Below are 144,179 nucleotides of genomic sequence, written 5' to 3' on the forward strand. Positions count from 1 at the left end.
GTACAGATATATCTGGGAACAGAACTGGTTTTGAAATGTGTAGACCTGTGAAGAACAGGCTATAAATACCTAGACAGATGTCAGAGTATGTGTTTACAATGCAGTTCAGAGCCATGGGATGAAGCATACGTTCTTCAGATTTGCAAGGAAAAGTGATCTGTGTAGTAAAAGTACTATAAAGGTTTTTGGTTATTTTATCACCCTTTTATTATAAATAGGAGTGATGAACTGTCGTGATTGATAGGATGTCTATTTCTGGGGTTTGCAGGGGGTTGAAAACCCTCTTCCTTATGCAAATCAAATTGCAAATTATATCTAAGCCCTAGTACGTTTAATAATATAGACAGTTAAAAAAAGATCCTCTCCTGTATACTCTGTGTCTTGTTCTGCTCTTTTAGCACTTCAGTCTTTATGGTTTCAAATATGTGCTTTGAGACCTGTTTCACACCCCCAGTTTCTAAATCCTATGTCATTCTTCTTCTTGGCAATTTTGAATTTAAATATACTGCAAAAAAAAAGATATTTATGGTTTAACATTTTAATAATGCTGCAGTCAGATTTTATTAGTGCTCCTCTGTTACATTTTGCATGAGATAGGAAAGAGTAATGAAGAGAATATCATTGCGGGGTTTTAGGCTTATGAGCTTAACGTATTATGATACAACAAAATGTATTATCTAAAGGTCCCTTTCTCACAAAGGCTAATGGGAGCACCATAGATATAGCAATACAAAGCAGCAGTCAAACCAGTGATAACATTCTGCAATTGCAAAACCATTTTTTATTAAAATGTAATTTATTAAAAAAAATAAATTGAAATAAAGAGCTTTAGGATTCCTAATCTTGGCTGTATGTGCATGACACAGCCTGTAAGAACAGAAATGACCAGTTAAACATAACCAAACCTATTTTATAATTTGTCCCCTGAATCTGCAGCAGACTCGGCCATCTGGACAGTGTTGTGTGTGTTGGGATGTAAGAAACCACCAGTTTGGGTAGCAGCGTGCCCCAGTTAGGTACAAATGATTGGAAGGAATCGCTTCCAGGCATCCTCAGGACTCTTGGGGGTTTCAAACATTCCTGCATCTGAGAGCAAAAACCTTATTAAAACCTTCTGGGTTTCTTGCCATGCTCTCTTTGCTACCTAGCAGGCATGAAGATAATTCCCAAAGAAGAATGGATAGACATTGCTTAGCCTGGAACCAAATCTACAGTAAGTGTACATGGGAGCTCTCCTTTCGCTTACATTCCAACTTGTAATTAACTTAATTAAGCTGTCTTCCCCAACATAAACTGTACTAAACATTGATTCCAGGAGTACTGAGACTGGTATCTCCAAATATATGGGGTATGTACATACATATATGCATATACCATATCTAGTATACACACACACACATACACAAACACATATATGTACACACACAGACATACATACACACACATATATGTACATACACATACATACACATATACACAGACACATACAAACACATACATACATATACACACATACATACAAACACATATACACAGACACATACAAACACATACATACATATACACACATACATACAAACACATACATACATATACACACATACATACACACACACACACATATGTACACACACACACATACATACACATATACACAGACACATACAAACACATACATACATATACACACATACATACATACACACGCACACTCTTACATAGATACACACAAACACGGGGATTTCTCTCCGCTATCTCGGGCCGTGAGGGGAAGGGTGCGGGTGCGCGTGTGCGCGGCGGGCGCGCGCACAGTACCCGGCATGCAGCGGGCGCGGGGCTGGCAGGAAGATGGCGGCGCCGCTGGAGGAGTACGAGAAGGAGGCGGGCTGCGTCCCCATCCTGCACCCGGAGGTGGGAGCGACCCGCCGGGCGGGCTTGAGGCGCGGGAGCGGGGCTCAGGGCGCGGCCGGGACGGCGCCCCCGCCGCGGGGGGCAGCGGGGCGAGGCGGGCGGGCGGGGTGCGCGCAGGGCGGGAGGTGCACCGCCGTCCCACGCCGCCGGCCTGGGTGTGCGCGGCGGCGGGCCGGGCTGGGCAGGGCAGGGCAGGGCAGGGCAGGGCAGGGCGGGGAGGCGGCCAGGCCGGGTAGCGGGTGCGGGTGTCAGGAAGCGGGGCAGGGTCCGCCGCGGGCCCTCCCGTGCGCCCTCCCCGGCGGTCCCGCCCGCCCCGGGCCGGGGGCGAGGCGGTGGCGGGGGCAGAGCCGCCCCGGGAGGTGCCGCGGTTCCGGCCCCGGAGCAGCAGCGCTCGGTGCCCGGCCCCCGGCCCGGCCCGGCCCGGCAGCCCGGGAGGCGGCGGTTCGGAGGTGGAGAAATAAATGTTTCCCCTTGGTTTTGGCTGGCACTGGCCCGCGGATCGCCCGCAGGTCGGGCCTGGCCCTATCCAGTCCATCTCGTGTGCCGTGGCTTTATTTTGAGAGCAAACGGTCTGTCTTGGCCAATGTGTGGGCCTCGCTGTGCGAGAATGGTTACAGGTAACATGTAGAGGTCGTTTCGTGACATTTTTTTTTACCCTTCTGTTATGCCGCCCACCTTTGACAGCAGCATGCGTGCATTCTTGAGCAATAGTATGATTGTTTTGAAATGTATTTTAAATAGTTTAGAAAAGCTTTTACGTGTGGACTTGTCATCTGATACATTAGGGACTGAAAGAATTGATTTTTCAGCCTACAAAACAGATAAGTGCATATGCCAGGCTCCAGTTTTTGCTAAGCAGATGGTACTTTTTTCCTTAAACAGCATCCTAAAAGACGCTTTTAGTTTATTTGGTGACTGAAGAGGCTCTATGGGCCTCTATGTGCGGTTGTGTATCCTACCCACTCTAACTCTCTAAATTGTGCTCGTGACTTTAAAATAGACCCATCTGTTAAATAGCAAAACAATAAGCCCCAAATAAGTGTCTTGATTTTTTTTTTTGGGGGGGGGGATTTATTTTAAGTGATGCGTGTAGACTCTTGCTACATGTTTCTTCAGACTAACTGGAGAAATACCCTTGTTAGCAGTGTCTGATGTTTTTCAGAAGTGACACAAGTTTTCAGTAAGGATCCAGACTGTGCGATGTTGATGTTCTTTGAAAGAAACTGTTCTTAACTTGCAGAAACTTTAGATGGCCAGTTTAAAACTATAAAATGGAATAAAAAGCATCTACAGACTGTCAGAAAACCATTGTGTTTTAAAGATTGAAGAATAGTATTTGTTAAATTAACTTTGAGTACTTTAAGTTGGTGATTTTAACTAGTTAATGTGGTAGAATTTTATAATGTTCCTTTGATGAATAAAGTTGAATGTGTGTACAAAAGATGGGGAAGGAAGTTAATATATATTGTGTGCTGTAACATCAACCTGAGTCTTTTAATATGCAATAAATATCGCTTGTCTAACTAGTTTGGAGGGAATTTTATTTGATTTTTCTAGGAATGCTGAGTCTCTGGATAGGCCTTATTCACAGGGTAGTGTTTACATGGATTTCAGTGGGCGTTTCCTTATTCCTTAAAATCTGTTTGTGCAGATAAGCTTTAAAAGAGAAGGATGTTTTTCATGGTGGTGGTGAGACAGACTGGGTTTTAACAGACACTCCAGAAATGCTCTTTTAAAAACTTAAGGATTCTGTGCCATAGCAGAGTATTATTGTCACAGATCTGCCTGCTGAACAATGAAGTGCATCTGTGTTCAGTCACTTTTGAAGGTCAGGGGCCTTGATACCTGGTGATTTCCATTTTTTAAGAAAATATCACTATGTCTTTATGCAAGTAGTGATATTGGAGCATATAATCAGTTCCAACATTTTTATACATTTAAAACTGATTTTTACAGGGCTGTAAAATTTCCACCAGTTTTTTCTTATGTTTCATGCTACTGTTGTCTGTGTTGTGTATCTTTTCCAGGTATTTTTTCTGTGCCTTTTTCTTTTATGAGACTTGCTTCTTACTGTCTTGTGTTGACTTACTGTGCTGAGTAATTTAGATTACTTTCAAAATTTTTGAGTGTAGGTCCCACTCTTTTCTTCCAGTTGTAAGATTGTTGCAAGATTACTAGTGGAACAACAAAGCTTATGAAGATAATTTTAGTGGTGAAGTATAACAAATAAAATCAATTACTCATGTAATATTTGTGGAATGATCTTATAGTATGTGATAAATGCATGGAGAACTGCTGGTTAGCTGATACATCTGGTTGTTAGAAAGGATTATCCCTGGATGTCATTGTTGCTAGAAGTCTTGGAGGAAGTAGTCTACTAGACTCAGATTTTTTCATTAGTATTTGGCAGTTATGTCAAAATTGCCATTAATAAAATTTGCAGATGAACAAGACAGGTAGGTGCTAAGCAGGGAGGACAGAACTGTACAAAACCATCTAGAATTCATGTGAAGCTATGCCAGTAAAGCAAGGTCCACCTTAGTGCAGCTGTATTCAAAATAATGCATTGAAGATAGCGAACATAGGCATGGGATTCTGTCACAAAATTTATTGACTGGTGGGATGCAAATATGAACCATCAGTTCAGCAGAAGTTCCCAGTATAATGCTTTGATTAAAAATATGTAGGAACAAGGAGATGACTTTTGGCTGTGTGGTAATGCTAATGATGAAGTTTTGTCTTTAAAAGTCGTTGTTAAATGATGAAGAGTGTGGGAAAGGGTTAAAAATAATAATACCTTATGGTGAAAGGCTTGCAAAAACCCTGTTCACATTGTTTGAAATAGTGAGAAGCATCTTATTTCCCCCCATCTGAATATTTTTCTACTGAGATCCAGTGCTTTATTCAGTTTATACTTAACAAGATCCAATGACTAGAAAGTGAAGTTGAATGGGATCAAATTGAAAGCCACAAGTGGTAAATGCTGAAGGTGAGTAATCATTGTAACAAAGAAAGGAGGGCAGTGATAGATTATCCAGCTCTTGATGTTTTCATCAAGGGCTGGATCATGTTTCTTGAGTTTGGATGTCTTTCTAGGGACCAAATGCAAGTTTTTGAATTCCACAAATGGATAACCGAGCCGTGTTTCAAATATGTCAATATAGAGGAGTGTAGATTGTGTTGGAGTGACTCTAATTCTGTGATCGATGTACCACCTTTTTCATATGAAATTTCATACATGAATTCTTCTGCAGGTTTGTTAAGTGCATGGATGACCAAAGGGAGCCCTGTGGATGTTGGTCTCAGTGCGGACCTGGCATTGGCTGCCCTGCAGTGTGATATGGTAGCCCCATTATGAGACATGCAGAGCGCCCTAGGATGGCACAGTAACACTGGACTAAGTAGTCCCTGTTGGTTTGTTTCCTTCTCCCGGTGTTCATGTTTCTGGTGACAGAATGGCAAGTCTGCTTCCTTTTATGCAGTGTAGCCTTAGTAGGGGAATTCTACTCATGCTGTTTGTGCTTGTTATCCTTTGACTAAACTATTTTAATAGGCCAGTGGGCCTTCTGACTTTAAATTACTTGGGCCTTCTAAATAAGAATGACTTCCTGACTGTGCTGTGGTAGGTGATGAAAGACTTGGATGTTTTATTCTGAAGTCCAAAGGGTGGGAAAGGGGGAAATCTTTAGGAAATAGATTTTGTTTATATTACTTCTTTGTGTTTGGAAGATATTTTCTATATGTGTGGCCAAATATGGGCTGAACTGTCAGAGGTATTTCAGCTGTTGAGGGCTGCGTCCCTTCCTACATGGTGAGAAACTGTTACTGGGGAGGAAGATCTGTTTTGTCACTGCAATGTAATGCGTCCACCAGTGTCAAGTGGTGTGGGATATATTTAAGAAAGATTGAACTTATTGGTTATGACAGATCTCTTTTGCCATTAGAAAAGTTTTGGCTGAGAACAGTCTTTCTACAAAGTTGGAAGAAAATTTTAAGAGTTATGGGCTCTGTCTGACAGGGATTTTTCCAGATGGAAGCCTTCATTTTTATCTTTGTTTCTCTCCCTGTGGTTCAATTTGTAACTACCTAGGAAGCATGATATCTTCTTGTATTCCTTGTTGGCGGTTTGAAGAAAACAGATAAACCTATTGTAGATAGCTTTGACTCTAATTTCTTCTGTTTAAAATGTCAGTGAAAGGCCTGACTTTACAGTCCAACTCTATTCCCTATGGAGTTCCACAGATATTGTTGGAGGTGTACTGGAGTGCAAATTATTCTTAATTGTCATGTACAGGTACAGGAGTTGCTCTGTCGTTTAGTCAGGATCACTCCAGGGATTAGTCTTAACATTTGTGAGCTCATTCAAAGATCAGGTATCATTTGTTATATTATTTAAAAAGGAGAATGGAACTGTGAAGTCTCAGACAAATTAGCATGCTTAATATTGAAGGTTGAGCCTTACTTTGTGTATCATGGGTAGCTTTAGAGATTGAGGCCAGAGAGGACTGTAGATCTAATCCAACCTTATATTGCAGGCACTGAGGGGTTTTTTTAATCTTTTTTGCCAGAATACTACTTAAAAGTAAAAAAGAAAATAAACAAAATCCTACAGTAATAGATCATATTGTATAGCTGGGAAAGTCCTCATAATTTAATTAGACTGTTTAAGACTTAAACCTGTTTCTAGTCTGAATTTCATTTGTTTCTTTTCATTACATCTTGAGAGATAGCTATCCAAATATATGTCTGTATTTATTTAATATGCTGATGATTATCAGATCCCTACGCTGCTGTTACAGTCTACAGTCCTGATGACCCTTTTGAGTCTCTCGTATTCTTTCAGTGTTTTCATGGCTTTGCTCTCTGTGTAGTAGCTGTTGCAGGACTGAGCTTGAGAACAGAGCACTGTTGTAGCAGTCACACAGTTGCCGTAGTAAAGCACCCTCTGGATACCCCATCCTTAGAAGTGTTTCAAGGCCAGGCTGGATGGAGCTTTGACCAGCCTGGTGCTCCTGCCCATGGCAGGGAGGTTGGAACTTTAAGGTCCCTTCCAACCCACACCATTCTCTGATTGCTCATACATATATTTATACTGGTCTTGTTGGGAACTGCATCACACTGGAAACTTGTGCCCGGATAATGACCCACCTCCAAGTCTTTTCCATCCTTTCGAGATAATTTCTAGGATTGGCCTTCATTTTTAGATAGGACTTTGCTCTTGCTTATTTTTAAAAAACCTTAGTCTGGCCTGTCCCAACCCTCCCCAAGTTGTATCAGAATAGCGATACACAACATTGTATCAGAAACACAGTCTTACTGCTTTCCCTTGCTCTCCCCCGCCTTTCCCCACCCTCGCAGTAGAATTTATGTCTGTCTGCTGTTTACTTCTGGGTTGCAGACAATGATGAAATATGGTGGGGTTAAGGTACAAGCTCTGAAGAATGCTTAGTGTCCTCTCAGTAGTGTTTTCATATTAACACTTCTCTGAGGTTTTAAAAATGGGAGCTACTGAAAAGACCAAGAGGATATTTTTGAACGGCATGATCCATAACTAGGACAGTATGTATAACAGTCACAAAACAAACTATAAGCATAAAACTTGTTCACCTCTAGTTTTAGTACATGTGACACACACCAATTAACTTTCTTTATATTCTAATTTCTTAATTAAAATATCAGACAATACTAAATCAAACACTTTGGACATTAACTGTGCTTGACCATTACTACTACTTTATCAACTGAAAGTGCCAGATTTAATTTCCTGTGAAGCCACAGTATTAGTCTTTGCTAGTCTACTACATTACTAGTATTTGCTTTTTTGTCAGTTCTGTATCAAGAACTAGAAAAGCCAGCAACAGCTTAAAATGCTAATCGTACATAATTCATGTTGTCTTCTATCCAGATGACTTGAGTTTCTTTTGGCATAATGAAAAGCCATTCATTCACATGTTCGGTTCATTCAAATATTCACATCTTTTGGACTATACGGTTGACCTAAGCAACCTATATTTTAAAGAAGTGTAATATTTGTTGTTCTGTTAGAAAGCATTTTGTTATGGCAGCAAGATATGATTTAAATTTTTTGTCTAGACTGTTTTTGTTCTGCACTTACTGAACATTTCCAAATTTGTGGGGGTGTTTTTATTACAGTTCTATCATTCTTACTTTGTAATCTTCACAACTTTTGTTAATTTCTTTTGTTGCTAGGATGATGCTTGCCCTTCTAGGGATAGGGATGTATTGTATTCTTTTGCCAGCATTTCAGGTTTTGGTATTTTTCTAATTTGTCATGGTCATTGTCATGCTTCTCTTGCTGTTTTTATAAGTTGTTTTTTTTTTACAGTTGTTTTCACTTCCCTTGTAAACTGTGCAGTTTTTCACCACTGGGCTTTTCCTCAGTGATAAAATTGTGGGTTCTTGGGCATCTAGTAAAACACTTAAAATAGATTTCAACTATTTACAGGGGGTTTTTTACATATTCTGTTTTGATTTGGGCAGTAATTGATTTTTAACTTTCTGAGACACACCCTCTTAAAACATCAGTGATAAATGTCTGATTTGACCCAAATTTGTGTTGATTCAGTTTGCCTTGTTAAGCCTTGTTAAGCACAGGCTTTATTTCTTTTAGATTTCACAGAAGATTAGTCTTTCAGCAGCATTTGTTTCACTGTGTTTGCCTGTTTGCTCAGAAAAGTAATGAGACTTTATAAATGTGGAAGAGAGTTTAGGGAATTAAGAAGGAAAATGTTTGTTTGCTGTTTGCTTGAAAACTGAACAATATTGCCATTGGTACTGACATGTTTAGGTAGGAACAACCTCAGTAATTGATATTTCAGCATGCACACTGTTCTCTATGAGTTTTCAAAGTATAACAAAGATTTGATTTTCATGGTATCCTTGTAGTTGAGAGAAAACTGGGCTCCATTACAAATAAGACTGCAGAGCAAAGGAGAAAGCTTTTTCTGAATCAGAGGGAGTGTGGCTGAATTGAAACCTTGGGTCTGTCATGCCCAGTATGTGGTGTAACATTGAACAACAATTTGTCTTGTGCAATTTTGAAATCTAGTGATTTCTTCCTACAGTTTTAGGATGCCCTGAGGTCTGTAGAAGGGTTTTCTTAATTGTAGCTGTAAGGGGGGAGGCACTAAAAATGAGAGTAGTGGGAATACTGTAGTCAGAGATTGGAAAGCTGCTCAAGATCAGGGGAAGATGACTAAGAAGGAGGAAGCACAGTAGCAAGAGAGAGGACATCACAGTGTGCTTTGAAAACACTTGTATTTGCTGGCTCTGAGGGATGTGATTTTTATGATTGGCTTTAAGCCCTGGTGGAACCCAGACACAGCCCTAGCCCCTTCCTGCAATTGTGTGGCCGGTAGGTGAATTGGGGAGGTACTTGCTTCCTGAGTCTGTGACCTGATCTAACTGGAACCATTACTGTGCTGTTGTGAGAACTAGTAAGAGTTAATGGAGGAGGTACAGCTGGGCCCATGAGTGTGACCACCTGGCTAATGGCAGGTCAGTTTTAGCTTGTCTTAAGCTGATTGTGAAACCTACCTTTAAATGCTTCCAGCTGCACTCATCTGCCAGTGATGCTTATCTGGACCTAGGATGAGCCAGTTCAGGGAAGTAAATCAATAGAAAATGCATCCAGTAAAAAAACCCTGTGAATAACTTTTTGCCAGTTCACTAAAACTACTCGTGGTAGAATCAAGTGCACTACAGTACTAACAGAAGGTAGATGGTGAGCTGGCAGGACTGGTTTAGAAGGCAAGGAGTTGGATAGGAGTGTTCTTAATTGTCAGACCATGAATTTATACTATGCCGTCTCATTTGCTGCAGAAGATTGACTATTAGCATGTCTAGAAGCACCTTTCATGCACTTCCTAGTTGAAGTGGGTAAACCAGCCAGTGTTTATTGTAAGTGGTAATGGGAGTTTGCTTTGCTGGCTGTTGATTTGAAGCTCCATTTGCTGCTTCAAGGTTGTGGTGGGGAATGTTGAATTGAAATTTTTTATAAAGATTATGCACAACTTACAGTAACTTTTTTCTGTATCTACCAAGGACAAAAGAGCATCCACAGCTAGGCTGACTGCTCATTCTATCATGTGCACTTGCCAGTGCTCAAATTCTTGATTTAATCTTTCTACTGTTGTGATGCTAGTAGGTTTGAAAATTGAATGAAAAGTCTTGATTTTTGAAAAAGAATATTCAGAATATCCTTTTTTGTGAATTTTAAAAAGAGGACTGGTTTTTCTAGCTGAGTGCATTTTTTAAGTTTAGCACTTTTCAAGAGTGAAATATGAAATTAGTTTTACATTAATCTCATGACTGACTACTAGTGCTAAGTCTCTCAGAGATTTTTTTTTTTTGTGTTGAGTGATCTGCAAACTTTCAGTTGGAAAAAGTTTCATTTCTGCTGAAATCCTGATAACACAATGCAACATTCCTTTAAAAGAAAGCCAAAAACATCTATGTGTTAACGTAAGTTGCTGACTGAATGAAAGCTTTAAAGTGAGCTTTAAACCATAGTATTTAAAACTTTTAATTTTTTTAACCTTTACAAATGGTAGTAAACGCAGCTATTTTAAATAACACTTGCTGGTGATGCTATGTGTGCAAATACAAGGCTTTCCAAAAAGTCTATTTGTGAAGCTGTGGCTTCCTGAAGTACAACACTGTTCAGTTTAGGAGCATCTGTAAGGAAATTACTAGAAAGTGGTTGTTTGTGGATAGTTGTTTTGAAGAAACAAAACTTACTCATTACCAGCTGTGCTTTAAATCACATGAGCTCTGACCTCTGCATAGAGTGGTTGGATTAAGGGCTCTGGTTGAGCATCTCTAACTCGTTATGTAAAAAATTAAATCTATGTTGGAGAGTAGGATTATGCTCTCTGTGTGATGGCTGAGTTGCTTGTGGGTGGAACACTGTGTCAGCAAAAGGAACCACTTTATGGTGTTTGAAATGGGGCTTTTATTAATCTATTTTGCTGCTTTTTAAAGAAGGCATTGTCAATTTCAACTGTAGCTTGCTTTGAAAAAAAAAATCTGAGTATTAGGTGCAGGTTTTTCCCATTGTTTATGTATTCTATAATTAGCTTTGCCAGGGATGTTCATAAATGCATCTTTTAGCATGTCAAGAAACCATGCAGGTAGATCAAAAGTTTGGGAGGTAAACCAAACAGACTTTGCAGCAAAATGGCAAACGTAATGGAAAGCAGTGACAGAATTACCCTTGAGTGGAAGTTTATTTTGTTATGTCATACTCATTTTGTGTAATTTAATGCTGTGATGGGGGCAGGGAGAATCCTAGCAGAAATTGTATGGGTCAAAGTAAGGCAAGTCTGATGGTATATATTTGCAAGTCAAACACTGAACTTTAAAAAAAAAAAAGGCATAATTTGAGCAGTTAGAAAGAAAAAGCAGAATTGCACACATTTTTTCCTCATGGAGAATGTAATCTGGTTTAGGTGGAAGTCTTCTAGCATGTATTAGCAAAACTGAAGGTGTGTATGAATCATTCCAGTTCAGACAATCTTAGGAGCTCAGAGATGCTGAACGCTCTGGCTCCTCAAATGGATGAACCCACATGGCCATACAGAATTCCTCTTTCTTTGGCTAGGACTTCATGTGAGTACGAGAAGGATCAGACTGCTCCCACTTGATGACAGCCAACAGCTAATCAGATTAGCTGTTACAGCAGTAAATGTAGGGAGAAAACAGTTTCTAGAGAAGGAAAAGCTATTCTTCTTATGCCTGTAAAGAATTAAATGGGATTCTCTCCAAAATGAAGACACGATCATTTTCACCTCTGTTTCTGTGACTTTCTGTGTTGCAGATTAGGTGAAGGGGTAGGGGCAGGAAAGTGATCATAAACTTCAGAAGAGGATCTTTCATTAAAAATGTTAAAATACCAACAGTATCTCTCTTTTCTTTGTGATTAATTGGTTTGAGCATTTTTCTATTAATGCTAGTTCATGAATGACTAGTCTTTATGTGTATATAAATGAATGTGGGTGTTTATAATGTGTAAATAACTATATATAAATTTATCTGTATAGGTTCTTGCACCTTTTTAAAAGTAGGAGGAGGATGGGGAGAGCAAACTAAAAAGCATTCTATTGTAGTAAATGACAAACAGGGAAATTGAACACCCAAATATGGAGGAAGGAATTCTTTAATACTAACCTCCAGTAGTCCCTGCTAAATGTAACACACATGCATGAGGATTATTTTATTATTTAGCTTCCATGAAATAGTTGCAGTCACTTCCAATTTTATTATGATTCTTTTGACTGCAGCCAGATATTGAAATAGTGTCGTCATCAATTAAAAAAGAATTTACTTTGTTTCTATGAAGAAACAGAGGCAATAGTATGCAATATTTTATAGAAAGTAATGCTTTTGTTCCTAAGTTTTTATTTTAAAACTTCATAGTATTTCCTCTTTAAGTCTCAATTATCTTGGTCACCATTCAGAATTTAAGTGTCTGATTTTGATCATGGTGTCGCTTCCTTGCAGTGATATTGCATAACGTTAAAGGAAAAGCAGTCCTGGCCATCTGTTAATGCTACCAGAGCCATGTGTAGCAGCTGTAAGCAGCAGTTTTTTCCTCCCTTCCTTATGTCCAAGCAGGCATATTGACCTATTCATATCTTCCTGCTATATATAATTGTGAATTATAAAATTGCTATCTCAGAATAATTCAGTCTTAGTCATCTTGTTCTTTAATGCATTAAACTTCTTAATTTTTTTCTGAGAATACTATTCTCAGAATTTTCCTTAATCTTATTTAATTTAGGCTTTTTTATTAGAAAAGATTAAAAGCTTTGAGTATTATGGGGAAATGAGCATAACTTTATTTGTGCATTTGGTTATGAGGAGGATTGATTGGGAATGCTGGTATTAGCACACCTTCAAAAATTAACACTTACTTTCCCCCCCTTTCTCCCCTGCACTTTGTCTTTTTTCCTTTGGAGTTATATTTCATATTTTGCTGTATCTTCTCTTTCTGCATCTTATTGGTCCTGTTTGGCAGAGGAGGTTTCCTTTTCTTCTCTGTGTTGTTTCTTTTTTCCAAAACACCTTTTTTTTAAAAAAAAAAAAACATTATTCTCACTCTTTTGAGGTTCTTTTTTTTTCTACACTGCATTACTTGTGCATCTGTGCAAGCAGTCTGCACATTTTGTGGCTAATGAGTGATGACAAACTAGTCACAGATGCATAAGAGTGAATACAGCACTGTCAAAGGATAGCCACCGAAGTGGGAAGCTCATCTAGAAGTGACCCTTTGTAGTAATTGGAGAACCAAATTTGATTCTTATAAATAAGCAAAATCTGTCTTTCTTGCAGCCTTCTAAGCCAACTAACTCTAGCAGTTTCTAAGTAGAATAATTTTCTTCAGCCTGTCAGCCTGACTTCCTTGAATATTTAAAAGCTGGAGTGTGTTGTTCCATGATTACTTAGTCAAATTAACAATTAGCAGCTGCCAAAACGTTCCTTCTACCTTCTGTTTACTTGCTTTCCCTCTGTCAGTGGCTCTGGAGCCTGTGTTTTCACAGGCGAAACAGATTCAACTTGCTGTCCTAGTAAAAGGTTGAGTTTTTTGTTTCTTGTTGATCCCCCCTGCCCCCTCACCGTAATGAATTGAGTGGGCACAGTGTGATGACAGCTCTGAGCACCAAACCTGGCTTGAGTCAGGCAGCAGGAGCAGGAGCCAAGAGCGGTGGGGGAGAGTGGGCAGAGAAATGACCTTTCTCTTCTGGTAATGGTAAACCGCTAATTTGGCTCAAGTCATGCTTGGACATGGCTCCTTGAAACAGAGTGAAATAAGTAGAGATTTAGAGTTTGCAGCCTGCTTATTGTAAATCAGTGAAATCAGGCTCTGCTCTGCTACCTTCTGCTGAGTTTTCCTGACTTTCAGCTGGGGAAGAGCCATTGTCACTAAAGACCAAAATAGTGAAGAACAAATGTGCTTGGGTTTCAATTAGTTTTTCATCCTTTAATTAGCTGTTAGTGTTTTTTAACAGTGGATGATCATTGAAAAATTGAATTTTCCTGGAATAAATATTTTCATCATAAGAGGAAAAATATTTTAACACTTGGGAATACTGTTGAAGCCATTTGTAAATGTGGTTTATATTCTAGGCTCAAAATATTATGTCGTTACTGTATTATCAATCTGTCGTATCGTATGTTTAAAGAAAGTCAGTATTTTCAAGAATTTTAAGTATTTTCCTAAAATTTTTGTGAAGGCATATGACTTTAGAGGAGGTTCATTCTTTTAGGTGAGAACTTAAAAGTCTAAAATCATTATTTTTCACCTTTTTATGTTCATTTCTGTTCCTTTAATACTGGGGGGCAGGTAATCTAGGTTAGCGTAGGATAACGTTGGGCTTTCTCTTCTGTCCAGCAGGTTCTAGGAAGTAATCTCTATTTTGTCTGATTTAATTTTCTGTTAAACTCCAGAATGTTGTACTTGTGATTTCTTTCTAGCTTAGCTGCAGATTCAGAATGACTGACGTTGGGCAAACTCACCCCTGGTGTATCACCACTGCAGTTGATCCTGCTGGGGCAGTACAGGCTGTGTGATGCCTGGGCACTCAGCTCTGTTCAGGCAGCCTGCTGCTGGCTCAGGGATGTGCCTGCGTGTGCTATAGCAGCTATGATGGTTGTGCCTGTGTTGAAACCATTATATTTGGTAGCAATGCATATAAAAAGAGATTGTGTTTAACATCCTCAGCTTTTTAAATGGCAGACTTTTAAATTGCTATGCTAAACGTTTAAAAATAGAGAACTTGCCAAAGAATGTGTTAGAAACGTTAAATATTTGCTAGTTCTTAAGCTTTGATGTGGTTTTGTTCTAAGCCATGTCTTTTACGTGGCCTATAACGTGCAAGCATTTGGAATTTTGGTGTCTATACAAGTTTTATTAAGTAATTGACTTGACATCCTTGCATATTTAGGCTTAGCTTTTTCGCTTTTTAAATGTTGGCTTGTCTTACTGCTGAGTCCTTCTTGCAAACTTAATGGTTTAAATACACTGTTATAGTCCTAGAGACAAATTAATTACTTTCCATGATGGCATTTGAAAATCTCCTCTCCTTTCTGATAATGTTTGTAACAGTGTAGTGTAGTCAAATGAAACAATCATGATACTCTCCTTTTCTGATTCTTTCTTTTCAACTATCTGCAGAGCCACAGGGCAAAGCTTGACCACTGGCTGGGCAGATACAAAGAAGAGTTTACATTTACTCTTTTCTCATTTGAACAACAGATGCTTCAGAAAACATTTATTTGTCTCTAGTATAAGTATTAGAAAACATGGGTTTCAATTGTAGGATTTTTTTTCTTTTAAAAGGACTTCTTATGAGTTTTAGGAATGTGCTTTTGGCTTTCAGTGCTGTTCATTGAATAACTAAGAGCTTTGCACTTCATTTGGAAGTGACTTTACTGATAGGACCAAATACATGTCAGGCATAAGATTATACTAGTTTGGTTGAAGTAATTTAAAGTCTGATTATTTCCATTTTTTCCATTAGTGGGTATATATAGCCATTGTAAAAGCAAAGATGGCTAATTCTGGTGATCGAGTTCTGTTGACTAAGTATATCACAAGCCATGACATTTGGGAAGCTTAAGTGTTGAATGCAATAGTTTTGGTTTCCTACAAAGTTAATATTTAATCAAACTAGTAGGCTTTCTAAGCAGAGACATAAATAACCAAAGTGTTCTGAGAATTGCCTAAGACTGATACGGACTGTGAAATCAAAAGCTCGAGGTTCAAGGAGAGGATTTGCTAGCTGTGTTTGGTAGACACTGATAACACCCTGAGCAGATAGCTGGTTTGCATTCGCTCCTTGTAGGTCTTCTAATGGTCTCCTACTTGAGGCTATCAGTTGATTTCCTGTTCCTGGTAACTTGCCCAGTTAAAATGGTGAAAACCCGGATTACATTCTGTTAATGTTAGTATTTGATTATTTCTTTCTAAATAATTCTGTCTAGAATAACTAGAAGAAACTACTTTTCTGCATTTATAGTACTGTGTCCTAGCCCTGCACAGGATTTGCAGTTCCTAGCTGCTGCCTTGCTTCTTTCATTTTTCCCTTGTCAGCCAAGTGTAGTGTGTAAAGCATTATTTGCACTGCCTTGATCCAAATCACCTGTCACGGAGTGAGTCAAGTATTACTGTGATTCACAAAATCCAGGTTCTCTTTTCTCTTGATTCCTGGCAGCTTTTTGACTTAATAACTCAGAAGCTACTCTGCAGATCACAGTCATCAACCAGGCACTTATAATGCCAGGTAAGAGTTAAACACAGTGTAATGGCACTTACAGGAGCCAGCATTCTACTATGAGCCAACATGCAACTGCCAAGGTGCTTAGATAATACTGAGTGATAAATTTTTAGTCTAAGACTGGGAATCTGTGTCCAGGCTGCAGAGACCTGACTGTACTGGATGAGAATTCAGATTTTATAGGCTTTCCTGTGATTTGTCCTAAGAGATTTACTTCCAAAATGAGCGGAGTTTGCATCTTCTTTTCAGGCACATCTGAAGTCATTCTTTTTTCCACAGTTCACATTATGGCATAGAAGAATTTTGTGGTATGATGTTGGAGGATGTGATGTTCATACACATTTCAGGTTTTTAGGAATTGTTTCAACTATTCTTAAATGTAAATAATGAAATCAACTCTCTTAGTAAATCATGAAACATCGGGTTCACTTCATATTTGTTGTGAGTCTTTATATTAAACAAATGGATTGTAGCCGCTCATGTATGTCTGAGGGAAAGAAGGAGAACTGCTTTTTGCTTAGTCATGTCGTGCATCACCTGCCATCGCCTCAAATCTAACTTTTTTATCACTTCAGTTATTTTGCATTAATGTATACTGAAACATTCAAATTTTGTTAAAAACAGTATTTCAGAGACACTGTCAGTACAAAAGGAAATTAAAAATGATATATTTTTTCAAGTTAAGGGTACTGTCATTAGCTTTAAGTCATTAGAAAAGTAGTAGGTATGCTGTAGGAGGAGGTAAGGAATATACTCTCTCACTTTTTTGAATTTACATGGTTAATAGTTAAAATGTAAGGTTTTGTTGTATTCCCATAAATCTTTTTATGAAAACATTAGTATCATAAGGCTGTGATTTTGTGATCACTCTAGGCTGACATAAATTTACACTGCCAGGAAATGTTCTCTTGACTGGCTAGTGCAGGCTCAAGGGAACACAGAAACCTGATTTGCATGCTTGAAGTGGTCAGGAAAATGCAGTTTAAGAAAAATAGTGTTCTCTGGTACAGTAATACCTGACTGAAAAATAGCCCAAGTTTCTCAGTTTGCTTTTAATAATTATTAGATAAGAAGAGAGACTTTTCCCCCTCCCAGTAGCTGTGGAAGGCTAAGAAATACATCAAACTACTGTCTCCTCATCAAGATGCTCCAGAACAGTGAATTTTTTTTGTTCTGGTCTCTGCCTACTTATCCTTTAGCTTTTCATGGTCTGAGGATTACAATTGGATATATAAAATCCTGCTGCAGTTGTGTGGTGTAATAATGGGTTAACAGAGATATCTAAATCCTGCTTTTGAAAAGAGGAAATGATGTGGGACAAAATAATGAATTTAGCTTTCTCGTATACTTTTTTTTTTTTTAATTGTAATGATGTCTGGTATCTTTTCCAGCATCCTGTGATCAGAATAACACTCTGGCCTATCTAGTAGCTGGGGAAAAAAAGATTTGGATAAGCTGTTGTTCTTCAAAACAAAGTGAAGCTGTGTTTCTGAATTGTAGGAGACAATTGGATGGCGGCAGATGCCCTGTTACATTTTTAGGTTGTCTCTCCTGTAGAGATGGCAACAGAGCAACCTTCCTGCTGGGCTGGCAATGCTTAATTGGTTCATCTAGTTAGTTTTTCAGGTTTAGAAAGAAAAATTAAGTGACACAGAATAATGCTATGGTCAAGGAAAGATATAATCTGGCAATCACTTAGGTACTGTGTGAAATGGAAAAATTTGTTTTTCTGAAGAAAAGTCATGCGTAAGAATAAATCTCTTTTCAAAATGAAGACTTTTGCTGCATTAGTTGTCAGTGTTACTGTGTTCTAGTTTTAAAGTCCTAAATGGTTGAATTTCTTGAAAGATTTTTTAGAGTATAAAATTTCATAATTTTTCTAACTATATAAATTACTATATAAATTCAGTACTACAAAATATATTTAATGCAGTAGAGTGTCTGATATTTAGATTTTTTTTCCTCCTGTCTGAAATAGGTATATTGTATGTAACCACTACAAATGTGATCTACTAAAGTTACTCAGTTTTTAAGTAATTACTGAGAGTTTTCAGATTTGCAACTAGACTAACTTCTTGATAGTTTACTCTGAGATTATAAGTGGTATCCAAAGCTTTTAGACTTCTGCCTAAGAAGTACTTCAGGGTGTTGAAATCTGGAAATATTTAAAATGTGGTTTTTGAACTTAAGTCTTCTATGTCTAAAAGACATAGATAATGTATGTAATAATTTTAGGGTAGAGATACTTATTTTAAAATAACTTTAATGATAAAAATTTGTAATGACGGATTTGATTGCCAGCATCCAGCTACCAGGAGGCATTGTATTTATACAGCCAAGATGAGTAATGTCTGGATTGAGTCAGAGAGCAGTTCCCTTAAGCTCCCATCCAGTCAACAGAGAGCTGGTTAACGTTTTCCCGGGAAGCAAGAAAACATTTTGGCTGATTAGCCACAACTGGGCACATTAAGAAGTTACATCTCATTGTGACCAACAATTCCTTTTGCAGAAATTACTGCACAGCTGAGAGAACGTGAGAGATAGGGAGGCCTGCTCATCTTGGCAATAGGAAGTCTCCCTAGCCCTAATATATCTTAGTCACTTCGGTTCAGCATACGGCTCTTGGGAGAGGTAGTGGTGGGGATTTGTGACTGTGAATCCTTGTTAAGATTAGGTGCACTACGTGATCATTGTCTTAACTCATTTATCTTTATTAAAAAAAAAAAATCTGTCTAGTATAATAACGAACAAGTTGATCACTCATTTCAGTAACTAAGAGGAAGTTGGAATCGTTTAATTAAACACCTTTCATAAGGTGTTTAAAAGCGTTTCCACGTTTAGAGTAAAGAAAAAAATTCTGTTCCTGGAAGGATATGTTGGGGAAAACTGACTGAAAGTAAATAATACATTTTAATGAAACCAGTTGAAACTCATTTTTAGAATTCCCAGAAAGCTTACTACTTTTCTTGTTTATTCATGCACGTTTTCACATTTTGTGTAGCTATGCTGAGTTGCATGGCTAATACAAAGAGGCAATCAGCTACAGTATGTGTAAGAAATCGAAAATTGTCCAGAAACTGCATAAAATTCATCATTCAATTTCAACTTGAAGAGCTTTCATATGCAGGAATTTTGTAGAGAAAAATGGTGTGTTGCTGCCCTAGTGATCTATCAATACAGTGTTTGAATACAGATTCCACAAGGGAAACATTGAACCTAGAAGTGTTGCCCTTCATCAATAGAATTAAGGCGAGGAGTTGTATCTGGTGAAGAACGTGTCACGGTCATGCCATTTATTTCTGAGGCCTGTAGGTTAAACATACACAGATAACCTCTGAAGCTTGGGCTGGAACTGAAGAATCAATAAAGCATCAGTAGATTTTAGTCAGTGTTATTAACCGTTCCCAGTTACTTTTTTATAGAAGGTATTTGACTATGCTATTTAAAATACAACATTTATTTGTAGAAACAGAGTGAGACTTTGTCAGTTTATGGCAAATAGGTTTTTTAGCTATGCTATGTTTTATTTATAAAAGCAAAGTAAAGCAAAACAAAAAAACCATACCCAAAACCAACTAAAGAAAATTGCTGTTACATTTTGTTAACATTCTATAAAGTTACCTTAGTCCAGGATGTGACAGAACTCTGCAATTACAAGTTGTGTTCTCTGTAAAGTATTTCAATTCTACACTGGGGAATGCGGCAGCCTGCTTTCCAAAATGTAGAAATGTACCATCCTCATGTTTAGGTAGCTTTAGTTTTGCTTATAATTTTTTTTTTTTCTGAGAAACTTGCTGGTTTGGGTGTTCTAAAAGCAAGTTTGTCTTTTTTAGGAATTAAAACCTCAAAGCCATTACAACCATGGATATAGTGAATCTCTTGGACGGAAAAGCCACATCGATGATTACAGCACTTGGGACATTGTTAAAGCCACACAGTAAGTTTATTTTTGAGTGTTAGATTTGTCTGTGTCTGTACTAGTTAGAAACAGTAAAATGGATTGTATTATTTGTGTAAAGTGGAAGGTAAACTGTATTTGTCAATACAAGAGTGGAAAATTTCAGAAGTGATTACTGTTACGACAAATTTATGAGTGTTGTATGAAAATGTATGGGAGGAATTATGGTAAGTTGTAAATATAGATGGTTGTAGGACAGATTGTTGGAAGAGAGCGGGAAGTTTTCTTCCTGTTGGTACTAATGTTTATTTTCTATAGGTGATGATTAAGAGGTAAGTAGGTAACATTTATATGCAAATATAATGGTTTAATTGATTTATAGGGTAGGAAGAATGTGTCTCTGTAACTTGCTTCGTTATCTCTGATTCTGCACTTTCAGTGCTGCTATGACACCGAGTTTATTGCTGAAAAAGAATTGTAGGAGTAAACTGTGTGTAAATTTAGTAATTGTGTTCTTAGTGTACATGAATTACACAAATTTGTTACACAGTAGTAACGTACTAATTCACAAGACTTTCTGGAGTGTTGTCATGATGCTACTTTTTAGTTTGTTATTGTTTGCCATTCAGAAACCACTGTTGCTTTTTTGCAATGAGCTGATATGGAGATGTGTAAGATTTTTATTTTTAATGTATTGTTAATTTGAATGCTTAAACCATTATGTATCTTGCAGAGCTATTTGCCTTTTTCTTCTTAAAAGAAAATTTTTCTTTCCTTTTTTTCCTAAAAGACACCTCCCCCAATTGAAAGAAGCAGCTCTGCATGTGACATAGGCCCAGTTTAGGTTTAGGAAGTATGTACTTTCCTTCACTTTTTGTTTTGAGTTGTAAAGAGTTTAGCTTCCTGAAACAGATGTTGACTGACTCTGCAATTGTTGCTCTAAATACTTTAATAGTAATACCACAACCTATAATACTCACATTAGGGGATTTTTAGAAGTTAAAATATTGGCACTGTATCAAACCAGCTGCTTCTTATAAAAGCATGGAAGTGTGGCAGCAGAAGTGATTTTACATGTTATTTGCTTGTATTCTTAGATACTCACTGCATATTTGAAAACCTAAAACACCTTCCTCCCCATTAACTCTCAAATTTAGACTGTACTTTCAGCTGAGTTGTTACAGTTCTTTTCTGGTCTCCTCAAACAAGAATCAATGGATCTGAGTTACTTTTTTGTTCCTTCCCAGTCATGATAAGATGTGATTTACACAGAGGATGACATCTTACCAAAGAGCATTACAGTTTCTTATCATAGCCCTAATGGTTAATATTACAGGGAAGGGGGACTGTCAGCTTGAAGTTGTGATATCCAGGCAGCATTTCCCTGACTAGAGGGGAGAATTCACCTTTATTTTAAGTATTTGCTAGAATATGAAGGACACTTAATATAAAATGTCTGTTATAAAAGGGAAATATCTCTGAAATTTAAGGCAGAAAGTAAACCCACCAAATATCATAAGGCTTGCAGTAAAATAAATAATGCTACTAATATATTATATCAGTGTTATTAAAAATATATACTTTTTCTACTAAAATGGTGTATTTACAGTTCTAGAAATATAACATACCATATGTATGTATGAAAATAACTGATCTTATCCTCTACCTTTTGTCCTCAAAAATCAATACTCAGATTAAAATATCTGCTGACTTTCTTTACTTTTTAGTTCAGTGTTAATGTAATGATGCCATAAAAAGTTTTTGTAAAAAAAGGGCCACTCATCAGTCTCCCAGAATAGTTCCCCAAGCAGTTCAGTAAGTTCAATCAAAATATAGCAAAATACAATAAGAATCATTTTAAGTCTCTTGGTTTGGATGGTTTTTTTTTCCCCAAGTCCAGTTTCTCCCATGAAAGTAACTAGTTATGCAAGATGATGATGAAAAAAAAATGAGATGAGAACGTTTAAAACTCATTTATGTTTTATATATGCTATTTGGCTGTAGAATTATATTTTGAGATATTTTTATTGACACTAGATTACAGAGAAATAAAACAATGTCTGTAAAATAATGCACTTGATTTTATGTTTTCCGACAAGGAAAAATAAGGGCTTGCAAACTCCACATGTTTTCCCATAAGTATTTATATGTTTTTCCTATCTGATTGAACTGTTTCGGTGCTCTTATCTTCTTAATCTGTAGATTGGACACATTAAATTAACATACTTATACACTAAGAGCTACAAATCTAATAGCCTCTTACAATCACATTAAGACTGTATAGAAAACAGTGGTTCAGCTAATTTTCTCATTGAAAACAGCTTATCAGTATTTTTTCCCCATGATGCTCCTCATGGGTTCTCCCACTGGGAGAAGTTCTCTCTCTGGGGCCCTAGGCATGCTTTATATAAAAAGTAGTCTCTCTCTGTTTTTTATTTTGCAGAAACATTTGCTGGAGTAAAAATCATAGTGTTTGGTTTTAGTACCTATGAATATGAGGAACACTTTTCACTGGCTTTGTTATAAACATGTCCAAGAGCATCTAGGTAGCTTGAAAAGTAGTAGTGTCTCAGCTCTTCATCTTGCAGATGTTAGAATATGTGTGTAATTTTTTTGGCATCTTGTATTTGGTTATAGCAAAATTGTTTCATTCATAGAAAGTTTCACTGTGTTTCTGAAAGCAGAAGCAGGCCACTCATCTGCATTTGAAAAACTGTTTTCAAAGGAGCAATGAAAAAATCATCCATGCTTACCTTTGGTTCTATTCCTCTGTGATAATCAGTGTTCTTGCTGGAGCTCCAAGGGAAAGGAGTCTTGTCACAAAAGAGGAAAAAAAAATCATAAGTGATTTAGAAGTGAAATTTAATGGTGCTATGTTGGATATGTTTATTTCTATCTCGTTTGGCAGCAGTAGCCCTCTGTCATCCTAGGCGGGAGTCATTAACTTTTAATATGATGTCTTGGAAAGGATACTGTGTTAACAACTTAAAGTTGCTGCTTCTGTTTTGTTTTAAATCTTTAAAGCCCTGAAACTGAGGAGCAGTAGCTAATGTTCACAGGTAGAGAAGTATATGATAGGTTATCAGTAGGAGAACAAAATCTGAGACGTACTAATCATTGCATTGTATTCTTCAGTTCAGTTGAGAGTGAAGCCTTTGGCTTGTACTGAGCTTGAGCAAATTCTGAAAGTATGTTAAATAATGAATTATGATACCATTATGAACATGGATATTAAACATTAGTGATATTAACAAGTGCTTTTGTGACATCTGGAAGATTGATTCCTTGTTCTCAAGTGTTACGATTTCATTATTGCAAGATTAACTTTTCTATTAGTTTTATTCACTGAGATAATTTCATTCAAAATGAAGTTGTGTGCGTTGTGAAATAGTGCAGCATAAAATACGAAATATGCTGAATCGTGCCAAGGAAAGAAATTATTGGATATATTTGAGAATAGCTTTTTTCATCACTGTTGCTCATCAGTCATAGGGTAACTGATTAAAAAAAAGATATATTTGGAATAATCCAAATTGGTAAGAGTTAGCCAAAGGAATGATTACTTCTGACTTCTTTCAGAGTGGGCGGACTATGACATAGGTACACATCCATTATTCCTGGTCATTTGTGCCCATGGGGTTTGATTATATTGCTGAAAGTGAAATGTACCTAAAGTTCATGTGGAAGGGTGGAACTTTTTTAACCACATTAGTAATATAGCCGCAACTGTCCAGACAATTTAAGGCTTTGGAACATATTTAAAAGCCAAATTTCTCATCTTTCAACATTGCTGTTAATGGTTCTTTAAGTAGCTCTTGAGTTATACCTTTTCTGTTGAAAACAAAAATGTCTTACCGTTTAACACAAAAAACCTTGCGAATGTGTTAAAGGCTTTTTTAGTATTTAACAACCATCATTCATGGGAATGAGATTTCAAAAGATAAAAAAGATAATTTTTCTGTTAATTGCACTTCTAGTTAAAACAGCTTTGATGTGAGTTACAATGATAAGATGAGGGAGTGAGCTCCTGGCTTACCTACTCTTTGTTGGCATGGTGATGTGCTCACTGTAGAGATATTCCTTCCTATTATTCTGGCCAAATTTCATGTTAATCGTGCAGCAAAGCTGGAAGTGTCTATGTGTTTGTAGACAAAAGATTAAAAAATGGATTACGTATTTAAAATTACAAAAGGCAATAGGTACTACTGTTTTTTCAAAGTATTAAGGTCTGAATATCTTTAACGTGTGATGACAAATAAAATGTTGCAGGTTAGTTACTGAAATAGCTCAGACTGTGATAGCAAAATGAGCTACCACAGCGGTATTTTTGCTGTGCAAGGACTAGTCCTATTTCTTTCAAGACAAGCTCAAAAATATGCTTTAATTATGCTCCGTATCGATGTTTACAGCGTCACCCTCTAGAATGCTGAAATATTCAGCATTTCAGATGCTGAAATATTTGTTAGATTAATACATCATGTCTTGTGAGGATTTGAATCTATCCCTCCATGCCTCTTGAAGGGCATAGAGGCCTTTATAACAACATTACAAGCACAGTTATGCTGAGTGTCTGAAATGGGTGACTTTGTCATTTTGTAACCTAACAGTGCATCATGAAGCTTTGGAAAAAGGCAAGGTGAAATCAGCTTCAGCAAATTGATGGAAGAAGACTGTAGTTGTATGTGAGAGAAGAATGCTGCGTTTCTAGGACAGAGCTCAAGTAACCATAACTGCTGCAGGTTCAGGGTTTTATTTAATTGTTGAGAGCCTGCTGTTTCCAGGAAGAGGAGCAAATCGTTGTAAATTCCTGGCTTTTTTTTGCCAGACCAATTCTGTGTGTCAAGATCCTTGAGTCCTCTTGTGACAACTTAATAAATTGAAGATTCATTAAATTACACCTTGTGTTTTACATTTTTTGTAATCAGTTATGATTGAGTTCAAGATACCAAAATGAATTGCTAGGAACAGACAAACAGATGGTGACTTAAATTGAAAAATTGCTATATACATCACTCTCAGTATCACTTTTGGAAAGACTTTTGTTTCCCTGGAAAGGCTCTTCTGATGTATTGCAAACTTCATGTTTTGTTCTGTGGCCAAGTAGTACTAAGTACTTGTGACTTGCAGTTTGCCTTCCAGTGGGTAGAATGGGAAGTCTATGATGCTAAACCTGAAGAAGGAGTCAATCAAAAGGGTAAAAGTGAGAACTTAGGAGTGGAGATAAACAAAGCAAAAGCTGCACATGCAAGTAAAGCAAAACAAGGAATTCAGTCACCACTTCCCATGGGTAGGCGGGTGTTCGGCCATGTCCATCACATGCAATGGTTACTTGGGAGGACAAGCACCTTGACTCTGAATGTCTCCTCTTCTTCCCTCAGCTTTTATTGCTGAGCACACTGTCATGTAATATTGCATATCTCTTTGATCAGTTGGGGTCAGCTGTCCCAGATGTGTCCCCTCCCAACTTCTTGTGCACCTCCAGCCTCTGCACCGTCAGGGCAGAATGAGGAACAGCAAACACCTTGACCGTGTGTCAAGCACCATTCAGCAATAGTTAAAATATTGGTATATTAATCAACACTTTTACTCACAAATGTTAAACACAGCTACCTAGGAGCCACTGTGAAAAAGATAAACTTGATCCCAGCTGAAACAAGTACATATAATGAAAAATCCTAATCTGTTGCATGAAAGCTTTACGTGATTGCCTCTTACACTTCATAGGAAGTTAGCATTGTTGTTTCCCTGTTCTTTGTATCTTTACAATAAGTTAGAATATTGTATTAATATAATTCCTACTTGTTGTGTAGTTCTACTTACTAAAGCAGGATAAGAGTCAGGTAAACTCAACCTCAGGCAGTAGAATTTTTTTTTTAGCTGGTGACTGTTAAATCTAATAGCAGGACTTTAAGCCAATAATTTTGTACATTATGGTTTCAATTGGTGGTTTAAATGAAGGCAGCAGGCTTGTCTGCAGTAGGAAGGAGTGTCCTAACAGCTGACTGGAGTAGGACAGCTTGTCAACAAATGGTTGTTTTACCATTCTGTATGAATCCCTTTCCAGGCTACCTTCAGATGCTGTAATATGCTAGTGTGATATTGTACTGTAATAAGATCAAAATTTGCTGTCCTGCTTTTGGAAGTATTTACTTCCCCATCTCTTCTACTGTCTCTTTTTACTCCTTGTTCTTGACTGACCTGCCTTTTGTAGTCTTAACCTGTTTCAGTGGCCCTTCCAACTGGGATGGGAAATCAGGAATGATACATAAGTGTTAAACCACTTGTACAAGCACTCATCAGGCTACGTCGCTCATGTAGGTTGGGACTTGGGGGATAGTGTACCTGAAGGTTGGCTCAGTTTTCTTGGCAGTTATGTTTGTTTGAGTGTGTGTGTCTTGTCTAGCTGGTTGCATATTTTTCAGTCATCATAAACCAAACATCTTCTTTCCAGTACCCCCAACTGATTAAAACCAAAGTTTTGCTGTCAGAATTATTCCCTACTGCTGCTTTTTTACTCAGTCTGAGGGACCAGATTTTACAGGTGTGGTGCCACTTGATATGTACTGCACACAATAGTTTTTGTTCTGGTTTCCTGTAATGTTTGGAAAAGATAATAGGTATGACAGCAATTCCCAGCATTTTTCGTGATTGCTAGTGGAACTTACTTAAGAAATTGAAAACAATGTGATCTAAGTAGGCTAGTTATGTCTAGTATTCCTTTTTTAATAGTGTCCAACTAGTTTTTATGCTTCAAACCTGTGATACACTTGGAAAGCACTCTTGAGTTTTGTTGGATTGAGTCATTTGAGGATTCATTATGGCAACACTGTCCAGATTGAGGTTGCATTCAAATGCATGAAAGAAAGAGTAAGAATGGCAACTACCCCAGGAAAAAGGTTTCTGCATCAGTTTTGCAAGCTGATCAAATGGAGCAGAAGGGCCTTGTCTAAGGCTGTTTCTTCTGCAGAAAGTAGAATGTAGAAACAGCACATGAAAAACTTAGTTAAATTTCAACTTTGAGAGGCTGTTAAAATTCTCCTTTAGCAGAAGTCAGATGTCACAAGGCACTGACCTTGATTTCAAGGCATGCCCCCATGTCAGTCTTCTCCTTGAGACTTGAGAAACCCTTATGGGTTGTGCAGATATTGAAATGTAGTGTTTACTTGCTCTTCTGCATTACTTTTATTGACACTAAAAAAAGGTGGCAAAACAGCATAAACATCAAGACAAACATTATTTAATGTTGAAGTTACTCCTACATGAGATGCCTAAGTGATGTTTATGCTTCCTGATTTGTTTCAACTTTAAAAATGTATGCAGAATTTTTTTTCAAATGACGGTAGATGACATTTAATAGTCCTCTTCAATGAAAGAATAAATTTCATAATAATATGAATTTTGAAGTGATCTCAAGGAGAAAATGGTACTAACTTGTATCAGGAAGATCGCTATTTGTTGTCTGAGAAGAAAAGTGGGAAATATTTGAGCTGTTCGTGTTTGTAATTGACTTGATGATCTTACTTGCTGAATTTTAGGAAGATCCTGTCAAATCAGCTGATTAAGCTTTTTTTTTGGTCTTCAAGAGCTGGAAAGGAAGTAAAACAGGGTGAGAGAAACACATGTAGTGGAGTTCCCAGGAACTGAAGAGTTATCTAAATTTGGTATAGTATTGATAGATATTTTGCCTTGCTCTGCAGTGCAATTTGCTAGGGACACAAGTTTTCTGTAAAATCTTGAATTGATTAATGTAACTTCAGTGGAAGCTTCTCGTTGCAAGAGATTTGTAATCAAATAGAAACAGAAAGTAAATTTTCTTCTTCCTTTCTCTTCTGTTGAAAATTTTGTGTTGTGATCAAAAGTGTGATGTTTGAATACATTTTTATCTAAGGTGAGAGCTTTGACAAATGTTATTTTGTTCTTGAAGGTATGGAATATATGAACGATGTAGAGAGTTGGTGGAAGCTGGATATGATGTACGACAACCAGACAAAGAAAACGTAACACTTCTCCACTGGGCTGCAATCAACAACAGGATAGATCTGGTGAAGTATGTATTACACTTTAAGTTAAACAAAAATTATTTGCATTCTTAAAAGTCTTGATTTCTCCTTTTTAAGACAACTGAATGTCTTTAAATCTAATGTGTCTAATTTGTTCTTTTTCCTTGATAGTATGTCAGAGCTCCTGTCCCTTCTTGATGCATCTCTGTCACTGTGACAGACAGCATGGCATTTTCTTCCTGCTGTTTACTAGAGTGCATGTGACTCTCGATATGTTTAACTGTATCTAAAATTCCTTTCACCTGATGCAGTTCTTACAAACTTAAGTTCCTCTGTCCTTAGGGGATCTTGTTTATTTTGGTTTATGTAATTCACTATATTGTGCTCTCTCTCACTGTTTCTTTGCAAGACACTAGTTCCTTTTTTTGTTCCTTAGAATAAAATTATTCTGTTGTGGTTTTGGTTTTTTTTTGTTTAAGCCTATCATATCTTTCCCCAAGTCTTCACTGTTTCCCCATTATATGCAGTGGATAATTTCATTTAAAATGTTGGCTATTAAACTTGATACTACAGAGGTAGAATATAAGTCATCTGCTCTCATGATACAAGATCTCAGTGTCTTGCTTAGTGGGTATTGACTATGTAAGACCTTCCCAATTAAGTAGCTTAGTAGCTTGTCTGTTCAGAGTGCAGGCTTGGAATTAGACTTCTCTTATTTTTAGTGTTTCTTCATCCCATCTATTGTGAGACATGAGATTCAGCATAGATAACAGTGAAACACATTGATAAGGAAAACTACTGGACCTTTTCATACTTCTGTAGGATCAGGGTTAGGTGTCAACAGCACAATTCTGTTTTCATCATGACACTGATCTATTAGTTATCTCTTCAACTCAGATTTGTAAGAAAGTGAAAAATGGCCTTATATCTCTGCAGTTACCTACTGCCTGCATTTCTCCTTCCCCATGTTGAACTTTCTCCAGACAAGGATTTCTCTTCTACTTTTCCTGCTTCTAGCAACAGTGACTGCATGCACTTTGATTCCACAAGCACTGAATGCAAGCTGGAGTAGTTTTCAAATGCCTGGCAAAGACTTAGTGATCTTAATGCGGAGATCAGTGGAAGTATTTTCTTCTTAAGGCAACCTCTTATCAAATCTGCTTGCTGTGAATGTAAGTAGCTTGCTTAAATAGGACTTGCATACCTGGTGTCTTCTGGTGGAAGCTTAGATGAATCACCGGGAGTAGAATTGCCCAGTTCTTTCTTTGTTCAGGGACATTCTCACTGAGCACAAAATTCCTTCTGCAAGATCTGCTTAGACAAGGAGATTAAGTTCTCAGTCTGATTTTGCAGCAAATCTCACCCTTTATGTGTACTGAAACTGAAATGCAGTGATAAATCTCAACTTAGTCTAAAAACATGCTTAAAAAAACATAAAATGTTATTTCAATGCACCATCTGGCAGGAGATTGTCGCCTTGTCTTTTTCCAGTTGTCAAACTGCAAGTTCTTCCATCTAAATAAAACCTACTAACCAGTGTGGTTCTGCTGCTCAGCAGAATCTGAACATATTCTGCGTTTCTGCAAGGACCAGTGTTTGAATGAAGGCAATCTGTTTAGTGTTCACCTCCCTATGAGCGGCTGTCACATCAGAGAAATGAATCCAAGCTTTGACTGTGAATTTCTCTGTGCTGTCTTTTTATCTGGACAAGATTTCCTTTGGAACTCCTTTCCAAGGGGGACTAAATAGTTTCTCAGTGTCTTTTTCAAATTCATTTGTTGGTAGCTGATACTTCATTCTAACAAAACTACATTATCTCTTTAGCTTACATGTACTCTGTGTTTTCACCTATATGGGACCAAGACTTTGACAAAATATTTGGTTGTTCTCATGGAGAAATCCAAAAGCTTAACTTTAGCAGAGAGATGTTGAAGTTCTGTTCTTTTATTATTGGATGCCAGAGGAGTGGACTGTCCTGCATTTATCAGAGCAGATCTTATTTGTCATGCAAACAGGTTTTTACCTTGGCAAATCTGATGAAGTACTCGATTGTGTCTGATGTCTCTAAAGCAACTGTATAAGAGAACTTTTACTTTGGATGTTTTTAGTGTGGACATGTATAGTTAATGCATTCTTCTGCTCCAAAGGTTCCTATAAGGGCTATTTTTGAAATTTCACTCTCTGAATCAATAAGCATTAAAGAAAATTAAGAATAATGTTTTTCAAGTTGTTCTATTTGTTGACCTTTTTCTTACCGTATCTTGAAACACTTAGAGGAATTTCACATGCCAGAAACTCAGCACCTGAGGATTTGAAGGACAACTTGTTGAGGGCAGGAGTGCAGCGTTTTTCAATACCTCCCAGAATGATCTTGTCCATAACTTTACCAGGCACTGAAGTGAGTCTGACAGGCCTGTAGTTTCAAAGGTCTTGCTCCTTGCTCTACTTGAAAATTGGGACAACGTTGTCCAGCTTCCTGTCAGCTGGGACCTCTCCAGATTCCCAATACTGCTCAAAAATCATCGAGAAAGGTTTTGCGATGACATCAGAAAACTGAGGATTCTGGGATGAATCCCATCAGGCCCCAGAGATTTGTAGGGATCCAGCTGGAGCAGCAGATTCCACACAATTTCAGGGTCAGCTGCGAGTTGGTCATTCTTGCAGTCATGGTCCTCCAGCTCAGGATGCTGAGACTCCCTTGGTCTGTCCTCTGTGTTGAAGGCAGAGGCAAATAAAGCATTAAACACCTCTGCCTTGTCTCTGTCTCTGTTTGTGAGGTGACCATCCTCATCCTGTAATGGGCCAATAGTATTTCTATACTGCCTGTTGCCATTACTGTATTTGAAAAAACTCTTTTTACTGTTCCCCACATTTCTGTCCAGCTTCAGCAGTTGAGCTTTGGCCTCACAAATTTTCTCCCTGCAGCAGCAAGCAGCATCTCTGAATTCTTCCCATATCACTTGACCTGGCTTCCACTGGGCATACACCTTTCTTTTTTGCCTTATTTCCAAGAGAAGATCCCTGCTCAGCCAAGCTGGCCTTCTGCCTCGCCTACTTGACTTCTGACATTTGGGAATTGCCTGCTCCTGTGCCCTTGCACCTTCAAACATCAAGAGGTGCTGTTTGAAAAGTGACCAGCACTGATATTCTTGAGGGAAAAGTAACTTCTAGCCCGTCATTTTGAAATATTTTTAAAATACTTGGATGGGTTTTGTCCTTTGATTAATAACAGTTGAGAAGTATGTACAAATCTTAGTCCTTTGGCAAATGTGTAACTTAAGTGTGATCTCTGGGACCAATGGTTTCAGCAGGGCCATTTCAGGGATGACACAAGATGCATGTCTAATGGTATATACTTTCGCCATTTAGCCAAAATGCTCTAAAAATTATCGTCTTCTGGCAGCATATTCTTTACCAGTAATTCAGGGTTCTATTTAGTGCAACAGACCCTAAATATTTAAGAAGAAATAGTTTATTAAATACTTTTGTGGTAACACAGTTTGTACTACTTTATATAGCAATTATTCTGTTTTACATTAGAATCAAACTAGGAAATAGCATCATGTTTAAAATGCAGTAGGAGGCATCCCTGCTCTCCCAACCCATATAAGAAAGGCAAAAGGAAGGTTATATGAAGACAAGAATAAGTTCTGGTCTTCTGGTCTCTTAACTGCCTGTTTTGCGTTAACATCAAACGTGCTTACTGTGTGTCCTTTCAATTTAACCAAGACAAGCAATAATGTTTATTATTTGTATTATTCCAGATACTATATATCAAAGGGTGCTATTGTTGATCAGCTTGGAGGAGATTTAAATTCTACCCCACTTCACTGGGCAACAAGGTGGGAAAAAGTCTTCTGAAATTTTCTTCTCTGTTTCTTTGCTTAACACGTAATCTGCTACTGATAGTTTTATGAAATTGCTATATTTTTGGAAATACTTTGTACTAGAATTAATTCAGTCTTTGATAACTGAGCTCGCTGTGAATGTGTTATGTTTGGGCTAAGGGAGCTTTCAGCATAATGTTCAGTTTTTGTCTTATCTCTTTTGTCATGATTGCTATGATAGGAAAACAAGTAAAATTAGAGTCTGTAGGCACCTTGGCTTACTCTTACTTTGGAGATCTTATTTTTGTCAAGTCTTCTGAAGTTCAGCAACACTTCCGCAGATGGGTCTTTGGATGATTTTTTTGTGACATTGTCCTTGCAGTGTTCTATTTTTTTTAAGATGTACTTAAAATCTGATTTATTATGTACGAGATGGTCAGAGATGATGAATGGCTAGAAGAATTGAAGACAGCCTTTGAGCAGTCCTGCTCCTTCAGACAACCACCTAGAAATAGGCAGGAAAGAAACACTATCCATATTAATATTTTTACCTGTAGATGGCAAAAGGAGACTTAGAAAATTAGCTTTTAGAAGATTCAGTGTATCAAAAGAATGTGCTTACTAAAGATGAGGAATGCTTGTTAGCTTCCATTAAAGATTTTTAGCATCTATATTTCTTTTTGTTACAGATCACACTCTGTGATTCTGTGTTGACAGCACAAAAGCTTGATTAAATTTCCTGGTGTTCATTTATACCTGGAATCTGTTGCTCTGTGAAGCATTGTCTGAAGCTGCTTCTGACAAATAGAAGAGATCTTTTTGCTCATCTCAGGAACTGTGTACTGACAGTTAGGCATCGTGTCTAAAAGAAGGATATTCCCATGCTCATTATGGCAAAAAGATGCTTAAGCTTTTAACGTAGTGTGGAAGAAATGTAGACCTTCAGTTTTCCTGTTTTTTTCCTACTTTTTGTTTCACTACAGTTTTTAATAGTAGAAAGATAAACCACAAGCCCCACAAAAAAGTGAGTAGCTAGACAATTTGACATCTCTTAAAATAGCACGTTTCAAAGGTGGGTTGGAAGAAGTTACAGTAGACTAGATCTAAACTGTAAGTTGGATTTTTTGTTAATTGTCTTTTTTGCTATACAGTACACTTAAGCAAATGGCATGTGATGAATGCATTGTCTGCATAGAATTTGCTCATATAAATGAATTTGCTTGCTCTGTTGGAGAATCAGATCATTACAGTTGTTGTTTTGAAAGTATGAGTTAAAGTGCAGGAGCTCTGGTAGTGTAATTACTGCTAAACATACTTGTTGTATTCCAGTATTCAAATTTCAATAGTTTTTCTGTATATAGTTATTCAGTTGTTTGTTTTTTGTGTTTTGTTACGTTTAGACAGGGTCACTTATCCATGGTTGTACAGCTGATGAAATATGGGGCAGATCCGTCGCTAATTGATGGAGAAGGATGTAGCTGTATTCATTTGGCTGCCCAGTTTGGACATACTTCGATTGTTGCTTACCTGATAGCAAAGGGACAGGTAAATTTTAAGTAATATCATATTTAAATAGATTCTACTCAGATTTAGAGTAGGAAAACAATTGAAACATTCAGGAAATGCAAAATATTTGCCTGAATAAACATAAAACTAATTCCGTGTCCTTTATTGTAGACTACAGTGTTGATGTGCCACCTACTAAATTAATTTCCTCCAACAGTGGTCTGAGTACTTTGGCTTTAATTCACACTTGTCAAGTGTAGTATATGGAAATTCTAGCAGTTATTCTTTTACCATTCTTTATTTCTAATTAATATAATCTTTAGTTGTAACTCTGACAATGATAGGAAGTATTGTAGAATTCTTCTCAGAATCATCAGTTATACATGGATAAAGAATCTAGTGACACATCAGTCAACAACTTTTAATTTATTGCTGTTTTCCTAATTACTTGCATGTGTAAATAGAAATGAAATCAAACAACTCCAAACCTTCTTACTACCCTCATATTACTGCTAGAGCTGTAAAGTGTGTATATAATGTGTATTCATTACTGTTCCTGTTGTGTCCCATCTGTCATTCTGTCTGCTCAAAAACTTGTTCATGTTTTTGCTACTCATCCTGCACTGTAATTTGTTGATTTACTCACCTGCAGGTATGTGCCTGAAGCACAAACTTGATTTACTGTGTAAACCATACAGAAAAGTCAAAACCCTCCTCTTATGACTGTCCTACTAATGCTGTTCACACTTCTGTATTCTGCATATTTTCTCAAATACCAAGTGAGATACGATCCAGTGAGTCACGTAGAATATGAAATCAGTGGGTTTGGTCTGTGTAAAACAAATACTAAATTTGCTGTGGAAAATTATGCCTGTACCTGTGAAAACCCCCAAGCTGTTGCTCCATGCAGTATTCAGTTGGTATCTGATAACTGTTTGGTAAAACGGTATTTAGTGTATGATAGAGAGTAAACAAGGCAAAACAAGAGTCTGATCCTATTTTGTATAATTGCTATTTTGTGAGAAATAATGATTGGAGAGGAACGTGTTTTCATGAGGAACAAGTTTTGTATTTTCTTCACAAATTACATATAATTGTATGTGGGTTTTATGTTACTAGAAACATCTTGCTGATATTATACAAGTACAAACTTGTTTAAAGCATAGCATTGATGAAGTATTAATGGCCTTTTAAGTGTTCTACTCTGATTATGAAATCTCCCTGTAAATGTTGTTTGTCCTCATGTTTATATACAGATTTGCCCAGCTTATTCGAGCTTATGATACTTCAGTGCAGAAGAAGCTGTGTGTCTTTACATGAGTACATACATAGAGACACAAAAATTGCCTTAAAATTTAAAACCTGTTATCGTGGAAACAGCGCTCGCTATCAATAGCTTTTAAAAGGCTGATTCTTATTAAATCCCTCAAATGTTATCAAGTATGATTTTTGTATCCTTTCTGTTATGTAAGTTTGAATTTAACAGTAATTTTTCATAGCACTTCAGAAAGTTCGACTTTAAAATTATGTATTGATTTGTATGTTTAAAATATAGTAATATTAATAGCATTGTAATAATCCCTAAACTCCTAGTTCTCTAGCTGTACTACATACAACTACAGAAACTACATGGTGTCTCTAGAAGCTATGGGAAATACACGATTCTATTTTTTAATCCTCCTTTAATTACTACATATGAGGCCATTAATCTCTATTTTTCCCCATCTTCTTTGTGATGCCATGATTTGGATCTGGAAACTTGAGCTACTACTACTCTTTTGCCTTTTGTCTTTATAGAGACCAAGTTCTCTTACATGCAAACAGTAGGCTTGCCCTTGTTCTGAAGCTAATTGTAGTACCAGTGTGGTAAATGACAGCTAAATAAATGTCCAAATAAAAGACACTGTAGGATGTTGCGCTTTGTTAGTTTGGTCTGATGCCTTTGTGGATGAGTATGGTCTGAGAAAAGCCAACTTTCATAACTTTGTAGAGGACTGGCAGGTGGATGAAGAAATCCTAATTGCTTCTTGTCCCTTTTTGAGGCAGAGCTGGAACAGAGCTTCTGTCTTGCTGCTTAACTCTCTTCTGGGCTGCAGCAGCCAATGGTAAAATTTCCAATCTGAGACTTGAGTCCAGTCCTCTAGTTTCTGGAGTGTAGTGTAGGGGAAGAACTCTTGGTCAGATGCCCTCTGGCTTAAGTTGGAAGCGAACCTGCTTTCATGCCAACAAGTATTACTCGGTTAAGAGGCAGCTGTGGCTGATAGCTGTTGCTTTTTATTTAGTCATGTCTCTTACTGAATTTTGAGAGACTGATACCTGGCTGTATCATAATTTGCTCACGTTGTTTGTGTCAGTGGGTTGCCTGGGTCAAAATTAAGCCAGGAGCAAGTACATGATATAAATATAATCAGATATAAAGTTACAGAATCTGTAGCACTGTTCAAGTTTAGGTAAGATCATTATTTTTAAAAAATACAGGAAAGAAAAACTGAGAAGAACTTGAAGGCACTTAAAATAGTTCAGTGTACAGTTTGACTGCTTGACACTGTGCTTGCACTACTTAAAATGCCAAAGGCACATCAGGACCTAGCATACACAAACATTCACCTGGAGTAAGTTAAGATATGGATGTGGTATGTCAAATTGTTGAATAATATGTTCTCATCCTATGGCATGTGTGAGGAACTTACCTCAGTCACAGACATTGAGTGACTATAAAGTTGCTAGTCAGGTAAAATCATTTTGTAAGAAATATTCTAGTTCTAAAATTATAGTTTAACTATTTCATACTTACAGTTCAGCTATCACTTTTATAGTTTAAGTGGCACTTATTCATCAAGTACGTAATTTTTTATTCTCAGAGTTGCAATTTTCTGGTACCAGCAGTTTTGGTTATTTTGGTGCTGCAGTCCACAAGCAGTGCTCCTAAGCACTGTTACCTCTGTTGACACCGAGTCTCCTCTCCACCGTGTGCAGGCCATTAAACCAGGTGTTTTATTTAGACCCAACTCACAGCACACTACTTTACAAACTTGTAAGTCCAGCTGTGTTCTTCCTCATGATTGTCAAGACTCTGAGTTTGATGGACTGGAGTGTACAGAACAGAGCTTTTGTTTGAAAGATTGAGGTTGGTTTAGTTCTCTGTGTTACCTTACTTGTTGGTCTGCACTTGGTTCATTCCATGGGAATCCTACAAAATCTCTGCTTTTGTTGAATAACTAGCACACATCTTTCCTAAATTAAGAAATATTGCCAGACTTGCTATATTTCCCTTTCTAATAAATCTTCTTTACTATATGCTTTTAAAGCCCATTTCCCTTTCCCTGGGCATTCCATGGGAAAGAGATCTTTTCCTCATGGAGAACAGGATTCTGAATAAGGATACGATGAGTCTTTTCTATGAAGATCTGTGTTTTGTGAAATAAGCAGTAGTGGTTCTAAAGAGGATGAAATTCCTGGTTCCTTTCTGTGCAACTGGATGTACTTTTGAGTGGAATCTCGTCATGCTTTCTGTGCTTTTGAAGAGGCTGTATGGAGCTCGTTAGCCCTGTGAGGCAATCCATCTAAGAGAAGGTCACTCTAAACAAACCTACGTTCTGAGACCCTCACTGCCACTGTCCAAGTTTGCTTGGCCCCGGCAGATGAACCTCAGGATTAAAGGGTGGGCTCAGTTCAGCGCACGCTGTGTCTCACCTAAAAAATCCACTGCGCAGGCTCGAAGGGTCAATGACCTTTCCCAAATCTTCGCTCGCGAAGACTGGCCATTATTGTATCACAGTACTGGTTTGACCATTGCTTGTTAAATGTCCTCGTAAGCCTAATGCTGCTCTGATCTCTAGCTGCTATTCAGAATCCTACCTTGTCAAACATATATTGCTTTCAGAAAGTAGTATTAAGCAGCAGAATAGTTCCTTTTCATGAAGAAAGCCTTCTCCCTGGTATTTTTGCCTCTCCAAAAGCTTTTTGTGGGATCTTTTATTAGTGTCCTAGGATTAAGAGTTGTTGTACTTTAGAAACAACTGAAAATTTTGCCAGTTGCAGTCCACAGAGCTCACACTTGAACCACATACAGAGGGCAGCAGTATGTGCAATTTTTGATCATTGTGTCACTTATTGTTGCAGTCTTTGTTTCTTGCAGTGCTTGTACCATGTCCTAACAGCACAGGTACACCCCTCCATGAACACTGATCTGTCATTAAGAGCTAAAGAAAAAATTCATTCTAAAGTGCACCTGTTGGGTGCACACTAGAATAGAAGAACCATCCCTTAATTTGTACCAGTTGCTGAAGGTTTACTTTTTTGCCTCAGCCTTTTCTTTGGCAAAAAGCAGGAACAGAGCTTCCTTTTTAAAATGTCTCACTTGTTGCCTCGTTATGGTACTGGAAATATCAAGGAATATATGAGAGGTTTGTTGGAGCATGTGTCTGCTATGCACAGCTACATCATCTTTGTTACATCTACACAACAGTTCTCAAGTCAATTTTAGTTGCTTTGCCTCTTGTTAAAGTTCCTTTGAGAACGGATCTGCCTCAGCCAACATAGCAGCCTAATGTAAGTAATAGCTGTAGCCTGCTTTGTTAAATTATGTGTAGGGAATAGTCTGGAGCTCATGGATTTTGGTTTTTTTATTTAGTTGAGTGTCACTTAGTTTTGATTTGTCAAGGGGAATCATTGAAGGCATTGTTTTACTTACATCCAGGCAGGTCCCTACTGTCACAAAGAAGTGCTTTTCTGTATGAAATCTAAAGATGAAAGAGGGATTGTTCCTGTCACAGTAATTGGTACAGTCTTCCAAGTATGTTGTTTACACAATGTGACTTGTGAATCAAAGTAGTGCTTCTCAAGAATGAACAAACTTGAGGTTGGACTGTGGTTGTAATTTCCTTCATTACCTCAACCACAGGAGGTTAAAGAGAGTTCCAGCAGTTGTGCAGTCTTAGTAGGCTGGAAAGGATCTAATCTGTACAAATAGTGTGAACAAACAGAATTGGATTCTGGTCTCAAACCATGTAACTCTTTTCTGAACAAACAGTGCAATCAAGTAACAGTTCTCTTTCCTCTCCGTCAATTGTGGATTTTAAATTTCCTTTTTTTTTTTTTAAATTAGGCAACAAAGTAAAAACTCAGAAATATAAAGTTATCTGCAGGCTAGAGATGTTTTAAAAGCAATTATTTGGAAGAATTAAGTTGGATTTTCTGAAAAACAACTGCCTGGGTGAGGCTAACGGCAGCATGAACAGGGATCCCAGAGTGCTGGGCATTTGGCAGACTACTGGAGCAAGGAAGAAGGTTCTGGGGGTGATACAAGGCAACATCATTAATTTTCTGGGTTTCTGTCAGGAGTCTCTAGCAAAAGACTTTATTGAAACACTTTCAATCTAATTTTTCCTAGTAGGGACTGAGGGGAGTGGCATAGGAAATATTGACATCTCTTTTTCCTCTAAGGAGAACTCTTCAGGTGATGCATTAAGTTAGCTTTTGTTAGTGCTGGTCTGTGAATCTTGCCCAAATGTGCTTGAGAGTCTAATCTGTCTCAGAGTATTTAGGAATTGCCAACTTCCATGTTAGTGAGGCAGGGGAGGAAAGAGATAAAAATGCTGTAAATATTAAATCCTTTCTGATGGATTTAAAAGAATTGTCTGGGTGGTGCTGTTTGGTTGTTCTGTGGCTATCTTCTGTTAAATGTAGTAATGGTTTTATTTATTTATTTTCACTCATCAATTTAGTCACCACTTGATTATAGATCAGTTTTATTTCTGAGTAGGTTATTTTTATTAATGGCTTTTGTTTAAACTCTGGAATCCATTAACTTGATATCCAGATATATAAATACCATTGGAACTGAGGAAACTAAGGAAAATTGCTTTGCAATTTGAAAAATAGAGGCAGCTATCATTTAGTAGGATGTAGGATGGTGGTATTTATATTAATTTATCAAGTATTTTTTTTAAATATTGGTGCATTATTTTAGTTTTCTCCTGCTTTTGAATGCAATAATACACCATCTACATATATCTTTTATGTTGAAGATTAATAGTAATTTAGAAATGACCAGTCTTATACAGTATGACTGTTCCTTAGTTTCCAAAATAGATTGGAATAGTCATATTTTAGCAATGGTGGTGTTAATGTTTGTTTTTATTTTTTTCAAGTACTATTTGATTATGTGCTAAAAACTTGCCAGTTTTTCTGCAATTCAGATGGTTTTTCTTAAAATACTACTTCTCATCGCAAACCTTGTATCTACTGGATCTTGAGTATGCTTACTTTTCTCAGCAACATTTTTTTCTTTTCCTTTTTTTTAGGATGTAGATATGATGGATCAAAATGGAATGACACCTTTAATGTGGGCAGCTTACAGAACACATAGGTAATATGTGCAGTTTTGACTTTCTCTTATTGTTAACCAAGTGGCATATAGTAGTGACTGTTTCTGATTTTTATTTGGAAGGGTTTTTCCTGTTGTTGTTTAATTAGCCAGTGTTCTTTCCACAGTTGCCATTTTATCTTTCTTCATTTATGCTTATTGTGAGTTTATCCCAGTTGGCAGCTCAGCCTCACACAGCCACTTCCTCACTCCCTCCAAGTGGGATGGGGATGAGAATCATGAGGGTAAAAGTGAGAAAACTCATGAGTTGAAATGAAGACAGTTTAATAGATAAGCAAAATAAGGCATTCATTCACTGCTTTCCATTGGTAGGCAGAAGTTTAGCCATTTCCAGGTTACCTGTAACGGTTACTTGCCAGGGCAGATACTCTAATTCTTAGTGTCCCCTGCTTCCTCCTTCTTTTCCTCAGCTTTTATTGCTGAGCACATTATATGGTCTGAAATTTCCTTTTGGCAGTTGGGGTCGGCTGTCCCAGTGTTCCCTCCCAACTGCTTGTTCACCCCCAACCTGTAAGCACTGCTCAGGAATAGCTAAAACACTGGTGTGTTATCAACACTGTTTTGGTCACAAATCCAAAGCACAGTGCCATAGGAGCTACTTTGGAGGAGATTAACTGGATTTCAGTACAGACCCAGTACAATGACTTATTAAAGAGAGAAGACATTATGAAGAAGTACTCCCTAATCCACATCTTCCTGTGGAGATGATTGGAAAAAGTTGGTGAAGAGTAACACTTCTCCAAAGAGCAAATTCGTTTTAATTAAATTCCTGTTTGAAAGGACGTGTCTCCACTGATTGTTGGTAGACTAGCTTTTACCAATACCTGCCATTACCAAGCTTATCATACTGTTTTTCTTTTCATCTTATGGATTGTGAAGTGGAAATATAACATGGTTTGAACTTCGGTTGTCTAAGTATACGATCATTTGCCTTTTTTACAAATTTGTTAGTAGTGTTAGATTTTGATAAACACAAAACCAGAATTGTATAGCAAATGTGTTTCATGACATCCCAGAACAAGCTGTCTTACTGACCTCCTTTATAAGTCAAGAGAATTGTGGTTACTCTTTGGAGGGAAGAGAATTTGGGCCATTCATAATCAGCAGCAATGTCACTTTGCTATTGTGTAGTGTACCTGATCAATGATCTTTGAAGAAATTGAATGCATGAACAGTAAGCTGCTATATATTTGAGTTCATCTTCTGTAGATCTAACAAGAATTTTCTTTTCTAGTGTGGATCCAACGCGATTACTACTTACATTTAATGTTTCTGTTAATCTTGGAGACAAATACCACAAAAACACAGCATTGCACTGGGCTGTGCTAGCAGGAAATACTACAGTTATTAGTCTTCTGTTAGAAGCTGGAGCTAATGTTGATGCTCAAAATATTAAGGTAAACACTTGGTCTGTTTTTATTGTAAGTGGTTTGAGGCAGAAATAACAGAACCTATGATAAATCCCAAGAATAGGTTATTGTTGTGGGTATGATGGGATCATGAAGATGGAGCAAAAACAATGCCACTAATATGTCATTTGGAAATCAGTTTTTCCTAAAAGTGACACATAACCACTAGATCTGCACTTTAAAATAATGTATCAATGATTATGTGTAAATATATGGGAGTGAGGTGTGCAATTAGACTGCATGTATGAAGACCTGTGCATTTGGATGCAAAATTGGAAACCTGACTGACTTTCTTCTAGTGAACTTCTGAGGTGACTGTTTTTTGGACTGAGATGTGAGACATCATCTCTGTTCTCTTCCAGAGAGCTGACGAATGCTCTAGTCTATCACCAAGTGTCAGTAAGGAAGTTGGAGGCCTGAAAATACCAGTAGGAGTAAAATAAGAAAACGGACTCTTTTTTTTTTTTGCATCTGAACTCTAAGTTGCCTGATTACCAGAACTTCTTAACAATGAAGCTAGATTCTGCATTAACAGAGCCCATCTCTTGTGTATGTTAGACCAGCAAGACAGCTGTTAGAATTTCTGCTATAGACTTGGAGTCTATAAGACTTCTCCAGCCTTGGAAGTTGTACCTTTTGAATGTGGTTTTATCCATTGCCTCTGGATATTCTATATATCAAATCAGATGCATTTTGCTACCTAAGCTGTTTTCTTCTGTGATGTTGGAAAAGAGTTCACTTTTAGAAAAAAATTTCTCTACTCAATTTCTCTTCAAACATTCGTATTTTCCACTTAAAGAGTGTTACAGATGGAGTGGTTACACTTGAAAACAGAGCTATAAATCTACATTTATAAAATATTAAATACTTAAATAAATTTGTTTGACCTTTTACCATTTTTCCTACTGATTAAAATGGCCAAGGCCTATTTTACTAGGCCACAAGTGGTAGAAATATGCAAAAAACTAACATACACACCAATTTTCTTTAAGAATATGGAACAGCCTTTTAAGGGTGCAGTCAAATTTTGTTAGTAGCTTCTAGGTCCTAAATGCACTTTAAAATATCAGAAATACTCATGATCATGAATGAAAACTCATTAGAAGGAATCACATGGCTTTTCACATGTTTGAAACAAATCAACTAGCCTCTTGCATGCAGTGGTATGAATAAATAATAATTATTCCTGGTCTGTAAGGTCAGTTGTGTGGATGAATTATGCTCCTAGGCTCGCTTCTTGTGTTGAAAGGCTTTTTTCCTATGCCACCTAATGGTAAAAAATTAAGATATTTTTGCGGGGAAAAAAAGTCAATGTGTCATACTGATTCTTCTGACAGACTGATTAGTGTGATTAGAGTTTTAAAATCATCACCTTACTTACATTTCTGGACTCTTATGAAATCTGTAACAGAAATTCCTGTGCTTGGCCAAGTGAAAAAGTATCTGCTAGCCTGAAGCAGTTCATGGTCTTACCTTCTTTATTGACAGACAGCAGCAGTCAGTAGAAGAATACATTTTTGAACCTGCTGGATCATGATCTTTCCAGTCATGGCAGAAGACATGTACTTGGTTTGTTTAACCACTGCCTATTTTCTGCAGTGGAATCTAGGTTTCTTGAGGATCAAAATCATGCAAGCAGAGGCAGTTTTGCCATCCAGCCAGTGGTTTTATAAGAGATGCTGATTTAAGTGGTAATAAATACATAGGAAACATAAAAATTTGGTTGATATTTATAGGTATATAGAAACTCAGTTTTGTGACCCTTCTTTGACTGTTCAGCAAAAAAGTTTTCTTTGAGTCAAAACCCAGTTGTTAAAATGTCTGTGTCATGTTCCCTCAGAAATAAAAGGAACTGTGAAAGGCTCCTTTCTGATGCAGTCACTTCCAGATTTCTGTAGTACTCTAGTGAAGTCCTTCCCTCAGATAGCCCACAGAATTGACCAAGAACGGTGGTAAGACAGCTAAGGTTAAGGAAATACATTGGCTGAAAGCCATTCATCTTTTTCAAATTATGAAGTGATTGAAATATTAGAAGTGAGCTCTGTTGTTATCAGTGCTAGGCAGTCTGTGTTAGAAAGGCACGTGCTGCTGGCTGCCTAGGCTTGCACAAGATTGGGACCAGTCATCTCAGTAAGGTGTTATTTACTTTGCATGACAGTTTGTGAAGTATTTGAACAATAGCATTTTAATTCTAGAGCGAAGCTTGATACAAGGAATGAGTTTGTCCTGTTTGTGTATTTACCCTCTTTTTATTATGCTGTACAAGCAAATAATACTTTCCTTTTGGTAGTAAGATATTTTTTTTTCCTTTTTGAGAACTAGATTAATGTTTGAGTTGGAAGCTGCTTTCCAGTAATCAAAGTAGAGTGGGATTTTTTTATTTGGTTGATTTTTTTGTTAAGGAAATTATCTTATACCAAGCAGACAGATTGAGCAGATGAGGACAGGATTTCCCAGGGATTTGTGTTCTCACAGGGGGCTTGGTAGAAGTTTGTAAATCTTATTTTAATATAAGCAGAAGCTCCTTTTTTTACTAGAGAGAGATAGAGATCTGAAAGAGCTCTTATGGTTTAAGGAAGATGTTTTTTTTTTTAAATCTGTTAATGAATCATTTATTGAACTTTAGATGTAGTTTCTTGATTATGCAGTGTATCTTAGGCTTGTCCATGGAAGTCTACATGTAAAGTTCACTATGGTAATGACTCTTAGATAGAAAGAATAATCTGAAATACTTCAAATATATACTGTTGAAGCCTTATGGCTTACTGGCAAACTTAAGTGTGTTACTAGATTAAGTTCCCCTACATATGATTTTTTTTTTTTGTTGTTGTTGTTTTGTTTTGTTTTTTTTCTGTCTAAGCAAGGCAGCCATCCACTGTAAATACAAGGAAAGTACTAGAGTATTAAAATGGCCAGTGTAGTCAAAGACATCTTTAAAGCTCCCTCAATTTTTTTATCTAGGCAGTTCCTAGGTGTCTCATGGCCCTCTAGTGGAAGGGATGCTCAGCTGGACCCCAAGACAACTTCAGGATTTACTTGGGAGATCAACTCCCAGAGGGGATTGCTTGTCCACAGGTAATCTTTACAGTCTGGATATATAAGGTGATATCAAAACAACAGCATCTCTGGAGTTTCCCATATATTAGCTATTAAACTTGTGATGAAGCAGGCACCATAGTTTGATTTCAGGCATTTCTGTTGAGGATGGAGTTAACTTAATCTGTTTTTTAAACATCTGGCTAAATAACTTTGAAGCCACGTTAAGTCAAAAGGTTATTCTTTTTTAACTGATTTTGTTAGTTGAACTTCTCGCACAGAAGAAGCGCAAGGTCCTGTTAAGTAGCAAAAATCTTCATAATCTGTAGACTGTGCTATTTACTCTCCTAAAGATGTGGAGCAAGATTTCAAAGGCAAAAATGACAGTTAAGTATTCAATTCCTATTGTCTTAACTGTAGTTTTTAATCTTTGAAATCGCTTCTGTCTATAGTAATTATTGCCCTTTCTGGGTAATTTCAGTTTCTGGTACCTGTCTGTACTTTTTTTTTAGGAGGGGGCCGAGCGATGGAGGATTCAGCCATTTTTCAAGCCTCCATGAATGGTTTGTTTAGGAGGGGAGTTAACTCCAGTAGAAGAGAGGAAGAGTCAAATGCAAAACTGAAGCTGGAGGTACCTGCAATTGGTTGTCTCTTGCCTCCTCTATAATTTTAGGTTCAGTCAATAACTTTCATTTAGCTCTCTTGCTAAATGTTTAAAAAACAATAAAATCAAGTCAGTTTGGTAGGCACCTTTGGCCCCTGTATCTCTCTCTGTGTTTCTCTTTTGCTTCATCTGTCAGTCTTCTCTGAAAGTATGGAAGAAGAAACATGGACCATTGCTGGCTTAGCACCCAAAGTCCATGAAGCCCAAGCTCAGCATAAAAACTCAGAGTTTTGAAAATAGTTGGACATGAGCAATCAGTTTATTCTTTTCTGTTTTCTTCCTGGGACTTCAGTAACTGAGATGAACATAGGAACATGAAGCTTGTGGGGAAAAAAATCCTTACAGAAGTATTCCATAATACAAGTGACGTCAATCTGCCAAAAAGGCAGAGAATTAATTGGGAAGTGAGGCTTTAGACTTGGGAGAGTTACCATGATCCAGTGGGTCACAAGTTCTTATTCTTTGCTTGATTTCTGCTGCCTGTCAATTGCTGAGGGGGAAGCACAGTCTTTCATTTATGGACTAGTAGACTGTGTGTAGAATAGTGAAACATAGATGTGTTATGCCAAAGGCAACAATTACTGCTATGTAAGGACATACATCTTGTGAGGATCACACATTTAATATTCGACTTGTCCACGCATGTGTAGTTATGAGAGAGTGGAAAAAAACCAAAAGGAATGAATGATGTTTGGTGTCAAGTATGCCAGATTGTATCTTAAACTGATTTAAAATGTATTATTTTTACCAGCCAATCTTCTGTTTCAAAAGTGCTCTGAATGCATTTTCTTTTTAAATTGGATGTTTCCCACTTTTAAACCCTTGACAGGGAGAATCACCACTTGATCTCGCAAAACAAAGGAAGAACGTTTGGATGATCAATCACCTACAAGAAGCAAGGCAGGCAAAGGGATATGACAGTCCATCCTTTCTGAGAAAACTAAAAGCTGATAAGGTAAGTAGTAGTATAACACTCGCGTTAATCAGTCTTACTGCTGCTTTTGGTTTGGAGACGTGTATTTGTTTAAGGGAAGCAGTTCAGGACTGTGTTTTCCCCACATTTCAGCTTTAAGAAATGTCTTTTTGTCATGACAAAAGTAATTACAAAAGAAGAAAAATGTGCTTTATTCAAGGCAGGTGGAAAAAAACCCCTAAGCCTCCACACACCTTTAGTTTTATGCTAACCAAATGCTAGGAAAGCATGAAGTGATTTGGTGTTTTTGGAGTTAGCCAGAACTTTCCACAGCTGACTGTCAATTAGCTGAGGAAAGAAGCATTTTGGGTATCCTGAACTCTGATCTTCTCTCTAATTATGTATTATTTTGTCTTGAATGAAAGAAGCAGTCAGTCTTGGTAATATAATGTAATATATGAATCTCTAATGTGGAGGCCTTTTGCTTCTCAGGTTATTACTTAATACTGCAGATAGGAGGAGGCAGGAAATGAGGGTGTAAGGGGTAATACACTGCTTTAGCATGAAGAACTGCTCTCCTGCCTATTGTTTGGTGACTTCTACAGAGGTAACATTTTCTTAGTATTCATCACAACACTCAGGTGGAGTGTTGTGCTGGATATTAAGTTTTACTAATACTGGTTTGTTATAACTTCTTGATTTAAAGATATATTGCATCAAGGTGCTTGAAGTACTGGCTACAGCCTGTGCTTTAACCCTGTGGAACTGTAACAATGCAGTGATTATTGACCTGAAGTGATTTGTACATTGCATTGTGTGTACATGTGCATTATCACTGTGCTTTGAATATCTGGAAAGAGTTCTCTGCCCTCATCAGGAGTTGTACCCATATAGTATAAGACAAAAAAGGTCCTATCTTCATAGTGCTTCAGTATGACTTTATTACTTATACAAGTGTAGTCTTTAGAGTTCACTGAGATTGCTGTGTGCTGTGTAGCAGCTTATACACTGACAGACTCTTAAAAAAACCCTAATGTTGCCTTGATTCTGCATTAACAGCAAAATCTTTAGAAGGCAGTTCTAAAAGAACAAAGTTACTGATTTGTTATAAAATTCTAGGAAGGCTTATTTTCCTTGCAAATTCTTTAAAGATATGTAAATACAAGAAATGAAAAATTTATGAAGATTCATTCCCCAATGTCAAGCTTCCTGAAAATTTAAGTTTTTGTGCCTGTCCTGTTTATTAGAAAATATTATAATAGTCTGTTCCTAAAAATAGAGTTACTTACTGGTATTTGTTTCTATGTAGGAATTCCGTCAGAAGGTTATGCTGGGAACTCCTTTCCTAGTTATTTGGCTGGTTGGGTTTATAGCAGACCTAGACATTGATTCTTGGCTCATTAAAGGGCTGATGTATGGTGGCGTTTGGGCTATGGTGCAGTTCCTTTCCAAGTAAGTGTTTTACCAGGACACTATCTGTTTAGCCATTATTATCTGTTTAGTGTGCATGTATTTTGCTAGCATTTTTACTTGATAGTCTTAAATTTCTACTTGTTGGAATTGTTTTTTATTACTATTTCTGGGAAAGATCTTGTGCAACTCTAGCTCATGTGATGCTCTGTTGTCTTGCAAAACATATGGAATTACCTTTCTGAATACCACTGAGCTAACAGAAGCTAACAGCAGAACAGAAATTCAGTCATTATCCAGAGGAGGGTGCTGAATGTCTGTCTACAAAGAGTTATCAGTATGAATTTTGCAGAAAGCAGTCAGTGGGAAAGTTACTGCAAAGTAGTAGAAGAAAGATAATGTGCAAGTGTACTATTACAACTTTGTTTTTTGCTAGTTAAGAATTTAAATACCCAAAGACATCTAAAGAGAGAAGTTAAGTCAGAGTCAGATTTTGTAGCTTCTGTTTTTGTGGAAAGGGGTGGCTACTTTCCAGTAGTGTTTTTTGTACATTTTGTTACCAATCATAAAGAATTTTAGTTATGATTATGATTACTTTAAATATTGTAAATGCACCTACAGATATATGTGCACACACACACACACACATGCACATATAGCCATGTTCCAGTGGATTTTCAAGATCTGTAGAATACTTCATCTATCCTTTGCTTTTTTTTATCACACGTAGCATGGATAGGAGTCCTTTTTGTACCTCCGTTCTTAGAACATTCTGCTTTTCTGGCATTGGATGTCATGTTTATTAGAATCACTTGGTTCTCTTTCCTTTCTGTATCAAGAGGAAAATATATCTCTTGCTTAAACCAAGTTCAGAAGATTTTAGTGAAAGAAGATTTTAGTGAACTTAATACACCACAAGGTAGGTGGAGGGTCATCAAGCTTTTGCAGGATCTTGGAGATGATCTGTTTAGTGTTTTTGTCATCTCTGAGGCTGTGCAATTTGCTGACTTCCTCCCACAAAAATCATTTGGCAATGCAAATCCTCAACCGTGCCTCCTACAGAAAGGCACAATAAGATTTTTTTGTCTCTGAAGATCTGTGTTTTGTCAAGTTTTATATTTTTGGCCTACCTGACATGTTCAGGATTAACATTCTCTTTCTCTTACTAACATAAGAGAAAGGATAACTTTCTCTTATCCTTTGCTTAATATTTAGTATAAATCCTTTTTGAAATGTTTTTCACAAAATCCAGGTTCAAATTAAACTTCTGCTGTTGTTCTAGTAGTGCTTTCTTTCCCTGTTGAATTTTAGCTAATCTGCTTAGCTGTGTTTTTCTCCCTGCTTTCACACACACAGAAATGCACAGAACTCACTGAAAGATTAGTGCAGAGTAACTCCTGTGTGTCCAAATGTATATTCATTAATTACTCATTGTGTTAGCTCATATTCCTTATAGGGTTTTCTCAAAAGACCTAAGGAACTTCTGTTAGAGAGAGGTACTGCAAGGAAGTAAAGAAGCAAAATGAAACCTACTCCCTGCACACGTTTGTGGCAGCCCTGAGAGCACCACCAGCACAAAAAGCAGAGTGGATTAATATAACAATGTTTAGACATACAATACAAGAAGTTTTATTTTCGGGAGTTTACCTGTTTAGAGTGTGGCTTTTCCTATGGTTCATAGCAATTTTTTCTTGTATGTGGAGTAACCTAGTCACTTTTTTTTTTTAAATTAAAGTAGCAGCATTCTATCTTAGAACTTGGCAAATATAGTGATATGGGAAATTATTTAATCTGTTTTTTTTTCTTGGCAACTGTAACAGAAGCAAAATATTCAGTAATCTAAAATATTTCAAGGCTGATACCACCATGATCTCTTTAGTTTTTCTTACTGAAGTAGTTTTAACATGCCATTTTCATTGTATGGGTTTCCAAAATGTCTTTAGAATTGGAATCTCAAAAGTAAATATAGTTTGCAGCCATTGTCCATGTGGCTAGGAATCTCACAGGTTCCTAACTGCTTTCACAGTGTAGTTTTAACATGAGTATTTACTTATTCTGCCTTTATTGGCCAGTTCTTGACAGGTTGAAAAAAGCAAATTCTTATGAACTTTGAAGGGAAAAGTGAGGAAAATGTATTTTGCAATATCCCATGTAGTATATATTTAAACAGGAACTGTTCTTCTAAAGCAGCAGTTCAGGATTTACTTTTATAAGTAGAAATATACCATGTGACATTTTTCCTACTTTACAGGTCATTCTTTGATCACTCCATGCACAGTGCACTGCCTCTTGGTATATATTTGGCTACGAAATTCTGGATGTACGTGACGTGGTTCTTCTGGTTTTGGAATGATATCCTTTCTTTGTGTACACTAATTTTTTTAATGTTAATAGTATGAGGAACTACCCAGCTATATCCTACATATAACAGTAAGTAAGCCAATAAAAATTTTAAAAAGGGGATCTCCATTAAACATTCTATATTAATGGTAATTATTTTATTTCTTTGTTTCGGTGAGTGAAAGATTTTCCTCAAAATTGGCTTACAGTAGTCTGCAATATTTCCTGAGCTTTACACCATGTCTTATGTGGAGAGAATATTACCAGCTCTACAAAATATTCTCTAGCTGTGAGGTGACACGGTATAATTGACTGCATTTTCTAGACCATACCTTTCAGAAAATTAGTAGGCCATTTCATGGTCTGTATTAATTCCAATGGAATTGGTTTCATATTTAGTTCTTCCTAAAGATTTTGCAAATCCCATGCAAACTTGAGATATGTTTGAAAATGTATGTATAAACAACACTAGATTACAGAGATTCTGCATATGCCATCTTTTTCTTGCTTTGATTTTCTGTCTAGATACGAACTGTTTATACTCGTGCAGGTAGAAGTTGATTCAGAGTTCACTGAGGAATATCAGTTTTCCACCACAGATTTTTAAATAACTTTCTTGGGTATTGTAATTTCAGTAGCCAAGAAAACAAAATAGAGATTTGGTGCTTAATACAATTCTTACAGTAAATTGTTGAAGTGAACTTTATGAGGATCCTGGCTTGGATTTTCTAGAAACTGGGGGTTTTTTCCATTATGGAAGGAATTGCCATGAAATAGGATTGTAACAGAGCATACCTTTTGGCATCTTGTTAATATGTTTTACATCCTTAGCTAAATGAGCCTTGTATTTTTGGGTTGAGAGCAGAGAGGAGACCCTGCGTCCATGCTACCTTTGGCTTCAATTCTGACGGTGTTTGCGAAGGTGCTGCTGTGAATAGGAGTCCCGTGTGAATGGAAATGACCGCTATGTTATGTTTTAAAAAAAACCTTAAAAATTAAAAAATTATATCAATATTAATGTAAATGTGTCTTGAAACAGTTATTTAGAAATGCTGGTCCTACTACCAGTCTCTCTGCCTGGTCTGATTTTCTATGTTTTAACTCAAATTTACTTACTGGCTGCAGAATGAGGAAAGCGAGTACAAAATGAATATGAAAAACATTTTAAAAAGTAGTAGTTAAAAATAGAAACTTATGTTTGCCAATGCTACTACATGTTTTGGGTTGCAAATGTTGATCTACTGTGAAATTCTTTCTTGTGCTAACATAACATCAGTTTAAACCAAATCTCAGAAGGTGTCCAACTTTGATTTAAAGTCCTTGACTACATTATAATGGCTGGACAGTCAACGCAACTCAATGGTGGCCTGTATTATGGCTGTCAAATTGTGAGGGTTTTATCCTGAAGCTCATATTTCCTTCATAAGTGTCCCAACTTGCTTAGATTTTTATTTATGTTAGTGCTCAGATTAAACAGCTTGAAGTTCGGCATATTTTTTTGGTCACAGAATAATGTTAATTGCCCACTAGGAGTAGTAAACATAGACTATTGGTTACCCTAATAAAGCCTGACTTCAGAATGTCAATAAAATACTGTCCTGCTTCTGTCCTGAGCTGGTGTCTCAAAACCTTTGCAAGTCTTTTTGTACACAGAAGTAGTAGTCTAAAACCTTCAGTTACTAGTTGCTTTCATTAGGGCTGACACAATTCTCTGACAAGCACTTTTAGAGACTTGAGTGCCTGAGGCCATCTTCCTTTAATTGGTGATTTTTAATTGGAAGTCTTTGCAATAAGATTCCAAATTCATTCTTCTTCTGGAAAATTGCCCTGTAGCTTTATTGGATAAAAGAAATTGCATGCCTGCTCTAATTTTATAGCATGAGGCACAGCGTTGTGGTTGGAGAAAAAATTCTTGCATTTTTACAGCTTCATAGGATTGCTTACAGCAGACTAGAGTACTACTTATATTCTATAATGTTCAAGTGTTAAAACCTGCCCTGATAGTTTTCATGAATTCTGACTTTCTTTTGCTCAGGGAAAAAAGTTTCTAACCTTAAAGAACTATCAGGAATTGCCTTGCTGGAACTTTATGTTATAAATAACATAAAGATCTTAACTGCTGCAAGTACTACTTTAATCTTTGTGTGTTTGGTAAGAATTTTCTTTTTTTGTAGATATGTTGAAGGTGTCTGGAAGATCATCAGGTCTTGTGGTTTTAATCCTAATGGGACAAAAAAAGGTAGTTGATAAAACGTATCATAAAGAACAAATAAATCCAAAGATTAGCAGTGCATTTTCTTGAATTTCAGGGTGGTCACAGGAAAAATAAGGCTCTAAATTCTAAGGTTTAATGATGTGCCTTCCAAAAGACTAATCTTGAAAATGTACTGAATTTTTTTGTAAATATTTCCATTTTGTTGGATTTTTCTCAGCAGCTTCTGAATCTGGTGTATTTGTTAAAATAGAAATCCTATTCTTGCAGGGAATCAGGAAGTTATGGTTTATGTATTTATGAGTCTGTAGATGAGTTTATTGTCCTAGGCTTCCATGCCACTGTTTTGCTGCTTCCTTGTAAACATATTTTGCCCATAACAAACGATAGTTATGTCTTGCTCTGTTAATGTATTCTAGTCTTCTACTGTTTGGAGAGTAGGGGGAAAATGCCCTCAAAAATCCCCCACACTAAATCACTATATTTTAATTTAGTCTTATTGTTAAAAGAAAAAAACCTTATTTAAAATTGCACTTTTAATAATGTAAGACTAGAATTTCACATTTTGTGCTTTTTCGTTAGCATTTATAGGTAGAATGTTTTCTCGTGTCCTGTAAAATCCAGGGCATGTGTACGGAGTTCATATCTCAGTTGTTCTTGCAGTCTTTTCAGTTCCAGTTGAACAAATAGTGCCTGTTATGCCTATACTGCTCTGTTTTTCTAAGATGTCAGAGTTTGCTGTCACCCAAAATATTCACTGTATTTTGTTTTGTTTCTGCCACTTCTATTTGGTGCAAATGGCAGTGTGCAGTTTTGATTAAGTAAGCTTTTTTTTGTTACAGCATACTACTTGCAATGCTGAGATAATGAGATGATATAAACCAATTTATATTTTTAAAAATAATTCATAATTGACTAATACTGTATTGATTATTTTATTTCAAATATACTTCATGTATTGATGGGTTTTAGGTTTTGCACACTTTTTCAGTTAGGCATGATTTTAAAACTGGGTATAAGAGAATTCATGATGATTTTCATGCTTTCACAAAGCTGATACAATAGCAAAGGATTTTAAAAACTGTAACAAGCTAATTGGTACAGTTAAGCAGTTTTAAAAAAATTCCTATTACCAAAGTTAGTTTCAGGAAAACAGTAAAAAGCCTTGCGTGCAGAAAGAAAGAAGCCAGTGGCTGTGTTTCTAGAGGAACCAAAGACCCAAAAAATCCAAACTCTGGGCCCAGCTATCCAGAACTTCTGTTCCCATGTCTAAATAATTTTTCTAAAGTAAAAAAAGTATTAAAAAAAAAATCTGGGTTAAAGGAGATACACTAATTTATTTGCAAGCTAAGGGATTTTTTTATGTTAGATAGAAATGGAGGTAGAGGGCTTTTGCAGAGCTTCAGTTAATTGCAGATGGATTTTGTCTAGTAAATGCCCAGTGAAATGAGGCTTCTCATGTAGCTATCTGATGTTGTCTACCTGGACTCTTGGATCCAGATGCACAGCTGTTATGAGTTGAGGTTCTGGAGCATCTCTCTAATGAGGACAGGCTGAGGGGGTTGGGCCTGTTCAGCCTTGAGAAGAGATGACCAAAAGGGAACCTCATCAATGTCTATAAGTATCTGAAGGGAGGATGGCAAGAGGATGGAGCCAGGCTCTTCTAATGGTGCTAAGCGATGGGACAAGAGGCAACAGACAGAAACTGATCCACAGAAAGTTCCATCTGAATATGAGGAAGTCTCTTGTATTTATTCTGATAATTAAAGGATATTGATCAGGACTAGAAGTAGGAAGTTTTAATGGGGTGTTTCTGTTTTGTCTCTCTCAGTGAAAACTGGGGGAACTGCAGAAAAGACAGCAAACTGGTGGCAAGGCAGAAGGTGAATATTTGCTGTATCGTGCATTTTTCAGCCTTTAATAATGTAGTAATGTATTTTTCCTTGTAGTTATAAATGAGGATGGTAGGGCAAAACGAGGCACTCTCTGGAGAACCAATTCCCTACTCTGAAGCTATTGCAAACCTACAAGGGTTTCTTACATATGGAGAGTTTTGAGAGATGTCTGTGATGCAAGATGATAACTTCACAGGGGAGTTCAGCATGATTTTAGATACCTCGAGGGTGAACATCTGTATTGAAGTTTAATGTTTAATGTTTAAGCAGTGACAAAAAATAACCACTTGTAGGGCTCTGCTTCTCTGACCTAATTTAAATATTTTGATACTGAAGGTAGGTGGGACGTGGCTTTTTTTCCTTTCTGATGTGTGTGAAGGCATACTGAGTGATTTATGGTGGGTGAGATGAATCCTACAGCTGGAGTTGTTTATCCACATCACATACCGGAAATATGCTGGAGAAGACAACTTTTAACTTCTTGTATAGTCTCCCGACATCTCCCGTTGTAAAGTAATATATGCAGGTATCCCCAGCAATGCCAAGGCAGTGGAAAGAATTCAAAAGTTTATTTAGAAGGCCAGAACACGAGAATATTAAAAATACCTGACACTGCTATTGAAGCACCAGGCCCCAGGGAGAAAAGGCAAGTTCCCACCCTCTCCAGGGCCTTTAGTATCCTCTCTGTTTTTCCCCCACCTTCCCAAGGCCTCTGTACATGTCTGTTATGGTTGTCTTTCTCCAGCGTAGCAGAGAGAGAGATAACACAGCTGTCTGCAACCCCCTCTGGACTGCAGAAGAGGGGGAAAAAAGTGCCTTCTTGAGAAGGCACTTTGCAGGCTTCCTAAGCGAAAATGAGTTTCCAGCTTTCCCATTACAAATTCTTCCGAAAGCACAACTATTCCTACACCCATCCTCAGCATAGAAGTACCTTATCTGCCACCATTTACATTGTCAGCACTGCACTCATCTTACACCACTGTGATGAAAGGACAGGAAAAACAAACTCTGTGGGATGTCTTTTATGTTCTCTCTATATTTAATGGAGTAAAATGGGGGAATGTAAGTTCAGAAAATGAACAGCTTCTTTATCACACAGGTTGTGCAAATTTTACTTAGTAAAAAAACAATTCCAAAGCGTTAAGGTTATAAAACCCTCTTACTAGATAGAAAATAAACCGTCTTTCCCTATATCTTCTTTAAAAGTCTAGACATGACGCATGGTAATTAGGAATGGGTCATATAATTATTTTCAGTTGTATCTTTATTGTTTGTAACAGGTGTCTGATTAAGGTACTTTTAGTGAAAAAACAGTTTTAACTGTTGCAGTAAACCCCCTACTGGTTCTTTTAGTATTCTAAAGAAAATGTAATCTATCTAGCTAGACAAATCAGTTGAACTGGCTTATTCTCGGCAGCAGATAGTTTTAGAAAAAAAATAGGAAGAAGTTGGACTGTATAAATTTTGAAGTCAGAGCTTTTCATCTGTAATGTATAAAATAGAATTGTGAGTGTTAAGGTTATAGTATAGCTATGCTTTTTTCCCCCTATTATAAACTAGCAGGAAACAGCTTGTTAGAGGAAAGATTAATTAGCCGTTAGTGAGATAATACTAATATTCTACATATAAGATACATTATTAAAATTTTAATTTAACTTGCCAATATTTTTTATTACCAATTCACAGCCAGTTCCTCCCCCGAACAGGAGGAGAACAAAAATTATTTGGGATACACTTCACGTGACTGAGACTTTGTTAGCATTTCAGAAGTAAAAAAGAGGCCTGCTTGTATTTGTTCGCATTTCAGGGTTCTTTCTCATCACAGGTTACTTAGATCTGTATGTATTTATTTAACTTTCTCAAAATGTAGTGTAATTTGAGTGTGCAGTGATTTGTGCATGAGTAATAGATGTCCTTTATGCTTGGACAGTGCTGTAGAGGCTTCTGCCACCACAGCTTTGTCAAGTATAGGGCATCTCCTTGCACTTATGACTTACAGCAGGTATCTTTAGTCAGGTTTAGTCAAGTCTTTTGTGGGTTTAACAGAATACATAATTTTCTACCTTTTGTGGAAGAGGCATATCTGAAGTATTTGGTTTTTCAACATCATTGCTAAGAAATGTTTTAATTCTCTGAAGAAATGTCAAGTACTCTAAGACTATGCTCTAAGGCATATTTTATGGCAAGACATTCAATGCAGGAAATGTATTTTAATACAAATTGTTATTTTCTGTCTTTATATGGTAAGTGATTTTATAAACACTTCCAGAGAATAATAAATTCTGTGATTTCGTACGTATTAAACATATTCGTATGTTAAAAATAACTGTCATTGATGCAAAATATGGGTACTGCCTTATTATAGGACCAGGTTTCAGATACCACCTTTCTTGGAGATAAGTGGTGTTGGGAGAAGATTGCCACGCAACACTGGTCATTGCAGCACAATTCCTTCTATGGCTAGAAACAGTCCATCCTGTGATCTCACAGGAATGTCAAGCCACTGAAAACATAGGCAGTCAAATGTCTGTCTTATAAATAGAGCTCTGAAATCGTTGTGAAAACAGGAAATAGTTATTAAGAAAATAAATTTCATGGGATTTAATTTAATTAAAAGAGAAAATAATTGCAAAAACTGAACTATTGTTACTCGTTCTTTAGAAAGATAAATGCTTTAGAAACGCCTAATGGAGTACAGCATTCTTGAAAGTAAGTTTTGAAGTTTGAGCAATAGAAAATAGTAAGTACCAAACTAGTTCTTACAGCAATGCTGAATTTTGTTAATTCAGAAGACACTGACTCGAGAGCTCTAGTAAAAACGTGACTAAATTTAATTTTATTTTAGAATTGTCAGTGGGTATGTTCAGGAGGAAATTTAGTTTTATACTTTGGATTCCTTGACTGTAAACACATCTCAATTTTTTCTTTATACATCTTCCATTCCTTGCTAATAGCGTTGCACTTTTCTACAATTTTGGAAAATCCTGGAAATCTGATCCAGGAATCATCAAAGCCACGGAAGAACAAAAGAAAAAGGTAAAGCCATGAGATATGTGAAACTTGTTCTTCAGCAGCCTTCCAGCAGCCGATCAGAGTAGTTTGCTGTCCAGTACATTAAATTTCAATAAGTTGTATAACAAAAGGTTTAAAATGTTGCAAAGTCTTCCTGATTTCTTTTTTTTTACATATGGAATATATTTCAAGTCTTACTGATGCAAAATTGCATATTGGTCATTTTAAGTAGCAAAATAAAATTGTGATTTGAATTTTCAAGATAAAAAGTCTGAAAAGCATTTGGGTGAAACAGAAAATGTGAAGTTTCAGGCTTCTACCCTGCTGAAACATATAGCCCATTACAGGAAAAGTGTTAGTTAATTTTATAAAAGTTTTCCAGACTTTTAAGCATCTCTAATTTTCCTTAGCTTTGTGTCTAAAACTATTAGTTTGACAAACATTTTGAGGCTAAAACAACCAAAACCCATAGTGGTTTGAGCTGGGCTTTTGCTCTGGCATAAGTATTAGAGAAAATATGGATGATCTAATGATTCCTTTCTAGGACATTATATCATTATTTTTAGCATTTCAGATTTTTTTTTAATTGAAGTGTCTTGTTCTCAGCAACCAAAGTGAGCATCGAATATGCCACAATTATACAAACAGCAGAAGCATTTTGTTTTGGTTTCTTTTAAGTTTCCTAGACTGCATCACACCAAAAACGAGCTTTGAGTTTTTACTTCATGGTTACTTGTGAAAACACCCGTGTGGATCAACGTTAGACCGTTTGGAATGATGTCCTTATGTAGGACTGAAATTATAATAGCTGTTAAAAGGATGGTTGTGGTAGATTAAATGATTTTTGTATTCTCCAATAGGTTATAACTAAGTCGTTAGTCAGTGTGCAGATTTTAGATTTACTCTGCAAATTCCATTTCTGCTATGGCAATTTTGCCAAAGTAAATTCCAAACTAAGTTCTCTTTCTTCAATTGGACTAAATTAAATAGAACAGTCAGCAATGGCACTTTGATTTGCATTCAGCAAATTGCACAAAGATGCAATTCATTTGATCTACTTGCTTAAGTAGTTAAGTGTGGTTACAAAAGCCTTGTTGAACTGGTAGGAATTGCAAAATGCAGTTTCTTCAGGCAGATGCATATGGCTGTGAATGTTTTGGATTTCTTACATTGCAGCTAACCACATTGTAAAATGTTATATTGTCACGGGTATGAACCACTGTAGGATGTGCCTTACCTTCGTGCAGTGTAGCACTTCCTAATGTTTTCATAATTTGTCTCCAAGTATTTAATGCTGAGTTAGCCTTTAGCTTTGGAATAAGTAAGCAAAAAAATTCTTCTAATTCCAGATGACCAAGTATGTTTGGAAATGTGTAGTAAGCAACAGTTTCAGATGTTTGTTATTCTAATTCTTTCTTCTTTATTACAAAATAACCCAAGTCACTCTTAATACAGTTCAAAAGCATAGAAAATAGACAAAGGTTTACAAAGGTTTACAGCTCTACCTTGAGTACTTCTGGGTCTGCATGAAAGTTATATTTAAAAGCTATTCATCTGCTCTTGTTCTGTTCTTCTGAGCTTTGGGATTTTGCTTGTGGACAGTACTGAACTCCAGTGTTGTGCAACACGCCATGTACATTCCTTTGTGCATCCTTTTGTGAGTCTGTAGTGTAGTGGTATACTCCCACTGAAATCAGATGGACTATTTATGAAATTGTCCAAAATGTATTGTATGAAATTGTCCAAGGTATCAAAAGTCATGCCAGCAGCATTAAAATCAGAGTAGGTATGTCTTCGTGGGATTTTTGCTGTCTATTCATCTGGATAATATACAAAAGTCCCTCTTGTGAGGGAGCCCTTTATTTTCAAGTCCTATACTGGGAAATATTGGAGGAGTGATGGGAGAAGGGGTGAGAAAGGGATGCAAAGAACTGGAAGTTGGCAAGTTGCAAGAGGGACCTGGAAGGGCTTATGAATGTCAGTGGTTGCTTGGAGAGGGAATATGAAGGGTTACAGTGGGGGGGCAGGGATACTGTGCAAATAGTAGGTGGAAATATAATAATCAAGGGGGAAAAAATAGTGTAGCTTTCAGACTTTAGTATCAGCCAGCTTTTACTGGTTACTTTGAGAAAAAGTTTCTATAAATTTTTCCTAACCAGTTTAGTATTTTAGAGGAAAACTATGATTTCAGTCAAGGTACCTTAGTGTTCATCTTCTAATTAAGGAAGTTATCTTTGTATTGCTATGATGAGAAAATAATTGCAAGGACTATTTTATTGCTTATGCAATGAGAAACCAGCTTGATGAAACAATATATGTGGCTTGAAAGGGAGAAGTAGATTAATCTATTTGCCGTTAAGCTATTTATGCTGAGAGAATTCCTTCTAGTTCAAGGAAGGCTATGCTGGCAAAAGATGTTTTGGGGATATTTTCCATATGTTGCAAATGTCATTTATGTCTCACATGGCATGTTTTCAGCTGCTGAATTTTAAAAATTTTAGGAAACCATTTAATGGAGTAATAGGTTCCTTCTTTTCCAACAGTGAAGTGGGTACTGAAGGAGTGTACAAAATAAAAATGCCGTCATTTAGTGTGACGACCCTTAAGAATATCTGTAAGAGGAGGTTTGGTTTGCATTATTTATTTTCTTTCTTGAAGCTTCAACATCTGAGGGACTTCTGTAAAGAAAGCCTGTTTTTAGAGTGGCAGATCCTGATAGCTAGTTTTACTTATGTTCTTGTTTGGAAATTCAACTGCATTAATGTTAATAGGTTTAACATGTTAGTCAAACTGTTGTTGATCACCCTGGATGTATCACAGTTACTATAAGCTAGCTTTTTCTCTAGTTAAACCTAAATAGACTAGAAATAAGTATAAGCTAGAATTAATTTAGAAGTGAATTTAGAAGAAGAATGTGTATATTGGTTTAATAAAGAGATTAAAAATCAGTTTCATCTGAATTTAATTTGTTGCTGTGTGTAGAAATTACCTGACATAAAGAGTTCACAGCTATGGGTCTGAAAATGATTTATCAGCATTTATTTATGTGCCTAAATTATAATTTTTCTTTTTTCTTTTTTTTTTTTTTGTTTTGCTGCAGACAATAGTAGAACTTGCAGAGACAGGAAGTCTGGACCTCAGTATATTCTGCAGTACCTGCTTGGTAGTGTTTTTTTAACTAAATTTCAGCATTTACTATTATTTTTTTTCCTTTAATGCTAAGCCAAAATTAATCTTCCAATACTGAGCACATATTTGACCTTAATAATGCAGTTTCAAGGGCAGGGTTTATTTGTAATATTTAATTTGTGTTTTCAATAAATAATATGTCTGTACACAAAAAAAATGCAACAGTAAGAGGAAAAAAAAGATCACTGTGGAAATAACTTGCCAGTGTCAAAATCCAAGTATTCAATATGTCTACTAAGATGTTTGGTTATACACCTAACAAGTTATGAAAATCACAGGTGACATTCCACTGCCTCTGTAACTCACAGCAAAAATTATGTTGTGCTTCTAATAAAATACTTTGTTCAAAAATTAGGTGCATTTCTCTATTTGGCAGTAGTCAGGAGGGGGAAAAAAATCTTAATTTTCATAAGGAAATGTAATATGTTTCTTCTTTGGAAGTTAACTAGTAAATATAAAATTCTCAAGATTATCAGTGTTACACTGCAAAACTGACCTATATAGAACATGAGTGATGTTAATATTCCTAGTTTTGAAGCTGGTAAATTATAGACAGATTTGGCGCCTTAAAAACTATGTGTGTACATACATATATAGATAGATAGATGGGGGGGTGTATATATATATATACATATATATAAAAGACCACTTCTTTCAAAACAACCTTTCAAGAAAAATTGTTGAGAGTAATTTAGCATTTTAAGTTCCACCAAGTTCTGCTTGTTGAGTTGTATTTCTGTCTTTAGAAAATAACCTGAAGAACTTATATTAGAGCTCAGTTACAAATGATACTGACAGAATCATGGAACTCAAGCTCATTCTGTATTTTCATTGTTAAAAACCTGAAATGAAGCTGGTTGCTATACAAAACTCAATAGCTGGGGGTGATAGAAGAACTTTGTATGGAGAAAATAATCCTTTGTGTAACAAAAACAGTGTGAAAATCATTTCAGCGTGGTTGTAAAGATGTTTGTGTTAAACAATGTATACATTAAGTTTAATAGCTGGGATTGCTTTAAGAATTAGCATCAAGTTTGAAGTTCTCTAAGGAATTAACAATAGCGAATCAATTTACATTTAAATTGAGGGTTTGGGGTTTTTCTGTTTAAAGTATATCAGGGTAATTTGCTTTTCTAAACAAGTGTCAATAACTATTACAGATACGGAAGCCAGTGAGGTCCAAACACTGTGGTGTTTGCAATCGATGTATAGCAAAGTTTGATCACCACTGCCCATGGGTGGGTAACTGCGTAGGTGAGTAATTTGCTAAAATACTGTTCGAGGTTTTGTTTCTTCTTGTTTCACAGTGAAAGTGACTTGGCTTCTGCCAAAGTCTGAGAAAAGCAGTCGAGGACTTTAGGTAGAAGAAAAAGATTTTCAGTATTGAGCTTAATTCTTTTTCTATGTGTGGTTTTCTGCTTTATTCTGATTTGTATTGTCTTTCCTTAAAATTGTTCTGTGTCTAATTCAGTTTCCTATATATGTATTTTTATTAACATAAACTCTAGTCATGAAAAGATGCAAAGCTTAACCGCTGAAAAGGCACGTGCCAATTCCACAACTATTATCCATTACATAAGATAGAAGATTTTCATTTTCACCAGTAAAATTCAGTAATTTAATGGGAAAGTATACGTACTGAAAAATGTCATGATTATAGCAGTTAGATACAGAATGACTTCCTATTGAGGTATTCTCCTCTTTTTGACTATCCAGGTTGTCTTTTATTCTCCCCAGTGATTATGGAAGGAATGGATATAGAACAGGAATAAAGTCTCTAAATGCTGCTATTCCCTGTCAGTTTTAAGAAACTTATTTGAAAGCCATTATTTATGCAAGGAGCACTGAAGACTTCACAGTTAGGAGATGAGTGCATCTTGCTTCACTGGCTTAATTTTTTAGGGCACAGGCTGAGGTAACTTTTAATTATAGGGAGGAATTAGGACCTGGCTTCACTGACAGCTGGCAGCCAATAAATACTTTATTGCAGTCTTTCCAGTAGATATGATAATGCATAATCAGAGTAGTTTAACCTGAAAATCAAGAGTAAAGTAGTCAGTCCTGGCATTTGAATTTTAATAGAACATTCCTAAAGTCTCATTGAGATCGACTTACATCATCCCCTTCTATTTTATTTTTCCTACAGATGTTACTACCTGAGATACTTGTGATTTATATTTTAGATGTTTAACAATGAAGACCTAAGAAATTTTTCATTTAAACAGGCAGGGGAGCATGGGCTCAGGTTTTGGAGACACTTTAGTCATAGTTTGTTTTGCAAGAGCGCTGAGGAATACATGTCAATGTGACAGAACCAGTATTTTTATCAATAACCGGAAAACCAAAAAACAAATGGGGGAGGAAAGACCTTAGTTTGTGTGTCATGAAAGTATGTGAGTAATGAGATTAGGTTAGGTGGAGGAAATGGTTTTTAAATAACAGTGATGATGGAAAAGCAGAATCTGTCTTATAGTGGTGTGAGTGGGATAACTGGAGGTAAAAATAAACATTGGGGCCCTTGAAAGTATGCTGGGAAAAAAGCATTAGGAATCACAGTATGGGAGGTGGAGCTGAACTGGAGGGAATGATGGTCTGAACAACCTTATATGGCTTCTCTGTCTCTAAGATTGGTACATGGTCACTCTAAGCATAGGATTGCAAAATAGAATCCATTCTTAAAACAGCATTCGTGGTATGTTTGCCAAAAAGGGAAACATGAATCATGCCTTTCTGGAAAGGTGGAATTTGGATGCATGTGGAATGTGTTAGAAAGATAAGAATGTTGCTAAAGATAGGATCAAGAAATCTTGTAAGAGTGTTTACAGACACTCTAAAATAAATCCTTTGGGGATAAAACTTCGCACATAAAGAGACTTAGAATATTTTTACCATTCTGACGAGGGTGACAAAAAGTGCAGACTATTTGAAAAATAAATAAATTGGCAACTGGGGCAAGTTATTTTCATCATACCTGCAGAATTATAGTTAAAAATACAGCAAGCAAGTCTCTACAAGTGATTATATTTATTTTTTTAATAAAGTATCAAAATAGCATTACTTTTTTACAGTTTTTTTAAATTAAAAATAACAAGCTTTATTAAACTTGTAGTTGCATTTCAAACACAAACTGTAGACTTGCAACAGAAATGTAGTTTTCAAATAGTAGCATGAAAATCTCTAGAGCCAAATTTTAAGATGTAATATCACAATATATGCTGACATTGTACTGAATTATTTTTCTGATAGCAGTGACTCAGAAGTTAGGTTCTTGTGTACCTGAGAAATTGTTGCATGGTTTAGAAAAATGATCACTTTCCCCTCCTGTAAGGAGTTAAAAGTTGGAAAAATTATGAAATTAGCAAACTGTCTAAATCCTACAGTATAGCTCCATCAGTAAGAAATCAGTTATCTTTATTTTATGTTATTACTTATGTATAAGCACAAGCATATAAAATAAATTAACAAAAATTCTTACAGCATTGTTGTAAGTGTGGAGAATAACTCACTCTGTTCCTGCCAGTCCAGGATGAAACTGTAGAGCATAGTGCTGTGTTTTGTCCAGTCTTATTAAAAAATACAGTTTCTCTGCTTTCTTTTTCTGAAGACTTTTGTTTTTTAACTGTGATAAAGATTGTACCTGTTTCATTTACAGTTTTAAATGCTACACCTATGTTTTTACCCCACACATATGGATTTCCTGTTAGGCAGAATTTGGTCTAGTATCATTGAAGATATTGCTAAAAGAAACATCGCATCAGTTGCCTCTCAGATGGACTTCTAGGTCACTGTTTAACTTCTCTGTTTTTAAAAAAATGTCTTTTATGAAACTTAACAGTTCTGAAATTTAGAATGCAAATGAAAATGATACCTCAGAGAAATTCCCAGCACTTTCTCATATGCCCTTAGGTGATTAAGGCAATGTTACAACATAATTTTATGTCTGCAGGAACTTGTTTGATTTTCAAGGAAATGTCTTGTTTAGTCTGGCCTGGGTTGTATGTGTGTTTTTCCTCATCTCTTATTTATACAATCTTTCAGCTCACTTGCTAAAAGCACTTGATTATTTTCTGCCTCCAGAGGATGCTCTTGTTTTAGCAGGGAAAACATTTGACATAATGAAGAAGTAAATGCTGTGGTAGATGATGACAGCCAAGTCTTTTGTAGTCATTATCATCTCTGTGGGTTTAGTTTACAGCCTGGAGCTGTTGGAAGGTTGCAACACTGGACATATTTTAGATCCAGAAGGAAGGCTGAGTACTTCAGTATTATGATGTACTCACATAAGAAGCTTATTTTAGCTCTATTAATGTTAAAAATAGATCAGTCTTTTAGTAACTGAATTTTCTTCCATTTAAATTGTCTAAAGCAGAGTAGTTTTTATCTCATTCATTATTATAACCAGGTTCTTAGGCCTCATCTGTTCAGTTACATGTATCTGTTTTACAAGTTCTGCTAGATACTTTATTTTTAGCTAGCTTCATGAAGCAGGTAAAACCTAAGGTGTAAGTTAGCTTATTAACAAATAACAAGGAAGCTTATGTATTTGTTCGTATTTCTGTTTCTTTTAAGAAAGTGAACTCTGAAGTCTGACGATTTTTTAATGGCTTTTAAATAATATTTTGATGTGTAATTCCTGGCTGTTGAGGGCTCTGCAACAGCTGGCACCAACATTGTTCTAAATATTTCTATCAAAAATTTTATTAGTTCCTGGAAGAGGTTACAAATGAATTAGTGAATTGCAGTTGTAATGTGATGGAAATTGAAGAAAATTGAAGAAACATTGCTTTGTTGTCTGAGAAGTAAAAAAACCCCATATGCCAGCTAATTTCACTGTCTTGAAGTTATATGGGCTTAATATTGGAGAATAATGTTTCTGTGTATAAAATAAGCGGTACTTCTAAGCAAGTAATGAAATTTTCTTGTCTTTCTGTTGAAAGTATAGTAATTTGATCCCTGTTGTACAACTTTAGGAGCAGGGAACCATCGCTATTTTATGGGATACCTGTTCTTCTTGCTTTTTATGATCTGCTGGATGATTTATGGATGTATCTCTTGTGAGTAAATGTGATCTTTTGTTTTGGTTTTTAAATTGCTTCTAAATACTTCATCTCCTTGTATGGATTTTTACAAATTTTTGCCTTATCAGAGTGGTGGATATTTTTACTCTGTAATTGAACTGCACGTTAATATTTGACTATATTGGGTGTTTTAATTTAGATGATGATGTTTTCCTTGTCCAAGATCTTTTTTTTAATTCATAAGAGCCAAGTATGTGCATATGGCATTTATTCAAGGAGTTGGGAAAGGAAAAGAGAGCAAGTAAAACTATTTTGGCACGTTGTTATTTTCTTGTTTAATTTATCACATTCTAATGTGAGCATTATGTTGATGTACAATAAACATACCTTAAATCTCTTGTATATTTTTTGACACTTTTTCTCTCTAGACTGGGGTTTCCACTGTGAGACAAGTTACACAAAGGATGGATTTTGGACCTATGTTACACAGATTGCTACCTGTTCTCCATGGATGTTTTGGATGTTTCTAAACAGTGTGTTTCACTTCATGTGGGTGGCTGTGTTACTCATGTGTCAGATGTATCAGGTATGGAAGAGCACTTCACTTTCAATGCTGAGCCTTGGGAGTGACATAAGAATATGAAATAGTTCTGTCATTTAAATTTTCTTGTGCATTGTGCAAGATCAAGTGTTTGGTCTCTGAGCCTTGCTCTTGCAGGCAAGCATCTGTTCTCTCGATCTTAGGCATCATTCACTTCTCATTCACTTGGGCTTTCTTTTTTCTACCTGCCTCCTGCCTTCCATTCTCAGAATGACAAAAAGGTAAAACAGAACAGAGAAAGGCAATAAAGAATAATAGAGGTTAAGATCTGTGGGGCCAGCTTGGAATAATGCTGGATGTCATTAGCAGAAAGAGAGTGGTAGCTTCAAAGAAAATGCAATAATTTCTTGCACTGCCTCAGTGTGATTTAAGGCCACATTACTGTACCAAACTCAAATTTTCTTTATGCTTTCTAAGAGAAGTCATACTGAAACCCTTCAAGTATGACATGAAAGACTTTCAGTTTGTCTTGTCATTAATGAACCATGAGATTTAATCTTTCCAGATGTCCTAGAAATAGAAATTATCCTCTAGGACTTAGGTAAAACTTTTCAGTAAATTTAAGTTTTGTCCTGCTTTTTCTACAATATTCATCACGTACAACATATATCAATTTCAAAATTTTATGTGTCACGTTTGGACCTAATAATTTCCCCAGTCAAAAATTGCTGCTTCAGAAGAAAGAATTTAAACTAGTAAATTTGGTTCTTTTTTAGTCTGGCTCATGCAGGACTTGGTTGCATGTTTTTATGTGAGCTAAATTACTTATTCTTCCTGTCTTCAGATATCTTGCTTGGGTATCACGACAAATGAAAGAATGAATGCAAGAAGATACAAGCACTTTAAAGTTACAACCACATCTATTGAAAGCCCATTCAAGTAAGTTTTAAAGCGCATACACTTTATTATGACACATTTCTTATGTGTCATACACTTACATACACTTGAATTGTGCTGCTTGTTGAAACAGAATACAGCTAAATACTTTTAGAGTATTTTCTCTACTTGGAGTGCTGAATCTAGCTGTTTTTACAGTAACACATTCTCTCCAGTTAAAGGAAGTGATAAATGTTTTGTAGTGTAGAGATGCATAAACACAGAAAAGAATGTGGTTGTATTTTGCTGTAGAGTTTATGGGGAAGTAAATATCCTTTTTATAAAGCAAATGCTCAGACCAAAGGTGATTGCTTACTGCAGCATGTTGATGTTGACCTGGATCTTCACTTCCACACTAGGCACTTTGCCCTGGTTAATACTTAATGTGCTGTTGAGTTTGCTCCCCTTTCTCTCTTTTCTGTGAGAAAAGAGTCTTCACTTTCTTCCTGTTCAAGAGGAAGAGCATGGGCAAAGCTGTTTGGAGCAGGATGCCCCAGGAACTGAAGTGGGTGTTGCATAGGTGAGACATGGCCTTTTGGGCTGTATGTAAAAGGGTAGGTTTGGATTCTAATTTCTGTAGGGCTGAGGGTGCAAGAGGAAAGAGTGGGGCTCAGAGGTGAAGTAGCGCTGGGATGGGAATACAGCGACATGGAGCAGCTTGTGGAGCCAAGGCAGGAAATAAATGAAGGCATGAGGCTGGTATATTGGTGGGTTGAGAGCGTGTTACAAAAGGAGCTGGGAAAGACAGAAGCATGTGCCATCCTGCTGTATATGCTATGTCTCCTGTGGGAACCGATGGTCTTTCAGGTGCCACCTGGGGAAAAGGAGGTAGGAGTTGTGATCAGGATAGTCAGCATGGATTCATGCAGTCCTGTGCAATGTGCTCTAGAATGACCCTGCTTGAGCAGGGAGTTTGGACCAGATGACCGACTGTGGTCCCTTTCAACCTGACCCATTCTGTGATTCTGTTATGTTGCAGATGGATTTCTGTGCTAGAAATAATAAATAATAAATCTCTTTTTTTAATATCTCTTCATACAAAACTTGTAGTAAGAAGCAGACAGGCATCTCCGTGTGGTTGCAGTGTTCCTACAGATTAGAGTTGTAGCAAAACTGGATAGTTATTTTTCCTGAAGAACACAAGGTGGTGCACAGGGTTGGAAAAAACTGCTGGTTTCATCCCCAAATTAATGTCACATTCACAAACCATTTTCACTGAAATAGCTGCTATTATAAAAGTGGCTCCTGAAAATAACACCAGATATCCAAAATAACTGACTTGGCATTACCTGTCACATGAAGCATTGACATCAAATAGTTGTCATCTCCTCTTTGCTTAGACCTGCTCTTGCATATGTCATAACATGAGCTTCTCTTCCAGAAAACCGTGATCTATTCAGCCCATGTTTAATTAAGTGAAAAACCCCCAACATGTTGGAATTTTTATATAGGTTTCCTAAATATTTGACAATTCATTCAGCCACAGAAAGTGCTTGAATAGTTCATTTAATTCATATAATGCTTCCTTAATTTTGTGTTGTCAAGGGACTTGGTTGATCCTAGACCTGCAGCTGGTGAATCAATATGTATGCAAAAATAGATATTAATAAAGATGGAAATTATTCTAGGAAGACATTACTTCATGCTGTTTTGTCTTATCCATCTGTAAAATGCAACTTTCCTCTTAGGGATCTGAATTACCATGCTGTGCTACATGATGGTGTACTGCTAATAACATGTTACATTTCTCCATACAGTTTTGGTAGGTAGTGAAAGAAAGTTGGTGTCTTGATTATGTCCAATGATCAAACATTAACCAGTCTGGTGACTACTTGTTGTTTCAGAACTTGCTCATCAATAAAGATGATTCTGAACTGAAATGGTTTTCTGAATTTAAGAACTTAAAGGGTGAATAATCAAATTTGTAGGTAGGCAAAAGATGTTGTACTTTGTTAGATGAGCCATGATATTGCTTACTGACGTGTATTTTTGTTTTGTTTTTAGCCATGGATGTATAAGGAACATTATAGACTTCTTTGAATTCAGATGCTGTGGTCTTTTTCGGCCTGTTATTGTGGACTGGACAAGGCAGTATACAATAGAATATGACCAAACTTCAGGATCAGGCTACCAGCTAGTGTAGCACCACCTTCATCCTGTGCGCATATCATACTGAGTGGTGCCTGAAAAATTTTCTCTCTCTCTCGAATCCGCATCCCTTGAAGAGTAGCATGCTATGTGTAGGGCTGATGATGAATCATAAAGGTACCTTCTCTTCATCAGAATTTTATTAACAAAAGTAAAAATGGACAGAATAAACTGCCAAACCTGATACGGAAGAGGAGGAAGATCAAAAAGGGATTTTAACAGTTCATAACATGAGAATTATTCATGACAGCATATTCACAGTATTTGTTGTTGGGTTTTTTATTTAAGGTCTTTCACAATGGAGCATGAGATTATTGAAGTATTGACATAAGTAGTTATGTTGTGCTGAGCAAAAAAATTTGTATCCCAGTATCAATAATTCCACTGAAACAAGAATCTAGAATATAAAACTAAATTTCATTTTACAGAGTTCACTGATCGCTATGTTGTAGTTCCTGTAATGTGATTTTTTTTTTTAATACAGATTTTCTGTAGTATGATGTACATTGAAAAATGTGCTTTTTAGTACTGTTAAAAACATTGTATGGTGGGGATCCCCTGTAACATGTAAAGTTATAGCAGTAGGGCACGTCAGGTAATGTTGAGAAAAAATATATTGCCCACTTTTTTTGGTGATTGTTTTTGCCACCGGTTAGTGGTAAAACTAAATACTTGTATTAACCCTGTTCTGAAATAATGTAGTCTGAAATAAACAACTGTGCCAATAAGGAAAGCTTTTCTGTCAAAGTTAAAGCCCTGCTTAAATGCATGATACACCTGTAAAATTAGTTTACAGTATATAATGTTCAGGGAAAAAAAGTGGGGAAGAAGTCATTATCTTTGAAGTAATTGTATGAGCAACTTACAAACTAGCAATGTTTTAGTGTTAAGTTTGGTCCTCACACAGTACAGTGTAGTGGATTTGGAGACATGTTGGAAGAGAAATTGCATGGAGGATACCACAGATGTGAAAGCAAAAGTCTCAGTTATACAAATACAAGATAGTTTTAAATTGAATGCAACTGCAGAAGAAGAACCCAAAGTAGCCTGAAATGCTTACTTCGTTTGGATGTGAAATAACAGAAACCAAGCTTTAAAAAAAAATAAATTAAGAATCCCCATAATTGCACACACGCACAGAAAATGCAAACCAGCATTCTGAAGAAGATGGTGTACTGGCACGTGGAAATCACTCTTAATTTCTATTTTTAAGTTCTCATGCTACAGATAGATTTGGAAGGTAAGGAATGATCTGAAATTGCATTCCAAAGGGGCTTTTCCTGAATGTGATGCACTGATTTTTGTTATGGTGTTTTCATATACTCATAGTGAATTGTTCACTGCTTCCTTAACTATTGTTTACAGAGAGACAGAGACTGAGAATCAGGTTAGTTCTCTTATAAGTGCTGTAGCAACCTAGTGGTTCGAGGAACCTGTGAGGGGAGTTTGGGGAGGGACCTGAAAACAGATGTCTGAGACCAGTGTAAAGAATGTGTATCTGTATATAAATAATTTATCAAATAGTTTTCTCTCTGTGAGTGTGTGTTTAGTGTATTTAAAGCTGCTCATTTTCATTTTATTCAACCAAAAAAGTGTAGGAAGATATCTAATGAGCTTTTAGTGATGTTCAATATTGCTGTTAATAGGCATTATGCCCTGCAAATTCACTGCATGTTTGATGCTTGGCAAAATTAGCGTTTTCTGTAATATGCAGATTACAGGTAATAAAGCAATCTAGTGGTATTCCCGGCCCTTGCCTTAGTAAGAGAAGCAGTGAAACTGTAAATAGTTGATGTTCAGTATTTGCAAGTAAACATTTTTTCTGTAGTTGTTCATTGATCTCAAGACACACACTTAGTTTGCAAGTACCAGATATCAGGATTTACAGAAGTGCAGAATTAGAGTACTTGAATGTTTAATACTGGAAAAATCAACATCATTCTTGGACACAGTTTTAACAGGAGAGGTTTGGGTATAGGGGTGGCAAAAAGCTTTTGCTATTGTTGTCAGACAAAATTTGTAATCCTAATGAAGGACACGTCCTATTTCAGTGAAAACAGTTGACTTCAGTTATTCATATTTTTTCCTAATCAGAAAAAAGCATGAAGACTTTACAGTGTAGTTTCTTTAAATCACCAATGATCTTCTGCATATTTGTTCTTTTTTTATTCTTTATTTCCACATTTCTGTTGGGGGTCGGTTGACTTGAGGAGTTTCAATACACTTTATTAAATATTGCCTAGCCACCAGGAGAGCAGTTCAGTACATGATACAAGCTTTGGTTTTAGTTGCCCAGTAGCATTAACTGCCATGAATTGTGTCATGCACTCCATGTCAAATATGTTTTAAAAGAAGAGGTGATCTTTGGAAGCACATAGTGAGTTCTGCACTATTTACTTATCAGTAGCTCTCTGGTGACAGTTTTGTTGAGACCTGCAGAACTTGAACAATAGTAGGTAATTGTGAAAAGTAACATGCATATATGGATTTGGGATGTATGATGTTTCCAGTGCAAAATAGAACTTGTCTTGAGTAACACTGAATTGTTTATGAAATCGTAAAGCAAGCAGGGCGGAGCCAACTATGCATTTTTCTGTCAAGTTATCAAACTTAAAATTCACTTGTTGAACCAAAACTGCATTGCTTCTGAAACTTAACAAAGTTGATCCAGACCAACAGCAGATCAGACCAACTTAATCTGACATAGGTAGAATAAATAGGAATTTTGTCTTGGCCCTAAACATGTGCTGTTTCTTTGCAGGTTTTTGTATTCTTTGATGTCCACCAGATTTTTTTTTTTCAAATAATGTGTAAAACAGCATCACTACATTTTAAGCTATGGATTCTTTTGTATATTCTTTATTTATATCTGTGCCAAGTATTATTTTAATACTGTCAAGATCTTGATGTGTATTACATTGTGAACAAAAAAAAATCTGTAAAATGTTTAATAAATTAGCTCTCCTTACATAAATTAAATCTGTTAAATTTTGTAAGTTATTAATCAAATAAATATTGACTCTTAGATGCAGTGTTTGTCTTGACTTGGGATGTGATTTCATACAGTGTTGTTTCTGCCCAGTTTCAGAAGCCATACCGTGAAAAAATAGCTGTCGTCTTGCAGCTTATTTTAGTAAAGTCTTTCTGAAAGACATACAGGTGTCTTGCAGATAGCATGCTCCCAGTTCTGTGCAGATGTGAGATCCTGTGAGCTACTACACTAGATTTTGGTAAAGTATACCTTTGTAGTACCGTTTAAAGTTACCATTCACTAATTAGATATTCCTGTCTTTTGAGCAAGGCATGCTGGCAAGATAATGTTTCTTAAGGGAGAATTCCATCTAGGGAATGTTTCAGGTGGCCAGAGGTATGTATTTAATGACATTTGAGGTATTCTAAGGGTAAAAGAGACATCGACATAAGGCTAGGAGGCGTTACCAAGATGTGTGCTTCTAGGTGGCACTTACAAGAGACAGACTACTGACTACCCTGACTCTTCTGGTCCATGCTGTTTGAGTAGAAACAAGGTAACAGTCCAAGTTGGAATTTAATCAAGATATTTATAATCAGGAACATATATTAAAGTATAAGGCTAGGACTTAAGAGCACACCTAAAGGGGAGAAAAAAGTCTGTTTTCTACTAAGTGTGGTTTCAGTGTTGACACTGAGAATTGTTGGTGCTGTTCTCTCCTTCCCCAAGCAATGTTCCTGGTGAGGCTGTGTCCAGGCTCACCTCTGCTGACCACCCTTTTGGCTTGTCTGGTAAAGACCAGGGAAGGTACTTTAAAAAAAAAAAAAAGACATTTTACCTTCTGTGCTGAAGGTCTCCATTTAAGATTTGCAGTGTTCCATCAGAACAGTTGCTGCGCTTGGGAGGTATGGGTGGGCTCCTGATGACTTGAAAGCTGGTTCTTGGGTTTGTTTTACTTGGGAAGAAGCCTGCCCTCCGCATCCTCATTATGGCTTGATTAGAGTTCAGTGCCTTGACCTCCCATTAGCTGCCTTTAAGTAAAATCAGATGGTTTTGCTATGAAAGCAATGCCTGCAGTATGAGTAGCAGGGTCAAAGGTTTCTGCCCAGGTTTCCTAGGCTGTGCCGTTGCTTGCTTCCTAACTCCCACCTGAAATGTGTGCTGCTTCTGCCTGTCTTTTCCAGTTCTGATCTTTCCCTCTCTGTGAACTGAGTCACATTTTGAGCTGGCTGTCTGTTTTTCCTCCTATCCACATGGTTCCTTTGTAACCTGTACAGAATGCTTTTCATGTATTATTTTGAGTAATATGTATTTTTCTGATTAGGCTTTTGGCTTCCATTGCTTCACTGCCTCAGACCACGGTTGCTGGAAACTGCCTCAGACCACACTGACACACTTGTTCACTTGCTTAATGTTTTCTTGCAGCATTCCCAGTCTTGAATGTGTTTCCATAAATTCACTTGTGAAGGGTTCCTTTTTTCCTAAAAAAAAAGAATCTTTTTTCTTTTTTTTTTAACTAACTTCTGTTTTGCACAATGAGGGTTGAAACTTCTCTCCTGTTGAGAAGGTGGCTCCTGTTTGCTTCACAAGAAGTTCAAGTGTGGGTGCTGTGAGCTCAGTCAGGCCTTACGGGTGGGGAGCAGCTCCAGCTGCTAAAAGAAGCCAAGCTCTTCTGTGAGCTTTCCACTCAAGATCTGGCTAAGGCACAAGTAGTTGTCCCCTACTCATAGACCTTTATTGGCAACAGTTCCTGAAGTGTTGGGTTAGCAGAGTGAAGGGTGAAGGCCCTAGTTTGGCTTTCACCCACCTGCTGTGTTCACAGGGAGCAGATCTACACTGCCTTCAATGCATTTAATTGCAATTACTCCTTGCTCATCAACTTCAGTTCAAGTCACGTTTTGAAGGCAGAATTTTCTTCTGCTCTATTGTTGGGCTGCAGTTGCTTTGTCAGGTATTGTCTTCAAGAGGCCAAAACCCTCCACCATTTTCAGGGACCTAGGAGTCCTAGTACTACCAAGAAAAGGTCAAAAGTTGCTCTTAGACCCAAGTTGGATATGATAGTCCAGAGCTTGGCCAGCTGCTGAGGAGGGATGGTATTAATCTGTAGCTGTCTTGGTGGAGTATTATGTGCATAACAGCACCTCAATACTGAAGCACATGCAACCCCACAGAATATTATGGTGCAAATGGTTTGTTTTTCATTTACTAGAGACTGTTGCAGAGACATGCAGCAGTTTAGGCACACAGCTACCCACTATCTATCACTTTCAGAGCTATGTCACTGTACAGAGCAGTAGATTAAGATTTACTACTGTGCAGTGAGCAGCTCATTGCCTTGCACGTGCATATATAATGGTGTGATACTGGAGGACAGGCATTCACCTCTGAAGACCACGACCTCTGCTCTGTATGTCCAGCTGTCAGCAAAGGTCTGCACCAAATCTGTAAGCATCGTATCTCCACCCCTGAGCTGCCCCAGCAACACTCCCCTCACCTTCATTGCTGACAAAGCAAGCAACACTCCGCTTTAGGATATATCAACAAGCAAAGCTTTATTGAATTGATACTCAGTATTATAAGTGTTACAGTGTGATACACAAAGCAAGGAAAAAAGCAGTGTTTGTGGGGTTTTTTAAAATCATCTTCAGAATGTTATACCCAAGCACTACAGTAAATAGTATCTGTTTCACAGTAGTTAGTAACAGTTAGGAAACCCTCTTGTTCCTTCTAGCAGGATCTCAGCAGAGCCGTAAGGGGTCTTTAGCCCCCTCACTGGGCGTGAACAAGGGCACCCGCTCCCTGGCCATACCCAAATCCCTTGGGGCCAAAGTTCTTTGCGTAACAACCTGCAAGAAAGATAAACATGTAGTAGCTGAGTCTTCTCTGGCACGTTAATTAAGAACAGCACTGTCTAGGCTAAGCCCTCAGCTGCTTCCCCCTAGTCACTAGAACATCCCCATGGGATGCAACACTTAAAAACATTTTGTTAAACTGCATTAACTGCCCTGACTGAACTCAGTAGCCAGGCCTGTTCAGTCCATGTAGCTCCCAACCTGCTCTGTGAAGGTAACTCACATATTGGTTCTGTGCTCGTTATCTGTTAAGGCATTTGTTGTCATCAAACCACAGTATCTAATATCACATATGAAGTTTATATCCACAATATCATGCAAGAAGGCATGGCAGGATGCTTGCTGGTTTGTCTTCTTTGATCTGCTCTCTGACCCAGGCACAGGGCATAAGCTGCTGCATCTCTCAGTATGGGATGTTTTGCTTGATGCAGATGTCAGCATCAGCAGCTTCAGTAATATTTATTTCATTTTTCATCTCTATTCCTATGACTTACAGAGCACTTCCATCTTGACATGAGCCTGAAGGTTTCTTATACCAGGACTAAACTAACAATCCATCCCTGCAACATATTACCTTGAACCATAAACAAGTGACCTTTGTTTCTTTCCTCACCTTTACAATAGATTTCTCCCTCTTTTTCAGTTAGGGTTGTAGATTCTAGGCTTTTTCCACACTTGGCACATCGGAAGCAGTTTTTGTGCCATGGCTAGGGAAAAAATAAAAAGCAGAAAGATAGTATAAGTACACGTGATATCTGAATTGGTAAAAAACCCATATTAACTGGAAATATCTGCATCAGTGTTGGTTTTATATGACTGGTACAATAAAAACCAGTTGAAGTGCACCAGTAGCAGACAAGAGCATCTGCATTTCTGTGAGTGGCCCAAAGCCTCAAATTCCACACAGCATCCTGCTCAGAGCAGCATTTTGAAAGGTTTGGGCTTGCTCTGATCAATTCAGAGCAGATCTTGGCTCTCTAGCAAGTGACTCAGACAGCTGGCAGCCTGACACATGGTTTTACATGGTATTTTCAGAGAACGTTCCCTTTCTGCTGAAACACTCAGCCTCCTTCACAAGCTGCACACCCCACAGGACTGTTCCCTCTTCTGAGGGAGAGGGCTTCTGCAGTCTGCTTCAAGTCTGGCATGAGATGATATTGAATCTTCACCTTTGAAATCTAAGGTGATCACTCATCAACCTGCATTTCAAGTACTTTTTGTTCCATGAAGTTGATCGATTTGACTGTTTCCAATGCTAAGAAATGTGATTTTAAGGTAACGGCCCTGCAGTTGGTTCCCTACTGGGACCCACATAACACACCTTGTTCACTTTAAAGTCCATGCAGCAGGTACAAAACAGCACATGCAGTTCCTTACCTTTCCAGCTCCTATTACTTTCTCTGCTGCATAAACAGAATCACCACACCTTGAGCATTTCTCTGCCCCTCCAAACTTCTGAGCAAACTTTGAAGGGTTTGGATTTGTAGTGGGCCGGTGAGGAGAAGGTGTGCTGAAAGAAACAGGACATTTGTTGTCTCTACTGTTTTACTAAATGACCTCTTGCTCTTTTTAGCAACACAAATACGTGTTGCAGCATCCAACATGTGCTATAGTACTTTTGCAAAACAGGAGGAGTAAGTTAGCAGCAAGGCTATCCAATTACACCTGGTGGGAAGAAAAGCCAAAACCACAACAACAAAAAGAGAACGGCCATGCTTCAGAGGATAAAAATAAGCTCCTGTAAAGGCTAGTTTTCTGAGGAACCTTCCCCTTTTCACTTATCTAGAAGTGCTGAATTCTGTATTAGGACATGGATTTTTCACATAGTAAGCTACAAATAATTCTGTTAAATTTCTGCCTACTGATCATAATCTGGAACCTGAACAGATCACTGAAGCTGGCTGGTGAGCATGCATCATATAAACACTAAGCAATAATTTGGGAACTTGCATGAAGCAAGTTGTCAGGCATACCTCAGCTTCTTTCCACATGCTTTGCTTTACAGCAAGAACTTAATCAGACTAGGAATGTTTACTATTTAATGGGCCTTTTGACTTTGGCTACCGTTAAGCACAAATGGTTCTTCATTTGCCAGTTAAAAATTCATTCTTCTTGTAGCCCCAGATTCCCAGCTGTCCAAATCCATGTCCAATGCTGAACATTCGCATTTCCAGCTTATTTAGGAGAGTGCCTCGACACTGGGAGTCACCTCTGTGGGCTCATGCAGAGCAATCAGCAGCTCCATAATCCAGTCCCCTATAGCTCATGCATAGGATTAGTGCATCCTTGCCTGCACTAACTCCTGCTTGTACTGTTCCTACTCACATAGTCACCAGTGGGAGCTTTGTGTAGCACAGGTTAAATGCCCTGCATTGAGCTAGACTGGCGTATTTTGCAGCATTCCAATTCCAAACAACATGAAGTAAACAAAATCCATCTTGAAAGACTCCTCTGAAAACAGTACTAAAGGACAAGGGCGCCTCTGAACTCAGTTCACTCACCTCTCAGGCTTGATGCCTAGTCGCTCTCCCCTATCCATGTTCAGTGTTCCTGCTCCTTGACCATATCCATAACCTTTTGGACCATACTTTTTCCCATAGCAAGATTTGCAGTAAACTTCGGCATCATGAATCGCTACAGTTGTGCTGTCCAAGTTTTTCCGGCAGACCACTGGAGGAAAAAAAGAGTTAAACTGCCTTAAGGCAGTTTCCATCATCACACATAGTAAGCCAAAAATCAAGTGAGAAGTGATGTTATGGGTTTCCCTGTCCACAATTCTTCTCATTGGGACCACCAGAGATTAGTGGGAGCAAGTTGCCGTTTGAATTCATGAATTATGCTTAGCTCTGTAAAAGGCTGTATTCCTTCCCACCTCTTCATGACCATGACATTTAAAGCCTGGAAACTTGCTGTGGTTTGATGAATGAGGCTGCTCAGAAATCCAGAGAGGGCAGTCAGCAGTTTCCCTTGACAGATGCCATACAGCATGAAGCAAAAGCCTATCAGTACAGAAGAACCCCTGTCCTGCCCTTTTTGCCAGGGTGGGGCTGGGGAAAAAAAACAAACCTTCAAGGTTCCCCCACCCTCATCCGCCTCAGTTCTGCTTCTGGACTGAGCTGGGGCTGGTTCACAGCTGTCACCAGAGGGGCTGTGCTTTTCTGGCATTCCTACATTGTCCTTCGGCACAATGCAAGCACTCTACTCAAGGTTACAGTAGAAGGGAGAACTATTTCCTTCTTAAACCTCCTTTTGTATGCCAACTGCATGCTCTTTCCATCTGCAACAGCATTATGCCCGTGATAAAGAATTTGAGAAGAAAAAAAAGAAATGGCCTTATGAATTTTTTGTTTAAAAAGAACTTTAGTGTCTTCAAAACACTGGCTGACCTTTGCTTATGGCATTCATTAGCTCCAAGGTTCTTTTTATAAGACAAAAATATCCAATAAATAAATCAACGAATGCATGTTTGTTAAGTCTACAGACTTTAACCCCAACAGAACTTTGCACTAAGGAAAAGCATATATTCAGACACAGTAGAGCCATTGTTTGACTGTAAGTTCCAGGTTTCTTTTAATAGTAACTCCCATAAAAGGCTGAAAATGAGGCAGCCAAGACATCTAATCTTTGTTTTTTGTGACCACAGTAGAGCTAAGGGAAAGGAGCATAGGTGTGCTGAGGCTCTCAGTGCCAGCACAGCGTGCTAACATTGGGCAGCAGACTAACAGTAAACTTCCTTGAGGGGGCCAGTTGTAACTGCAGCTTAGATGAAGAGACCTAAACCCAAGCTCTGCCCATATGTATTAATCACCAGCAAGTGGGGCAAAACACTACTCCATGTTCGCAGCAAGGTAAAATTCTGATTCAGACAGACAGGCTGTCTGTTTGCAAAGTAGGAGCCTCTGATTCACAGGGACCCTTTGTTCCCTTCATCTAAGCAGAGGTCTTTTCAGCAGAGAAAGCAGTTTTCAATGCCTCGCTAGGCTTGTTGGTTGGACTGGAAAATAATGCTTTGGACTCCTTTCATCTGAAATAAACCACAGGCTCCTGTGCCAAGAAAATTTAGGCTTTTGGCTGAGCTAAAGCATCAACAACTCAGCTGTGCTCAAGCATGCTGGTGTCCTGGTCTGTGCAGGACACCAGGGCAGCAGTTTGATAACTGTTCCTTCAGCTACTGCCAGCCCCAAGACCACCAGGAGAAGCCCAGATGAGCTCAGATCAGTGCAAACGGAGCTCTGCCACTGGGCTTTTTCCTCTGCATGAGCAACACTTAAGCTAAGTTTCCAACCTAAAGAACCCTCAGACTCTTGAGAAAAAAGGCTGGCAAGAGTGCAAATGGAAGAGAAAAATCATGATGTGCTCCGAGAGGTACATCCCACTCCTTACACACTGGATAGGTAGGATAATACCTCTCCAGGAGACGCGCTCTCCCTTTGGGAAGCCAGGCCCAGGAAGCATGTGAGGAAGCAGGAATTAAGCCCAACATGTGATAAACAAAGGCATCTCTGGCCACTGCCATCCCCATCATGGGTGCCAGCTGAGCCTGGGATATCTCCTGTGGACCAGCACCCTGCTGCTGTGATCCCCCCAGCTATGCCAGCAGAGATTTTGGAGGGGAATACTTACTGCAGAGGAAGCAGCACCGGTGGAAGCTCCTCCCATCACACTGCACCTCCTCAGCATGGTAGACAGTGCGGCCACAGGCACCACATTTGTTGCCACCTCCCCAGTTCGGCATGGTGGTTCTGTGTGCCCAGCCAGGAAGGAAGGGAGAAGGGGAGAGATTTGTTAAATACAGTGTCCTCCACCACCCTGGCCCCAGGACTGTTGGTGTAACAGGCTCCTTTAAACCAGATCTGCAAAGTTAATGTATCAGAGCACAACCCTGAGATTTCACCAACTGTTTAAAAATGTGACCTTCCACTGCATGAGAAGTTTTTGGATCAACTCAACTTCCCCGCTCTTCAGATCCCAGACCAGACTTAAAGGCTTAGATGGGCTCTCTACGGCTATTTGTAAGAGCAGATGAACTGGCAAGGGGAACAGAGACTGCTGCTGCTGAACAGCAAGAAAAACCGAGACACAGTCTTCACGAGACATGTCCTCTGTCCCTGCCTGCGGATTTTTAAAGTTGCATAAATTGGATATGCCCAAATTACAGTTCCATGCACAAGGGCTTTACTGTACCTTGAACGAATGCCCCCTAGACAGATGTAATTTCAGTTTCTATGCTTCATTAATGCTGGGCCTCTCATCTGATAGAAGCAAACCAATTGTGCCAACAATAGCATTTAGTTTTATTGCAGGGCCTGTCATTTGGGATGTGGTACAAGCCAAAGTTCACCTCACCAGAAAACCACTTATCAGGGCTGCAGGAACATTCTGAACTCCTTTGAGATCACACCTGCACTTCAAAGAAGTTTAAGGGAGATTATTTCCCAGGGACTCACTGCTATTACATGAACTGTACCTTTACCAGACAGGTATATAAACCAAACCAAACTGCTCAAGGAGCCACAGCTGCTTTAAAAGGAAGTAAAACTCCCTCTCACACATTACATGTTACTTGGAATGGACGCTCAGATGGCTAGTGTGCAGGGACAGGCACCTCACCCATTGTGCAAACCGACAGTCTCCTACATAAAGCCAGAAGCAGTGACTGTCCCATCTCAAGCTGAGCTGCCCCCTCCCCAGCTCCCCTGCACTCCTGACACCACCACCAGCCGCTCCCACTCAGCTTGACTGGGAGCTCCTCCTGCTCCTCCCATTAACCATCCCAGGTTAAAGTACCAAAGCCAAGCACTGCCTGCCACCTTTGGCTTTTCTGGGGTTTTCCTCCTCCCGCCACCACCATGAGATAACACTGCAGTGTTTGTTGAACACTTATCTCCTAGTCGTCCCTGAACTGCCCTTAACTTGTGACTGCTGGGTAATGCTGGTTTGCTCTCCTGCAGCTCACCACCAAAGGACCACCTCTCGCAAGCACAGAGGCCAACAGCAGCCAGAGACAGGGTTACCGATTCAGCGAGCTTAACCCAGCGGAGCTGCTTAGGACTCATCACTCTCACTGCTCCTTACTGATCCTCGTTTCAGAGAAGGTTTCTGGAAGAGGACCATGGGTTTGCCCACTGCCACCCTACCCCACCAGCACCACCATTCCCTCCCTGCAGACTCCCCACAGCAGCACTGCAGTACAGGTCAACTATCAGGAAGGGAGGGAGGGAAGGAATTTGTTGGGAGCTTCTGACATTTCTCTGGAAAACTCACCTCTAGAAGCTCTCCTATGCTGGCCAGACAGGGAGAAGATACACACAACAGCATCCACACACAATGCCCACAGTCTGCTGCCTTTATCAGCTTTGCCACTCATCCCTCTGAGCCAGAAGCAGAGGACTACCAATCTCCAGTCATCCTACTGGCCGACAAAGAGGAACTGGAAGCTCCACCACAGGGATCCAGACAGGAGCACTTTGGTGAGAAAAGCCCCTTAAAGAAAGGAGATCTTGAAGCAATGTGTGGGACAGGCCTCAGTGCAGAGCGAGGCACCTTGTGCTCCTCAGGCAAGGCAGAGCAGACTCATAAATAACAACTGGGAGCAGCAGTTTTGGCTGAATTACGTGACCCATATGGCTTGGTAAAACAAGCCTCCTGTCCAAGCAGCATGACCAGCAGTTCAGCAGTTTTAGGGATGCATGGTAGGTTGTGTGGTTCCCAAGACATGCTGCCAGTCAGCTGCTACAAGACCTTTGTCCAAGACAAGCAGCCAGCCATTCATGGCATGTGGCAAAATAAGATTAGTTTATTAACCTAAATTGGGGCATCTTAGGTACATTCCTAAGCAATAGCTTAGGAAACTTCCTCAGAGTGGCTGAGCAGTGCTATTTGCACACTGACACCAATTACTGAGATAGCCCTTTGTTTAATACTTCCACAGGATTAGCATCATTACTGCTCCATGGTTTAGCACTAATACCCTGACCGAGCTCATAAAATTAGTTTTATGACATTTCCCACTTTGCTTTTGTCATTCTTGGCACGACTGTAGAGTCTAAAAATTAAGATTCCATTTCTTTTATTCAAGTGCTTGGCTGTGCTACTGCACAGCAGCTGACATTAATCACGGCAAAGAGCGTCCTTGGTTAAAGCGAATATAGGCTGCACAAAGCTTTGGAAAAGGAATGCATGGACTGGAAAAATAGAAAAATGGAGAAGAGATTCCTTTTCACTCTGTATTCTTTCCAAAATGTAAATAGCGTTTGGTACAAGAAGTACTTCTGTCTTTTCCTCTCACCATCCCCACTCATGTTCTTTTGTGTATTTACATGAGCCTAAATAATTTTAACCATTTTGTTAGTAAACAATAATTTTCATGCACACTAGAGCCAAGGACCTGAATCAGGTTTTCAGCTTTTCCCCAGATTTCCCATGTAATATTGGGCAACACAGGGTGCAGCTCCACCCTTTCTTCCCAAGGGAGACAAAATATTAGGTGATCCAGCAACCTTTAGCTGACTCAAATTGTCTGATAAGGACTCTGAGAATTCATTAAATGAAAAACAAAAAGGAACTGAAGTAATTACTTCAAGGTGACCGTACTGTCTTCCACAGGAAGTATTTCCATTTAGCCTCCCCTTGATGTTCCCATGACAGCTTGCATGGGAAGAATGGCAATATTTTCTCAATCACCCAACAGCAAGAGCTGCCCTTACGGCAGCAGTGCCCAGGAGGCACCTTAGGGGAACAGGGCTGGTGACTTGAAGAAGCTCTGCTACAGGACAGTGCACAAGCCTGTCCCCCTGCCCACAAGCCACTCTCTCAGCACCACAGCCTCACACTGCCCTGATCTCCTTCCAGAGCTCCACAGGTAGCAGATTCAGACCTCATGTGCTGCCCTAAGCCTTCCCTGCTCCCTGAAGACTTTTTGGCTAGTTCAGGCAGGCCTCTGGGGAGCTCAAGAGCAGTCATTAAACATCCAGGTGACCTCAGTACTAGCACCAACAATTCTGACTGTCGGTTGCAGCTTTGTTGGCAGCTGCTTGAACCCAGCCAAGAGGGGAGCACGTTATTCGGGCAAGCCACGGCAGCCGCCAGGTCCTTTCCAACCCGTTTGTTAGCAGCAGCTCTAAACACAAGGGGCCTAAGCCATCCCAAGACAGATATTGAGAAATTCCAGGCTATTCAATTATCCTGGACGGCTTTTTCGGCGGCCAGCTGGCGAAGCCCTGTGCGTGGCAGCTCGATCATTACAACAAGCCGAGCAGCACGGACGGGGTGAGGATCGCCCCCCGCCCGCCGCTTCCCCTCCCGCCGGCGCCGGGTCCCGTTGTGGTGCTCACCACCCCCGGCCCTGCCCCGGGAGAGGGTCTGGTCTGGCCCAGCCCCTGCACCCCCCGCCCTCCCGCTGCCAGCCCCGCACTCACCGCAAGGCTCGGCTCGACTCGGCACGTCTCAGCCCAGCGCGGCCCCGCGGCGGCTTAAAGAGCCGGGGCGGAGCCTTGCGGGCCCCGGCCCAGCCCCGCCGCCCGCTCCCGGCCCAGCCCCGGCCCCGCGGGGCGGCCCCGCTCTCGCCCACACCGCCGGGGTATCCGAGAGCGAGGGGGTACAAGGGTTCGCCCCTGCCATGGCCACCCCGGGGACTTCCAAGCTGCAGCCTCGGACTGCAGGACCCCAGCCCATGTTTTTTTTCCATTTTTAGGATTTTGATTTACGTTTTAAACTTCTTGCAGGCACCGTGACCGTGTTTCTCCGGAGCACAGCGAAGGCGTGCTAGGGCTCGGAAAGAGCTTTACCTGGACGTGAGGAGCGGGTTGGGGCGGGAGCCGCTGTCCGGGCCGTGGGAGCCTTCAGGGAGTCGGCACTGCAGCTCCCGCTGAGCCACTGCTCCAGCGGGGACTCATTAGGATGGGCCTTAAACAGTTTTCACAGAAGGACAGCAATTAACGCTGTCCACACCAGCCAACTCCTGCTGGAGAAAACAATGCCGAGCTTGAGCTGCTTTTTAAAAGCGTCCCCATCTCCCAATTTCCCAGGGCTGTTGTGTGCTGACTGGATCGGTTCAGGATTATGCTCCCTGTGTCTAGAGGGAGATGCAGGTTTAACCCCTCTATTAACCCAATACCAAATCATCTGCTCATTGCCTGTAGGAGTGCCAGGTTGTTCTGTTTCAGCAACAGGAGTGGCCTCCTCAGCACCTCACAAAAAACCCCTCCAGTGCAAGCATGGTACAGTGAGATGGGCTGACAGCAGGTTGGGTGCGAAATCTATGCTGTGGGGCTGTTGGTGCAGGCAGCTGCATGGAATGAAACCTGCCTTGTCCAGTGACTGATATATGGGGCCAAACTGCCTGTGCTGTGAGGCCACACATTACCTCCATACCAAGCCTGGGAATGAAAAAGGTTAGCTGTCCTCTTTTAAAATGTTCTTCCAGCCTGCTGCAGCCTGTGTGCTGACAGCTGCAACTTGTTGAGATTTTTTCCTTCCTGTTTATAATTTTCTTTTTCTATTTGCAATGAATCGTGAATGACCAGATTGTGCATGATTTATGCGCATCCTGGAGCCCTGCTCCATAAGTGAAGCCAGTACTGGTTTCCGTGGAACGTGGTGGTGTTTGCTGTAAGCAAGACCAAGAGTCTGACCTCGAGCATCATAGCAACAATTTTAGTCTATGTTTTGAGGGAAGCAAGCACTATGAGAAGCAGAAGTATTAGCAATGTTGTTTCTCGAATTGGAGGGAGAGGATCTCTTGCAGTCAGACAAGTAAGAGGCGTATGAGTCATAGCAGGCTGACCGCATTTATTGCATGAAAGGCCTATGCTCTCTCGTCCAACCTGTCCTGCGCCCAGCTCTGCTGGAACTGCATGTGATGATGCTGTTATTTACCATGTCTCCTCAGGTAGCCTCCAAAGCTATTAGATTTTCCCTTTTGACAGCATTTCCTACAGACTATAAAAAATTAACAGCAGAGATCGTAAAGGGAAGGGAGAAGCATTGCAGTCCTAGTGAGGACTGACTGTACACAAAAAAAGGAAATTCTCACTGCAACTAAGGGTCCGTGCTGGTATGAAATAAAACGATCTTCAGTGTTGAGGCGCTGCTGACTGAGCTAGAAGACAATCTGACATCCAACATTTATTTTACTCATGTTTAGTACTTAGTCTGTCAGAAACAGAGTAACTATGAGGTTCAAACATAAATATATCATTAAATACATTACTATAGGAACAATAATAAGGAATACATTACTGCAACACTTGGGACTAATACCTAGTAATGAATGAAAACAAAACCAAGGATGAAAACTTTCATCACATACTTTATTGATAAGGACTATTTCTATAAATACATTTTATAAATATAAGTATGCATGTGTATATCTCTAAATACATAGTTATTTTATTTATAAGCATACTTATTCTGTCTCATCAGCATATCTCTTCTTCTCTGTCTGTCTTTCCTGAGGGCATAGTTCAGAATTTATGTAAGATAAAGCCTGAATCCAACCCTGCTGCATTCCTCCTTGCTGTTCTGCAGTCCTTCATCCTGGCACCCTGAGAATCCCTGTCATTCATCGAGCAGCCCCACTACCCACTTCACCCTCCTTGTCATCCTCCTGACCCTATCCTTCCTTGTGTTCCTGCCTGACACCTTCCATAAATTCCTCTTTCTGACTTATTTGCCCAAAATCTCAGATGATGCTTCTTCTCACTGGTCTGGGGAGGAGCTCCCACCTAACCACTCACTGTGCCAGATCCCTGTAGGCAGCCAGGCTCCTGCAGCCTGTCAGCTTTTTGTCTGGCTTCTGCCATTCTGAGCTCCGCAAAGTATAATTAAGACAGTTTATTTCTGAGAAACAGTGTTCAAGTGTATTAGCAGCTCCCGTTAATTTCCCCTGCTGATTTGGCAGCTCTGTGACCCAGGGTGTTTGCCTCTCTGTTCTTCTGCTTCCTTGGCCATGGGAAAGCCCAGAGGCTCTACACAAAACTAGTTCTCCCTTCACTTGTAAAATTGACCCAAAGTATGTTCATCATCTCAGAGCAAAATTTTCAAGGTTTTAGCTATGCCATAATTTTATGCAAAAGTTGTTTTCCATGTTTTGGAGAGCTGAGTAAATTGTCAGCTTGTCTGACCTAGTTAATTTTCAAAAGACTTGTCACACATCAGTTATTCAGGCCTTTTACAGCCACTAAATACCTTCCACTCACCTGGGATTATCTTATCCTCGTTTGATCTTGTAGGCATAGTCCCATGTCTGCTTATGGCCGTCAGTCTGCTTGCTCTGCTGATAATCCTTGCTATTGTTTTATGAAAGTTTACTCTAGTTAGTTTAGATTTTACTTTGCAGGGGTTCTAGTCATAGTTTGACACTGTTTTTGTCATATCTAGTTTTATCCAAATGCTACTACAATTTATAGACCTCCCTTAATTATGTTTGTGGAAGAGCATAATTTTAGCTATTTTTCCTGTCAGGAGAAGTGTTTTGAAATAGCATTAGAGGTTATTGTTTGCCAGCCTGCAAGGTAAACCGCCTTGCAGTAGTCCCCATGGTACTTGGGGTACTTGGTTAATTTCTCGCTGGCCATCCCTCTAACTTGCCCCTAATAAAAGGGATTTTCAAGTGACTTATATGCAGTATCAGCTAGTGAAAAATTAATTTGTGCCCAGCATTACCCAGATTTGCCCTATCCTAGAAGGCAATATGTTGTTTAGCTAATTTCCTTATCTAAATATTCATGCATCTCAAGAGTGCTATACATTTATTCTACTATAAATATGAAATTTGCACACATTAATGAAAATGCAGCAGACAATTCTAGAATTTACCAGAGCTGTGATTTTTGTTTTTTAGTCAGCTCTTTAAGTCCAAAGTACAGATCCAGAAGACATTAGGTAGGAGAAGACTGTGCTTTCTAAGCTTATGGATTTCTTTATTATTTGCCATATTTATAAATTATTTTACTTTGCTTTAGTGTCTCCAAGCAGAAATGGAGGCAGCTGTGGAGCTGCCCACTGTTGGAAGTATGGGTGCTAGTGGGATTTTAAGAAGACTGAGCAGTGGATTTTAACTCACAGGCTCTCAGATTTCTCTCAAGCTCAGCAAAGTTTTCGGGACTCAATGTGTTCCTGGTCCCCGAGGGGGATGGATCCATTCATTCCCAGGGTTTTGCATGCAACACTTCAGCCTGATGTGAATTTTATCTAAATGAAAGAAATGCATGGTTTGCATCTAATCCTGAATACATTTAGTGAGGTAAAGCACAGTGTAGGGTGCCGGTGATGCAGTTATCAGGTGACAGCACTGTAAAACCACAGCAAAACTTGAAATTACTACATTGAAGTTCTGGGGGTTTGAATAGAGGTTTCTGAAAAGGCTAGTGAAATGCGAGCTCTATTTCAGATGCCAGCTCAGCAGAACACTAGTACCTGGACTAGTTATGATGTCACCTTGCTGGCAGGAGGGATAACTTAGGCTGAAAGTATTGATTTCTTTAATAAAGCTCGATTTATTCACCATATGCTCACAAGGCCAGATTATCCTTTGTGTTGTGCCATGGAAAAACCTGCAGGCAAGAGCTTCAGTAAGCTCAACCATGTACAAGTTCTGTTGCTGACTGACAGGGTATCATTGGTGCGGGACAAAATTTGAGGACCCACACAGCTTTTTCCAATAATACTGTTACTGATTTTGAGGAGGGCAAGGAAATGTGTTTAGTATTAGATAGCAGGCGCAGAGGGGATCACAAGGTGAAATGGTTTGACTCTGCTGTTTTTGCAAAGCTTCCCAGCTCCATCAGGCTGCTGAGGGAGTTACCCAGATAGCAGATGGCAATCTTGCCAAATACATAATGTCAAAAAGCAGTGCTTGGGCTAAAAAAAAAGAGTTCATGTGATATTTTTTCTCATTGTCCCCTTTCCCAGTAATAGTTAGGACTCTAAACTCTTCTCCACCACATCAGCACCTCTGCATGTAGCTACTTGTCCTGATAAGAAGAGGAAGCTCAAAGGCAAATCATGTCAGGATGTTACAACACCTGCAAACAACCTTCATCAGAGCCACTAGCAGTCTTGTGCCAGAGCTCCCTGCTAACTGTTGTGAGAAAGAAGAGGGTGGATTGCTTCCAAGCTGTATTGTGTTGCCATTGCGTGAAGTTCATGGCATCCTTACATCAAAGGAAAAGCATTTCAGACTCCACAGAAACAGCTAGAGGATGGTCAGCAGTAAACCCAGCAACGTGCTGATGCTTGCTGGAAACCATTGTGTCTTTGGCATCCCTCCCTCTGACACCAGAAAATGCTAAGATGCAATGATGCTTCACCTTTCTCAGACTAGGAACATCAGATCGAGGGAGAGAGATTAAAAAATCTGGCAGAAAACCTACCCAGCCTGAAGGAGAATAAGCTATTGAGTGTAGTTGGGCTGGTAACTTTTAGCATGTTGCCTTGCAGCCAGCAATGCTTTAATTACCGTGACTGTCTGCAGAGGGGCTTGGTGGGATTTTGTTCTCATAAACAAAACATGAGCATCAGACTGCTACTTTGCAACTGACTGTAATGCCAGTGATAATCACGTGTTATTTGGGAGTGTGTGAGCCTACAGTTAAGCCTGTTTTTTCCAGCAGTAGAAAAGGAAAGGGTAGGTATAACTCATCTCACATTGAGTGTCCTGGTGGGAGAAAGACAGGACTCTCCATAAACGTGATTGTGCTTCATTAACAGCCTGTTCAAGGGTAATAGGTAACCCTGGTCACCAGCTAAGTGGTGCTTCTAAGACTGGATGTTGTAGCAGGAACAGGAGCCAGCCATAGGCTACAGCCCCCCTCTGTTTCCTTTACCTGAAAACGAAACATCTGCAGCAGTCTCTGTCCAAAAAGCAAGGGTATTTTGGGTGCTGGCATCTTGCCAAGCGAGACCTGTGCCCAAGATTCCCAGCCTACAGACCTCCTGGTTTGGTGCATAGCAGTTGTCAGTCTGAGCCACTGCAGTGAACCAGAAGCAGCACTTCTAGTGTCTTTCTCCAGTGGATACCAGCTACACGTGAGGCAGCATTAGCTCCTGCTACCAAAGCAAGTTTCCATTAGCTCTGGATGGACCTGTTTCTGTCTCTGACATATCCCTGGTGTGCAGGATCCATGGCAGCATCTGTGTGACACAACAGTTATACCTCATATCTGCATTTTGAAGCTGAACTGCTCACCTCAGTGCCATCTGAAGAGGAAAGAATACCTCATGAGTTGAATTAGATAATGCTGGCTATTAATTAATCCAATTATCATCACTGGTTGCAGTGTTTTAATTACCTCTATCACTAAATAATTATTTGAATTATTTGAACCAGTAAAACTAGATAATAACAGTACCACCAAAATGCTGATTATATGCAAGGGTACTTGGAGATGTGTTTGTGATTGTATTAACATAAGGGCCATTGTAGTGCACAATGAGCACCTGATGTGAGCTGCCCAGCAGAAACTGCTCATCTGGGATGCTGCTTTCCAACATCAGCAGAGATATCCATCAACCAGCACTTTGTCCTTTCGCCCCAGTGCTCTTTCCTACTCCCATTCCTGCCCAGACTTTGTCCCTCTTATTACCCACAGCATTAATCAGGGTGCTCGATGGTTCCCAGTTAAAACTAACTGCGCAAAAATCATACCTAGAGGCGATGCTGCATCATCACCAACAAATCATTGTGAGGCACTCTGTTTTTCTGTGGTTTCTTTGGATAGAAATTTATGACCCCCTTCCACACACAGCGAGTGAAAACAACTGTGCTTAAGAAGAGCACATTGGCCAGCTCTTGCACATCACACAATCTTGGCAATGAGCGCTTTTTCTTGGCACAAATACGGAAGCACTAGGAGGCTACAGGGTGTCAGAACTTTGTCTGCATGGCACCAACGGTCAGTTTTCAGTGCTTGGCTTAGTCATTATTGTTAATGCTGCATTCAGATTATGACAACCATCATCAGGTAGCACGTGGTCTGTAACAGCCACACACCATCCTGCTAAGATAGACCAGCGTCTGTAAAACACAAATCTCTTTTGCCGAGAAATATGGGTGTAAAAAAGCAGTGCAAGAGCTGAAAGGATTCCTACATGCCGAGGTTTGGAAGTTGTTAACTCACTTGTCTACCATTGGTTTCTGTGTTGCCATAGTTATTATATTGTCTCCTTGCATTGGCTAGCCAAATGGCCAATCCCCTCTTTGGCCCAGCAGCCCTTATAAGTTGCGGGATATTTGAATAAAGGCTCTTCTTCGCTGCTGGATTCCCTGCGTGGTCTCTGTCTCCTGGCTTAAGTACCTTCACCGCCTGTCCCTGCTACGAGGGATGGGCGGCAGGGGGGTGATTCCAGCCCTGAAAACCTTCACAGAGCGGCCGGCAGTGACCCCCCAGAAACCGCTCGAACTGCAACACCTACAGAAATTTTACCACTCAGAAAGGAAGACGGAGCATCAACAACAGTGGAATTCTATGGTCAGGAAAAAGTCCAAACAATTTCCAATTTTTTCCTTAATTGGATTACAAATGTCACTTTTGGAATACATTTAAAAATCAATTATCCTTTTCTCTTTGTTGTGCTGTCAGTTTGTTTTTTACACTTCATTAAGCAAGGCAGTGAAATGAGGCTGTTGTGCTTCTTATTGATTCTGCTTTGTGATCAAAGCAGATCTAGATGTTAGGCAACAGCAAATTTTTTCTAGTACAGATGAGATAGCTATCTGCACAAACTTTAAAAATTATTTCATATCTAGTCTTGCTTGAAAGCTAGATTTTTCCATACAGCTAACTAACAGACACATTACACCTTGAAAGAGGTTGTATGGAGGTTGAGAACACAGCCTGCTTAACCCAAAAGTTAAAATGTGAGAAACCATACTAACAGAGATTGAAGGGGAGGTGGTTGAGATCTATTGCATAAAAGGAAGGGATTAAAAAAGGATTAAAAAAAAAAAGGGTTTGGAGGTTGTTTTGTAGATGTAAGTGTGAAGCTCACAGTGAGCATAGGAAGCAAAGAGAGTAAAAAGGTTAAATGGGGGAAACGAGTGGTATTAAGAGAGACTTGAACAGAGATGTCTTTTTAAGATAAGACTGGATGTGGCACTTAGTGCCATGGTCTATCAACCACAGTGGTAGTGGATCAAGGGTTGGACTTGATGACCTCAGAGGTCCCTTCCAACCCAACTGATTCTATGATAAGTAGGAAGATAATATGAAAGGTCCTAGTGGAAAAGGTCTCTGGAGGAGAAGAAAGAACTGCTGTTTCAGACTGAAGACTGAGCTAGGGAGACAGTCATCACCATGAGAAAGAGGTTTTAGAATTAGGTTAAAAAATGATTTTAAATTTTATAAGTTTATTAACTCCAAACTGGCTATGAGATGCAGAAATATGTGTATTTTCTGTATTCCTTACAAGTTGTGGTACTTCTTGTACCGTTAGATTTTATTTTTTTGTCCTAAAATCTTTTTTCCTGCAGCAGTCCATATGTTCAAAAGGTTTAATAAAGAATGCATTAATTGAAATGTTAGGATTTAATGGTAGTCTTTCTTTACCACCAAAAGGCTTATTCTCCCAACTCAAAATAATTAGTGCATTTTTTCAGACACTGAATTTTAAGTCAGAAATGTATATAGCTCTCTCTCTCTCTCTCTCTCTCTCTCTCTCTCTCTCTCTCTCTCTGTATATGTCAATATACCTGTTGGAATGGGTCCAGAGGAGGGCCACAACAGTGATCAGAGGCCTGGAGTATATCCTCCGTGAAAACAGGCTGAGAGAGCTGGATGGGTTTAGATTAGATATTAGGAAGAACTTCTTGACTGTGAGGGTGATGAGGGACTGGAACAGGTTGCCCAGAGTTGTGGATGCCCCATCCCTGGAGGTGTTCAAGGGCAGATTTGATGGGGCTCTGACCAACCTGGTGTAGTGGAAGATGTCCCTACTCATTGCAGGGGATGTAGATGACCTTTGAAAGTCTATTCCAACTCAAACTATTCTATGATAGTGATATCTGTGTCATTTTTGGTCCTTAGTTACACATATTATTATTTATTCTCTATCATTTTCTCAGTGCAACTACACACCACCAGTCCAGTGTAAATCACCTAAAATTTTCCGCTGTCAATTGAAACCCCATGAATGTTGTGCTCTGCAGTGTAATAGTATGCTTTGTGTGCATATAACAGCCTCAGTGACATGGTCCAGAGTGGGAGGAACAGCAAAAGATTTTTTGGCATTTCTCTCTACCTGTGGCTGGTGTAGGCTGTGCTAGAGCAGCTCTGGCTTCTGGCTATTGTGCTGGTAGGGCTCTGATGGTGTTGTTGGGCTGCAAAGCCCTCCTAAGAGTAGATGATGCCCTTGTCTAGCCAAGGCTGAGGCCAAATCAAGAACCTACTAATCATAGAATCATAAAATGGTTTGGATTGGAAGGGAACTTTAAGCTCACCTAGTTCCAAGCCCCCTGCCATGGTAACTAAAAGAGGCCCATGAATTTCACTGAGGCCTGGATCATTTTTCACTCTTTCTCCTTGGCAGTCTTATCCCCCTCTAAAGTGAGAATAACAGCAGCCAGCATTGTGGGAGCTGAACAGGGGCAATAAGTTTTAACTAGAGAGCCATATCGCCAGAACAACTGGTTGCAACTATAATTAAAGGTCACTAATTAAAGGTCAACAACATACCAGTCTGAAGATGAAATGCTAGGCATTACTGTTGTGGTGCTGGTCATTTAGCAAGCAACCTGCTGTCTGTCTCTCTCCACCATACATGGTTTCAGTCTTATTCTTGAAGTGAACCACAACTTCAGTTTCTCCAACAGCAAATTTTAAGCACAACTGAGGCCAAACCCTGCAGAAACAGCAAGGGAGCAAAAGTGTAACAAGCATGGAAAAATTTCAGCAGGTATTGCAGCATTAAAAGTCTTCATATTCATTTTGCATTCCAAAATCTAACCTTTGTGTTTGCTTTACAACTGAAATAAAAGACTTTTCTTGCTAGCCTGTGGTTGTTTGGTGAGAACTGGCCTTTTAAAGGCCTCTTGGCATTGTACTGATTCTTCCAAACCTGACTTTTAATGTCCTAAGAATAATTACGTTGGCCTAAAATCCACAACTAAAATTTGTTTTGATTTATTTAAATGTAATTGTTGTCATGCAGCCAGATACTGTTTTCAGTTACATGATGTGTTCCCAGCAAAAAGGTTAACAGAAATCAAAAGTAATTAGCTCTCCTAAAAAGCACTTATTTTATGACAAACAGAAGAGGATTTTTATTTTTGCAAAAGATGCAAAGTCAAATAAAACTGCTTTGTTGGTTAGCACAGTTTTTACTGTATGATGATACTTCCGAAAGACTTGGCGATGGTCTTTAAAACTCAGAGAAGGGAATGGGACAATTCCATTGCCCGTGGTGCATTTGGATTCTTGTGACCAATAGGAAAATCAGTTCACTTAACTATTGAATGAGACTCTTGCTGCCAATTACACATTTGGTATAACAAACGCTGGTAGTTTCCAGCAGCCTGTGGCTGTTTTCCTTGCGCGGAGGACTTGCCCAATTCAGGGCACACAGCAGAAGACTTCTTATGCATAAATTGCCTCGTCTCTCACCTCATCCGGGTTGCTCTTACCCATTTGGTGTACCCCTGAACCACACCTAAGTGCTGGTGTGCTTCAGGAGTACAGCTGTTGTTTGGAAAGATTAAAAGCAGGTTGGTTAGACACTAAATGAGTTTTTGGTCATTTTACACCAAATCCTATAAACTGTAGAGCACCTGGACACCTTGGAGGTGTATGGGATTCCTATCAGTTTCTTTCCTTGCTTCCAGCCCACCGGTTCACAGCCCAACAATAAGTACAGGGCTGGCAGGGCACTCAGCCAGATATTTTCTATCCTGTTTGCCTGTGTTTTGTTCACTGTGGTGGTAGCTCAGGATCAGACTATACGTGCTCAAGCCTGTACCAGCTCAGTATGGCTTTCACCACTGGGGACGGAGATCCTGCACTTGTCTGGATGTTTGTGGGGTGTCAGCACATCACTGGGGCGTTTTTGTTTGAAATAAACTTACATAATTGAGGAAACAATAGGTTGCCTGATCCTGCAAGTGGAGACCATTGACAGCTTGGCTGCCATCAGGGCAGTGCTCTTGTTGCTTCAGACTTGTACAACCAGACAAGTCCTTTTTAAATGAGAAAAAATCAGTGATTCTTGGAGTTGTTTTAGCTACTGTAACTTTGTATGAAAATCAAATCTGTGTGAATGCAATCTTTTCTTAGTGTTTTCTATGCTAATCACCTTGGTAATTTGTATGGAAATAGTTTCCAGGGGTTACTCACTAACTTATGCAAACATTTTCTGATACTCATTTTGCTTTCGTTGTCTCTCTGCTCCTCCTGCCCTGATTGTATGGAAAATGCAAGACATACCATGTTGCTTAATCCTTTATTTCCCCCTTTGCCTGGTAGTCTTTCTGCACCTTCCACCCCAAAGCCTTTGTCTGCTTATTTTACTCCTCCTTGCTTGAGCATTCCACAAGTTGGTACAGAACGCACACATGGGGACAGACACATGTGCACACATATATGTATCTACATGCAAACATATTACTTTTATGTGGACTGGGAGGACAACATGCTTTATGTCTTTTCACACCTATTGCCCTGACCTTTTTGAATAACTCATGTGAAGTTTCAGTATTGTTTTAGTTTGTCTTAGCAGCATGTTTGCAGTTGAATTTACGTAGTATTTTATAGTTTGATTCTTTTCTCCCTTGTTCAACTATACTTCAGGGAAGAAATGTTGGAAAAATAAATATATATAAAAGACCATTATTGTGCAATATACCACTCTAATGTTAGAATTTCACTATGTTATAAATAATTTCTTGTATAGATGAGGAACAGATTTCTGATTTACTACTGTCTGTCTGAATTAGTCATATATGGTAAATTTCTGTAAAAGGGTCATATTTGACTGAAGGTGTCTGTTATTGTTGGCATTAAATGATATGCTTTCTAGAACCGCTAGACGACTCATGGCACTGGACCAATTTGTTATTTTAGGAGTAGATAAAGCTGTTGTTTAGCTTTCTGGCACTCACTGTAGCTCTTAAAAATGGTTTTCTTTGTTTTGTTTAAGATTTTCTGTTCTTCTTAAATCTACTCCAGTCTATGGGGTTTTGTCAAAGGAGACAAGAGGCCTGAGTATTAGGTGTACCCTTTCTTGGATGTCTTCCCAGAAGGCTTAATTTCAGGTTGGTGGGAGGGGGACACATGCAGATATTGTACAATACTGTGTTTGTACATAGATAGCAGTGTCAGCACTCCTGAATTTGTCTAAAACCAGCAGCCGTTACTGTTGCTGACGTTCACTAGATGTCAGATATGATTTTTATATTATATAATAGTACCTGAAGAAGTTGAATCATGTTTTTTTCCACATATAAGTGTTACCTCATTGTACATTGTACAACTTGGAGTCAAATCCCGTAGAGGACTTGGACAGTTAAAGGAAAAGTGTGTTTTTACCTGACTGCAAAGCTTCCTCAGTTCCTGATTTTAAGGTTACTGGATATATATGTTTATGCAGACCCAGAGCTGCCCCAGCTCTGGCACACATACCTCAGGGTGTGGAGGATACCCAAGACCAGCTGGGATCCTAAGCATAATGTTCCTGCTTAACAGCCATTGCCGTACTTAGTACACAGGCAGGATTGTTCTTGCAGAAATACCATTGCCAGCTTCCCTGAAGGCAACTTGTGGTGCTATTGTGTGCGATAACCTTGCAATTAGAGCCCTTAACAAGAGTCTGGGAAACGTGGATTTAGTTCTCTTTCCAGGCAGAAAGTATGCCAGCAGTCCCCTTGCCAGGCTCCAAGCTGCCCTGTGAGAGCGAGACTGCCACTTGTGGATGCAGAAGGAAGGGGAGAGCTTACACTGTTGGGATGATGGATTATCCACCCTGAGCTTCCTTATGCCAAGAGCTGCTTTAGTTCATCACCCAGGGACTACTCCCTGTAAGAGCACCCAAAGGGGTCTGAGCGTCTGTGCCAGTCCCAGGTCTGTGGGCTGATCCCAGCTGAGACTTTCATCCAGTTACACAGCTGGGACAGACTTTTGTGAAGCTCAGGAGGTCAGTGGGCTCCGTTGATTTACAGTCCAGAGCAGTTTGCTGGATTATTTTTATTGCAGAAGTTGTCAACAATATTTCATTTGGTTAGGGATGAAATAAGATCCCTGTTAAAATACCCACTTAAGGACATACCTTAAGTTCCATCAGCTTGAATGAATTTTAAATAGATTCCCCATAATGGCTTTGCAAAACAGAGTTGTGACCTTGGGACCTAATTTCACTGCCCCTGCTCAGGCATCAGAATCAGTGGATGAAAGGGCTGGTATTGCCACACCATGGCTCAGGTCTTGGAGCTGAGTGAGGATTTCAGGCTTTGATTCTTTGCAGAAGACATGATCACCCCTTTGGATGTATAGCACAGTAATGACATTATGCTGTCTTTCTGTGCTCTCCCACCACAGCATGTTTTCTAGACAGTTCAACAGAGGTGGTAGACTTAAAACATTTTTTCATTTGAGGCTCATAAAATATCTTGCACTCCTCAGCCTTTTGAACTGAAGCTCTTCCATGTTTTCTCAAGGCACTTATTAAAATGCCTATCAATGAAAATGTCTCCAGGAATTCAGTTTTCCAGGAGACGGCTCCTCATTCATCATGAGTACCAAGTTACACTGCAAAAGACCTAACTCAGCAAACACAAACCCACAATTTTACTTAAAGTCTCAAGGGAGCCTCCCTGAGTACAATTCTGGCTTGCATTAGCATGTGTTTGAAAAACCGGAACACAGAGTCTTGGTGTTGGAAATACTTATGATGGTTTGACAGCATTTGTTTGAAAGTGTCACTCCAGCAGAACGTGGATCTCACTCCAGTCCTCAGGAAAGAAGCAGGTGGGTGTCACTGGTGCCCTGTGCTGCAGGTGCTCTGATAACAAAAGTTTAAATGATTTTTAGAGGAATGAGAAAGAGTGAGAGCTGTGAACTCTGTTGTGGATGAAAATATGTTTCAGCAATAGGTAAATTTTTATCCAGCGTGTGCCCAGTCTGTACAATTTAGATAGCTAAATGTCAGCTTGCAGTGTTGCTTTAAATGTAGGGCTGTACTTTGTAGTCTTCCATCAGTGGTTGCCTGAGGCTTAGGCATCTGGATCTTCCAAAACTCAGCTGAAGGTGCTGATGTGGACAGTGCTATGTAACAAGTATGTACAGTACCCTCATGTCTCTGTTCTCCTGAGACATGGACTCCTGACTGTACTCCCACCTTCTGGAGGGCCTGAGAGGGAGGACATGATCCACCATCCTTGTATTTAACTCCCTAATTCTGAAATCTTGGAGATGTCATTTGGTTTGCTTGTAATTCATGTGAGGTGATAGGACAGGGAGCATTGAGTGGAAAGAGGAGAGGTCATCCAAAGAGAGCAGCAGTTAGCTGATGGGGGCAGGCTGGTGAGCAACATATCAATGAGGGCTTGAAAGGTACGTGTGTATGCTATTCCTGGCCAGAACCTGAAGTCCTCATGCTACTATCTGTTCTAACAGGCAGTTAACATCAGAGGGCTTGTCTGTATGGGGTGAGGTATATACAGAATGAGAGCATCAGTATTTGATGTTTTACAGCCAGAGGGGGAGATGTAATACTCTACAGAAGAATATGCTTTAAAAAAACAATTTGAAGGGCAAAAGGAGGATTAGAGGTTGGACAGGAAGGCAGGTCTCTTGACTTATAGCTAAAATGGGTTTTAACACAGAAGAGCATTGTGGGTACAAGAAGACTCAGCTGCCTTTTGATTCAGAGTTTTGGCCAACTCATCACTTTGTTTTTGGCTGTAGCAGCTTGTTTCCATGGTCTTCGTTGGCTCATCAACTTTCCTCAGTTCTTTGGCATTTTCAAAGGGCCTAATTAAGGTCATTTCCTTGAACTTCATCATTAGGGACAGTGCTCAGTTTGTGCACCCTGGTTACATGCCAAATCTGGTGCAGCTGTCCAATGTTTGGGAACTTGTGCGCAGCTTCATTTCATGGAACTGGGATTTCTCCTGTCTGTAGAAGAAAAGTTTTCTACCTGACTTGAATTTCCCCAGGCCTAGAATGATACCCAAGAGGACTCTGGAACCTGTGTTTCTTTTAATTTAAATAGATCTGCACAAACATCTATCTTAAAGGGGGCTTTGAATTACTAAGAGCAGGGGCAAGTGGGAGCATTCCATATGGTATGGGAATGTTCTGTAATGCATAGGATTTGGGTCTTAATTGCAGTTTAGCCAAAGAAAGGTGTCAAAATATTGATCTTTCCAAATTCTATGCAACATGTATTAGAGCTAGCAGTCTGGATCAGGATTGTTGATACAAGTCACTAGAATAAGCATTACTAAAAGGTTAATTTTTCTCCTTTAGCATGGCTGCTAGTGTTCTGGAGTTTTCAGTTTCATATTTTTTCCTGATTATTACTTACAAGATATACACATTGAATGGGTTGCCTTTTTTGCCAGATAGATATTTTATGGGGTTGTCAGTGATGTTTATCGAACAAAGCTACAACTTGGATCAAAAGTGACGCAAAATTAGAAGTGTGCATTCTTTATCCCTTTTAATAGGAAAGTAATGTTGAAGAAATATAGTCACTATTCTACAGTACCTGGAAATGGATGCATTTTCCTACGAAGATTTCTTAGCATCTCATTTTTGTGGGGAAATTAAATGTATTAGATTTTTCAGATGGGATGAGAGGCATATGGACATTTTAATCTTTGCTCTAGTTATTAGCATTACTCTCTGTCGTGGTTTAACCTAAGTCAGCAACCAGGCACCATGCAGCCACTTGCTCATTCCCCTACCAGTGGGATCAGGGAGAGAATACGAGGGATTAAAGCTAGAAAACTCATGGGTTGAGAGAAAGGGGGTTTGATAGGGAAAGCAAAAGCCATGCATACAAGCAAAGCACAACAAGGAATTAATTCACTTTTTCCCATGGGCAGGCAGGTGTTCAGCCATATCTAGGAGAGCAGGGCCCCATCACACATAACAGTTACTTGGGAAGACAAAAGCCATCACTTCAAATGGTCCCCTCATTCTTCCTTTTCCTCCCCCTACTTTATATACTGAGCATGATGTCATATGGTATGGAATATCCCTTTAGTAAGTTTGGGTCACCTGTCCTGGCTGTGTCACCTCCCAGCTTCCCATGCACCCCCAACTTCCTTGCCAGCATGGCAGTATAAAAAGCGGAAAAGGCCTTGGCTCTGTGTAAGCCCTGCTCAGCAATAACAAAAACATCTCTATAGTTTCAACACTCTGTTCAGCATAAATCCAAAATAGAGCCCCATAACTAGCCACTGTGAAGAAAATTAACTCTAGTCCAGCCAAAACCAGCATACTCCTCAGAAAGTTGGGATCAAAGAGCAGAAATGATGCTTCATCTTTGCTTTCTTTCTTAATGAATTCAACAGGTTATTTTCTCCCATCTTGGGCTCTGGCAACCTGAAATGCATGGATCTGGTAATAGCTGTTTTGCAGTAACAGATTCCTTTTCTCTTTTTTTTCTTTTCCCACCTCACCTATTTGTTTCAGATTACTGATCCATTTCTCTAAGTACTTGTAACTCGGATTAATTGCAAAATTGAAAAGTTATCTGTTTCCAGGTAGTAGTATAGTTAGGAATGGAAATTCAAATTGGCTCAGGTTATGCTGTAGAAGCAATAACTGTACTCCTGCTGCAGAAAATCACTTCATTTGCAATGTTTTAAATGAACAAGCAACTAAAGTGATAAATGTCATGCTTTTACATTTTTTTTCTCAGAAAAGGGTATTTAAAAAGGACTTTGTACATCTATTTCCAATTCAGTACTCATCTGGGTTCGTTTCTGAGTTATGGAGAAGCTGCATCCTACTTGTGTCTCTGATACCCATTTCAGTATGTCACCCCAGCTGAAAGCACTGGTGGTTACATCACATTAATGTGCTGATATATGCCTAGGACCACACATACCTTCCCCATGTACTGTGTACAAACGTCCTGTGGTGAATAAACACTGGTCCAAGGGTTTCCATCAAATGGAAATCATTGACTGAACTGGTTTTGGATGAGGCAGTGAACTTGGGCCTCCCTTTGCATCCACAAAACAAGCTTTTGCCTTTGGAAAACTGACTAAGAAGCTTAATTGCCAGTAGATTTCAATTTTGAACAAATGAATGCAGGAAGTAAGCAGAAGTGAGTACAACAGCAGTTGTAAGCAAGAAGTTTATAGTCCAGAAGGAGCAATTAAAGTTTTAGGACGTGGACATTTTTCCCCACTGCAGTGTTACAACTCTCATATATTGTGAAAGGGAATATGATTACACTGTAGCTGTGTTACTATAATGTTATAAAATGGATGGGATGGTATCTTTCAAGGAGACTATCAAATGATTGAGTAGCATGGATAACTGACTGCAGATTTCTCTGCATGACAAGACCAAGTTGTAATAACAGCTTGGGAATAATGATGGTATGTTTTTCAATTAATGAAAGTTTAATTTCTGGAACTTTGACAGATTTTTAAAGTATCATAGACTTTTCTTGCCACCGAAGCCCACATCTTTATTACAAAGCCAAACTGTTCTCTCTGAAACCACATTATGCATGTTGTAACAGTACTCTCCCACAGATGACGAATACTTAGGACATATTTTTCCATGTGAATCATCCATTCACTTAAAACTAAATTCTCTTACTAAACAAAATACAACCATGTGAAAAGTTTTGTAGGTTTGTCACCCCTTTCCATTAGATTATTAATGTTTTATTGCTGCTTCAAATAATTTTCTAATGATTGCATTGGTTTTTCTCTTTACCCCCTCTTCCTTTTCTTTTCAGTGTAATATAAAGCAGTTTCCATCCTCACTTTGTTGCAAGCACACCTCAGTAAAATCAGTGACCAAGACTGATCAGGCAGTGGGATGAGTGCAAATAGATCTGTAGTGCTCCTTGAAACCAGTGGTCACACTGTACATAAAGTTGCCTGACTGCATTTTTCTGATGGATAAAGTCCTTAAAGAGAAAAAAGCCATCATTTCAGTCCCTGACCCTGATCACTGTAGAAATCGGCCTCCACAGTTTTTATACTTTCCTTCAAAACCAGAAGGTTACAAGGGAGCATGAAAAGCATCTGTTGTAATGCTGGCACTCTGGGTGAGCATCCATCACCAGATGCTGTCTTGCCATGGGTGATATGGTTTTCATGGTTATTATCTGACTGTTGCACAGCCCCAGATAAAAGGTAAACAAGATCCCAAGCTCCAGGAGTGATTAGTTTTGATAATTGTTCTGCTGCTTGCTTTGTGCAATTTACTTCTATAAATACACACTAGGGGAATCATTTGTCTAGTGTACCATAGCACAGTAATTTCCTATATAATTTCATCCAAATGCTGCAGGAACTCATTTGAGCAATTTTTAATTAATCATTAGCAGTCATTAACTTTGGGTAGCAATGATTACTAATCAAGATTTCCATGCTGCATTTTTTATTTCTGAAGGTTCATAATTAATCAAATTAGTAACATTTTTTTGTTATTTGAGGAAAAGAAGCAGTATGCATCCCATCCATTCAAAGGAACTGTTAGTAACATCTTTGCCTTTAAAATCACTGCATGCCTTCACTCTGGCTTTTTTTTTGCTCACTGAATTGCTTGAAAATATTTGCAATTAACAATGCTTTCCCATTGTTCATGCTATTGGCAATTACGCTGCTAGGAATAACCATGAAAGTAGTGACACCACTCCAACTATTTCCCTCATGGTTAATTTTCTTTGCTTCATACCCCGTGGCTTTGAAAAAAAAAAAAACAAACCCAGATATTTATAATACTTTTAATGGCAGCTTTTTCCTCAATGGTGTAGCTAATAATAATAATCTATTAGTGTACCCTTATGACCTATCAGCACCATGCTTGTAGATGAGGTAGATGTTGCTACATCAAGATTTTGTGCAGCTCTGCAATAGAGGAACATGTAATTCCAATTTTCTCTTGCACTGAAATGGCTTTGCAGTGTCCTCTTGGAAAGAAAGTGGCACAGCCCATGGATGCCACAAGGAAACATTCCCCTAGTAAGAAAGGTTGGCCGGATGTCTCTGCTTTCCTTCTTCCATACCTTTGCCTGCCATCCTTGATAGCAATGGTGGTGGGAAGAAAGGAGTAAGGGTGGAGCAGAGCTGCACCTGGGCTCCACTTCAACTCCAGCAAGGACCTTCACCCTCTGTAGCTTGGCCAGGCTGCACCAGCCTGTTCCCAAAATTCCAGTCCCACGCAGGAAGTCAGGTGACCACGTGGGAGAAATTGGACTTGGAAAGTCAAATCTTTCCCCTTTCTGAGGCATGGTGGAGAAGCAGCCCAAAATCTGTCAGGTTTACAGTGGGACCTTTGCAAGCACTGGGAGGACAAGGCTGACAGGCTCCCTAAACTCCTGGCTCCCGGCTCAGCTCCAGCACCCTGGCCTTAGGCAAGCAAATCTCATGTGTTTGCCTTCACTTTGGCCAGGAAAAAAGGTGTAGTAATTAACTAACAGGGCTGTGAAGTACTTGAACAAGAAAAGAGCAGCATATTTGAACAGCACCTAAATCCAACTGAGCCAACCTCCGCGACGCCGGAGCGAGTTGCCAAATGTTGCCCATGCCAGGGCTGTGCTTATAAGGGTGTGACCCACCAGCCTTAGGATGGAGAGATTAGCTGCCTCTATCACTATATTTACTGAAGTAAACTGATCACACACCCACCTCACTGGGAGCTATAAAGACTGAAGTTGGCAAGTCAAGTCCCTTGACAGTGAAAATGCTATTGAACGGCACTAGCACTTTATCACTGCTGCTTGCCACACAAATACTTGATATTCCATTTATTATTAAAACAAACTTCCCATAGAGCTGCAGATTGCCAGGCTATGAATAGTATAAGGCTGAAATCAGACTGATCTTATTTCAAGGAATTCCAGAGGAATGAACAATAATTTGCCACTAATTGCAAAAAAGCTTTGATAAGAACTCTGAACAGATTCCCAACAGTGCATATTTTCCAGAGGCCGCCTGGTAATTTTCAGTAAAACCCAAGAACAATATGACCATTAACTCGTATGTTAAATGTCATCCAGATTTGTTCATATCATTCTCCTCTCCACTGCATCTTTTCTATGCATGTTTTCATAATTTATGGTGTATGGCCACATTTGGGCTCACTCAGTTATACACCCATGGAAAAACATTAGATGAAGGTCAAATGAAGCCACAGGGATGAGTGAGTACCTTTCCCATTTGACTCATCTTTTAAAAGTACCGAAGTTATCTTCTGGCTTGTGGCTTCTTTTGTAGACAGATTGCATCCTCACAGACCCCTTTCCATGTAAGGGTTTAAATATGTTCAGTCAACACTTTCTTGAAACAAACAAGGTTATGAGCAGTGATGGCATTTGGATTGCATGGTGAACCACACAGGAATGGCTTGTGTCAGTGTCTACAATACTGTGCTAGGGAATACTTAACAATGTGATATGATTATTGAGAAAAAAACCAAACCTTTTCATGCTTGGCTAGTGCTGCTTATGTTGTTTGATGGCTGTACGTGTTCAGAAAATTGCCAGCTATTTGTGAGGCTATGCTGAAGGCCTCCCAATTCTAATCATGCTGTTTCATTATTGTGAACAGGTACAGGTTGGTTCTGCTTATATTTGTTGCCACTTAAAGTTCCAACAGCAGCAATCAATACCAGATGACTTGAATCATCAGACAAACAAAAAGGCTGGTGGATAGTTGAAACAATTTGTAATACGTCATGGGAAGGTTAATTATTCAAATTATTCAGCAAATGTTGCAAGTTCTCAGACAATTAGAAAATCTTTTGAATATTTTGTCATCATGAAAGGTCCACATCTGTACAGAATATTATTTTAAATTAATATTTCAACTGGTTCATGTTTAATTTATTTTGTGTAGCTGGCCTGGTTTTATCCTATTGACAGAGGAAGTAGCATGAATGTGCTCTGATTCCTCAATTCCCTGTTTAATAAAATATATTAAAAAATTAAAAAGAAGCTTTAAGGCACGTCCCACTGTGTGGTTAGTTCTCTTAAGAAGATTAGCAGACATGATGGCATTCTAGTCCCAGCTGTGCTGGGATCCCAACTGCCAGTTGTTGTAAGGTTGGGATCTCCCCTCACATATGCATGAGTCATTAAAAAATATAGTTGTTGATATTTTAAGTTGCTAAATTAGGAGAGGTCCTGATATTGGCTAAACTGGGAGATGTACATGATAGTCATTAGTTCAAATCCTTTGCTGATATAAAGCCACAGAAAAAAATGCAACAGACTCTAACGATCTAGAAAGACCTTTACCACAAGACTTTTTATTTCAAAATAAAAATATCACCTATTATCATTTTGTGTTTAAATGCCAAAGGTCAGTGCTAATGAGATTTTTTGCATCATACATTGTACTTGTTAACCACGTAGATAAGGTTGTTTGTCTGTGTTCTGCTTTAAGGTGTCCTCTCCATCTCATGACTTTGGTGTGGCCACTGAAGTTACCAAACAGAAATTCTGAATGTTTGATTCTCTTATAATTTAAATGCACCCTGTTTTGAAATGTAGAACAATGTTAGATGCTGATGTATTTTTTCTGAAAAATAACATGCAGCTTGTTATGCAGTGAAGCTTCCTTGAGAAATTTTGTATGAAAGCAAACTTGTACCCAAGCAAAGCACGGACGTATTGGTCTAATTTTTCTGTGGATGAGAATGTGACCAGGTACAGCAGCGGGCTGTACCAGTGTGCTCTTCCTGGGCACAGCAGTTTTCCCTCTGCATTAAGTTACAGAAGCTGGTTTGCAGGCTAGAGCTGAAGAGCCAAGGTGTCTCTCTGGTTTCTGAAAGATTCTGCCCAGATGGATGTGCCAGATTTCACTGTGTATTTGAACATTCAATTCAATGATAACTCAAGTTTCCTAAAATACCTGAAAATCTGGTGTGGATGCCATAATTGATCAAAGGTGTGTATCTTACCCATGAGATCAGCCAAGATAAGGACTGAATGCTTGAAAATCACTGCAAATATTAGCAGCTGGTCTTTTATAACAGAAAAGACTTTATAAATGCAATTCCAGGGCAGGCACAAGGCCAAGAGGCACAGGTAAGACTGTGAGACAAATCCTGTCAAATCTGTTGGGTTGAGAGGCTCAGAGCATGTGCATCAGCTTCCCCCATTCATGTCACAGCCTATTAGTAGGCTCTACTACTAAAGACAGAGTTAACTGATGTACTTATTGAACTGGAATAGTCAAAGTGCAATTTGTCAACATTAGTCTAACAACAGGGAAGAAACAGTTGAACAATACCCCTTAATAAAATCCATTATTAAACAAAAATCTTGTTTTCATCCAGACAAATTCTGCATCTCAATTCTTTTACGGTCAGAAAGCAAGAAGATGAAAAAACGCTTACCCTTTAAAATATTTATGCAAAAAGACATGGATAGCTATAGTATCTTCATTTTTGCTGATTTATGTCCTTTTGTGTATTAAGATATTTTTAAATTACTCCCTTCTGATAACTTTATAGAAGAGCTATAATTTCTTTTCTCCTTTCCATGCTGGGCTTTGTAGAGTCACATTACACTGCGACATTTAAAGCATGAACAGAATTTGACAGTATTTCATACCAAATGTACTTTTCAAGAGCAGAAATAATAAGTGCCCAGGAAATTGCTATTTTTACTGTTATTGTCCATTAAATCCATGGATGGGGAAAAAGTACACTGCAAAGTTGGTAAAAGACCCACTAGCTCAATCTGGTTTTTAAACACAGAGGGAACTTCAGTGATGTATTTTCTGCCAGCAGGAAATTCTAGAATTAAGAAAATTTCATTTAGAGACCACTATTATAAATTACCACTTTATTTATACTTTGTCTTCTCTTCTGAAAATAAGGTTTCCGTATTTTTGTCCTTGTATTAGGTGTTCTGTCTCAGGCCAAGCAGATGTTGTAAGGCCAAAACCTCAGTTGTTATTAGATTTATGAATCAGTTTTGCTACAATACGGAGCTCTAAAAGAAGTGAAGCAATCTGATATTTCTGTTATAGGAAGCAAATAGTCTTCCACATACTCAAAAGCATATTTTTTGGTTGCTTATTGATAATATTCTGTTCTTTTCCTGATTTACATATTTTGGCCCTTCAGAATACCCTTTATCTCCCAATCAGTTTTCCCATTACACGTATAATTAAAGACAAATCAGATTATAGTGATTAGCATATAAGTAATTTTTATTAATTTCTGAGGGCGTATTCCTACAAAGGATAATATAGAAATGAGAAGACTAATTAGGCCAAAATTACCTTCACTAATGAATCTAAGCAGTAGTTAAATCCTCTAACAAAAGAAACATTTTTGTGCTTTGGAGGTTCGAGGTGTGATTCTCAGGAAACAATTTTAGGAATAAATTTTTGGAGTTCCAAGATTTATAAAGGGCTCAGTTCTAAAACACCTAAACTAGTTCTCTGAAAATCTGCTGCCATTGGGTCTAACTGTGTTGTAGAAGTTTGAGGGGAGAAGAAATACTTCTTGATGAAGTACACCTCTTTCTTCTGTTTTTGGGAAGGAGGTTCAAGGAGAGAATGCCAAATTTTACTTGCAGTGTGAGGTTATGGTCAGGCAAAACAATGGCACCCTGTCAGCAGGGGCGGTGAGGGCAGTGTGTGTGTCCATGTGCTTGTCTCTAGCCTATTGCCCTATCGGCAAAGAGACATAGCACTACAGTGGATGAGGAGCTGATGCAGAGTTGTGGCCAAAGCATCAAAGGTGGAAACCTGCAGTGGAGGGGTGCCCTGTACCTGTCTGTCTGTATTGTATTGCACTGGTCCCACTCCCTTACTCAGCAAGGAAGTACACTGAATTCGGGAACAGGTGTTGTAACAGGAGAAAGCATCTCTAGGTGTTGAAACACAAGCCTGGGGCTCAGCAAATTCAACAGGGCCGTGGAGATGGTACCCAGCCTCTGAAGGTTGGTTAATCCCAAACTTTTGTATGCATTTAAGTTGTTGAATCTCCTTTGAATTAGGAACCAGAATACCTTCGAGGGCTCCGATCTCAGTATCCCTGTCCTAGAGTACTCTGTCTCTAAAGGGGAAAAAAAATAGTGCTTTCTGCTTCAGATATGCTAAGTATGCTGAAGAGGGAGGAGTTGTTCGACAATAGAAATGGAAAGGAATTAAAGTACCTAAAATCCACCAATTAAGGAATGCCAGAGCTGTTGCAGGCATAGTCCTTCCCCAGGCTTGAGCTCATGATGAAGTGGCACTATTCACTAGAGGCTTTTTTTCCCCCCATTTCTCCACTGGGATAGGTATCTGTGCTCAGCCTGGAGCAGAGTGCTTCTTCCCCTCATTCTTAATTGGGATGTATATTTGGAATATCACAGTCAAACTGTTCCTGTTTAATGGCTCTATTTTCGGATGCTAATTGCTTGCTTAAAGTTTCAGCCTCTGAGCTTAAGCTTTCTAGACCAGGTTTCTACCCTGGATTAATTTCATTTAAATGCCTGAGTAACAAAACACAGCTATTCTTGTAGGCAGGGAAAATATTCTCCCTTCATTGGAAGGAAAAAAGAAGACAGTGATGGATTGTTTTGAACAGCTTTGGTGTCAAGATGGGTGGGAGCAAGTAAAGACTGAAATAGTACAGGAAAATAGTCCTTGGAGAGGTAACAAGACTTTTGGTATTCCAGTGAAGCTAGCCAAGGTTTGGGGATGATAGTTTCCATATGCATAACTGGTTTGCACAACTATTTCCCCATTTTCTGCATAAAATGAGGCATTGGTGTGTGTGGTGATACTGTTCTTTGTACACACTGAAACACCTCCTACCTGGTGAGGTGGGCTGTACCTTCATCACTGTGCAACAGGTGAGGGTATGAGAGGAGTGAACTTGTAGAAGGGAACAAGCTTTAGCATGCAGAGATGTCCATTGGAAGTGATGGGTTTTGGTCTGTTCAACAGCTTTTCCCTCAGAAAAAAAAGAACAGGAAAAGACCTGCTACTGCAGTCACTGAGCATGTGTGTACGTGTGTGTAGGCCGTTCTCAAACGAAACCCAGCTTAGCTGACTCCAACCTATGTGCATCAAGCTGTTGAGACTGAGGCAGCATGCAATAACAGAGGAAGTGAACCATACATTTTAAGAGGAATATTTATGGACTCAGAAACTGAAAGATCTGCGAAGAACAGAAGTAGGTAAAAGGGTTAAATGGCTTTTTCAAGGAATTGAGTCACCTAGGGGGCTTTTAACTATTTTTCAAATCTATCTCTAGTACAAGGGCAGTTTTCAATGTGTCACTGCCAAAATAGTCTTGATTTTGGGAATTTTATTAATTTAATTTTTGGCAGATCAACATAAAACTTTAATTACTGATTTAAATTTTGAGGAAAAGACAATTAAACAAACACATAGGGAAACACCTTTTCTCTCCATTCCCTCACTCAGCTTAAGCCAGGCATCTCTCAAGCCTCAGATTCCGTTGTTTCTGCCAGCACTCACAACCGGTCCCTTCCAGCTCCTCCAGTGAGGTGGTGGGCGCTGCTGGATGATGGATCTGTGCATAAGGGTTTCTTTCAACTACTTGTCCCATCTTACTTTTTTCATCTGTCCACCAGCTGCAGGAGTGTCCCTGCCCTGATGTGGGTCATGATCCCTCTGAGGTACCACCCCTGGCACAGAGCAGCTTCTCCCAAGAGTGCACTGCCAGAGTGCTGCAAATGACGGCAGAACAAAGTACTAAATGTGAGCAGTAGGGGCAGAAGAAATTAAAGGGAGGTCAGAGCTGAGTGCATGAGTTGCTTAGACATGGTTTGGAAAGAGGAGGCAACATCACTGCTGTACATGAAGTACTGTGCCTGAGAGAGGGATATGCACCCCTGGCCAGACAGCGAGCCTAGAGAGGATTGGGCTGGAAGTCCAGTTCAAGAAGCCTATGGGAAAACATCCAAGCCCAGGAGGAGTGTGGCAGGGTGAGGTTGTATTACACCCTTCCTTTAAGCATTTCCTTTTGGCTAGCTCAGGTTTCTGCCTCTTACCCTTCAATGCTGGCTTAGTCAGGGACTGTAAATCCCTCTCTGGAAGGCAGCCAGCTGAAAGCTGGTCATGCTGCAGCAGGTCTTTGTGACTTTAGGTCTGTTTGCTTGTTCAGAAGACGCTACTGGCAGCTCTGCTCCACAGACAGCGGCCCAGTTTTTGTGGAAAAATGCTAAATCCCAGCCAGAATTAGGTGAATGGTGTTATGCACACTAACACTAGGCAGGGACTAAGAGACTAATCAAAAAAGAAAAAACTGAGAAAATCCTGGAAATGTAAAACAAAATTTCCTTAGGTAGTTTATTGTCTTTTATCCTGAGTGTTAAATAGATTGGTTCCCTTCCATTTTCCCTGAACATCATTGCCATTCAGCTGTGCTTCCTCTTCAATGCAAGGTCTCCCTATGGGCTTGTACAACAGTTTGTCCTCATGCCTGTGAGCTTGGTGGTAGCCCTTTGGCAGTGGCATAAAGCAGCCATAAATCAAAGCTCAGAATGACTCCCCAGAGCACCTCTCACTGCTCTCCTGTACGGAGTGTAAAGCCTTGCCACCAAAATTATCATCTTCACTGGGAGAAGACCTACATTGAGTCCAGCACAAGTGGAACAGCTGGAGAGCCTCTAAGACACATAGTTCCCAACTTTTCTTACCCCTACCTGACAGCCAGGGGTTGCTGTTGTTTGATTGATCTATCTCTTTGTCCTTGTCCTCTGAAATGGGTACCCCCCAGAGGGGTGTCCTGGACTTGTTCATACTGCCTGTCCATAACCATCATTGCAGCACATATTTAATCTCATTAGAACATTGGCTTAACCTCAGGAAGGTTTTCTGGTATTGCAAGACCTATGAGATAGCTTGATTAAGCTCAAGTGAGTGTAATTTTTACTGCCTTGGGAAGAAAGGGTTCCTGCAATGTAACATACAACAACTTACAACACTTTTCTTCCCTGTGACACTTACAGAATATGTAAGTGTAAAGAATTGCTGCCAAATATAGAATTCAATACACAAATGACTTTAATTAATTTTCTGGAAGAATTTATCATTGAGGAATCAGTGGGAGGTGAGAAGTGGAGCTTTTCCCTGTATTTCATTTTCCTTAACTGTATGTGACAGTAGCTGTCTCTCCGTATGGCTGTTTCTTGCAAGCATGCTCAGATGCAGCTGGAAGCTGGCTAGACTCTGATGGATGGTGCCAAACCTCTACTGTTTGGCTGAAGATGGGTATTTCAGAGGTTTTGCTTTAAAAACAACTGTCTTCCAAACTTTCCATTCTCTCTGAGGTCCAGGAAAGGTTTCCAGTGAAGCAGGAATACTGGGAAAGGTAGCAATATAATGACTATAAATCTACCATTACTCTGAGATCATTTCTTTAGGCTGAAAGATGGAAAAACTCAGCAGCATTTCCATGCCTGGATAAGTATTACCAATGAGCCATTGCTAGATCATCATGCTCCAGAACAGACCTTTCACCAAAGAGCAGACAGATGCTGCCGGTTGCGTATGATCACAGCTGGCTGGGAGCTCCAGCTAGGATTACACTAGAAACATTGGCTGCAACAGGAATGCTGGCTGGGGTAGAGGCATGTGTTTTGATAGAAAGATCGGTGCCAGCAGCTGCCATAGTGTAGATGCAGACATGCTAACAAAAGTGCTTTTGCCAGGACAGCGTATACAAAGTATAACAGCAACTCCCTTTCCAGCGCTTGGCATCTACTTGGGGAATTGAACTAGGTCTTCTTGTGCAAGTTGCTGAGCTGGGGCCTTGGACGCAGAGTTATTGTCTCCAAACTGGGCATAACACACTAGCTGGGGGATGCTGGGGGCTACTGCTGCTGTCCTGAGCACAGCCTCATAAACCAGTGCTTCCCACTGGTGGGGCAGGTTGCACCTTCAAACAGGGACAGGTTTTGGGTGCAAAAGGAGCTGGTTCTTCCTGTGCACTGGGGACTGCATGGATGTGTCTGTACTGAAGTCTGGTCTCCTGAGAGATCAGATCAGGACTAATCCCCGTTATTGGTAAGTCCTTATAAAAATTTTGCTAAGAGGGGTAATTCTTGGCAAACAGCCACTCCTCTTGGCAAAAGTCACAAGCAGCTGGCTGAAGCAGGCTAAGCTAGCTGGTACTGTTTCTTCAAACTGAGCACCCTCAAGTCTCTTCAAAAAGCACCCCCATCAACATGTTTCCAGAACTAGCACATTCCAAATGCCAAAGGGATCTTAAGTAGAAGAGATTTTGTCTATTGCTTGAGAGCTAGACATCCTGTAAGAACGGCATACCTTGTTAGAGGCTAGCGGGTGCGAGTGGGAGGGAATTTGTGTTCACTAGACAAATGCAAATTCCACTGAGAAGATTAAACTTGTAAGAGTCTTATGGAAAATAAACATCCGGGTCAGGGAAGGAGGCTGGAGAAAACAACGCTAAGTATAACCACTGAGTCTTAGCCTCAGCAAAGAGTGTTAATGGATAACTTGATATCCAAAGTGCTGAAGAAAACCTCAAAAACTCATTTGAAAGGAGTTACGGAAACTCTGTGTGTGTGTAAGATAAGGAAGCAGGCCAACAAACACAGCGCTGTTGAAAGTGCTGGGAGTGATTTAAGACATAGGAAGAAGATTCAAAAAACTGTTAAGGCTGCAGGAGACCCTTCTTCCAAGGGTAATGGGATTCTGATTTTCCCAATCTAAGGTGCAAGCTACAAGGAAGACAAAAGGATTTTAGTCTCAATGAAAAAGCAACTGTTTGAGTATATAGGAGAGGCAGAGCCCTTACTTCTATTATACTCCTGTATTTTTTCTGGCTAAAGAATATGCTTTTGGGAAGGAGTTGGATGAAAAGGCAGAGAATAAGTCCTGCCAGACCCTTATTTGAGAAGACTCATCCCCCTCTCCCCCCCATCCCTAAACACACACAAAAAGCGTTTTGCATCTTTACAGGTTATGGGAAAATGAAAGAGTGAGCTACTTGGACAGAAGGAGGACATGGACACTGACATGATACTGATACTTTCAGAAACTGGTAAAACTCAGTTCTGTGATGTAACAATCTCCCTGGTCTGTGATCGTACCAAGTCTTTGCACACAAGGCCTAAACAATTATGGCCTTACCCTCCCAAGAGAAGATAGGTTCTTGCTCCTTTTTACAATAGAGAATTTTTTCTCATAATCACTACAAGTAAATGCATATGTTCTTAAAAGTATCCTTTAGGAATGTGATTTAATACAGTATAGGAGGCCTGATTCTGCATTACTCAGGTCTTTAAATCAGAGGGAAACCAAAATGAATAAACAACTGCAATGACTCCTTGGGTTTCCTAGCTTTTTTATTTATTTATTCTGTCAACTTTACACATGTGGAAATGACTACAGAATGTGCAAGGCCCCAAAAGCTGCAGTGCAATAAGATGTCAACGCTATATCTTCATAGGCCTTTATTTTAGAGCTTTGCCAAAAAAATAAATAGACACTCCGTCATGCAAGCCACTGACTGTGCTATGGTTCATCTTTGTCATTCTTTATTGCAAAAAAACAAGCTTTTCAAATGTAGCAAGAGAGCCAGTTTCTTCACACAGCATCAGAAGGCAGAAGCAGACAACCATAGAGACATATTTGTCCTACTCACAAAGGTACAATGGGTTTGTTTAGATAACAAACAGATTATGTTATTAAAAAAGGGTATGTTTTAAAAGTGGTTCCATGTCTTAGCATTCAGGACAAAAGCTGATAACTACACACAAAAAGAAGGATACAAGGTGCTAATAGAAGGGCAGGCAGCAGTGGTATGAAACCATTCCTTGCATATATACAGACAAAATCAGGAAGGTCAAAGTCCTGCAGCTGATATTAGTGAGAGATCTTAAGGATACCAGGAATCCTACAAGCAAACTGGTTACAAAAGCAGATGCAGGTCTGTTGGAGGAGATGAGTTAGTATTGGATGATATGGAAAAGGATGAGAAACAAAACTTTGTGCTTTGGTTTGCACAAGAAAAACCTACTCCCATACCACTGTGTATATCAGCACAATTTGGAAACTGGAGGGACAGGCAACAGTGGGGGAACAACACAGTAGGTACTGCCTGGAGAACGTGGACATTTTCCATTCAGACCTGTGAGGCTGGATGATATTTTCCCAAAAGTGCTGAAAGAATTGGCATATGTAATTTCATAGTCTGTTGCCTGTTCTCTCTGACAAATCATGGTGGTTTGGAAAGGTCTGTGACAACAGCAAAAAAATGAGTAGTAAGTCCTTAAGAAGTGAAAGGGGAAAAAGTGATCTAGGGAACTCACTGTGTGAAGGCTAGCCAACTTTAGCTTTGTTCCTGAAAAGATTAGGGCATGTGTCTTCCTGGAACCATCCAAAGACATGTGATGGGTAAGAGGATACTCAGAGATAGTCAACATGGATTGCCTTCTACAAAAGCGTGACTGTCTGTGTGGAGAAAGTGAGAGCCGTGTATACAATACACTTTATTAGTGATTTTGATGTCATCACCTACAGCATTCTCGCCTGGAATCTGAAGAAATATGGGCTGGAGAAACAAAACACCTGGTGGACTGAAAAGCAGCTGGACCTCTGGGCTCAAAGGGTGGCTTACATCTGGTTGGTGGTCACTTATGAAAGGAGTACTGCAAGTGTTGCTTAACATGTTCATCAACAGCCTAAATGATAACACAGAATGAACCATCAGTGAATTTAGAGAAGATATTTAATTAGAATAAATCTTTGACAAGATGAGTGGCAGACCTTCACTCTAAAGGACCTTTGCTAAACATGAGGACAAGGCCAACCTAAACAGCTCAAATAACTTAACAAGGAGAAATGCAGAGTTTTGCATCCGTGGCAGAATAACCCTAGGTATCAGTACAAACTGAGAAGTGACTGACTAGTGGTAGCCCTGCTCAAAAAGCTCTGGGTGTTTATGGTGGATGGGTGCTGACAGGGCACTCTCATTGAAAATAAGGCAACTCCTATCTCACTTGCAAATAAAACAAGACCTAATGTAGCTTTCCATTAGGAAGAGTGTTGGGATGGTGACAGTCCTGCTTTGAGCAGGAGACTGGGGTAGATGACATTTAAAGGTATATTCCAACCCACATTTCCATGATCCTATAGCTTCAATCTCAACAGCAGCTTAGTCTCTCAATAAATGACTGGGTTCTTCCCAGAAAATATGTATGGAAGTGTGAGGAATTGGATTTTTTTAATTTCCTTAAAACATTGCTACTGTGCAAAAAAGCCTCCTGCCAGGAGACACAAAATAAAAGCTGAGGGGAGGAGGCCATAGCCCACAAACTATTACCTTTGTGGAGGACCTAAAGAAGATCAGTGACCACTCTCTGGGTGAGTGATGCTTATCTCCTATGAGCCAGGCTGTGTCAAAAGAAGCCCTCTGTGCACACACCCGCCTCTACCCTGGAGGAGGCCTCTCTCTTAGCAGGGGTGCCTCTGAAGCACCCCCTCCCCCAAGCCTAAAATGACTGTGATAAACCAGCCTTTCAGCCTCTGCAAAAACAGCACCTCATGCACACACACACATATGGGGGAGGCACCAGGAGAGTTTCTGAGGGTATATAAACCCATTGAATTTTATGTTTCACGGGCTTCTTTCCCTCACCACTCCCCAACAGACCAAGACATCGGTGACACCGATGACAACAAGTAAGTTCATCGGAGACCTCTGGGTGGTGAATATAAACTCTTACTTTTTTTTCCTGTCTTACTTTCTGTCTTTCTAACTCTTACTCTCTCTCTTTCTCTCTTTTCCCTTACACACTTTCTTGGGTGATATCTTTATACTTTTATAGTGCCATATTACTATAGATAATAACAACCAAACCAGCTACATATATGTTTTCCTTTGCAATCTAAAATAAATCGTATACACATACACACACATATATATATGTATATGCAAACACTGATCATCTAGTATTGATTTACTTTAATTCACTCCAAGGGATTTATTAGCAGAAAAACAAAAGTTAATTCTGCCTTGTGGTGAGGGCCATAACAGAAAGACTCCACTCCCTAGTCGTATATCAGTGTGAAACTGAGACAGTACTTCAGTTTTCTATACAGAGTCATCTCCCTCCCTAGGCAAGATCAATTACTGTGAAATCATGAGGTAAGCAGGTTATGAATGTTTTGTGTGAAAGCTGAGAATTTGGTCAATTACGCTCCTACCCTGGATATTTCTGGCTGTCTTAAAACTATTTGCTTTATAGCTTAGTTAATTGGTGCTGGTTGTTATGAATCTTGATAGCTGGGAGGTACTGGATAATAGTCCTTTCCAGTTTTCATTACTGGTCTGAATAATTGCAGTCAATAAAAGCAATGATGTCTTAAAATGCACTTTGTGTATTGCAGAGATCCTCAGACAAGAGAACAGTATGTTTTGTTAAACACTCAGCCTCTACAGCAGTAGCGGAAAGTCTGATGTTCTCCTCTAAATCATCTAAGAGGAGAAGGAAGCACATGCCTTGCAGAGAACAGGGTGTTGAAATTATATTCTCCATCTTGCTCTGGTTTTCCCAAACCCATTTTGGTACACTCATTTATACGCCCACTCTCTTTCTAAATTGAAAATGGAATGCTTTGTGCTTTTGGGGATTAGTGACTTGAGCAGAGCCACTGAGATGAGATCAAAGGCTTGTGGGAAAATGATGAGCTAGACTTTCTCCAAGCAGCAACCCTCCCAGGCTCCTGTTGTTGCAGTGACATGAACACTTTTGCCCAAATTCATTCCATTACCTCATAGGCACTTAATGAGGCAGCTAAATTAAGGATCCAAATATCTTAAGTTCTCTTATTCCCATAGTCAAGGAATGCAATTTAGTCCTCCTACAACCTAAATTACTCTTTCAGGGTGCCTGTCTCTAACTGGATGCACAGGAAGCCTTGGGTGAATAATCTAGGCACTCCAAAACTTTCATTTTGGTATGAAAGTCAGGATCTATGAAATTTTGTCTATGGAAAGCTCACAAGTTATGGTTAATTCTGTTGGTCGTATGATTTGGTGCAGTGAGTCAGCCCAGTGCTGACACATTCCTGATATACACTATCCAGTCTAGAGGATACTACAGAGGAAAAGGAGATTAACCTCAGTGACTCTGCTGTGGACAGATGGGCAAGAGATTAGCTAGAGTAAGATCTGAAGTTGAAAAATAGTTCCACAGCTGAGCCCACACAGCAGCTAAATACTGTCAATATGCTGCAGATGTCCTCACTTCACTTTCTTCCTTCTCTTTTCTTCTAGGAGGCTGTGAGAGTAGTATAGTTTGTTGCATCGATCTGCACATATTGAGGGGACAGACTTCCAAGATTTCCATGAGCTGCTTTGTACATGCATGTACAACAACTCTGACTCTGTTGCTAGCTGTTTGAGACTCTGAAACAAATCTGCGTAGAAAAAGATCTGCCATAGAGATCTGGTAGCACTTAATTTCTCTTGTCATCCTACCTCTCTTACTTGTATGCCTTTCTTCAGTCTCTGGATGATCCAATCGCATTGAAGAGGCAAGCAAGTGTTAAGGAAACTTTCCAGCCCATTCACAAGACTCTCTGGTGGTCACACTCCCAGTGCCAGAGACTTTAACTACTGTGACCAAAACTCCTTCACAGTGGCTCCTGTCAGTCAAGGAGTGCCCCGCTTGAGTCTACACACCCCATACTCAGGCAGTCAGAGCAGGTTTCCTTACCCATTTGACCCCTGGTTTCCCATAGCAGAGTCTCAGATGTCTAGTTCCATAAAGTGATATATTCACTTTAACGCAGGAACAGCTCGAGCTGGTTTTTTTAGCTTGCCTCAAGTACATCAGAAAATGCTCATCTTTTTTACAGTTCACCTTCCCTAGACCAGGGCTGGAGTGTGCTGTGACTCCTGAAGTGCTAAAGGAGGTTGTCTGCATCCTGGAAATCCTCTTTCCTGCTGTGAGCCTAGAAAACAAGCCTCAAGAGCCTAGAAAACAAGCCTCAAACCTCAAGAGTTGTTCCTATGAAATAAAGATATTGGTGCCCATAAAAGATGCTGGCTTTCCTGTTCAGATGTCCAAATACAGATTTAGCTTTTGTTTCATACAGCTATCCACTTGTTTGAAGTTGTGAGCACATGCTGAGTGTTAGTTTCCTCCTTTCCTTGTTTCAAAGTGCACACTGCATGTCTGTGTAAAAGTGTCTCTAAGCATAGGAAATCCTTCTTCCTTTCATTGTACATCTATTGGACATGTCCAATTGTGTAATTGGACATTTCCATTTGTGTAAACAAAAAGGAAAATTTTGAAAAAGTGGAAGGAAAATCCCAAAAGCTTGATAGAATTAACACATTTGTTGCCTTTCAGTACATTATATTTACCTCACTTTCCAGTGTTACGCTACTGAAACTTTCCACATATTCCTCAGGGACCCAAACCCCTCCGAGGGGCTCAAAGTATCAGAGTAATCAGAGATGGTGCCAGCCTGGGCTAGCACTGGAGACCGTGCTTTGTAGAATTAGAGCAGCAATGGACACTGTTTTGTAGCCAAGTGTTTCTGTATGATTTTGAAGTGCATTGTTTTCTTTTTTTTTTATAAATAGCTAGCTATCTTGTTTCCCCAAAGAAGAACAGAGCATGTTTTTCTTCCCAAGGACAACCATGTGCCTGTGGGCAGGAAGGAAACCTCTGTAGAGTTGAGCAGGCCTGGTGTGGAGTTTTTGCTCTGTGCTGGTTTGTGGGAATTTGTCGCAAACCACTTGAAGGTGTTATATAATATGAGTAGTGTTCTAGTGTCTTAGTACTCAGGAATATTTCAGAGCTAGGATTTTCCATTTGTTTTATTTTTTTTTCTTATTGTGCATGAGATGCCAAAGAAAATTACTTGGAGGGGCTGTAGCTGCACTGGCACCGAGTTTGAGTGATGGCCACCAGCCTGCCTGGAGATCAGGTCTGTGTCTGGACAGACTGGAAAGCATGCCCAGCCTGATCAGGTGCAGGCCATTTCCAGGGGACCTGGCAGGACCTGGAAGGCATCATCTTGGCAGAGACACTCTGTACAATATCCACATATCGTGCAGCACTACTATACATCGTGTGACACAAACAGTGGGGTCCAGGCCCCCTGTGCACTCCCAGCTGCTCCAGTCCCCAAGGTGACTCAGCACAGCCTGAGCAGATGAATAGCTGAGAGGCTATTAACTTCAAAAGACAAAGAGGCCTCAAAGATGTAACACAAAGGTACTATTTGAATGCTGGCTGCCCAAGCTGGTTCTGGAAAATGGTTTGGAGACTCACGAACCTTTAAACTGCAGTAAATCAACATTTAAAACGAAATAGGTTCTCCTGCCCTACTTATCCATTAGACGGTGATGTTGATCCAGAATGTTCAAAGTGACTAAGGGCTATTCAAAGCAATCGGGGCTTTGAATCTTGCCTGTCAAGACCGAGTCTTAATATATGTCTCCTTGGAAAACAGTACTGCAGGCCTAATCTGGCAGGCACTGCTTTGGAAGAGCCAAGAAGACTTGTCTGTAAAAGAATGGCAGGAGGGTACTCTGTGGTATTTCTAATCCCAATTGCTAGAAACTGTAGCAGGATCTGTAATGCTTTAGTTGTTCAAATGGGTGCCTTGTCAAAAGTTTTCTTCTCCTGGCATTTTTCCAGTATTTTTTTCTTGAAATGTATACATAGGAAATAATATTCCTTTTTATAGAATAGGTCAGAAACTGGACAAAATAAATAAATAAATAAATTAGACTGAGCAGGGGCTGATCCTGCTCTGAAGTAATTGCTCCCCATTGCTTTCTCTTCTCCGAAGTTGGCAGCTCTCTTCTTTCCCAGGCATTCCCTTCATTCCTAGCTTGTAATGTATGAGATAAACAGCTATTAAGTATAATTAAACATATTTAGAAGACACAGTTAACCACCTTGCTAGTATCTATAATAACAGGTGTTTAAAAACTGCACAGAATAAAGAAGTCCATTTTTCCAAGTGTAGCAAACCTACTACTCAGTTATTGTTCTGTCAAACTGAATCTCCATGTCCTACTGTTAAAAATCAGGAGTCTGGTGGAGTATTAATTTCCAGGAAACCTTTTTCCTCTGCTGTCTGAAAATGGCCTCTTACTTTAAAATTATTATAAAACACACCAGAAATTTATTTTCCTGCATTAGCTATTCATTCTCTCTTAAGAATATGTAAAAACCAGATGGGACTAGTTTTTTCTTACTTGGTCCAAACACTTCAACAACTGGATTATTTTTCTTACCAACCTTTGGACTCCTCATTTTTCTTAATAGGATTATTTGGATAAATAAACTGATCCAACTTTGACCCTTTATTAACCATACACCTGAGGCAGAACATGCAGAAGTTATTGGAAAGAAAGGATATCTGGCAGGTAAGAAATGAGTTAATGTTGCTTTACCATTGAAAGACATAAAATTCTTCTTGCTTGATACAAAATATCATGGGCTTTTGGCATACGTGTCCAATTTTATTTCTGCTGTACAGAAACAAACACCAAAAAGTGAGCATGTTGGAACACAGTTTGGGAGGAGAAAAGAAGGAAGACTTACTCTAACTACATTATGGTTTACAGATGCTTCAGGTAGGCATATAGATGTCTCCTTAGTTTCAGAGTTATCCCTGTATGATTTTGCCAGTGTTCAAACTTTAAATCTTAATCTACATTAACTACAGTTGGAGGAAAGCAGGATACAGTCTATCATATAGTAAAAGCAAGATAAGGAAATCAAACAGTGAAACAAAACCAGTTTCCACTATAGATAGGAAAATGAACATTTTCAAGAAGTGAAATGGTGAAGTAAAATAGGATGGACGTCCTCCTTTTCCTTCACATGTGAACAAATTAACAATATAAAGACACAATGACGTACCTCTATCAGTGATAGATTTCAAAGACAATACTGAGATGGAGATCTTGAATAAGAGAAATTAAAAGCTGAGCAGCACTGCAATATGTAGGTCACAGAAGAGGTGCAGGTTAAGTTCCCATGTGTCATCCTAGCTGACCTTCATCTGCTTCCCAAGCTCTGATCATCAAGGAGCTGAAGCTGTAGTAAAATGTACCAAAGGGCTGTACCTACCTTTAAGATTAAATATCTTGATGCTGGGAATGACTGCCATGACTGAGGTGCTCTGACACACCACACTCTGTAAAGTTTCTGGCTTTCTCCTCATCATCTGGTTTTTTTGTAGAGGGATTACAGGATTATAGGCATAATGGAAATGATGCTATGATAGAGTGAAAGTAGGAGTGGCAGTGAAGCATCCCTTGTGCCTTATGATTGAAGATGTACGTGACACTGATGTGTTGTCCCAGCATGCAAGAAAACATGCATTGTAAACAGGTGCAACAGTGTTTATGCTGTGCTACAAAAAGCTCCTGTTTGCTCAGATTTGCTAGTAGGGCTACTCATGAAACTCCTTTCCTCAGTTCAGTCCACATGAGCTGAATTAACCAACGTCTATGAATGGAGTTGTTTGGAATAACAGAGGTAGTTGAGGACATGCTCTCCTGAGGAGCAAGGGAGGGTGGTGATGAATAGTTTGCAGCAAGCAAGCACTGATCTCTTCGGGTGTTGCCATTGTATTTGTCCTTAGTATCAGACCCTCTTGTGAATTTGGCTCAGCAAATTTATCACCTTGTAAATATGGAGCTGGTTCGACCTGTGAATTCAGAAAGCAGGCATATAATTGTAATGTTTTACCAACTCCTTCATCTAGAACTGCATTAGGACACTCAGCTACGGCACCTGAGAAACTAGATAGATCTGTAAAAGAAATTTTCCTCAAGCAATACTCTTATTTTCTATATTTAGTACTAATTCAAGTTGTGAAAGAAAGTGTAGGTAATTTCACTGTACTATAATTTCTCTTTATATTTGATGCTATGGGAATAAACCAAGCAGAGAGTGGCATATTTGGCAAGAGGTAGAGGAGATGACCCTATACAAGGTTGTTTTGTTTCTGAACAGGACATATAGCTGCAGTAGTGTTCTGCTTTGGATGAGAAGGGTGTGAAAGTTAATTTTTAATAAAATATTTAAGACCCGGTTCCCAATGTGAATGTGGTCTAACAAATACTGTGTTCTAATCTTCGTTAATGTTGACTGTGCTGTGACTTCGGATAAATCATTGCATGTCTTTGTGCATACGCTCATCTATAAAATGTCTTCCTCACGGATATGTAGTGAAGATTCATTAGTTAATGTTTACAAAGTGAGACGGACATAAATATGGTTATTATTTTAACGGTGTTTAAGTTTTGAGATTAAGAGGGCATCTTACCCTCTGCATCCCATTTGCCAGTTAGAGGCTGCAGTAACTGTCCAATAAATAAATGCATCTTTCACATTAGTCTTTACACATAGCTGTTATCTGCTACTAAATGTCATTATAAGTCTACATGGTCGCTGGCTGTCCACTGTCTATGAATGCCCAATCTTTTACAACAATTAAGGAATAAATTATATTAATTTTAACAAAAATTGTACCCGAGAGATGCAAATCTTTTCCATGCAGTGGTATGATTTGTCACTCCAGGGCGATTTGATTTCAGTCATTCCTTTATTCATCTAATCCAGAGCAACTCTTTTCCCAGGCAACCAGCAGAATTCTCTCTGGACCTTGGGGTACCATTAAAACAAGTAAGTTTGAAATTCATAAGTTTATTTCATGCTGAATCTCTAGAAGACATTGGCAGGTATTGTTATAGTGCTTTCAGATTAATATACCCAACTGATGTACCTCTGCTTATGCTGCAGTTTAATATGCAACAGAAGATCTTTCTAGCACAGTGAAGAGATAGAAGTAGCTGTTGAAAAAATGTGAATGCTCATGAAAGTCTGAGTAGAAATAATTCACTGAACATCAGATTTCCACCAATGAAAATGAAATTAGACTTTATCCCAAATTGGTCGGTAACATGTATTTTGGTCTTTTTTGGCAAAAGGAATGACAGTGCCATGGAAATAAACAGCACCTATCAAGTATTAGAGTAGTTCAACATTGCTCTGATTTATCTGTTTTTCCTGTTCTTTTCTATTGAGGTTGAATGGGTTCATTTCCACCATGAAGAAGGGAAGGATCTGTGGAGAAGTGGGAAACAACTGGAATGAAATGGGTCCTGAAAAACCGGATAAGTCTACTTTCCTTTACCAGGAAGGATTACTAGGAAGGAAGACTAGGAAAGCCATGAGCATCATTCATTGATGACAAAACAAACCATGAAGCAACAAGTTTTTTGATTTTGCTGCCATCTAGCAGAAGATGGAAAGACTGACACCCGTCCATCCACTGGGACCTAGATTAGATCACTGAGGTAGGTGGGGGATAATGTGGATTATGGCTGAGGCCTGAGCTGGCCATTCCAGCCTAAGGCCTCTTTGCAATGCTAGTTGACTCTTAAAAGGTGGCTTGTTTTTGGAAGAGCAAATTTGGAAGCAGAGCTAACTGTGGCAGACTCATCTTTCTGTAGGAGTGAACCAGGCTGTGCTACCCCACCAGCACTGTTAGATTGAAGGAGACATGCAGCAAAAATAATGGGACTTGGAAGAATTCAGATATGCCCTTTAAAGATAAACCTTCTCAGCAAGATAAGAGCCATTTTCCTATCTGAGGAGAGGAAAGCACCCCTCATGTGTACAGACCACATTTAATAATAATCAGTTAATAATATCAGTCACCTTGATTAAGGTTTGATCAAGGCTCATGCTAAAAAACCCTTTAGCTTCTAATGCATTTCAAGCAAGTCATTAGCTGATTCTGTGTGTATATTGCTTTATCATCTGAATGGTCTTGAACAAAGCTTAGTTACGTAATGATCATGTTAGGCTCCTAAATGAGTTTCCTTTCCTGTAATTATTAATCCTCCAACTTTCCTCTTTCTTGCAATCTCATTTTCTCCTGCAGTGTATGTTCCTTTTGCAGGGATAGATAACTAGGTCTTGTAGACAGTCATTTCTGGTCTGTTTTCATTAGTTCACAGGCAAAAGAAGCTAAGCAGGCTCTACTCTGATTTTCCCTTTGTGCAATGGAAACTGAACATTTATAATGGTTTTGTTGCTGAGGAGAAGTTCAATTGCTAATGTAACACAGGCTAAAAATTTGCAGAGAGAAATGTTTCATATTCTGGAACAACTGAGCTCACATGTGTTTTCCAGGGAAGGAAAAAATTCGGCTAAACCTGAGTTGAGGTCATTGAAATTTTCTTGTGAGGTTGAAAAACATTATGAAAATGTTGTGCTTAGGCTCAAACAAAGGATTAACCAGATCACTCAAACTGAAGGTTAAGCTTTAAAAGCAACTGAGGCAAGTTAAGATACAGGACTATACAGTCAAATCATACAGTTAAGTCTACCCTGTAGCACTGTTCATTATATGATTGAAGGTAATTAATTTTTGTGCCAGATCTGATTTACTGAATTTTCTAAAGATAAAGTGAGAAGTTTTATTGCCATTCTTTTTCTATTGGACATTGCAATATGGAGAAGGTCATTTGTCTATAAGGAGCATGTCAGAAGCAATGAGGTTGAGTTCTGGGCTGTTGGTTTTTCCTAGGGCTTATGAATTCAACCCTGAATCACATTCGAGGTCTCTAAATTACATTGCATGTCATCTGAATGCAAATATTTTTAAAGGGAGGGGAGGGGAAGTTGATCAGCCTTTCATCCTTGAAAGGCACAGGGCATGCCTCACCTTCCTCACTGTAGCTGTCAGCTGGATAATCCCCTTCATCAAAGCATGGGGAAGCTCTCAAAGGCAGAGGGCTGTTTCACATGTTCAGCACCTCCAGAGCCACAGCTCTTCTCCAAGTGCTGTGCATCAGGATATAATTTGCCAGGGCCTGAGACTTGGGTGGGACAGACATCACCTCATGAACATTTGCTTCAGACTGACAGGGTGACAGGCTGGAGCAAGGGAGCTGGAGAATGAGGGTGTCCAAGAAACCACCATGGCCCATCAGGATGCATGGGCTGCTCAGAGAAAAAGCTTGGGTGTTGTGGGACCCTGTTCTATACACCGTGGGTACTGAGCTCTCCTTCCCTTGGTCTCCTTTTAACTTTGAGTATGGATATTCATAAAAGATTTTATTACACAAGCCTTCTTAAACTATTCCATTTCCTCAGGTCCAGTAGACCAGAAGGGAGTGGTGTCTCTGCTCAGATATACCCCAATAACCAGCCCTGAAGAGCTCACCCCACTAGTGTGGTGTCTGCAGTGTGGTGACATGGTCTGCATATATTCTTCATGGGGCTCAGCCTGGCAGAGTTTCATGGTTAGTCTCTGCTCCTGATTAGGGAGGAAAACATTCATGTATGCTTAGGTAAAATAAATTACCTTAACCAAGAGAGAAAATGAAAGAAATAACTTATGCTTTAAAACAAAATAATTTTCAAAACATATTGTCAGTGTCACCCAAACAATTATTTTAAGTCCAGTTAAATTAAATCAAATAGAGTATTATGTAAAAATGAGAATGCCTCATGCTGTAGAAAGGTGCATTAAAGCCATCCAAAAAATGCTATTGTGGCAATACAATTATAATTTAAAGCCAGGTTGAAATAAATTGATTTTTGCATCAACCCACTTACAGTCATTTCAGTCTTTCTGAAGTCCACCTCAGTGCATGTTTCCTGTATGGAACTCCTAAAAGCTCTAGGAAACATCCCTATTTATGTTCACCAGATGAAGGCTGGTGGCATTAGGGTTGTTTTGAAAAGAGTGTTTTACCTGCTATCCAAGCCTACCTTTAAAAGCAAAGGATCTGAAAAGTAAAGTGCCAATCAGACTCAAAGAAAAGTGGAGTTATGTGCATGCTCCTTATGTTATTTTCACTTACTACTTCTTTATTAAATTGTTCATGGTCCAGTAAGCATTTGCTGTGATAACTTGCAGTTGGTCTAGAGACTGGAACGGAGCACATTTATGTCAGCGCGGACTCCTTAACTGTAGGATGCTATTGGTGATCCCCTGAGCATATGTTAACATGAATTAGATTTTCGAGGTGGGAATTATGTTTTTAGGTGTGTGTACCATGTAATGGGTTCAGTATAAGGTCCCAGGATGCCTTTTATGCAATAAATGTAGCTAACTAGAGAAAGCAGAGTTATGTCTTTTCTTTCATCAAGGGTATAAGGTATTGCCCAGAAAATAACACTATCCAACCAACACAGAGTTAGCTAAAATAAATTTACAAAAATCCAGTATTGGATGATGGATTTATGAGCTACAGAGAAGTGACCAAAAGCAGGTGTAGTGGGTTGACCCTGGCTGGATGCCAGGTACCCGCTAAAACCACTCTCACTCCCCTCTGCAGCTGGACAGAGGAGAGGAAATACGACAAAGGATTCATGAGTTGAGATAACAGCTGGGGTAGGTCACTTACTGATCACCATCACAAGCAAGACAGACTCAAAGTGGAGATATTAATTACATTTGTTACTGACATGATCAGGGCAGATGAGTGAGAAGTAAAATAATTTTAAAAACACCTTCTCCCCACCACTCCTTCCTTCCAAGTTCTACCTCCTCCCCCACCAGAAGTGCAGGGGGAAGGGGAATGGGGGTTACAGGCAGTTGTTTCTGACACTGCTCAGGGAGAGGAGTCCTTCCCCTGCTCCCATGGGGTCCCTCCCACAGGAGGCAATCCTTGATGGACCTCTCTGGTGTGAGTACATCCCACAGGTAACAGTTCTTCACAAAACTGCTGCCACGTGGGTCACTTCTCCATGGGGTGCAGTCCTTCAAGAACACGCTGCTCCAACGTGGGTCCCCCACAAGGCCACAAGTCCTTGCTGCTCCAGAGTGTTCTCCTCTCCCCATGTGTCAGCAGGGTCTCTGGCAGGACCCTGCTGCAGCATGGGCCTCCCATGGGATCACAGTCTCCTTCGGATATCCACCTGCTCCAGCATGGGCTCCTCCATGGGCTGCAGGTGGGTCTCTGCACCCTGATGGTGCTCCATGGGCTGCAGGGGCACAGCTGCTCCACCATGGGCTGTACCACGGGCTGCAGGGGCCACAGCTCTGGCACCTGGAGCACCTCCTGCCCCTCATTCTGCACTGACCTTGGTGTCTACATTGTTATTCCCATGTTCTCACTCCGCTCTTCCCTGGCTGCAATTTTCACCTGCTCTGTAGTTTTCTTTCCCTTCTTAAGTATGTTATCACAGAGACATTGCTATCATTGCTAAGTGGCTTGGTCTTGGCCAGCAGTAGGCCCATCCTGGAGCCGGCTAGCATTGGTTCTTCAGGGCATGAGAGAAGCTTCTGGCAGCTTCTCACAGAAGCCACCCCTGTAGCCCCCCCACTACCAAGACCTGGCCACAGAAATCCAATACAACAGGAAAGACCAAAGCTGTCTAAACTACCACCATCTCTATTATAAGTGTGCATTTATGTCATTTAACATACATTGATGGTATTCATTCACTCTTCAGTGTGTTTTATTCATTCCTTTTAACATATTATCTGGTTTTCCCAGAGAAGGAGAAGGTGTATTTTTTTTTTTAATGTCTTCTCTTTAAGATTTTCGCTTTCTTGTTCACACCAACAGTTCTTTGTGTACAAATAACTGAATGGACAATTTTGCTTCCAATGGTGACTTACAGGTTCAGCAGATGTCAGGCACAGTCATGGAATAATGCTCCAGGAACCACAGTTTTGAAGCATGATGTTACCCACACTGAAACTTTTGTTCTGTCATGTGAAGGCTGATAGCTTTGCTGAAAAAATGTCAAGGGCTATCAAGGAAAAGGCTCTCTGAAAATTCTCAAAAGATGAAAGCTTTTTTAAAATGTTTTGCAGAAAATTAAAATAAAAACCAAACCAGAAATTGTGAGGAATGATATCTTTCTCTCCAAGATGGAAATCACAAGCAGAAATAGAAATGATTGTCTGTAGCCCCCTGCTGCTGAGATATTTCCAGTCTCAGAGAACTTATGGCTACTTGAGAAAGCTCCTATCTGGATAGAAGAGTAATAAACTTAAGGAAAACTGAAAGAGATGCCAAATAGTGTCATCTATGTTATTTAAACTGTTTAGAAACTGGAAAAAACCCACTCTGTTTATATCATGCATAGATTTAGTTTCTTGTTTAATAAGGAAAGCTGGAATTACACACTGCTTTTTGGAATATGAGTGCTGTATGATCACTTTGTAAAGCTGGGGAAAAGAGCAGGTTGTCTTAGACTGTTCCTGGAGGCAGTAGTGTAGTTTGAGCCTTGGCACAGCTGGTATCTTTGACATCATCTGAGACCAAAGATCGTCAGGTTAGTAGCTATTAACTCTACATAAAGAGGCAGCAGTTAATGCACCTTCACAGTTGTTTGAAATTTCTATCCAGCAGAATAAATGCTCAGTGCACAAGTTATACATTGCACATAGCCTGTGTTAGTGCTGTTAGAACCCCAGACTAATGCACTGACTTGCTCAGGGTCCTTCTATACCCCTCCTACATGGGGCTGTATGTCACATACACAAGTAAAAAAAACCCCAACACCAAAATCTGACATTTCAGTTAAAGTATATTTGAGTTATGAGCATATTTGGGTCTAGAGTGCAGCATTACTGATTTCATTGTCTAAGGTCACCATCAATTTGAGGTCACTTGGTGAGAATTTTTGTAGTGCAAAACTGAGTGGCTGTAGTTTTGCTGCTGCTGGGGACCTGTGTATTGTTTCAGTGGAGTTAAGAAAGCTTCTTGCTATTCATGTGAACAAAGCTTATCAGAACTTGAACATATCAGTACTTCTGTAGTGAAGGATGTTCCCACTTGCCTGTCCTCCGAGATCCCCATTACTGAGAGGCATCTGTGTCTAGGACTTTCTGGAAATTGTAGGTTTCTTAGGGCCAAATTAACCTTTTTAATGTATTGTCTGAAGAGGGTGTTTGGAAGGGAAACCAGCTGCAAGTGTACTAAGAACACTGCTAGGTGGGCTGTTAGGAACTTCTGGAGACTATGCCACTTCTATCTTCCCATTCCTCCCTTTTTGAAGAAATATCAAGCTCCATGTAGCCAAATAGTAGTTTTATAAGATAGTGGACTTCTTCTGTCTGTGTTAGCTAGAAAACCCATTTAGCACTTTCCTCAGCTCTTCGAATACGACATACTTGGTATGGCAATTAACGTGATTTTCCTGGCCACAGCAGATAGAAGTTTGGGCATGGCAGTGTTGTGCTCACAGCAATTTGCTGCTAAGTAGAAATGTTGCTTAGTTTCATATCAACTGAAATGTTTCCAATGGATGCAGCTCCTATTCCAGATGTTCATTTTAAAAATTTAAACTCTGAAGCTATGAACATCTTGTCACACTTGGCTCTGGGGACAAAATGTTGATAGGACAGAATTTAATTGAGATAAATGCAACGAGGTAACAATATTACATGATATGACCTTACTGCAGACATTAAAAAATGTCTTGCAATGAGACACCTTAGCCTAACTAGCATGCTACCAAGATATTTTTCTTGGGCATTAATTTTCTCAGCATCTCCAGATATACCAATTGTCCTGTACTTAGGGAAATCAGTACTTTTATCCTCCTTTGCCCTACCATTCCTGAAGATGTGCAAAGTTAACTCCTGTTTATTTTGCTTCCTCAGCCAAACTGCACCAAATTAGTTCCTGATGCAACTTGATTAACTTCAGCACAGTGCCCTAAGGATTAGCTTGCTCCTCGCCAATCCCTAAGAGAAACACCAGTCCATTTAATCAGATATAACTGACAGACAGCCCGAGTAAGATTCTTGCTTAGCTTGATGTCAATTGTCTTCATAGTCTAAAAATGGCATGAACTGACTTATTCACTTTCAGATGCTTAAATGCCCTCAGAGTGTTGTGATAGCCTCGCGAAATTGAAAGCCTTAGGAAGCAGAGATCAAAACAAGCTCCTTTGATAGTTTTGCTGTTTATGCAACAAATTCCCTCCTTATAGTATGTCATAATATGAATTCTGATGTCTTTCCAGTGATATTTAATCCAGGTCCCAAGTGAGATTTTTTTGGTCTATGTTATGGCATGATGGATGTCCCATAGGAATGACTCACTCCTCCCTAAAGTCTTCTGGAACTGGGTCACTATGCAACAGGATATTCATTAAAATATTCTATTCCTGAGCAACAAACCAAAATTGTGCTGTCGAGTTACAGACTCATAAAAATAGGAGATGATTGTGTAAGGCTGAATGCTGAATCCTTTAAATGGAGACTTGAAAAATTACCTCCAGTGTTTTATATATAGATACATATGGATGCTTTACTTATGGTATAACTTTTACTATCTTGAGAGGAAGCACAAAAAGATTTGATCCCTGAAACAGAAATCACAAATGTGATCTGTGATTCAAATTGATCTACAAGTTTCTGCTGACAGAACTCATGACTCCATCTAAACTAGCAAAATTTTTATTCTGCAATTCCAGTAGAATCAGTGGCTCAATAATATAGGAGGGAAAAAAAGAAAAGAAAAAGGATCGTTACCCTTTATTTATGGAAGCTCAACCATACTGCAACAAGAACTCAAAATACACCAGAAAAGTTCCTGAGAACAGAATGACAAATTAATTTGATTCCTTAAAAAGTAACTAGGTGGCATGCAAGTGTTCTTCTGGAGAGAGTACTGTGGAACAGTTCTCTGTTTCCAGAAGGACTGGGTGAATTCTCTACTGCTTTTTTCAAGAACTGCTGCAATGACAGTAATTCCTTTCCTTGCTTCCAGGAGCTTCTCCATATTTCCTGTTTATTAGAATTGCTGATTTCTAAATGCCAACTTGGGATAAGAAATCAAGGACTGTATAGAAGCAATCCAGTTACTTGCCCTTTTGAGTCCCTTCTCAAGGGATGTGAACACAACAAACTTGTCCACTTTCCCAAAGTCAGTACAGGGTGGGCAGTCCTAGAGCAAATTTCTTCCTGAAACAAGATGGATGGGTGAGGGTGGTTGTGCCCCGGAGGGCTATGCCTCAACAGTAGCACCACCTTCCAGGCAACATATTTACAGATTTGCCTCTAGTTGAAACATCTTTACCATTTTACAGAATTAATTAATTAGGATGCGCCTCTGGTTTGCAGTGTGGGGAGCAATGGGACCCATTAGGGTATGTCAAAATGCAGTGATATAACAGCAATACATGGGAGAAAACCAGATGTTCATACAGGAGGCTCTCTTTTGGAAATGCAGGCTGTTTGACACAAAGGGTTTCACACAGCATTGCTGCGTACATTGCTCTGTAAAAGAGCTGGAGGAACATCAGAGCTGCGCCAGCTATTGCCATCCCATAGAAGACCAGGTGAAAAATTTCAGGGGACTATCATGAAAAAGCATCATGGTGCAATACTCAGTAATTGAGTGCTTGGATTAGCTGACATTGTTTGCTGTTTGCAGAACTGTTTCCAAAACTGTGATCATTTCACTGTTGTTTCTCATTTTCCTAGGTTGAAATGGAAATGACCTAGATTTCTAGTCTGGTTCAGTGTAGTTGATTGGCTGGCTGTAGTTGATTGGTTGTTGCCACAAAGGTCTCTGAATTTCTTTTCTTATTCTCCTCATCCGTTGCATTGGTTTCAGTTTAGCATCTTGTCCTCCAAAGTGTTCTCAGGGGTTTTTTTCCCCCTCTCATATACAGTTTCAAGCTGCTGTAAACATGCCATATTGCTGATGAGCAGACAGGAAACAGTTTGAAAGGGTAGGAAGGACATAAAAAAATGAACTCCCATCAGAAAAGAGCTTGAGTATCATCAGCTGTGCTTAGGTAGGTATTTGTACTTCCAGTGTGGTGATTAGACCCTTCACAGTTGGGCTGTTGGAGGGGATATGCAAACTTCTTATCATACAGCTTTCTGATAAGCTGCTAAGAGCAAAAATCTATCAGTTCTAGCAAATTCTAGATATACTCTGAATCTTTTCACTAGAAGACAGCTTTAGCCAGAGGTAGTGGGGCAAAATTCCCCTTGTTCAGTGAACAGTGGCTGCTGCCATCATCCCACAAATGGCTGTGTTCGCCTTGTCCTCTGTGTGTATGATATAGAGAGTGAACACAGATCCTCTGGTTGAAAAAATATGTAATCCAGCTCTTTATGCTTCTGGTCCTTGGTCCAAATGTCTTCTGTTTGAAGCACTGATGAAGAGAGAAGTTCTTTTTACTCCCATCTGGTTATGATTTATCTTCTCAGCCAGGCTCCCTTTGGCCAAGGAGGGGCCCAAGACAGGAACGGTCTCTCTCCCTCTTAATTACAGCCTTTACCCTTTGTTTTAACACAGAAACACTAGTAATTGGAGTACTGAAATGCCAGTAGGTATATGTGAACGCGGTGCCAGTTTACAAGGTGATATATTAAAGCTGATTCAAGTCTGTACACAATCTCTTTCTCATTACAGAGGTGTAATTAATCACTTTGTCTCATTAGTGCACTATTGGATTAAACAGAGTCATTTTAACCTTCCTCCCTATCTACTCTTACACAACAGACGCAAACTTCCGTTGGCAAATACGATCAAGCTTTGTATCTGTGTGGACGTGGCTCTGCAGAGATCTGCTAGTATTGAGTTGATTTTAGTCTTCTTATCATTTACCTGAACTTGAATGGCATGCTGAAGTCATTGTCTTGGAGAGCATCCCTGCTCCAGGCATCTCATTGGCTAAGCTGAGGAATTTAGCTGGCTGGAGTCCAAGGTGGACTCCTTTGCTGATAAGGGCTACAGGGAAAGGAGCTAAAGGCAAGACACTGCCCCTCCTCTCCCTTCACAGCTGCTTTTCAGCTGAGGCTTTACAGGCTGGTCCCATCTGGGCTAGGTGGCAGCTGGGTAGCAGCTATGCCTGGGCTCTTACCTCTGTCCATGATCTTGGCCCAGACTCAGACTTGCTGGCTCGGGTTCCTGGCTTGGCCTCAGAGCAGCCTGGTTGCTGAGCTGGGTGTTGGGCTGCATCTGGCCATGGTCACTGTCTCTGGGCCCAAGAGGGGAAAGACTGATATTCTGTTTCCTCTGCCCTAACTGAAGAGGAGTTTAAAGATGATAAAAGGCAGTGGCGGTGAGCACAGGCACTTGGAGTTTGCAAAGCCAAAGACAGAGGACACACTGCACCATGCCAGGTGGGAGGTGCGTGAATTGGAAGGGTTTGTTCCCAAGTGTCTGTGTCTTTTAAAATGATAGGCTGTTTCTGGAGATACAGATCCAAAGACCTCCCCCCACCTTGGGTGACCGTGGGAGCTGTGAGGCCCCAGGAGGTGTGCAAGGGTTCCCAGTGGTGCCTCAATATCTGGAAGGATACAGGTCTGTGTCATGACTCACACCTTGTTGATGCCTCATAGGCCCTCATGGGGAGATATGTCAGGGAGGGATTTCTCATACTTGTCACTCTGTTTCTTGTTTTTCTTTTAATATTGGCCAGGCAGATTGCCTCCTTGAAAATGAAAAATAGCAAATAAGTATGACCCAATTTTGTGTAGAATTATAAAAATAACATTTTTCTCTATAAAATTATAATCCAGACCAAGATTTCCTGAGCTTCAACAGACTTAAAATGTTTCTGAACCTCTGAGATTCATTTTTCTCTCCTTAATTAGACTTGTTTCTTGAGGAAGCCAAAGGGTGGTTTACAGCCGTGTTTAGCTCGCATAACAAATGGTGAGGACTTTGCCGGGGAAAAGCTGGTGGTTTGGTACTTTCTTTGTGTCCACTGGTTTCTCCCAGAGAAAACAATTCTCTAGGGTCACGCAGGACTTTGCAGCTTGCATTAACTTGAAAAGATGTCTGGAGAGACTCTTAACAGGGCAGGAGGGAGGTTGGTGCCTAAGTGAATCCTTTTATCCCCTGCAGAGGCTCCTGGAGCTCAGCCCTAGCTACTCTGGCAGGGCATTGCATACTTATCTGATTATAGCAAAATATATTCCCTGACTACATCTGAAACATTTTTTCATCTTTAATTGTATATGCTGGGAAGACTGAAAGACCTTCTGCTCTCTCAGCCTCTTAAAATCTTCTTTTATCTAATGCATTTGAAATATTTTTGTAAATATCTTATACACATAATGGACTTCAATCTGTGCGATTTCAGCTTTACGCTTATGAAGAGAAATCTTACATTAAAAAATCAATGGTCAGACAGCAAGAGAAGGTCACTCCAAGACAATCAGGCATGTACTGCAGGACCACAAAAGCAGGTTTGTTTTGATGCTATCCCAAGCTAGTAGGCTCTGCCATGTCCTGATATGTCTAAATAATGAGAAGTCCCAAGCAAGGCTGAGCAGAAAAGCCCTAAATTATTTTCAGATCAGTGAATGTACTTGCCTGACTGTTTCTTAACACCTCCTCAACAGGGCTGGACCATTGCCTTTTTCCATCTCCCTTTTACCCTGCACACTACCTGCACAGGCCTCAGCTCCTGTGAGGCCAGATGATATTCCTGGTTGATTGACATCACTCAGGATTTAGAGAAGTCAAAGACTGCTTTGGTTAGTGTTGTGCAGTAGATGACAGGTTGAATTAAGAAATCTTGGTTCTCCAGAACCAGGAGACTGATCCTCCTCCCCTTTAAGCCAAAGTAAATCAAGAGTGAGTCCACTGGAGCCAATGACATTTTGTCAGTATAAAGGCAGAGAAAAATACAAGTGTTTGAGTATTTGCCACTTCAACCTAGAGTGTCTGTAGAAACATTTTTAACCAACATCTTGCAAAAGTTCTAGTTTCAGTGCAATAATGATGGGAACCCTAATGTAGGTGAGGTGCCAATGGGTGATTTTGTCATTGCTCCAGGCAAGCCTGACAGCAGAGCTCCAATCAACTCCTCTCTAACATCTTCTATCTTACATTTATTAAATTCCCGGTGCATTTCAGGCACAGAACTAATTGTTACCAGTTAATCAAGATTTTGAAGGGGTGTAGAGTGATTAAAGCACATGTTGGTTGGCTGTCAGTGAGATGTAGAGACTGTGAAGAGGCAAAGCATTTTTCTTAGCATTGAAGAATTGGTTGCCCAAGTAAGGGAGATGTTTTCTTCTGGACAATTTATTGTGAAATCTTTATACCTACATCTTGTTTTCTAGGCTTTAAATTGTTTCCCTTTTCTTCCCTAAAGATTAAACCTCATCCAAATCAGCCTATTTCAGCTATTGTTACAGGCGCTTCCCAAGTTGCAGTCTTTTACATATATTGCTGATTTGTTTGATTTCACTACAATGCCTTTGCTATTACTCCACGCTTTGGGGGTAAGACTGTAAACTGCTGGTTCACAGTTGTCAGTTTTGAAACAAGAAAGCAACTGTTGGAAAAAAACAGGTTTCATGATCCCCCCCCACTCAGATTTGGTATATCATCTATGAAATTACACTGTTGTCACATCCAGGGTGAGAAACATCCAGCCAGTGATGGGGGAAAGGCGTAAAGTCTGGCATCTCATGTTCAGGGCCAAAATGAGAACAAGTTATTTGGAAAATGCAGTAAAATAGAGGAGCTCCAGCTGAGGCAGAACGTTGTGTCCCCTAGGAGGTCCTGTGATATCAGACTTGGTGGTCACAGCACTTTGCAAACAAGCAAGGCTCCCTTTTACCACCCACCAGTAAAGTTGCCGTGCCCTTCAAGAGGAATAGGGGAAGGCTTCAGGCTCTCAGACCTTAAGCTGATGCTGACACCATAGGATTCATTTCATGGCTCCAGGACTCCTTGGAGAAAGTGCTTGAAAAAATATCCCAAATTCTCATTGCATTTCTGGCACAATAAATGAATTTGGAAAGAAACTAGATACTAATGCTTACTGTACACACAGATCTTCTCAAAGGATTGCAGTCAGCATGGTTGTGTATGAAGCCTTTCTTTTCACTCCCTTACCTCCCAAGCTATTAAATTTCACATTATAAAGCAGGCCGCAGAGCCTTACTCAGGAACTCTATGGGCTGAAAGGAGAAAGAATTGCCATGACCCAAGCACCTCCCAGGAAACCCTCCTTGTTGATCAGGGTAGCTGGTGAAGATCTGGTGCCCTGGACACGGTGGGAGCAGGCTTTTCTTTGCCACCCATTGGAGGCTTCCCTTTCGCTTCTGCCTCTGACTGGGTTTTCTGGCAGCATTCAACACCTTCCAGCATCAGGGGGTTACAGTTGTCTCCCAGATGGCTCTGGGCTGCCCAGCCCAGGCTGTGAAGCATTAAGATGTTCATTCACAATGGCACTGCTTGTGAATTTCCCTTTTTATTGAGAGAACTAAATCAGACAGCTTGATGTTACCCTCTAATTACTTTTTACTTCCAAAGAGGGCGTTTTAAGTGCACCAGGGAGGACAAGAACTGCTGGAAGCTACAGCCCTGCTCCTCTCTAAAGAAACGATGGTCATGGTCCTGTCAGTGGAGCTGGAGCAAGGTTAGGGCTTGTTAGTGCTTTGGATACAATATTTAATCTTATTATAATTTTATTATATTATAATTTTTATTATAATTTTTCTTCTATCAACTGAAAGAGAAAGGCATTATTGCTGGAGTAACAGGTCAAAAAACCCCCCAAAACAATACTGAGTGAGCTGCTGAGTTTTTCTTTTAGAAATGAGTTTTGAGGATCTCGACCAGTTGCAAGTCACAAGCATTTTGCAGCCATGTTGGTGACACATTAACTCACATCTCTTTAATCGCAGGGAGGGGTAAGGTGGCAGTACTGGGCTTGCTGAAATCAATAGTGAACCTGCTATTGATTTTAATTGGGAGCAAACTCGGGTTTGGGTTAAGCTATGTCTTATGTGTGTGTGTGACTAGGGAAGGGGAAGAGAAAGGGAAGAAGCTCTATGGCTGCGTTCTTCACTTGTTCTTTACAAGAAGCTGGTGGTTATAAGGATGCACAACCAAACGTCAGCTTCTTGAGTGTCTGTGGCCAGCAGTCGGGCAGGCATTGCTGCCATCCTCTGGAGAGCCAGGCTGAGGGATGCCTGCAAGAGCCACGGGGTGTCTGGGACAGGCCCCACAGCAGTGGTGGGATGGGCCCTCATGGTGTGGGGCTGGGCATCACTCCACATGGCTTTGGGCCAGGGCCACTGGGTGTTGACCTGGCCTGCTCAAGGACTTTAAAAGCCAATTTACATTGCACTGGTCTCTGCCTGCAACAGCCAGAGTGGGAATCATGCCCATGCTGCCTAAAATAGCTGGACACTAGAGCCACTGGTGCGAGCTGTTGTCCTCTGCTACTCATTCCATGCTCACATCCAAAAGGCACTGCTCACCTGGACACACAGTGCATGAATATTTCTTTTCAAAGGTGTCCTCCATACTGAAATCACAGCCTCAGTTTCAATTCCATTTTTTATTCTGTAAAAGTTTAATATTTTGCTAAAAGATAGTATAAAAAAATATTCAACCCAACAGTGTGATTGGAGTAAAGCTGTATGCAGACAGGTAAAAAGATAGCTAGAAAGCAGGAAAAGCAGGATGTCTAATCACTGAAGAACAGTTATAAAAAGCAATAAAATTAATATCTACATTAAACTAGCAGTGCAAAGAAACAAACTGGAAGCAGCTTTACATTAAAAATACAGCTTTTTAAATACAGAAATAGCACCAATTTACAAAAGACAATCAGAAATGTAAACGTGGCAGATAGATTCAAGTATAAGTTATATGCTCATCCTCCTCAACAACTGTCTTGGGACAGAAAGGTTTCACAAACCCTGCAGAACATCCTGGGTACGCACTTCGCCTCAGTGCAAATACAAATTCTGCTTTTCCAAAGCTACTTTGCTGATGAGTTGTTCCTAGTTTATTTAACTTCTTTCAGTGAAGGTAAAGATAGGAAAGGTAAACTCATTCCCTCATGACCATAAACTCTTTGCCCTCACTGGTCTAGTTCAGCAGCTCAGGTACTGAAAGTAGCCTTGATCCCTTTGCTGCCCAACAGCTTTGGTGGTCCCACTCTATTTTAGTGAAAATTTTGCATTGTCAAAACCAAGACAGCATATCAGCATCCTTCCTCTCCCAGACCCAAAATCTGCTTTCCCAAACATGACCCATTGAAGAGGGAGTCGATCCTCATTTCCAGACCTGCTGTATTTATGGAAATCCAAAACTAGAAGCAGAAATTGGAAACTGAAAATTCATTTTCAGTCCCTGCATTTTCAAGTATAATTAGGTTAGTTATGGCACACAGTAACATTACTGACAAAGAAAGGCAATTTTGGTGATGATGCTTCAACTGGAGCAAACAGCCAACACTAGCTCTAATGCTCCTCTCTGCACCCAGCTGCCATTTCACTAAAAGGCAGCACTGTACTAGAGGGAAAGAGAAAAGACAAGTTTGGAGAATCAGCACCCGCCATGTCACCTGGAACCCTAGCAGCCTGTTTCCTGCCCCAACAGCAAGACATGCATGTTAGCAGAAGTGCAGGGGCAGCGCTGTGCTAATTACACACTCCTTTTCAAAGAATAATTAATCTAAGTGGGTGTTTTATTATTTCTTCTAAGAAGAAATAATCCAGAAGGAAAAACTGTAAACTTTCATAACTGTAGTGTCATTAAAATATAAAAAAATTAGCAGTCTGAAGATGTCTCTTTACCACCCCTGAAATTTTCTATGATAATTCTGCTATAGATTTTCTTTCAACAAGGGCTAACCAAACCCTCCTTAAAAAGCTGTTATTCGTCTATTCTAAGAAAAGGCCACATTACTCAAACTCTCAGCTTCACTAAAATTCTTTCTTAAATTTCATTTTCATAATACATTTCATTATAAAAATAAACCCCCTTCATCAAATCCCCAATCCTCAAACAAAGTCCTAGCCTCCCCTGACCTCAAAATAGTACATCCAACGGCATATCTACGCTTGGAAAATCAGTACCAGTACCAAAGAGAGAGCTGATCATGCTGGCCTTATGTTTGCTAAAAATCCAGAATAATGTGATGTTAAAGCAACACTTTCTGTCTTTTAAAAAGGAAACTGCACAAATTTAATTGCAGCTTTCTCTATGAGTGAAAACATACCCAAACATAAGAGCATTAACTCTTAAAATTATGTCCTATATTATTAATAGCACCATCCATTATTTGAGGACTCTGAATGTTAAGACTTTTCTTCCTCATTACCTTCTCCTAAGGCGTAAAGATAATTTTTAAATTTTTTTTTATAGTAATTTCAAAATTTGAGGCTCCTGCTCTTTTCAGCTTCTTTTTATAGTTTAGATAGACAAGATCTCCCTTGTCTTCCCAATATGCTCAAATGCTCTATTAACTAGCTCAAATGCTAAGAGATTCCTGTAAGTGAAGAGTTAGGCACTTAAGCACATACCCCTTAAGTAGACAGCTAAGTAGGCACTTAGTAGACTCAGGTTAGACTGAATCTAATCATGTGGTTAATGACTTACCAGTGGTCCTTGGTCATAAAGTCTACATTAGATATTTAAACAGGAGATGAAATCTTAGCACAGTCCTCTCAGTGGCTTGTCACTCAAATTATTCTGTCAAACCTATTTAAGAAATCAGGTTTTGTATTCTTTACATCTAACTTGCATATTTTGCTTAGAGTAGAAGTAAAAGAAAAATACAACCCAAGGACTAATAACAGTTCATTAACACAACTATAAAAATGTTAACATTCACAGTTATTTTGGTCTTAATATTTTTCATATGTATACATTCAATCATACTGTGTTATTATTAGGTTTTTCTAACCACAAGTGCTGGGCAAATTGTACAACAACCAACTGACATTCAAGTAATCCTACCCTGAGAAAATCTGTTATTCTGAAGCTGCAAAAATCCTTTTTTGCACTAATCCCACTCCAACATACAAAATAAATAGCAAAAGGCTGCACTGCGGAGGCAGGATTTGACAGATTGGAACCAAGGAAGCAGTTGCTCTCACAACTGCAGAAGTTTATCATTTTCACCACAGATTTACTCAGGGTAAGTAGAGTACATGCAAATAAAATGCTTACCCCAGATAAGTGCTAGACATCTCACTTAAAACCACAAATAAAGAACCCCTGGGGACCCCAAAATCTCTTTGCATCTCCTCACAGCAATAGAATTAAAATCCCAAATAAAATTTGATGCCCACAAGGCTGTGTGAAGCACAGAATCTGAATTCAAATCAGTACTGAAGGAACAATTCAGTAAAAGGATTTCAGTACCAAGGATGATTTGTGAAGAAGATGGTTAACAGAACCAGTGGGTACATGGGGAAGCATGCTGAAAGGGGTGACATTTTAACGTGTTCCTCCTGCCAGGTAAGAGCTTGTTCTCTTATAATCAATAAAGGGTCCTAAGCCAATCTGTCCACTCTTCGCACAGACTGGCATTAGTCAGGGCTGGTACCAGAGATTTCCAGTCTCCTCTGCACAGAGCTGGCATTTCTGATCTGGTTGCCTTCATTTTTCTTCCATGCCACAGGGTCTCCAAGACTTCCAGGAGTTTTGAAAAATGCCTCATTATGTGCAGGACGAATGCTCTTGGGAGTGAGGGGAGTTGATGAAGGCTATTTGTGAAACAAAACCAAAGTGATTCAGTAGGGTTTTCTCAAAGCCTACATGCAAGCATACAGAGGACAGCTGGGAGACATTAATCCCTGTACCCTGCTACTAGAGAGAACCACTCACACATCCTTTCAGAAGCTCCACATGAAAAGCTATGGGCTTTGCCCCTGCTTTTTGTTCTGGAACTGTATGCCAGTACATCACTGCTAGAAGATGAAAGCCTCTATCTTATTTCCGACTTAAATGTTTTCATCATTAGTTCATATTCATTCATTCTTATGCCAATCTTGTCTTTTAGCTTAAATGGCTCTTTCCCTTCCCTGATGTTTTACTCACTTTTGTTATTTGTTAGCATCAAGAGAAATCCAAAATTAGTCTTCTAAACCCTGATCACTTCTGTTTTAGGTGCCACTCTACTGTAACCTCTAATGTTAGTATCTGTAATAAGATTGGCTGCCAACCAGTCTCTTATTACAGCCTTTTTCTAAAGCTCAAACAAGATAACAATAAAGTAATGTTCATAAAGCTTCCAAATGTTCAACCTGCTTGTCACTGCATTAGACAATAGGAAAACAAACCACAGATTTAAGAATGTAAGCTGAATTAGTGTCAAAATGTCACTGCTAATGGTTGTAAAGACCCAGGTAACACAGTGTGACTCGAGTGTTTTCTGTCACTCATTGTATTTCAGATAAATGAGTCCTCCTTCACTTTTGGATTTCTCATTTTTTTACCCAAGAGCCTGTTTCTATGGTAAATTTTTAAAAATATCTGTATAAAAAATATCAACAAACACCACAAGAATAGTTGGTTTCTCTCAGTTCTGATGCTGCTGTTACATTTCCATTATGTAGTGAAGAGAGATCAGAATGGGGCTGAGGGGGTAACCCAGGACACTACTACCTGAAGAAGTGTTGCAGCCAACTGACTCCTGAATTCTGACAAACAATCCTCCTATCCACCTAATGTGTTTCTGTAGCCATTGCATAACACACAATGATAATGTCAAATGGGGAAAAAATACTGACTTAGATTTCTGGGGGATTTTAAAATTCCTGTAAGAGTTTTGAAACTAACCATAGATGTGCTATGCTGAGCTATGTCTTCAACACTGTCCCAAGCCCTGTGCCACTGCTACAGATGGACACACACAGACTAAGTGGAAGACACCAGCTCTCAGTGTGCCAGCTCACCACTCTGACACAGCAGCACCAGACTGTGGCACAAAGTGATTTCAGGCCCTGTGACCTGGCATGTGTCTTTCATCATCACTCCCTCACACCTTTCACTCTTACCTGCTGCAGCTTCAGAAGGGTCACTGGGTGCCCCACACACATGGGGGAGTCCAGTTTAACAGCACTGCAAGATCTTGTAAGCACAGGACTCAGGTGCAAAGCAGGGTGAGCTGGTTGCTGTAGATCCACAGAAGGGGCAGGCGAGACCTTGGGGGTGACCACTGCTGTGGTGCTTATGAAAACAGGGGTTGTTGATGCCAGGCTGGACATACTGCAATTCATGGAGGCACCAGCTGAGAATGAACCATCAGGAACTGGGGAAAGAGGACTGGTGAATGAGGGAGAACAGACGAGAGGGAAGGAACCCAAGGCTGCCGATGGCACCATGACACAGGGTACACTTAGAGAAGGTAACTGGTTTGAAGCCAGGCTTATGGCACCAGGGGCTTGGTTTGCAGAGAACAGGAAATTGAAACTGCTTAATCCTAAACCAAAGAGAGAGAAAACAAAGCGTTAATACAGTTGACAAATTGGAAGTAAATTATTGTAACTTCATCCAGAATAGGAAAAAGGTGTGAAAATAAAGAAAAGTCTGACTAGGAAGTAAACTATGGCAAAAATAATAAAAAATAAGGAAGAAAACTGTCACAAATGCCTGACTCTTCTGTCCAGTTGCTTTTCCTCACCTTCCTCCATCTCCCCCCCTACTGTTTGTTCCTTGTACCTGCATCCACTTACTTTGGTCATATTAAGTACCAACCACACACATCTTGCTGTTTTCTGCTTCTAACTTCAATTAAAAGCAACATCCTGGCTAAACAAACTCTTTTTTTCACTAACAGGAATCATATGCTCTGATATATGAAAACATATACGTTGCTTTTAACAAGAAAAAAACCCCAAACTAAACCAAACTTAACAGATGGGAGTCACCCACAAAGACAGACCAGAAAGACATTAATTTTTCTGAAAACAGCTGAAATACTGTCTTGAAACAGAAGCTGCTCTGGCTTCCAGTTTGTCTGACCTTCCAAAACACCAGGATCAGCATTTTCAAACTGACCATCTCCATCTAAGTCATATCCATAGACCCCACTTGGTGCCACAAGGGAATCAAATACTAATGCAGTAGTCATGGCAATCTGGCACACATGTCCTATTCCAACAAAACAGTCTTTCACTGTACACAAACACAGACACAAACCATGGTGGACACAAAATTCTCTTGCAATATTTTCAGCTGCTTCCCCTCTATCCCTACAGTGTCCTACAAGCAGGATTGGCTACACTTGCAGTGCCTTGGTTTTTGGGAGGTTATCCTGACGATGCATATTACAAGACAGTACAAAGTTTGTAGGTGACTAAATTCATCCACTCAGGGGAATGCTGTTGCTGTTTTGGCCACCTTACTGCCAAACCTAGACTTCCAGCTCCTCCGAGTTTTGAATGCTGGATAAGTGTCCATTTTGCTGCCCACAATTCAAGCATGCAAAACTCACATTAATTATCTCTATTAATGTTTGAGAAAAATGCCTGTCTTTTCAGAAAAGCAGCAGTTCACATGAAGTCAAGATAGTTTAGAGCTATTAAACTACTACAGAGAACTGCTGTCAGGTTTTCTTTGCCCAATATAGCCTTATTCACCATATTTGTAGGACTTTGTAGGACACCATATTTGCTCAGTGAACAGATACAGAGGTTTGGCTGTCCTTACCAGTGGTAGGCTGAAAATAAAGATATTGTGGTTGGAAAGGTTGATTGGCATTTTCTCTAGAGATATGCTCATTTCCTGGAGGGGGTTCATCAGGGTCTGTGTTCTGAGATCGTTTTTGTTGCTCCTGACAATCTAAAGACTCCTTGCTTGCAGCCTCTTGAGCAGCAGGACTTGCGAGGTCAAGACGATAAGTTTCTAGATGTACAGCAGAGGGACAGCCATTTCCTGGGGTAGATTCACCCTTGGGTGACTCAAAAGGCTTCTAAGCAAAAACAAAAGTGGAAACAAAGAATCCAAACTGAAAAAAGACAGTGCAATGCCTCTCATGCATCTTCCTCGCCTATGGAATAAAATGAGTATCTGCAAAGGAGCAGCACAAACTTGATTAGCAAATCACCAAGTTAGAAATTTTGATTGAGGGTTTGAAGAGCCATATTAGTGATGCCTGAGCCCTGTGCCCTTTGCTATAGTTCACTTTCAGTACTTGGAAACACTAGGTAAGAAATACCTGATCTCTGGGATTATTTTTTTATTGATAAGGAAAAACATTTGTTTCAAATGGTTTATATTGAACATTCAGATGGCTTATATGATACGGCCTTGAGTCTGACCCCTACTTTCAGTAGTTAAGAGAACCCTGAGACAGCTACACATCACCTTCACCATCATCTTTCTCTCATCAGTCTGCTGTGGGCAACACCAAACTTGAGAGAGAGGGACTCAGGCTGTAGAGTAGTGGGAAAGTACAAATAATATCTGCTATAGCTCAAGAGAATAAGCAATGCTGCTGCTGTCTGGGAAAGCCCAAGCTAACAGAGGAAGATGAGGAAGAATAGTTACATTGATTTCTTCCCCTCTGACACACTGTTTTGTTCAAGACAACGATCAGGACACTGCTTCCAAAGAGCAGCTGAGCATCACATCACTAGGCAAAGCAATCACAGTCCATTTTCCCCCGGTAATGTGAAAATGTCTCCCAGTTAACACCTGTACTCCCTGACACAGCTCCCTTACAATTTTCTTAACATGTGGGAGGCAGCATTTGTATCTCTAACAAGAGTGGTGTAGTGAGTTTTCACTTCTGAAAACATTGTCTTAGGCAAAAGTCTTTCCTCACTATGAGAAAACCTAAGTGATAACGAAATTCACTTTACCTTGGGTACTACAAGTGAGAGGGGCAGATCACTCTGCTCCATAGTCTGCTTCTTAGCAGGCGGCTCTTCATCATCTGCAGGTGACGAGGGTGATGTGCACTTGTGGGAGCTGTGTTTTTTGCAGACAGCTGAAGGTACAGCAGCCTGAGGTTCAGCACTCCTGTCTCCCTTGTCTCCTGCAGTGGGGAGGGTCTCGCTCAAGTTATTTTCCAGAAGACCACCACACAACATAAAAAGGGATGAAGATGGGAAGCACAAGAAGGGTTGGTTGGGAATCAGGGTAGCTTTTCCATTTTCTGTTTTGGAAGCTGCAGGCATGGAAGGATGTGGAGCTTGGCTGCTGATGCCAATTGGTAGTGAGAGGCTTGGCACCTCTGTCTGAACCACAGGGAAAACAGCCTGAGGCAAAGGGTTAACACAAAAATCAGAGTCCCCAGGAACCGGAATAAGGGAGAAAGGTGAGGTTATGCTTGAGTCCCTTGCTGAATTTAGTATAGTTTCTGTGCCACAAGCTTTATTCCTAAAAAAAACAGTAACGAAAAGAAGAAAAACATTTAGCCCAACATTAAACCCCTATTTTATCCTTAGAAGCAAACAGGTACAATTTTGGACATAAATGTGGAAAAATTCCCCCCCCAATCACTATTTTTACACAGTTTACAAGGAGGGTCACTTTTTAGTATTCCTAATAACACAGAAGCAGACTTCTCCGGCTTTTGGTGGAACAATAATGCTTTTGGCTGCACTTGACTAGAGTCAATCATTCACAAATGAATTCAGATAGGGATAGGTGTACAGAAGACAGATGAGAAACAGAGACGCTCTTCCACAGAATCATGATTTGCTCAGCTTATATAGACAACAGGTCAAAGGACACAGGGATGACCTATATAAACTTACATGATACAAAGAACTACAGAAGCGAAACAACAGTGGTGGTACAAGTACAAGTGGGTATAAAATGACCACAAAAAAACCTGCCATGCTGACACCTGTCAGCATTAAAACAGTAATAACGAGACTGTCTGGCAATTTTTTTATCTCAGTCTCTGGAATCTATCCTTAAACTAAACATGACAAGCACAAAGGTGAAACTGGACAAGAGTTAAGACCAACCTAC

General features: G+C 39.5%; 3 protein-coding genes across 4 annotated transcripts in view; 1 reads left to right on the top strand and 2 right to left on the bottom strand.

Annotated features, from left to right (window-relative positions):
• The first annotated feature begins 1,811 nt into the window (after nucleotides 1–1,811).
• ZDHHC17 (zinc finger DHHC-type containing 17) lies at nucleotides 1,812–71,581 on the top strand. 2 transcript variants are annotated; one of them, XR_001873058.1, is made up of 18 exons: nucleotides 1,812–1,911; nucleotides 20,042–20,145; nucleotides 28,031–28,153; nucleotides 31,871–31,948; nucleotides 33,334–33,478; nucleotides 39,745–39,809; nucleotides 41,062–41,224; nucleotides 45,766–45,891; nucleotides 47,159–47,301; nucleotides 49,511–49,611; nucleotides 56,618–56,742; nucleotides 59,819–59,881; nucleotides 61,068–61,161; nucleotides 64,878–64,961; nucleotides 65,354–65,511; nucleotides 66,311–66,405; nucleotides 68,407–69,790; nucleotides 71,312–71,581. XR_001873058.1 is itself a non-coding variant. In XM_017804398.1 (17 exons), exons 1-17 carry the CDS (start codon nucleotides 1,849–1,851, stop codon nucleotides 68,543–68,545), a joined length of 1,869 nt encoding a protein of 622 aa, XP_017659887.1. In that variant the 5' UTR covers nucleotides 1,812–1,848; the 3' UTR covers nucleotides 68,546–71,581. The 2 variants fall into 2 exon arrangements, 1 of the variants encoding a protein (XP_017659887.1); XM_017804398.1 differs by having other exon boundaries at nucleotides 68,407–71,581.
• Nucleotides 71,582–74,047: 2,466 nt separating this feature from the next.
• Nucleotides 74,048–82,857, bottom strand: CSRP2 (cysteine and glycine rich protein 2). Its single transcript, XM_017804399.1, has 6 exons — nucleotides 82,791–82,857; nucleotides 78,997–79,115; nucleotides 76,875–77,043; nucleotides 75,751–75,883; nucleotides 74,987–75,080; nucleotides 74,048–74,367 (listed from the first exon to the last, which is right to left on the bottom strand). Exons 2-6 carry the CDS (start codon nucleotides 79,106–79,108, stop codon nucleotides 74,291–74,293), a joined length of 585 nt encoding a protein of 194 aa, XP_017659888.1. The 5' UTR covers nucleotides 79,109–79,115; nucleotides 82,791–82,857; the 3' UTR covers nucleotides 74,048–74,290.
• Nucleotides 82,858–138,032: 55,175 nt separating this feature from the next.
• E2F7 (E2F transcription factor 7) overlaps nucleotides 138,033–144,179 on the bottom strand; it is a 17,919-nt gene continuing 11,772 nt past the window's right edge. Inside the window, exons 10-13 of the mRNA XM_017804245.1 lie at nucleotides 143,060–143,579; nucleotides 141,906–142,167; nucleotides 140,252–140,676; nucleotides 138,033–138,958 (exon numbers count right to left, since the gene is read on the bottom strand). Coding sequence (XP_017659734.1) covers nucleotides 138,782–138,958; nucleotides 140,252–140,676; nucleotides 141,906–142,167; nucleotides 143,060–143,579 — 1,384 coding nt within the window. The 3' untranslated portion in view covers nucleotides 138,033–138,781. The remainder of the gene's footprint in view (nucleotides 138,959–140,251; nucleotides 140,677–141,905; nucleotides 142,168–143,059; nucleotides 143,580–144,179) is intronic.

The sequence above is a fragment of the Lepidothrix coronata genome, unplaced genomic scaffold (assembly GCF_001604755.1).
Source record: "Lepidothrix coronata isolate B3197 unplaced genomic scaffold, Lepidothrix_coronata-1.0 Scaffold9, whole genome shotgun sequence".
Lineage (NCBI taxonomy): Eukaryota > Metazoa > Chordata > Aves > Passeriformes > Pipridae > Lepidothrix > Lepidothrix coronata.

Coding starts and splice junctions, on each gene's coding strand:
- ZDHHC17 (XM_017804398.1), top strand. CDS start 1,849: ATGGCGGCGCCGCTGGAGGAGTACGAGAAGGAGGCGGGCTGCGTCCCC. Junction 47,302..49,510: donor ATGGTGCAGTTCCTTTCCAA/GTAAGTGTTTTA, acceptor CCTACTTTACAG/GTCATTCTTTGATCACTCCA. Junction 64,962..65,353: donor GATTTATGGATGTATCTCTT/GTGAGTAAATGT, acceptor TTTTCTCTCTAG/ACTGGGGTTTCCACTGTGAG.
- CSRP2 (XM_017804399.1), bottom strand. CDS start 79,108: ATGCCGAACTGGGGAGGTGGCAACAAATGTGGTGCCTGTGGCCGCACT. Junction 77,044..78,996: donor CCGGTGCTGCTTCCTCTGCA/GTAAGTATTCCC, acceptor TTTTTCCTCCAG/TGGTCTGCCGGAAAAACTTG. Junction 75,081..75,750: donor AAGTAATAGGAGCTGGAAAG/GTAAGGAACTGC, acceptor TTTTTTCCCTAG/CCATGGCACAAAAACTGCTT.